Genomic DNA, 144,179 nt, shown 5'->3' on the forward strand with positions numbered 1-144,179 from the left:
TTAATCAAAGAAATATCCATAGACCTCTGCATCCAAAGATTAGAAAATTTTCATTCATTCTTAAATATATCCAATTTTTGAAAAGTTAATATGCAGTGAAATTCAGAAAAGCATTTAAAAGGTCTGACATTTTCTTATCAGACCATTTTCTAGCCACACCAAAATACCATTAGAAAATAACACAAAATAATAACCAACCAAATCGTTTAGAAATTAAAAACAGATGTTTTAATAATTTACGTCTCGAAGAAGAAATTATAATGGAAATTAGAAGGTATATCAAAACTGTTAATAGTGAGAATACTTGTAGAGTATACCAACACAATATTTAGAGGGCAAGTTATTACCTTATATCCACATACTGCAATAGGATAGTGAATGTTAATTAACCAATAAAGTTAGAAAAATAAGGTAAAAGCAAAGTTCAAAAAGGGAATTTTGCAAAGTAAAGTAAGAATATAAATTAAATATAAAAGATGTTAAGAAAAAACAGCATGAGCAAAACCAGTTTTACATTAAAAAACTAATAAAAATATACAAATACTTAAAACATTGATCAAGAAAAGATTCATATCCAAATAACATATTTATTATAAAATGAAGTATAACTACAAATAAAGATTTTTCTTATAGTCATGCAAAAAATGAATTCTGTGCTATTTTACGAAAATGAAAAGTAAAAATGTAATAATAAAATAATGCCAAACTTTTATTAATGTACCAGGCATTATTCTAAGTATTTTACTTTATAAAGTTATTTAATCCTGACAACAGCACAGCAGGTTAATTACTGTAATCTCCATTTTAATATGAGGCAACTTAGTACAGAGGCCTTGAATTATTTGCTCAAGGTCTCATACCTAGGAAGATGAGAAAGGGAAATGTATAGGCTAATCACTCTTACACATAGTAATAATATAATATAATAATAAATTAATATAATATAATATAATATATAATATATAAATGCACTCCTAAATAAAATTCCTACAAACAAAATCTAGCAAGATTAATAGCAGCCCTGAGATGGAGAAGAAATTTTTCAAGAAAAAAAGTGTATGTAAATCATAAATAAAATGATTAATAAATCTGGCTTCATTGTCATCTCTAAGTTTTTCTTCACAAAAAAGAACGTAATCAAAATTAAAATACAGTTGACCCTTGAATAACATGGGGATTAGGAGTGCTAACCCCATTATGCCATTGTAAATCCACATATAATTTTTGATGTACCAAAACTCAACTATTAATAACCTACTCTTGACCTTACCAGTGACATACATAGCCAATTAACACATATTTTTTTATGTCGTATATCCTATATATTGTATTTGTATATAGTTTAAAGGAAGCTACAGAAATGGTTATTAAGAAATGTAAGAGAGGGAAAATAAATATACTGTAAGTATATTTATTGAAAATGGTTTATATGTAAGGGGACCTGCGTGGTTCAAACCAATATTCTTCAAGTGTCAACTTAATAGAATGTTGGGTGGCTCAGTCATTAAGGGTCTGCCTTTGGCTCAGGTCATGATCCCGGGGCCCTGGGATGGAGCCCCGCATCAGGCTCTGCTCAGCGAGAAGCCTCCCTCTCCCCTCCCCATGCTTGTGGTCCCTCTCTCTGTCTCACTCTCTGTCAAATAAATAAATGAAAACTCTTTAAAAAAAAAAAAAGTGCCAACTTTATAAACAAAATACTAAGAGAATAAAATTTTTGACCAAAACAGAAGGTTGCATCTAGAAAAATTAAAAGCTTTACAAATTTATAACAGACAAATATAAGCATTTCATGGATGAGATGATCTTATACCTACAAACAGATGCTCAACCCCCTACAGAAATGTAGAAAAATGTAAAGTAAAATGACAACAAGTCATGTTTTTTCACCAATTGGCTAGCAATATGAGAGTTTAAATCAACGGTTGTAGGAGTATATCTGAGCACACCCACTTTGGAGGAAAATTGGGCAACATATAGTAAAGTAAATGATAATCATAACTGACCCAGCGATTCTCTTTCTGGAAAGACATTCTAGAGCATATTGGTTTTCAAAGTTCTGTTGCTTTGTTCCCATTAAAACAACTATAAAATCATATTTATATATTTTGTTATGTTTACACAATTACAAAGAAGTGCCTCATTGTATTTTAATTTATTTAAAAAACAATTGTTGCATTCATTTTTAAATTTGTCTACTGAAATCCAAATACCATGCGATACCCACCGTCACCCACAATAAAATGCAGAAATAGGCTCTCTAAATTCCTGAAATGTTACACTGTTTCTCTGAATCCTTGAATTCATATGTCCCTTCCTACTTCTCTCAAAGGAATCTGTACTAAGTGATTATTTTGGGGGAATTGCTCACCTTACCATATAGTGCTGCAAAATATAAATGTTACAAATTTTAAATATTCTGTGCTTATAAAATTTAGGTCATAAAGCTATCATATCCAAAAATCTTTTGACAAAATAACTGACAATATCAATAAAATAGAAAATGTTCACTCACCTCTAATATAGGATCCTGGCATTGACTTGTTAGCAAATAATATAGAGGCTTTTACTTTATTTTTCTTGATATTATGGAGAATGTGCAGCTGGAACACACATCAAGTTGTAGGTCACTGACTAAGTTACCTCTTATTGCTAAGCATGGAGAGATAATGGGGGACAAGTTACAGAAAAAACCTGTCAGAGTGTTAATTTTACAAATTATAGTTCCGAACACAATGATGGGAAGCTTGGATTAGAAAGGTAGCTGATAGAGAGACGGATGGATAAATTGGTGGAGAGATAGGGCAGGGTTCAAAACTTTGCCATATGTTTTGCCCATAATGAATTAGGGTCCTACAACCTTTAATGGTTTTTATTGACACCGTTGGCTGTGTTTTCATGGGAAGGCCCCAGCAGCATTGTCTTCTCAACAATAGTTGGGGAGTAGAATGGGCAGGATCATTAAATATTGATCATCAGGCCTGTTGTCTCTCTTTCAGGAAAGTCCAACACACCCCCTTTCTAGTTTTACCTTTGACATAAGACAGTGAAAGACACTAGTATTTCAAAGTGTCCCTTTGTTCGTTTCCCTAGAGGCTTTTCAATTGCAGTGCAGTGCACCACATAAGATTGAGGGTGGGGAAGAAGCACTCCCTTGTGTGTAAAACAGAGGAAAGGAGGTTGTGAAAGGGAGTCAAGACATGGGAAGAATGTAGCATGCAGGAAGGACAGACGGAAAAAGAAAATACAACAAGATGCTGGATTTACATAGTCATAGAAAACAGAATTAAATGTAAATGGTTTAATCTCTAATTAAAAGACAGGGATTGCCAGGTTGCATAAAAAAGCAATGCTCAAATGTACATCATCCACAGAAGATCCACTGTGGCCATGATGTAGACAGTTTTAAAAGTAAACCATGGAGGGCCGCCTGGGTGGCTCAGTCAGTTAAGCATCTGACTGTGGCTCAGACCATGATCGCAGGGTCCTGGGACAGAGCCCTGTGTCGGGCTCCCTGCTCAGTGGGGAGTCTGCTTCTCTCTCTTCCTCTGCCCTTCCCCTGCTCCTTCTCTCCCTCTCTCTTGTTCACTTTCTCTCAAATAAATAAATAAAATATTTTTTAAGTAAAATCACGGAAAATATATATTGTGTGAGCATTGATCAGATAGCTAGATTGGCTACATTAACAGCAAATGAAATCGACTTAGCAAAATAAGTATCAACAGAGATTCTCAAAAAAGACATTTCACAATGATAATAAGAAACTAGGATGATTCATCCGGGAGACAATACAACCATAAACATGAATGCCTCAAATAACAATGTCACAATCCCTGAAGCCCTGACAGATAGAACTGAAGGGAGGAACAAAAAAGTCTGCCTGTGGGTTTCAGCAGTCATCTCTCAGTAACTAACAGAACGAGGCGATAGAAACAACACCAACCCGACACAGCTGATATCCAGCTAGAACAGTCCACCCAGGGACAGCGAAATACACATTCTTCACAAATGCAAGTAGATGCTATACTGAGCTGCCAAAATTGTTTACAGTAAATTCAAGGGAATTAAAATGATAAGAGCATGTTCCCTGGTCCAAGCAAGATTAATTTAAAAACTGGTAAAAGAAAGATACACCCCATTCTTCCTGCCCTTGTGGACTTCCGTTCCACCTCCCTGCCCGGCCACAGTAGGCTTCTCACTCTTCTGCTGCAGGAGGCATGCTTTCTCTGAGCCTTGGCTGGACCCTCACTCCCCATCTACCAGAACACCCCCCAGGGCGACCTTACCCCTTCTAAAGCCTTCTGGCCATGACCGTCCCTGCTCAGGGTGGGACGTGCAAGTAGGGTGGTGAAATGCTGTGGAATGTGCACAGGAGAAGGTCATCCCAACTACCTCGGAGTTCAGAACACTGTCCTGTCGCTCAGGTTCAGCAAATCATGTTCTCGAGTGTGCAATGTTGGCCAAAGTAATTTCTCCAACAGTCTTCAAGATTTGGTGTGGTTATAATACAATATTTTTGTCTGCATTCACTATACTGTACATTAGATCTCTAGGACCTATTTACTCTTCATGGCCAAGTTTGTACCCTTACACAACGTCTGTCGTATCCTCCGTCCCCCAGCCCTTGGTGAGCAGCATTTTACTGCATCTTAATTATTCTAACCACTAAAAAGAAACGATAATTACATGAAATCATAGAGGCGCTCATTAGCACTGTAATGGCAATCACCACAGTACACGAATATATCAATGTGTGCACTTAAATGTATACTATTTCAAATACACTTCAATTTAAAAAAAAAAAAGATTTGGTGTAGAAATATACACAACGGGATGAATCGAAGAATGCAGAGCCATCCGTATGTCTCCCTGGTGTGTTCTTTCCACGGACCTGGGTCGTACGGTCACGCTCCCACCACCGCAGTCGCCATCTCCCGGGCTAGCCGCGTGCAACCAGCACAGCACCGGGGAGGCATGCCTGGCTTGCTTTCAAATATGTTATTCTTGGCTGGCTCTGTCGGTTGAGCATGCGACTGTTGATCTCTGGGTTGTGAGTTCAAACCCCATGTCGGTAGAGAAATTACTCAAAAATAAAATATTTAAAAATAAATAAATTGCATGAGTAATAAAATGTATTATTCTTATACATTCGAACAAAGATATCAGCAATTTAATTTGTAAGAGTCTGGGCCATGTAACAATCTATATCTAAAGATGGAAGCAATGTACCTTCTCCTAAATCATTTGGGTGAATTTTGTCATAAAGCAAAACATCTTTTAAATCAAGGCAAGATTTAAAAGTGTACATGTGGGCTTTAATAGTTTAAATCATAAAGCAAGTTTGAATTTTTTCATTATAAACCTCATTTGAGTCTATGGCCTCTGTCTTCTATATCCTGGATTTTGTTAGTTTAATTATATTTTATACTCAACCTGTTCATATGCAGTTTTTTTTTTTTTTCAAGAGCTACTGTTGCCATTTGTATTGATTGTGAAGCCGTACTGGTCACAGTCACTATGTTCGGCTAGTTTCTTCTTTACTATAATATTATAATAATGAGTATCATTATCTTGTTCTTAATTTGGCTATTTTGATTCCTTTCATAGAGCATGACTTTTTCCCCTAATAATTATACAGAATTCTTTAAGTCTCTAAATTCCTGAGAATATCTATTACTTTTATATTTGAATAAAACTCCAGTGGGTACTGAATTTTTGAGACAACTGTCCTTCTGCGTTTAGTTTTGGCGAGTTTCGTGTTACACCCCCTCTGTCCATAGGCCCCGGCTTCATTAAGGTCCGTGTCTTCTCTCATCTCGCGCGACAGCTGACGCAAGCCTGGTTTTGGCTTTATTTTTTATTTTCTCTGAAGTTCATAGGCTGTTTCTTTTTCTACATTTGAAAATAAAAATTTTCAAAAAGTACAGAATATGGTTAGGCCTAATCATACTCCTTTTTTTTCTTCTGACACAATTATTTTTCAGACACACAGTGATCTTTTTCCAGGAAAGTTTTCTAGGTATTACTGATATCCTGACCATCGCTTTGATTTAGTAACTCTGATTTCTAATAGTGATTACCCACGTGGTAGAAATCCTTTTTTGTCTTTGTCATTTACTGCTTCTCAAGCAGGTTTCTTCCCCGGATGATCTGAGAGGCTCAGATCGGCCGGCCACGAACTGACGCCGCAGCCTGCCGCAGGGACCCCCCTGCGCGCCTACCATAGGAGATGAAGTGCGGCATCAGTTCTGGACCTGCCTTGGCTTTTTCTCGTGCCGGTTAACTTCTTTCCTGTGGCCCCTGCCCTCCCAGTGTCTTCCACAGCAGAGGTAACGTTCTGTCCCCGTGCAGAGGACACGTCCCTCCGCAGACCGCGCCATCCGTTGTCCGGACGCCTGCGTCCCCCGCACTCCGAGCCGGCTCCAGGCGCACGTGCTGACCACTGCTTCGGGCTTCGTCGTCCGTGAGGCCGGGCGGGTGCACCGAAGGCTGCTGTCCGCCCCCCGCGGAGCGCCTGCACCCGGCCCTGCAGCACCCGGCAGGCCCCACTCCTCGCGTCTAGACCGAAATGCGAATTCGCTCCGCCTGTTGTCAGGGCCTCAGAGATGCCGTCCCCCACCGGGGACCCTAACGGCCAGAAGAAAGAACTGTTCCTGTCCCAGTGTTGCTTTTCTTACTACTGCGGGGGACTCGCACGTGAACATCTGTGGGAGGCAGAGAACGGCACCTTCCCTCCCGCCGCACCCCACAGCCCGCCCAGCTGGGGGCCTGTTTCTGTGCAGGGCTCGGGTGCTCAGAGGCAGGGGGCTCGGGTGCTCAGGAGGTGGTGGGGGAGGACAACCCCCTGGGCTCCTGGGCCGGGCGACGTCCCGGAGCCCAGAACTCGGGTGACGTGTCCGGGTGAGTGCATCCCTTGTACTGCTCTGGGTGGGAGGCTGGAGTCTCTGTCCGGGCCTGGGCCTCCTAGCCCCGTGCGGTGGGGACGCAGGTGACGAAATCCACACAGGCCGGGTCAGGCTCAGATCGTGGAATGCCAAATTTACTCATTAAAAAACATTTAAAAGAAAAAGATTTTCCTAATGGGAAAACAAGCAACAACAACAAACAAAACCCAAACACCATTTTGGAGACGACATTGGGTTTAAATAACCCGGCCCATCTTGTCCTCGGTTACTACACCAAATAATAAAACAACCAAGAAAAAAGTCAAGTCATTATTTCTGAGGCATAATATGTAAATATATATATATATATATATATATTTTTTTTTTTTTTTTCCGATCAAGGGTGCTGCTCCTTCCGAGACTGCCCTCAGACCACCCCTGCCATCGGTCCCTCTGCCCCAAGCACACCTGCTGACGGACTGTCCCCTTTCTTGGTAAGACACCAGCCAGGGCCACGGCTAGACCCTGGGCCTCTCCAAGACACAGCCCACGGACATCAGCCTTGCAGAGCTCCTGTCAGCTAACAGGAGTGTCCTCGGAATCAGAAATGTATCCGTGATGTCAGATCAGACATACTGTTTTGTTTAGTTTTCTTTTGAAAGTCCGTGTATCACATCCAAGTATGCAAATCGGTGGGATTTCTGACAATGTGGGCCTTTGTGCTGGTACAAATGAGGACGTCCTCCCCCTGGAAACCCGCAGCTCAGCTGCGGAGACCCGCTGAGAACCTGGGACCCTGAGGATAAAGCCGGGTGTGCACTGAGGCTCAGAATCATGGCAGAAGCTTCTGGAAAATCTCACTTTCCCGTAAAAATTATTGAGCCATTATTTTAACTTCCTTTGCCTAATTTTCTCTTGGAGAGCCACAGCCCCCACCCACATGTTAAGGTACATTTCATGGACGCCTCAGTCATGGACGCCTCAGTATTAACCCTGGGAACAGAGTTTTTATTCAACTACAAAAAATTTAAAATATAGATATACATATATACAATGAATGAGATTTTCACAGGTATTGATTCATCCAGCTTAACTTGTGTAGTATCTTTGTGTAAGTTAAGTCATAGTTCTATGCAGATATAGTTAAAGAAATATTATTTAACTTCTTATAAGTCAATCAATCATTAGGAATCAATAATTCTCAACATATGTATGTGCAGCAAAGTGCACTTTACGGAAAACCAACAAGGGAAAACTTATACCCCCAGATGACCTACTATTTATAAGTTACATTTACCCGAACACTGACGTAACACGTGGGCAGGGCTTCATTTACCAGCAGTTTGCTCAGCCAAGTCAAATATCATGGCAACTTTTGAAATAACTACTTCTACAAATTTATCATAATTCCAGACATATTTCCCCAAAGAGACCAGGTCCGTGTGTTGTTAATGCGGTAGCAGCCAGCAGACTCTAGAGTCCGAGCCCTGACGGGCGCCCGTGTCTCCCACGATCAGTGTCGGAATGAAACCCGACCTACCTCGGAGGGAACCCGGCCTACCTCGTGGTGAATGGAGAGGTGCAGGGGTATGAAACAGGAGGTGGTAGACCCCCAGAGGAGAGGCCATGTAGTCCAGGGCCACCTGTCAGGGCTGTGGTTCTGTGCTTGGGACAGGGGCACAGGAAGGACTGTGACAGGGTGAGGTGTATTGTTGGATGAGAGCCTTCTGTCTGTAGTAGGACGGTGTGAGGAACCAGAAGCAGGGAGGCAGACCGGCAGCTGGGGCGCGGGAACAGGGACCCGAGCAGACTGGGATGGGTGTCTCACCCAGGGTATGAGCGGGGGTGGAGGCGGTGGGCAGCCTGGGGACACCCTCACTACGGGAATGGGGGTTCTGTGGGAGGAGAGGTTCACGGTCCGAATGGCCAACTGGGGACACGCACAGTGGGTGGGGAGGATGGTGGGTTCCGGAGCTAAGATTTGGGCATTTCCAACCTGCAATGTGGTTGTGAGACTTCTAGGGAGAGCTGGCTGAGGACGGCTGGCTCTCTAAGCTGGGAATCCACGGGGAGACGGGCGCTGGTCGTAGAGACCTTGGGTCCTGGAGATGTGGACTGTGTGGGGCTCCATGAGGTGGGGCAGGGACCACCGCGACAGCCCAAGGGCGATGAGGTCGGGCGGACAGTCTGACCCACATCCCGCACGCCAGACCTCGGGACCGCTCCCCTCTCTGTGACAGGACCGCCTCCTCTGCCCTGCGCCTTCTGATCTGTGATGGGTTTGGAAAGTTCCTTGGGCTTCCAAAGCCTGTGACAGGAGCAGGCATTCTCTGAGAACAGCGCATCACACGCTGGGGATCCCCCTCGGAGAGCCATGACCTCTACAAGTCCCTGCACAGAATGTTCACGTTTGCTTTCTTGGTCCTGGCCATGCAGTTGATCGGTGAGTGGGCTAGCGGCCTGGGTTTCCAGGGAGTAAAATGATACTATGATATTATAGGAGAAATATAGGTAAAGAGGGGAGGCGGGCATGTCCTCATGGTAAAAGGGAATAACCCGCAGTGTTGGCACGATTGATGGACAGATATCACCTGCAGAAGGATTCCTGTACCTAGAGTTAATCTGGATTCGTTCTTTCTCTGGCAAATGGCAATTGAACGAAGGCCATAACTATGTATTGAACGGCTTCTGTTTCCATCTCTGTGGCTGGTGCTCAGGAGGCTGGAGTCACACGTCCAATGACATCAATAAAAGATAAGAAATCTATCCATCACCTTGTCTGAAATCCTCAGCATATATTGAATGAAGGCAAGGCTGTGTCCCATAAGAAAACCTCAAAAAGTATATATATATAAAATCAAGAGCCTGGCTTCTGAAAACATAGCTTTCGGAAATATGGCCCTGTCCACTCTGCATGGATGTGTTCGCTGCAGGTACAGAGGACATGCGTGTGCAAACACACATGCACACAATATCTAGCAACTTATTCCAAATTTTGTAGCTTTTTGTTATTAATGTTTTTATTTTTATCATAGTTAATATTTTTCAAGTTCTTGTTCTGTGCCCAACTTGAGAAACATCTCATGTACTTTGTCTCACTTAATAGTCATTAGTAACTTTTGATGTGGGTGTCTGCATTTCACAGATGGGGCACAGCTACGAAATTTGGCAGACTCACCTTAATTACCTCATGAGTAACAGAACATGCGCATCTCAACTCAGGAGCATCATGAGGTCCTCATACTCAGGTCTTCTAACACTAACAACGTCACAGTCCTCGGAAGACAGAGGCTGCTTACTTGCTTACTGATGTGATAGATGTCCGCAAGTGGACTTTGCAGGTGTCTCAGGGTCCCCGCCTGGGGAAAGATTGTCCGGTGGGCAATCTGCGGTTACCTCTGAGGCCGACCAGACTGACAGTCTGGAGCCCGAGGCTCTCCTGGCGATTGGAAGCCCGGGAGGGAGAGGTGTCGCCGGCACGTCGCTCTGCTCCCTGCCCCTCCCTGCGTGTCTCCTGCTGACCATACAACTCACAACTCAAATGAGCATCACCAATGGAAAGAGAAGCAAAGCCTAATTCTGAATCTGAACAAAGATCATAACCTCCTCCTCTCCTCTCCTTCTTACTAACACAGATAAAGCACATTAATTAATAGTAGTTATTCCGGGTGACTTGGCACTAAGCCAAGAGCTTCCTACTGACCTTCCAGGGGCCAGATCTCCAGAGCAGCAGATTGAGTGCAGACCCCAGATCAGCAGGTCCAGGCTGGGTCTGCCTATGTACCCAGCTGGTCTGCAAACCACACAGTAAGTATGTTAAGTGGTGTGGCTCATGGGGTGATAAGCGTCTGGTCCCCCTTGGGGCTGGCAGCCTGGTGCGGCTGGGCCCTCAAGAAAGGTGCTTTACACCAAGGCAAACTCTGTGTATCTCTGGGTGAGACTAGTGCCCTCATGGTCTGAAGGCTCCCCCTGCAGCTCCACGGGGGCGCTCGAGCCCCTGGGGCACCCCGCCCTGACTCTGGGACATCCTTGGCCTTTGCTGCTTCTGTGAGTACCACACAACCTGCCTTGGACACAGGTCAGCAAACCACGGGACGTCCTCATCGTGAGCACGTGGGACGCTCAGATTACGAACAGAGGAGTCAGCGAGAGGACGCAGAGTGCTCTTGGGTAATGAACAGGACGTGTGCAGAAGAGTCAAGATTAAACGTTACTCTCAAAGGAGAGGTGGCTCCGTTCTTTGGAGCTCTGATGAGGGAGATAGTCTAGGAGGGGGACACAGAACTGGGACACGCGAGCACACTGGGAAAATGAGTCGCACAATCTCTCCGGAACAAGAAACTTGTGGAGGATACTGAATTCCGAGCTTGAACTAGCACAGAGATAAGGTGATGCTCTAGGACTGTTTTGGTACAAGAATGCAGAGTATAATATTTGCAGTAAGAAGGTTAGTTTAGATGCAGAATGCAATACCCAGCAGGCTTTTATGCACAGATTGGCAAGCTGAGTCTCAAATGTATACAGAAAGGCGAAGGACCTAGAGTAGCCCAAACAAGCTTGATATGGAAGATCAGAGTCATAGGGTTTGCATTTTTATTTCCTGACTCACTATAAATCTCTGCTAACCAAGGTGGTGTGGGGCCATCGTAATGGACGTCTGCTAGCTGACAGCATGGAAGGGTCCGGAAGGTCCCCCGTGTCTGAAGTAAAAATTGATTTTCAACCACAATGTCAAGGGAATTCACACTTTTCAACAAACCGTGTCAAAACAGCTAGATGTCCATGTGGGGAAAACCTAAACTAACCCAAACCTCATCCCTCCCGCTGCACAGTGTCAGTCACTAATTCATGATGGATTATCAACCCGAACAGATAGTGAAGTTGATAAGCCTTTTAGAAGGACGTGTAGAAAGAATTTTTCACAACTGTGCGGTTGCAGGGATTTCTTAAATAAGGCACAAAGTGTATTAACCAAAAATGGAAAGCATTGACAAATTGGTCTTTATCCAAATTTTAAAACTGTGATATTGAGAACATGCTAAAAAATGCAGTTGAGAAGCCACAGAGCAGGGCGAAAACGTCCACGCCCGCCCCTGACGAAGGCCCCGCGCAGAGACAAACCACACCGCGCGGTGGTAGAAGGCGGCGTGAGGCTCCCAGGCCAAGCGTCTGAAGACGCGCTTCAGAAGGGAGGACAGACGGACAGCCCGCGCGACGCAGAAAGGCGCTCACTATCATCCGTTGTCAGGAAAACGCAGACCGAAACCCCAGTGAGAAGCTACTTGAGACCCAGAGGGCAGCGGGAATGAAGGCCGCGCCCAGTGTCGCCGGCTGTGCGGCCGTGGCAGTCGGAGCCGGGATTGCAAAACCCGCCTGCATTCCACTTTGAAAAACCTTCCGGCATTTGTACAATAAAGTCAAACATATACTCTTTCCACAAACCAGGAATTCCAGTCTTGGGTGTTCACTGAGGAGAAATGAAAATCCCGTGCACAAAAGACGTGGACAGAAGCCCCCAGCCCTGCGTTCATCGTGGCCGTCAGTGGGCGCAGCGCCGCCGTCCGCCGGGGACGACGGCCTGCGCGGGTGCCGCGGCTCACTGGGGCCGAGCAGCGAGGTGAAGCTGGTCCAGGCAGCCACGCGGGGCTCTCCCGACGTGAAGTCCTGGAGCAACCCCAGCAGCAAAGCACGATTCTGTATCATTCCACGGATGTGAGACTGAAGGACATGACCCTCATGCGGAGTGAAATTCAGAAAGAAGTCTGAGCGGCGGGGGGCTCCGGGCAGGACTGCGACAGGGGGCACAGGACCAGTGCTCCGGGGCACTCAGGGGGTGAAGCCGCTGCCTTCAGCTCAGGTCATGACCTCAGGGTCCTGGGATGGAGCCCCACGTGGGGCTCCCTGCTCAGCAGGGAGCCTGCTTCCCCGCTCCCGGTTGCCCCCCTGCTTGTGTCCTATCTCTGTCAAATAAATAAATTAAATCTTTTTTTAAAAAAAAGAAAGAAAAGAGGGCACAGGGCCAACTCTAGTGACGGAAACGCTCCTCTTCTAGGCATGGGTGCAGAGTCGTTCAAACTCATGCGGCCGAACGCGTCCTGTCTGCAGGTCTGCTGTTCACCTGCAACGCTGGGAGCGGACGGGGCCAGGGGAGAAGCAGTGGGCGGACACGCCAGCAAGGGGGGACGGCCCAGGTGGGGTCAGACAGCGCGGCGTGGCTGGTGGAGGCCGCAGGGGAGGGAGTCTCCTCTCTGTGCATCCGGAGCATCTCTCCGTCCCCCGTTCAAATCCTTCCATGCTCCCGGGAGACACGACTTCAGCTGACACAGATAGCGCCGTCTGTATTTGCACGTGTCCCCCTGGGAACGTGTGTGTGGAAGGGAAGCTCCTCACAGAGGATCTGAACCCAAGTAAACACGCACGCACGCAGTTTCTGAATTGATTTCCCCCATCTCTGCAATCTTGTCCCCAAGTCAACCCAAAGAAGGGTGCAATCAGTTCGAAAGGAGGGTGCTACCTGAGAAGAAAACATGACTAGTTCACCAACAAAGCTTTCCAAGCACATCGTGATCACAGGTGATCACTTTTACATAGAAGGTTCTGGAAGCTGCTCCCCCCCAAGATCCCTACCTTCCATACACAGGGAGCGAATCTGCACGTTCATATAAGCACCAAAAGTCTCTGCAGTGGCTCTCCTGTGCCCGACACGACGTAGGGGTTGGCAGAGCCAACACGGAGTCTTCGCGCTGGGGACTGGGCACCACGGAGTGCTTCTGCCTGCAGGCAGGGGACATGGACCACACGGAGCAGCCGCTGGCCCCAGAGGACACAGAGCATGTGGCCCCGGGCCTCGCCAGGTGGGAAGTAACCGTGTGGGGCCGGCACAGGAACACGTGGGCTGAAACAGCACCGCGGCCGTTACGGTTTGTGGTCACGTCTGTGATTCCGAGAAGACAATTCTGAACTAAAGTGAGAATTCTTTACCTGCGCCCACCGGGAAGAGAGCTAGGACCGAGAAAAGCAGCAATAAGGACAAATCTTGGTGCCAGGGGGTTGCGGATCTTGGTTTGCTTTGAATACACTTCAGCCCTGCCTACACAGCTCTGCCAAACCGTGTTTGCTCTGAGCAAAGACGGCAGCACATGGTCTGGGACTCAAGGCATATTTTAGCATTTGAGGTTGCCTGTGACACACAGGGTGGGCACGTGGAGGGATGTCCAGCGGGGCCACATCCCCCACTCCCTGGCTCTCAGAAGCTCGAGCTCCTGGATGCACACGGCCCCATGATCACCAGCGGCAAACAGGACACACGAACAGGACAGGCAAACGAGACACAGACTCGGTGACTACTATAGGAACTGCCAAGAAGAAGGTCTCTGTGTCGATTTGCTCCATGAAAAATACATAATTTGGCTTTCTAACAAAATCAGCAAGAATTCTAGAGAATGATGCAGTGAAACAAACTAAACAGAAAAAAAGAAAAGGATTTAGTCTGAAATTTTGCATGACATGAATACACTCGCCAGAGAGAGAGGTGAGATCCTGAGTACAATCACGTCTAAATAGTATTGATTAATAGAAGGAAAAAAAACAAACTTGTATATAAAAGTAGACGAGAAATGAAAATAACTCACCACAACACAACTGTTGACATTATTTAATAGGGCAAGAAACTATTTAATTTAAAAATTCATGCACCATGTAATCCCATATAATCAGACTGATTTGTTCCACTGGCAAGCTCCAGATTTGATCTATATTCAATTTCGGTCCAACTTGCTCTGTAGACACTAAATTGAAGCCGCACCACATTGTCGAACTGATAAACACACTAACAAAAAATACATAAGCTTTTGGGAGTTCAATTAAAAAAAAAAAAACTTAGATGGCTACTTTCTCTCCTTTTATAATGTTATAGTTAAATTGCCTGAACTACACTGTCATTGTTATATAGAGAAATCCAGAACAGCCCTGACGCTTCGGGATTAAGTTACTGTATTTTCAAAGGATCAAAGTAATTCCTGAGTTACCAAATGACACGGAAGCCCTCATGTTAAGTCACCAACTGGGTGGTTACCAGGAAAATATGGCTGATGCTGGGGGACCGTGTGTGTGAGTGAGTCGGTGTAGGTTTGTGCGTGTGCACGGGCGTGTGTGTAACATACTTAACACAGAAGTCTATGCAACCTCAGCCTTATCTTACACTCTCTTAACTGAAAAATAACTCTTGACGTCTTAATCTTATCCAAAACTTTAGATCAACAATTACATTATTTCCAAACCTGTGTCATGGGTATGTTTCCCCCTGGTGTGTTTGTGTCTCCATAAAACAAGGCCAGAAATGTGTGTCTAATCCCTGAAACTGCAGTCATGGGCCAGTCAAAGCTATACTCCTGTCCAGTCACTGATTTTTAACTTGAAGAACAACATTGACCAGGAAAGCTCTCCTAATCGCTGGTGGGTGTCACCAGCCGCCGCCTCAGACGGCGAGCTCAGCACCCTGACAAGGACATGCCGGGCAAAACTCGCAGGTTGGAGAGCGAGGCCCCTCTGCGCCTCTCCTGCCAAAGCTCTTCATCACTTGAGTGGTCGTCGAAGGGATACCGAGGGCCACAGTAGTGTCTCAGTGAAGTGCCCCGGTCCAGGGCTGAGGCCCACGCCACTGGCCTTCCCCCCACCCCCGGGACTCCCGGCCCCAACCTCCCCACCGGGCAGATGAATCTGTCTGCTCTGCCCTGTTTATCCCAGCAGGTGCCGGGAAGCCCATTTTAAAGCGCACCAGCGGATAGGATCCGTGGGCTGAGTGCCGGCCGCACACGGTGCTCTGTCAGAGGAGCTGACCCCCGTCCACAAACGGGAGCGGCTGTGTAAATGCCATTTTCTTGACATAAATAACAGAAACATATGGCTCGAGACAGGAAGTGAGGGCGACCTGGGCAGAAGGATGTCCCGTTCAACGAGTGCCGATATTTATGGCACGAATTTGCCGGACGGAGGCAGGAGGGGCGGTCCGCTAATGACTTTTTCATGAACCTGCCATGGCACGGGCCGCCGCGGGAAGGCCTGCTCATGCCCGAGGCCCCATGCCTGTGGCTGAGTTTGCTCACTGCTGAGGATGACGATGTCCTTTCCAGAGGCCAAAACTGGGTTGCCGCGTCCCCAAGCCACACTGCGGTCCGGCACATTCTCAGAGATGGCAAGTCTCCTGCAGGCCACATCCAAGGAGACCGCTCCCTTTTCTGCATTGTGTGCAGTCCGCGTCCCCACACTCCGTCCTGGGGACGAGGGGTGCTTGGACCATGTGAATCCAGCGTGGGCGACCCACCTCTGACACAGCTAGAGGCGTTAGGCCTGTTTCCCATCCTGTCGTGGGGCCACCCCAGTGCACCCCAGCCTGGGGTCCGCGTGCTGCTGTCCCCCCACAAGCAGATGTCCCCCACGATGGCCACGTGTCTTCCCGTGCCACCCTTGAAACCGTGTCCTTTTAACAGAGCTGAACGTCACAAATATTTAGTGACTGTTTTACATGAAGTTCGTCAGGGGATTCTGAGCTTGGGGGAGCTGACGGCCTGCATCCCGTGTACAGAGAACCTCACCGGGCATGGTCGTCACAGACACACACCCTCCCTTCGCATCAGGCCGGAGAAACACTGCTTTCCTCATTCAGAGATAAAACAAAACACACATAAAAATGTAAGAAGCACGTGCGTGGCCTTGTGCGCGGTGCCCAGCCCCTGTCCCTCCCTCAGCCCTCCTGGAGCCCGACCTCTCCACAGGGCGGTCTCTCCACCCGCTTGAGTCTCCGGGGTCCTTGCCCACATGGTCACATTGTCGCCTAAAGTTTGGGTCCCTCTTCCTCCTCCAAACAGCATGGGTCCTGCCGGGCCTCCTGGTGCTTGTACTCTGTCCCATCAGCAACAGGGATCCTGTGTCTCTGGTGTGCCCCGACATTCCCTCACAGTCTCCTACCTCTGTAGTTCCTGTTCTTCTGTTTGACTTCAGAGAAGTGCTCAGGGCTCTTCTTTTCGCTGTCCACACAGAAGCCCTGGGCCGGGGCTTCCCAAGCCCTGCAGTGCGCAGGGGGCTCTTGTGAAAAGGCAGGTGCAGGACTTGGCAGGTCTCAGAGGAGCCTTCCCCTCACCAGCTCCCAGGCAGCCTGGCCGCGCTCGTCCCTGGCCTCTCCAGGAGGCAGGAACAAGAGCGATTCTGCAGGCCACAGACTGGCCTGTGGACGTGCCCTCCACAGGCCGATGACTCGTGAACTTGTCTCTTCAGTCTAGTCGGGGCTCCCTGGCCCCAGGCGCTAAGCGCTATGTCTACTTGGACGTCTAATGGACCCCTCCAGATGGCCCTGTCTGCAGGTGAGGCCCTGCGCCTCTATCCTGGGACCAGCTCGGGCCCCCGGCCCAGGTGGTGAAATCAGCACCCTTTCCAAGGTGGAAGCCAAGTCCCTAACCACATGCGCATCATCAGAAAATTCTCTCGGCTGCATCTCCAGGGCATCCCTGAATCAGACCATTTCTCCCCACCGTCCATGGCTGGAGCTACGACTGGGCCACCACCCGTGGCCCAACGACAGGTCAGCCTCCCTGCCCAGGCAAGGCCTCCAGGAGCCTCCTGTCAGCCAGCCACCAGACTGCCCCCTCTCTGCCCAAGGAGCCCCACAGCACCCAGAGGAACGCCCAGGTCCCTTGTGGCCCCTCTCGGACCGACCCCTCTTCCCTTCCCCAGCTCACCCCACGCCAGCCCCTCTGGCCTCCATGGAGTTTATCAATATGCCGGACATGTTCCCACCCTCGGCTCTGGCCCTGGTCCTTCTGAGTGCCTAGACCCTCCTCACATGGGGCCCTGGGAGCAGGACTCGCCCCCAACCTACCTCCACTTTGTCCCACATACCATGTCTTCAGCAGCTCTGCCCCTGCTGGCTGAGAGAGGCGGGTGTTCAGCTGCCCTCGGACTCCTCGGCCACTCCGTCCTGCTCCATTGTGTCCGGGGTGCACACCACGCTCTTCCTTACACAGGGTTGGCCAGTCCCATTTGTTTCTAGTTTGTGGTCTGTGTCTCTGAGAAGTTAACGCCCTGAGGGAAAGGTGTGGGTCACTTGTGTTAATGCCTAGTGCGGACACAGCCTGACCAACCCGTAAGTCCTCACTGAACAGATCCGCGGTGTCAACGGAAAAGCACACATGGTGGGAGAAGGATTTTATTTGTTTATCTGAGAGAGACAGAGAGAGATCACGAGTACGGTGAAGCGCACCGGGAGAAGCAGGCTCCCCACTGAGCAGGGAGCCCGACGCGGGACTCGATCTCAGGACCCAGGTCGTGACCTGAGCTGAAGGTAGACACTTAACCGAGACCCCCAGGCGCCCCATGCGAGAAGGATTTTTAAATCTCAAATGAATTCAAATTGATTTGTGGATCTGTGGTCTGTCATGACAAGCTTGATAATGAAAATCTTTACTGTGTTGTTCAGCTGGAAAATATTGAATAGTTTTGGGAGGGAATGAAGAAGAATTCTGATATGAGCCAGACAGCAGGCAGATGTGTGGCAACCCTCCAAACCCCTGGATGGTACAGCCTCTTCCTCTGGGAGTCTTCCCTTCCCTGCCCCTCACTGGCGCCTCCACTGACCACCTCAGTTCTTGTAACTGTAACGAACTCTGAGTAGGCAAAAGAGAGTGAGTTTGCCTTCCCACCCCGAGGCCCCAGACCCCGAGAATCTGTACCGCCTCCCTCTTCCCACTGGCCCTCTGGTTAGGCTTTCTCCTTTGAGCCAAGGCCAAATCTCTTGCAGGCCCTAATTATAGGGTGGCACTATATCTGGGTTTGCTCAGACGACTTGTTTATGCCTGTTGCCCCCCTTTCACTCTCGAAAGTGTCCTGTTTTATTTGAAGAAAAAAAAAAAAGCTGTGAGAAACACTATGGAAATGATGAAATTTTAACACAAATTAGGAATACATTTTAGCATCGCATCAAAACTAAATTTTCTGATTTTGAAACTTGTCATGTGGTTGTGCAAAAGAACAGGAAATGGACATTGAGGTATTTATGAGTAAAAGGTCACAATATCTCCAAGTTACATTCAAAGGGCTCAAGAAAAAAAAAAAAATGTGTGTGTGCAGAGACCGGAAGATCCAGCAAATGAAGCGAGATGGAAAGGTCTCGTGCATCTGCAGAAACCATCTAACAGGTTAAGAGGAAAAGTGGCGTTATAAACCTTAAAAATAAAATGTCTTTTCTGCTTCTAGAAAGATGGAAAAGTTATGTTTATTCCTACCTCTTTCACTAAGAACAGCTGGAAACTTTGAACATGACATGTAAAATAACACAAGAAGTCCTGAAAGACAGAGGGGAGACTGTATACCTAGTAGACCCCTTGGAACTCAAGGATGGACATAGAAGTGAGCTCCCTTGGTCATCTTATTGTCCCAGATATCTCAGACATGAAGATAAAGCAGCTCACACTATGGGGAAGCCAATGGTTAGGGGCAAAAGAAGCCTCAAGAAAAGCCTACTGCCTCTGGCCAGAGAACCAGGGCAGAACATCCTACCAAGATGGAAAGTGTATAGTCAATAATTGCTCTATCCCAGCCAAACACAGCATAAATACACCAGGGACCTCGTCCCCACCTGTGCCAGCTGAGACTCAATGGGAAGGCTAGACTCTGGTCTCAGAGGCCATAATGAGGCATCCCTTTACAGGATGTTTCAGTGGAGACCTAGTGGGGAATCTGAACCCACAGGAGTCCCCCACTCGGGTGTCCTTGACAGCAGACAGCCTGGTGTCCTTTGCACCTAGATACCTACCCCACCTGGCAGAACCAAAGCAAAGCCCTCTCTCCCTTGCCAGAGCTGTGCCAGGAAAGCCCACTTAAAAGAAGGTTTAAATAAGATTCAGAGTCTCCAAATAATACCCTAGATACACAGGTTTCAGTCAAAACCCACCCAACATACCAAGTCCCCAAACTGAATGGAAAAGATAAACAGTAGATTCTAACATGAGATGGTAGAGACATGAGAATTATCTAAATATGGATTTTAGAGCATCACTATAGCATTGCTTTAATAAAGTTATGAACTTTTTGAAACCAAGGGGAAAAATAGAAAAGAAACCCTGCAAAGAAATTAAAGATATTTTTTAAAAGCCATAAAGACATTTTAGAATTGAAAAATACAGTAAATAAAAGTAAATAATATTGTGAAATATAGCAGGTGGCCAGTCATCAGAATGGAGGGAACAGAGGAATTAATTCATGACCTAGAAGACAGAAACATATGAATTGCCTGTCTAACCAAAAATGTGTGAGTGGAACAACCAATAAACGGTCCCTCAGAGATGTGAGACTATGGCAGATACTTGGGATTTGTGTCGCTGGAGTCTGAGAAAAGAGGAGAATGAGAGCAGAGGGTAAAACACACGCAGACACGCACGCACACATAGATCGTAGCACCTGGGAAACTGCAGACTTCTCACATTTGCCAAACTACACATAAAGCTGCAATTTCAAGAGGCCTAAGAGACTCGGAGCAGAACCAATCCAAAGAAATACACACCGAGATGCCTCACAATCACACGCCTACAAACCAAAGACCGAATCTTTAAAGCAATGAGACAGAAAGGGCACGTTGTCCTCAGGGGAAACACTCGAGCATTCTCGGTCTCGGGCTTCTTGTCAGAAACCACAGAGGCCAGAAGCAAGGTGTATATTGGTTTGTGGGTTTTGTTTTGGACTTTTGTTGTTGTTGTTGTTGTTTAAATTATGAAAAAAAAAAAGCTGTTATATCCAGTGAAAATATCCTTTTTGGGAAGAAAGAAAGGAAAATCTTTTTCAGTTGAAGGGAAATTAAGAAAATATATTGTCAGCATCCCTATCCTAGAGAAATGGCTAAGGAGATGCCTCTAACCTGAAAGAAAATGGCCAGAGCAGGCAAGAGGGAAGAAACAACACTGGAATCGAGCAAGTATCCTGATAATGTGACGAAGTCTCTGCCCTCGAGTTCCTTGTGTTGCACTGGGAATTCAAGCAGGATATTATACTTCCACCCGGCGTGGTTCTAAATCCAGATCAAGGAAATTATAAACGAGGGAAGGTAAAGGGTCATATGGAAGGTCAGGTTCTGCACTTTATTCAACTAGTAAAATAGCACACTGATAAGTCCTGCATGTATAACTCATACCCAGAGTAAACACTAGGCAACCTGTACAGACACACACACACACACACAACACTAAAGATAAATCAAAAATAGAACACTGGAAAGTGTTTAGCTAGCCCACAGAAAGGCAGAGAAAATAAAACAGAGAAAATGAAAGAACAGAAAAATAATTAAATCTCTGACTTATGCAAAAGTTTGAAACACAATTTACAAACAGAGATTGACAGAGAAGATTTTAAAACAATGATACCCCCCAAAACAAAAAACAAACACCCTCCAAAAAACCTCAAAAACAACAACCTAGTTGTATGTTCTCTATAAGAAGCCCATTTTAATTATAACGATATAAGCAGGGCAACATAAAAGAGTAAAAAACAACACATATCATGCAAACAATAACCAAAGGAAACCAAACCCAGATATGGGTGACGACACTCTAATTGGATAAAATAGGCTTCAGAGCACAGGAAATTAACAGAGGCAGAGAGGTACCTTATATGATGATCAAAGGGTCAAAGGAGAATTTGAACATCCAGGTTGGTAACAGCATTATCCATAGTAGCGAAAAAGTAGAAAGAAGCCACCTGTCCGTGAATTCGGAAAAATAAATAAACAAGGTTCGGTCTCTCCAGACCGCGTGGTCTTGTCCAGCCTTGAGGAGGAAGGGCTTCCTGACTCACAAGACAGCCCCGACGGTGCAGGAGGATATTGCGCTGAGAGAAACGAGCGTGATGAGTGGATCCCACTAACGTGAGGGACCAGGTAGAGACGGAGAGCGGAAGGGGGCACCAGGGGCCGGGGAGGGCGAGTGAGGCCAGGGGAGCCCGTGTTGAAGGAGCACGGTGTCAAGTGAACCAGGGTCCCAGGAGTCCTGGAGGTGGGGGTGGCCGGCCCTGCCTGCGACGTGAAGGCACTTAGACTATTCCTCTGCACACGCAAGAATGCGTGGGACAGAAAAACGTGTGTTGTGTGTACTTCAACGGCAGTTAAAAATAACAGTGACGGTGGAAATGTCAGGATCTGAGAAGACACGGAGCTGTGAGGCGTGGCACTGGTGTGGAAGTGATGGGGCACGGACACAGGCTGTGTCCACAGAGGCCAAGTGCACCCCCAAACACTGGGTACCTGTAGAGTAAAATTCACTAAGTCCCTGCACGTTAAAACCTTAAGAAATCCTTGCTTGGTTCCTGCCAAGCAACAACTTAGTATCAACCCTCCTCGGTGCCTCTGTTTAAAACACAACATGAATAAAATTCATTAAGCCCCTCCAGTGACACCTGAAATACCTTTTCTCCTTCCAAGAACTCTTGAAACCCGTGAGCAGAACCGGGTCCCGGGGCCTGGGTGTGGCCCTGAACAGCTTCAAAAGAGGAACTTTCCTCAGGCTGTCCCGGTCAGTCCCGGTCGGAGGAGCGCAGAGGAGTCCGAATCTCCGGCCCCAGAGTTTCGCCCCGGCACTCAGACCCGCAGCTGCAAGTCCAGGAAAGGCCGGGCCACGTCCCTCTGGGCTGGAGGATGGGAAGGAAGGCCCAGGGGGCGGACGGAGGACCCCGCGGACCCCCACAGCACTCCCGCCGCGCTCCGCCCGCTGCTGTGCTGGCCCGTCCATGGGTCAGGACCGTGATGACGGGAAGTGGCCAGACCATTCCTAATGGACTGAAAAATCATCCCCAGGCCTTGCTTGGTGGCCCCTCGCAGGACGCACAGCCCAGGCGGCGGCCTAGCAGGACAAAGTGGCCTCCTGTGGGCAATGCCCCGTGGGCTGGCCCTTGTCAGGTAACCTCGTGCTTTCATGGAGACACTTCAGTGCCCGCTGCGCGTGCGGTTGCAGCCAAACAAGAGGGCCAAAACAGGAGCGAGGCCCCCGAGCCCTGCATCTATCGGTTGGTCCCGACAGGGGCCCCCACCCAGGGCCCACCCGGCATAGCCCCCTGCGTCTTTGTCCCGGTCCCTCCCCTTTATTAGTCTAAAGCATCTCCTTAAACTTCTTCCCTTCCAGACAAGGACTGTATTCCCCGACCTTCAGAAAGTCACCTTGGCTGACCGGAGTGGAAACAGCAGTGGAGAGGTTCCGGGGCTCCGAGGTTCCCCGTGACCCTGCGGACAGAATGAGCCGTCGCAGACACAAGACCCATGGCGCGGCGCAGGGGAAGGATTTACGGCTCATTAAGGACATGAGCTTCCAAGCTGTACAAATTTAGAAACATTCAAATACACCAGTAAGGGGGACCAGGAATAAGGTACAAACCCTCATATTTAGTGGGAGTTCAGTGCAGAAAATTTAAAAGGCTAACATATACAGAGTGTGTATGCCGTGTGTGTAAATATTTACGTAGGTGGGAGAGAGGCAGGGGCCCCAAACCCCACAGCAAGCTGTCCGTGTTGCAGTCTCACATCCGTGTTTCTCATCCCAGGGCAGTTTTGCCCTTCTGGGGACACTTGGCTATGTCTGGAGACGTTTCTGGTTGTCACTGCTGGGGTAGGGAATGCAACTGACACCTACTGGGGGAAGTCAGAGATGTCGGGAAAGATCCACCAGTGCGCAGAACGGCGCCCAGGCTGAAGAATGATCCAGCCAGCACTATTCTGAGATCAAAAAGTCTGCTCCGAATGAATCTGGAGAGATTTTCATTTTGAGCCTCAATGAGCCTGGCCATGCTATTTTTCCCTTTGCATTCAACCACCAGTCATAACACAGCTTCAAGTATGTTCTTACCAAGAAAGCAGGAAATCTTTTAAATAGTAGCAAAGAACTCCTTAAGCCTTCTAAAAATGCGCAAACAGACCAGCCAGATTTCAGGTGTTGTTACAAAAGAAACATCACGGTCCATTCATCCAACAGATTCTAAGAGGCCTCATCTTGTCCCTGGACTTTAGGGACAGTGAAATTACGCCAGGAAAGACACAACTGAAGCAAGCCATCTCCCAGTGAGTGAGATAGAACTGTGCACAGTACATCCATCGAGGCCATGGGACAGAAGGGACTTCACCTGGGCTGGGAACCAAGAAGGTTTCCATGAGGACTCGATATTCTAACGGAGACCTGGAGAATGAGAAAGCAACCCTGAAGGGAACCGGGGGTGTGGTGGCCGTCACAGGGAGAAGGGAAACATGTGCAAAGGCCTGAGGCACAAAGACTTTGGACTGGGTACAGACCAGCAAGGGAGGAGGTGGTGAGGCTAAACCATCACTAAAGGGGATAGTGGTTTCCGATGACATGAGAGTCTGTTGAGACAGTCAGATCACACAGGGACAACCAAAGGTCAGCTCAGCCTTTTGGATTTTTTCTCAGTGCAGTGGAAGCCTAGGTAAGAGCTCCAAGCAAGAGAAAGGAATACTCAGAACTTCATTCTGGAAAGACCCTTGGTCTGGGCATGGAGAAGAAAGGCAGGAAGAAACCCGTTTCCTCAAAGCATGGGAAGATGGGCTGGGTAGGGCAGGCGGGGTCGGCCTGATGTGCAGAAGAGCACAAGCTTGACCCCTCCAAGAGCCCTTGCCTAGAAGCCAGAAGCTAGCGAGTGAAACCAGCCCTGGAGCCCTGTCTGCACGCAGCTAACACTCAGAAGGGAAGACGGAAAACACTGAAGAATAAATCTAATGTGTTCGGTCTGAAAGCTCTTCAGTGTTAGTGGCAAGCAAGGCGCGGGTCTGCACGGGAAGGCCCTGGCCCTGCTGTTGCTCCGAACTCCGGGAGGATTTGCCCAAGTGGGGGTCTGATACACGGGCTCCCTAGAGAAAGCTCGTGGTTGCAGAGCTCTGCTTCCTTCAAACACTACGAGGGAGGGGCCATGCCTTCCTTTCTCCTGGGTAAACTTACAGATGCTCCCACTCTCCGGACACATGACGCCTTTCAGCTGGTGGGCTGTGGCAGACTTCTAGAAAATCTTTCAGGGCCTTGAGCTGTGGGTGTGTAATGAATTGACAGGCAGAGAGAGTAGTTGGGTTAAAAGAAGCATGGACTAGGGGAAGTCGTTCGTTTCGGGAACAGTCAAGGTCAAGGAGGACCCCAGCTAGAGAGGGTTGGGCTGGGGTTGGATGTTAAGGTCAGAAAAGCGGCTTGGACACAGAGGGCCAGGCCCAAGAAAGGAGAGCCAAGCTTCTCCGGACCGGGCAGGGCAGAGAGGGAAGAAGTAGGAGCTCTAGACAGAGGCAGTGCGTGGGAGAAAGTCCCAGGAGCTCCTTTGCTAGGATGAGCCCTTTGGTCCTGCTCAAGCTGTCACCCTGCCATCCAGCATCTGGTATTTGGGGCCTCCGCTCCTCCCTGGCACCGCTCTCCGGATCTGATGGGAAAGCCGGATTTTCCGACTCCTCTGGGGTCCCTGCAAGGTAAGTGTTTGCAGACAGAGCAGGAGGTATTCTCATCAGACTAATATGTCCTGCAACTCCTCTCCCACTTGGGTGAGAGCTTGTCCTGTTTCGGGGGCTCACAGCAGAACACAAGTGCTCTTTACGTTAGTGACTCAGTCTACCCGGCGGGCTTGCAAACTGACGACATCTTTCCTTTACTAGTTTGAATTTTCTGAATTTTAGAGCATTTTTAGTAGTCTTTTCTAAAACTGTTATCATTAAGCTTCAAAAATCAAGTAGATAGGCATGAGGTTTTTATAAATCAACATCGAGCTATAATTTTCATGTAACAAAATTTTCCCATTTGAAGTACACAATGAGATGATGTTTGATAAATATTAGACACCCAGGTAACCAGGAAAACGGTTAAACTTTGGCATTTCTATCCTCCAAAATCCCCTGTGTCCCATTCCAATCAACTCCGGTCCCTACCTCCAGTGAGTTTAAAGCCACATAAACAAAAAGCATCATGAAAAACTCTATCGTGATAGCTGTAGTTCTATTTCAGGTGTTGGTCACAAGGTCTGTGAGCCCCAGGCACACTTGCTGAGGGTGAAATCAGAAGATCTGGAGTGAAAGCTCGACGCACCCACAGCCCCACTCTGTCACCGTCTCGCTCTTCCTACTACCCGGGACACTCATCAGACTGATCTTATTGGGCCCTAAATCAGTCAGAGCAATGGCTCCGGAGGTTTGCTAATACCCTGATAAAACTTCTGTAAAAGCCATAGGCTTTTAAACGTCTGAAAAGTGATCCTTTTAAAATATCTCCAGAAAAGTGAATGGAAGATTAGAACCAATGGGCCGATAGCATTTTTCCAATGAAAGATCAAGTCAGAAAGCTTTGATGTAAGAAAGGGAGCCTGAGAACAGAAAGGCTGGTCTCCCTGCAACAACGCTGCTCGTGACTTTCACCCTATTCCTGAAGCAGTCCGTGAATAACGGTGCTCGATTTTACTGCAAAGAGCCATCTGATTTGCATATCCTTGGATAACTTGGTGGTATATTTACGTAAATCATCAACTTACCCCAGGGTATGTAAATCAGAAGACCCCAGCAGCAAAATTCGTCTGCAATCTGTAACAGACACAACATGTGTTGCACATAATATAGACTATATAGAATGTGTTTACATAAATTATCAGAATAACTAAAGAGAAATATTAGAGTGTGGTAGAGAGGCCAAGGCAGGAGTTTGTTGCACCCCTGGGCTGGTTAGGGTTGAACTCCATGGACATATGGCAACCCCATCTCCTGGGACCCCAGCGAGCAGTGGAGAAGCAGGTTCCAAGCCCAGCACACACCACCTCGTTCCGGCGCGCCTGCGGTCACCCTGAACCGACAACATGCACAGGTCCACTTCCGGACTCGCTGTCACAGTTTCGATGCCCACTACTCTCCCAGCTTTTTTCTTCTACCCCAGGGTGGAAGTTACATGTTGGGGAGAAAACTCATTTCACTGAAACTAAACTGTTTGCAGGCTCGAATTATTGAATGGAAGCAATAATATTGGAGCAGACAAGAAGCACCAAACAGCAGTCTTGTAGGTGTTACAGTTTCCATTCTATGTGCTTAGGAGTTACACAAAGTAACCACTTTGCAAAGTAGTTACAGAGTGACGATCGCCAGAAACTTAAGGAAACTGAATGGATGCTTGGGTTTACAGGTCAGCACGGATGGTCGCTCTGGCTTCTTCTGGTTCCGAAAGTACAGAAACCTTCTCAGTTTCCCAGTGGGAGAGGCAGGAAAAGTGGATGAAATTAGGTTTCTACACATAGAGCCCATAGATGCCCTCAAAGTCGAGTCTCCTGCCAAGAGAACATTCCCCACTCTTGTTTGGTACGTGGAAGTCACTCAGATCCAAAAAGGATTGCTGGGGCCCATCTCCAGGTCCGGGGACCCGTGTCTGAAAGCCGCGTGGAGTGCCTGAGAACCTCCCCCTCCTGTCCCATCCCCAGAAACAGCTCCCCTACTGATTTATTTTACCAGAAAGCCCACCCCAGAAGCAAATTCTTTTAGCCTGAAACTGTGTCCCCCTTACACATCCAACCATGAGTCGGTCTTCGGTTGTCCCGTCTGGGACAGCGCAGGTCACCATCCTTCCCTGAGCGTCAGAGCCCCCCCTGGGCCCCGAGCAGCTCGGCCCCGCTGTTGCGGGCTGTCCTAGCCTTCTGTTGCCATTGGGACCCCGTGTGCCCCAGATGCTGGCACACAGCGGGAGCCCAGCCAGTGTGCATTCAACGAAGAAGTGAGGGAGTGAATAACCGAGGACAAGTTTTAGGGACGCCTAGAGGAAGGCAGCAGACTTCTGGTTCCCAGGCCAGAGAAGAAGGAACCTGGAAGCCAGCATTCCCATCCTCTCCGGAAAAGGGCCGAACATACTGAAAACCCACAGGCCTTCTGAGACCTCCGGAGAGGAGAGGCCGCCGGGCCACCTGCTGCTCCCGCGCTGGAGAGATGGGCAGGAGCGGAGCCTCACGAGTCATGTGTCTGGGAGAATCGGAGCTGAGCTTGGTGACCCAGGCGGCACGAGGGGCCCAGCCACAGAAGGTGGGGGCGGGGAGGGTCTTCCGGGGCCTCACAGTGAAGGCCGGGAAACAGCCCTTCTGCTCCTGCCGGAGGTGAGCACAGAAAATTATTTTGAAATATGCCTAGAATATTCCATCCCAAATAAGGCCTGCCCTCACAATAACCTATCCTATGAGAGCCTACCCTGTGGGGTTTTTATTGGAGCCCGCCCCCGACCTGAAGGGAACGCAGCCTCCCCAGCCATCTGTCCCACCTGATGGGAAAAGAAAGCAATGAAACAAGGTCCAGGACCAGTGGGGAGAGGCGCTGGCCCTGAGGGGTGGGGACCTGAGGCCTGACTTCCCCGTGAGAGTATGCCATGCCCTGACTGAGCCTGGGGGCCTCCTTTCTGGGCTGCCCCTCTGGCTCAGGGGGCAGAGGGACAAGCCTGGGTCTGGTTCTCCTGCAGCCTCAAGGCTCCCTCAGCCCTAGTGCCCCAGAGACAGCCAGGAGAGACCCCTGCATGCCTCGGACACAGTCCTGCCTCCTCGGCCCCTCTCCTGGGGTGTGAAGTCACCCAGAACCACACGACACCGTGCGGAAATCCTCATGAGCAACTGCAAGCCTGGGCTCGGGGACTGCCCCTGAGCCCTCTGGAAAGACCCCACTGGGCCCCTGGTGGAGGAGCTCACGTGGGTGGGCCCTCAGGGGGTTGCCAGGACAGGACGTGCGGTGGCTTCCCCGTGAGGCCACAGGTCCTCCACCACGACCATGGGCTCTCCAAGGACCTGGCAGCTGGAGTCACCGAGGTGGTCATGGCTCCTTGCTCGGAATGGATGTTTCTGTGTCCCGGCTCCATACGGGACAGGGACACATGTGTAACCCATATGACCCTGAAAAGCACAAAAGCCCCTTATTTTAATAAAATGCAATTTACCAAGTAGTCCAAGTCCTCTGCTGGCTGCATCGGGAGAAGTCGGCAGTACGTCATCTGCCCTGGCACATGGGGCCCATCACCCCTGCCCCCTAACCCCCCCCAACGCTTCACCTTCTCCCTGGACCATGTAAGGAGGAATGCACCTCGCCGGCTGGCAGCCTCCTCCTGGCCGGGTCAAGGTCATCCAGAGAAAACAGGACAGAGCTGCGAGCTCCACCAGGAGGCACGGAGTGTCTGGGCAGAGGGTAGAGTCAACAAAACTCCCGGGGTGCAGACTTAAGGAAGGGCAGACAGTGCGAGGGCTGCTGTGACGCTGCTACGGGCTGGCAGGACGGCGGCGTGGAAAGGTCTGGTGCCTCCACCTCCCAGCGGGTCATCAGGGGCTGGGTTCCCGCGAGGGGAGCACCCAAGGCTTCGGCCAGGCGCCGGCTGGACAGAGAGCAGCGGACTGTCCCCCCACCCCCACCCCCCCATGCACTGCCCCGACCGAGTCTTCCTGGCACCTTGTTCAGGGCACTGCTTGTGGAAGACATTCCTGCCCCTCCCAGAAGTTCCTGGAACTTGTGTGAGTTGAGGTGAGTGCCTGAGGGACAGAGGCCTGCTGGGAGATATACTTTCTATGTTGTTATTTTATTTTATTTTATTTTTCTGTATAAGAGAAAGAGAGAGATTTATTTTTAGAACTGAATTCCTTTTCAGGCGCTAGCTCACACGATGCCGGGGGCTGGCCTGTCTGCAGTCCCGAAGGCGGGGAGCCGGCCCGGCACTCAAACAGGAGTCGCTGTGACCGTTTGGAGTCTGAATTCCACAGAGCAGCAGTCTGGAAACCGACAGGGTCTCTGTGTGCCTGTCTTTCTTTCTTTTTCTTTTCTTTCTTTTCTATGTATTTATTTATTTCCGTTTCTATTTTATTTTTATTTTTTTTTATTTTCATTTTATTTTTTTAAGATTTTTTATTCATTTGTCAGAGAGAGAGAGCAAGAGCGAACACAGGCAGACAGAGAGGCAGACAGAGTCAGAGGGAGAAGCAGGCTCCCTGCGGAGCAAGGAGCCTGATGTGGGACTCGATCCCAGGACGCTGGGATCATGACCTGAGCTGAAGGCAGCTGCTTAGCCAACTGAGCCACCCAGGCGCCCCTCCGTTTTTATTTTAATTCCAGTGTAGTTAACAGAGGGTGTCGTATTAGGTTCAGGTGTGCGCTACAGTGAACCAACGCTTCGGAACCATGGCCAGACCCCACCCCACTGCCCTCCTTAATCCCTGTCCCCTGTCCGCAAACCCTCCCCGCCAGCCGGCAGTTTGCTCCTTGAAGAGTTAAAAGTCTATTTCTTTATTTCTCTCTCTCTCTCCTGTGTTTTCCATTTGCTTGTTGGTTTAGTTTCTCAAATTCCGCATGTGTGTGCAGTCATACGTCACTTGTCTTTTTCTGACCGAGCATGATATTTTCTAGCTCCACTTGTGTTGCTACAAACAACAAGATTTCAACCTTTTTATGGCTGAGTAATATTCTGTTATATATACAAAATAACACATCTCCCTTATCCGTCCACCGGACACTTGGGCTGCTTCCATGTCCAGGCTACTGTAGATGCTACTGCTATAATCATAGGGGTGCAGGTGCCCCTTCCAATCTGTATCTTTGTATTCTTTGGGTAAATACCCAGTAGTGTGGTTGCTGGGTCATAAGGTACTTCTAGTTTTCACTTTTTGAGGAATCTCCATAAGCTGATAGCGTACACCAGCTTGGGTTCGTACCAACGGTGCACAAAGGCTCCCCTTTCTCAGCATCCTCACTAACACTTGGTGTTTCTTGGGTTGTTGATATTAGCCATTCTGACAGGTGTGAGGTAATTGTGGGTTTGCTGTGCATTTCCTTGATGATCAGTGATGTTGAGCAACGTTTTATGTGTCTGTTGGCCTCTATGCTATAGTCTTGATGCAGAATTGCTCCTCCTTGGGGAAATCGCCATCTTTGCTCCCACAGCTTCAACTGATTGGGTGAGGCCCCCCCACACACACACTCTGGGGATGTTAAGAGGTCATGATCTCAGCGTCCTGGGATCCAGACTCACACGCTCCCTGCTCTTGTCCTTTTCCCTCTGACGCCCCCCCAGCTTTCCCTCTCAAATAAATAAATAAAATCTTTAAAAGGGACACCTGTATGGCTCAGTCGGTTAAGTGTCTGCCTTTGGCTCAGGTCATGATCTCAGGGTCCTGGGATCGAACCCTGTGCCTGCTCAGAAGGGAGCCTGCTTCCTCTCTCCCACTGCAGCTTGTGCTCTCGCTTTCTCTCTCTCTCTCTCTCTCTCTGTTCAATAAAAAAATAAAAATTTTTAAATAGATTACTAATATGAATAAACATATATTTATCAAAGAATATAAATTAAAATAAAACCTATCATGTCTATTGATATATAGATAAGCACATACACAAGGAGGCTTTGCCTGGGGTCCCCCAAACTAAAAATGTCCTGAAATTATTTTGTTATGCTGTCTTTGTCTTTATTATTATATTATCCCCAAGAGCTAACTTAATCGACAGTTTCCTGTCTTCGTTTTGTGCACATGACAAGAAATAACACTTACTCTAGAACTTATTTCCAGAAGCATATGTAATCAGAATCTCAATTAATGCATAAATTTTTATAATTAATGGGGGCACCTGGGTGGCTCCGTCATTAGGCATCTGCCTTCAGCCCAGGTCATGGTCCCAGGGTCCTGGGATCGAGCCCCACATCAGGCCCCCTGTTTGGCAGGAAGCTTGTTTCTCCCTCTCACTGTCTCTCTCTATCAAATAAATAAAATCTTTAATAAAAGTTTACAATTAATGACGTATCATTATGCCTATTTATGTATATAAATGTGCACATCAATGTTTTATTTATATAGCTTTTTGATTATGTTTACACATTTGTACTTGAGAGAGACAGAGAAGGCAGAATGTATTGATTCCTAATTCAAGAGCTCAGCCACCGACTATAACTTATCTTAAGTAGGTCTCATTTTTAAAATAAGCTTTTGTTCCCTTGAAAGTAACTTCCATTACCAAAGTATTTCCTCAAGTTGCATTAATGGCCTATTTATTCTTATAAGACCGAATTTCTAAGACCATGATCTAGAGAAGCATCTGTGGAAAAGAGGAAAGCATCCGTGAGCAAAGTCAACCCCGCCCCTGCCGGGAACAGTGAGCTGTGTGACCCGCAGGGACCACGACAGTGCTCAACAGACACTTCATTTCTGCCTTCTCTGTCCCCCCAAAGCATCTGCTGCCTTACTAGGTTTTTACCTTACTCTCCCAGGAGAACAAATTCGATGAGGTACGACATGCCCGTAATTGAAAGAAGAAAGCCGGTTTGAAATAGTTTAGGAAAGGGAAGTGCACAAATGTACCCACTAGGCCTTTTGGATGCCCCTCAGGTATGAAAGAACAGCTGTGGACCCCTCTTGAGCAGAAATGCTCTCTTCCCCAGCTTAGTCTTTACTTGGGGACATTCTGCTCCCACCTCCCCTCCAGACACAGCACTAACCCCCAGCACCCCACCGGCTCTTGGAAATGACTTGTTCTCCTGTAGTCAGTGCATTAAGAGGAGGTCAACGTCCTGCTGTCATCTCGGCCAGGGCTACCTGCCCCAAATTCGCGCGGTTTCCCGCCAGCTCCGGACGGGACTTCCCTTCGTTCAGTCACTCTGCTTCCCGAGTGATGGATTATCCAGGTCCCTACAGTGTATTCTTTTCAGCAACACTTGTTTTTTTCATTTAAATATTTTGGTAGAACTCATTCTGAACGCTTTGGCACGCTTCCCTGTGTGTCTGTATGTGCCGCAAACGAAGTCTCCTTGCCATTCTCCGGGACTCAGATGTCGCTGGTACACTCCTCCCGTACGTAGCCCTCTCTGGAAACGCCTGGGCCTGTGAAGATTGGGCGGGTTTTCATACCTGATGCCCTCGTCCGATTTTCAGCAGCTTGTGTCATTCCTCTGGTTTCCCGCAGCTTCTTCCTATTTTATTTTTATGCTGTGGGTTTCTCTGCAGGCAGAGAACCAACAGTCTCCAAGAGAAACAAGAACAGTAAGTTGCCACATTATTAGTCTTAATGTCAAAGTAGTGGTTTTACTAAATAAGTCTGAACTTTTCACCCAACAGAACCCATGGACGTTCTGACAGCTCTTCCCCTATGACTCAGGGGCCGAAGTGTCACTGCCGTTCGGACAACTGTGGCACCTGCCGGTCTGACTCACTCAGGAGAATCTTTGGTCCAGCATGACACACTGGCATTTAAAAGAAGAAGAAGGAGAAGGAAGTCATGTGATCAATGAGGACGCATTAATCTTTCAATTCAGGAGCAGAAGGTGACTCATTCACAAGACGTCAGCGAGAAAAATTGCGGACTTCCATCTTCCAAGCCACTGCCAACGGCTGAGAAGTCGCTGAGATGAAGAACTGCTTCCCCCTGTCCCCGGCCACCTCCCTACGGAATGCACGCCAGGAGGAATGAGCGTGGTCGTGCTCCAGAGTGGAGACAGACACACTCCCTCTCACCCTCTGAGTGCCCGGCTCTTGGGATCCACGATCAAGAAGGTCCTGGGGTCAAAGGGCCAAGGACTTGTCCCACCAACGGCCTATGCTCCGCAAGGGGGTCCGCCAGGTAGGAGACTGCAGGGGTGATGGGGCTGGTGTCTAGACAGAGTGCTGGGCTGTGGGGGTCCTTTGGCCACAAAGAGCCACCAGGTGGCAAAGGAAAAGCAAAAAGGAAGTTTGTTCTCTTGCCCACAGTTCCTAATTTGGAAATGACCTTGATTTTTTCTTTTTCTGCCCCTTGAAACTACTTATCTTGACCTGACCTGTGTAGGCCAGGTCAGCCGCTTTTGCCCCCGTCTGAGTATCGGAGTCACTGGAAGTGCTTGTCAAAATCTGGCATCTCTTGGACTCCAGTTCGGAAGCTCTGAGGTGAAGCCTGGCATGGCTGTTTGGTTTCCAAGTTGTCCAGATGAATCTGACATGGAGGCTTCAAACCGCTGTTCTGGAACCGGTGCTCTGGAACCCCTCCTAGAAACGTGAGGACTGAATTTCTGCTCTGGGGAGACTGTGCCAGGCCCCCTCCAGGGAGGCACAGTCTCCCCAGAGCAGAAATTCAGCCCTCACTTTTCTAGGAGTTGGTATGAAGGTAGAGGGAGGTCTTTTTAGGGGGCTCTTGCCCCAGAGACCTGGAGCACAGCCCCTCTTACTCTGCTCCAGCCCCAGGCACCAGATCCAGTTTTATAGCCTCTCCTGTATGTCTGCCGGCAGCCTGGGGTGTGTCTGTGCAGGTCACTGAGAAGCCAGAGTGCATTCTAAGCTCATTAATTGTGTCCCTCCTGGCACCGCGAAGAGTTCGCCCCATGCCAGCCCAGACGCCCAGAAGATGGCACACGCCTTGTGTTTCCGAAAGCTTCTGTTTGAGACCTTTAATGCGTATTTACACATATATTTAAAATATTAATATTTAAAATGTAATTAAAAGATTTAAAACCACTTAAATAAGAAAGGGAGACAGACTGTAAGGCCTATCTGAGTCGTTCAAGTTCTGAAGACAGTGCTTGGGCAATTTAATTCATTAACATCGGAGCAGTCCCCATGTGTCTGGTTGGAGTCTTGGAGAGACCCCACCCGGGCTTTGTTGTAAGGAGAGGGTGGAGGCTGTCCCACACCCAGCCCTCGAGCTGGCGATGGTGGGGTCGTAGGGCGCCTTCTGACAGTGAAGAGCAGATGGCCAGCAGGGCCCACCCTGCTCTCTGGGAGTGAGGCCCCAGGAGGAAAGCAGCCCCTGGAGGACAGGGGGCATCCCAGGGCTGGAGCCCAGGGCCTCTGTTCCCACTGCAGGTTCTCATCTAGGACTGGACTCGTCAGCCTCCCCACGACCGATGCATGGGGCCAGACGCCAGGCTGCTGTGCTCTGAAAATGGGGAGCCGGGCCCCGGATCCTCCCATCTGCCTCGGTGCCGGGAGCAGCGCACGCCCCAGCAGTAAGGACTGAAAACGTACCCAGACGTTGCCAATCATCTGTGGGCAGCACAGTCATCCCCTGTGGAGAACCACGGTCCAGGAAGACCATCCCTTGACCTCCGTCCCCCACGGGCACAGCTGGGAGGGAAAGACAGTGGAGGTTTCCCTTGCTCCCCGTCGGCGCCCCAGAGCAAGTCCAGCTTCACCGGACAGTCTCTGATTTCTACAGGGAAAGGAAAATAGGGGTCCTTTGCGCATTTTGTTGATGTGAACAATAGACAAATATTTGTCTCCTGTCGGCTCTTTTACAATCTCCCGGCCGGGGAGTAGCGACCTCACTCAAGCTTTATGCCGATTGTCAGGAACAGGAGGGTGTCCGCGCGCATCTCAAGGCACCCATCAGCCTGAGAACAAGAATTCATCCCAGTGTATCCCCGACTGAATGCCAGGTGGACATAACAGAATTCATGTACTATTGTCTCATAAAGGGTCAGAAGTCTAAAGGACATCCGACCCAGATGCCATGGTCGTGGGGAAGATGGGCGACACGGGGCTGCGGCGCCCCTGCTGCGGCCCGGGGTCCACGCGGCCCGCTCAGCTGCTCTCCTCACTTCCCGACACTACCCCCCACTTTACCAGCTCCCCAAATCTAGGGCAAGGCGCTGCTTTCTTGGCAGCATAAAGGACTTCCCGAAGTCAATAAGGAAAACAATTAACCAGGAAAAAGAGAACCCAAGATGTGAACTCAGAGGTCACAGGAATAAAGTGTTTTAAAAAGTCAACAATCATCTAAGTAAGAGGCTCAACGTCACTCGCGATCAGTGAATACCGTAAATCACAATAACATCTAGACATCTGTTTTCTGTTTGACAGGGGGGAAAAGAGGAATAAAAAGTTGTAAACCCCCATGGTCAACCGGAGCACATAAAAAACAGGCCCTTTCCTGCAGGGCTACTGGCTGGGGAATTTGAAACAACGTTTCCCAGGGGATTTGATAATGATTTAACTCTACCTACTTGCTGGCAGTGTGGTTCTGTTAGAAATTTGCCCTGAAGTCATACAAAAAATGGTATTTCCCAAAGTATTTTAATTTGATCATCTAGATTTCTTTATTTTACTTGTAAAATGAATTTAATTACAGGCAAATCAAACTAACTACATAGCAAAGAGGACAGATGGCTCATTGACTGATGAAGACAGCATGACACAGGTAGTTACCAAACTGGTTCCTCACGGAACACCAACTCCACGGGCAAAGGAGGTGTCCTGCTCTGCAGGATCAACAGGGTAAGGCTGGTGAGTAGTGCCAGGGGCCTGCAGCCTGGAGGCGGGGCGTGGGGGGGTGGGGGGCTACACCCTGAGCAAAAGGGCTGCATCCCTGCAGAAAGGATACCCATTCCTTGACTACTCCCAGCAAATGTCTAAATGCACGTGGGCCCACAGACTTGAAGAAAGATTGGCCCAGAGTTTTGTGTTACCCATTGGCAGGAGGCAAGAAATTAGTACAGGAAAGGGTTATCACTTCTCTTCTCTGCAGGTGCAGAAGAAATGGTCTGGCAGCTGAACCCCCATTTTGTGGTGTTTACCTAACCAAATGCCTTGAGGGTCAGAGTCCTGACTGGTTAGTCCACACCCTGGGTCCTGCTAATCTGACCCTACCACCGTGCTGCCTGTCCTTGGAGCTGGCTGTCCCCCCACCGCGGCAGTGTTGTGCTTCTGTAGGTATCTAATTGCTGTTTTCTAGAGAAGGTGGAGCCGACTGCCAGCCAACCCATGGACCAGGCGCTTCTGCTCCACGAAGGTTAAAATTAACTTTAAATTACATGTTGATTCCAGTCCTATGAAATTTAGCAAACAGTGCATTGCATTTAAATAAATTATAATAATCAAGCTCCAGTGTTTGAATTAAAGCTTTTTATTGCATGATTTGACTGAATACTGTAAAAACCTCATTAATTTGTATGCCACTAATTTGTAATTTGTGATAAAACGTGGTTGGGGGGAGGGAGAACCCAGACCCGAGTTCCTCTTCACGCTGCAAATCTCTTTCACGGAAAGTGTAAATCGGCACTGTAAACAAGAGTGCAGGGGGTCTGATTTGAAATACTTAAGAAAATAAACTTTCCAAATACCTTTTAGAAGCATCATTTACATGCATACAATTTATATGCTAATCACAAATCATTCTGGTCTTCTCAGTAAAGTGAGTCCCTTGAGAACTTCTGCTGGGGCCTTTTCTTTCTCTTTCTTTCTCTATTTTGTTTTGTTTCTGTTTTGCCCTCGGTGAAGTTACTATTACACTTGAAATTTACAAAATGTTTGTACCCCTACACGCTGTATAATTTAATGGAATTTGTCTAATTAATTTAAATCAGTAAAATTTCACTGTAGTTATTGTCAGTTTTACTTTTTCTTTTGTATTCCAGTGTGACTCTAAAATGCTTGGAAGGTCGGTCCTCTAATGCAGAATTCTTTTTTTTTTTTTAACGCAGAATTCTTAACAGGAGTCGCAAGACTCGCGAGCAAGCTGGGGGGTGGCGTGGGGGAGGGTCTCGGACTCCAGGACTCCAGTGATCATTCTAGGACTGGAAGTAGATTCTCTGAGAATATTTTACTTGTAGAGGTGTGTGTGTGTGTGTGTGTGTGTGTGTGTGTGTGTGTGTGTCGGGGACAGAGGCTGCTGGTCCTAAGAAAGTGCTCAGGAAAGAGTGACCCCCATCTCTGAATGGAGGAGGCCCAATAAACAAGTAACAAACTCATCCTTCTGGTGCTTGTTTCAAATTCTCAGATCATTTACCATTCCGAGGTCCAGGACGTTGATGGCCCCTGTGCCAGAAAAATGGAATCAGATATTAGGTCATAACCGCACCAGCGAACAGATTCTCCGAGGAGAGACGGAACAAAAGGAGGGCAGGGCTGGGCTGACTCTCCCACCGCCCTGCCGGCAAACCGGCTTTTCCCTACGTTCTGCCGGACAGCGGGCCCGGGACGGGGAGCAGGGCCAGGGGAGGAGGCAGCACTCAGCCGGCCTAGCCCTGCTGTGGAGACGCAGCCTTGGTGCAAAGTCAACTGATAAGCTTGTCTTTTCTCAATTTATTTACTTTACTAATTGGGTTACAAAATAAAATTAAGATCAACAACAAATACCTTCTTTCAAGCCATGTAAATTACACGTTGCCTCTCTCCCATGTAAGTCGAGGTGCTAATATAATTAGCTCACTGGCGGAAGGCTGGAGTTCGGAGAATGCAGCACATGCCTTGGAATTCCGGTCTTACACAACGTAATTATTCTTATGCGAAATATAATTAATGAAGAAAATGCCTCAGATGTGTGGGCTAGGAAGGCAAATATAGCCATCCTTTATTGTGCCTTCAAGGTTAGAATTATTATAGCACTTATAATTTTATTATAATTACCCATAATGAGACTCCACACATGTGATGTACTCGACATGCTTCTGACAATGGAAGTTTGCAGAATGCCTCATTAAGTATTTTAGTGCATATTTATGTGGCTTTTGCTCCGCCTCCCAGTTTTGGTGGCAACACAGCCCATGTAAAGGCATATGTACATATTTTAATAAAAAATACTACCATTAAAGATCATAAAATGATTACAATGAATAGATATTAAGATGTCACAGCTGTATAAGCCATTCCTTTTATGTACTCCCATGCCGAATTGTTTTATGACCTATCATAAGCCTATTAAACTACTGGTAATAAAGGATTGTAATTAGTGATAAAACCTTGTTGCTTAGTGAGCCAAGACAGTCATCCTTACTTTGAATTTTATTGAAAGTAATCAAGACGGAACCTTCAGCAATGTCAAATACCAGTTGAGAGCAAGGTTGTACTTTTACTAGCGACTGGTAACATTTAACCTTTCCTGGGGTTTCTCTTGCTTCAGTTTGGTGGTTGAAGGTTTTGTTTGCTTGTTTTCTTTTTCCTGTTTCGGGTTTTTTGGGTTTCGTGTGTGTGTGTGTGTGTGTGTGTGTGTGTGTGTGTGTGTTTTATTTGTTTGTTTGTTTGCCTTTCCCCTTGTGTTGTTTGTTTGTAAACATGAGATTCGAGGGGGAACCTTCCAAGGCAAAGATGAGCTAGCAAAGGCACCCACATGACCAACTGCATGGCCCTTGGGGCGCTGCATGGGGAGCACCCAGGATGCAGCCTAGGGCTTGGCTCTGCTCCCTGCGGCCCTCACAGGGCCCTGTGTAGCTCCCTGTGGAGCTACACAGGGTATGGAAGGGGCAGCTCTTCTTGGGAAGCCCTGCAAAGAACTGAACAAAGCATGTGACCTTTGCGGCTATCAGATCAAATTAACTTTCTTCCTAGTCATCCTTCCTCCAATGTGAACATCCCTTCCAGAGGCGCGAGAGCCCCCTCCCCCCACTAATCCTCAGGGCAGTACCTGGGCCTCTGCCCATTGGTGGGTCCACCTCCCAGAATACTTCAGCTCTGCTCTTTTGCAAGTTGACTTTTCCAGCTTCCTTAAGGCACAGTGCCCGTATCTTTTTTATTTATTTTTTATTTATTTTCAGCATAACAGTATTCATTATTTTTTTCACCACACCCAGTGCTCCATGCAATCCGTGCCCTAATACCCACCACCTGGTACCCCGACCCCCTACCCCCACCCCCCACTTCAAACCCCTCAGATTGTTTTTCAGAGTCCACAGTTCCCATATCTTAACTTCAGAGTTCTGGGTAGATCACTTTCATCAGGGACAGGAGCATGAAAACACAAGTCTCAGGGCCCAGGCGAGCAAAGAACAGCATTTACCCCAGGCTTGGAGCTCCAGGTCCTCAAAGGGCAGCTTCTGACCTCAACGAAAGCAGTTTGGCAAGGGAGGCGTGATGGACAGCCTTTCCCCTAATAGCTCAGGTAAACTGGGGACCCAGGCTTTAGGTGGGAGCAATGGCCCAGGCCTGCACTGTGCACCTTGAGAGCCGGAGAACATATCAAAGAGCGAAGGCCAGGTGGAGGGTCCCTTGGTGTCCATGTGCTGCCTGGACTTTGCAGCCCACTGCGCCGGCTTTCACAGCACTGAACTGAGCAATAGGGGAACTATAGTAACGGATAATCTGGCTTCAGGTCAATGGAAACTATGTATCTTGGTGGATAACAAAGACAGGGCTAAAAAAAAAAAAAAAATCCCTAGGACCGCTGGAGAATCTTTGTGGGGGGGGACCACGGGGAGGGGCCAGCGAGGCCTAGCCTGAACTCCAAAGGGGGCTGAGCAACCAGGCCCCCTTTGTGCCCCCACATTTCTCTGGGGAGGGGCCTTCGGCACAGAAGCCAGGAGCCAGGGATGCAGGCCTGCGGAACGGGTTTAAAGCACAGATGCTCAGTGATTAACCTGACATTAAATAGGGGAGGTGGGATTGAACGCAAGGAATCGGTTGAGTCTCCTGGTGGACAAGAGTGTCTAAGTGCAAGTGCATCCTGATGCTGGACTTGGGTGACCCGAGGGCAGGGCTGAGCCCTTTCTGTCCTGTGTTCCCTGGACTCTCATCCCCAGCTTCTCAAGTGCTTTTTCATCTGCACTGTGCGGGGAGGGGGGAGTGTGAGTGTGAGCATAGTCTCGGGGCAGCTGTAAGGTGAACTGGGAACCTGCTCCTGCTCCCCGAAATGCCAGTGTGGTCAGATGTCCCCTCACTGGACATCTGGGGGGGATTTAGGGCTGCCAGAGGCCAATGGCTTTGGCAGCGAGTCAGAGAGACTACTCATCTATTTTATTTGTTATCTTAAATATATCCAGAGTTGTGGGGCTAAATATGAAAGCTGTAGCAGTTGGTCAGGTTTTAAGCTACTGGAACAAAGTTAAGCTCCTTCGTCGGCTGGCCGAGATACCCGCCATAAGCTGACAAGTAATTAAACCACCATATCTACAACAACTGTCATCTCTTATTTCTGTGCAACTTGGATGTAAACCAAAGGCAAGGAAGCCAAGAAAGGGAAAAAAAAAAAAAAAAAAAAAAGACTAGAGAAGTAGAGAAGCTGGTTGTCCGGGGCCACTGCTGGGCCGTCCTGCTAAACAGTTTAGCAGACCTGAGCACTTAGAGGCTTGTAGCCCAGATCAAAAGGGTCAGTGCTCCCTTTACCAATTAACAGCAGGGAGAAACGCATCAAATAAGGTGTAAATCTGAGCTCTGCAGTTTTGAGAGCGTGAAATGCATTCTAATACTGCCGAGTGGCCGGCTTTGAGCTGCCCTGCTGCTGCCCCTGCTGCGTTTCCCAGAGGCTGGGGACCCATGGGGTGGTGTGCAGTACCCACCCCTGTCAGCCTGACCTACTGGGACCCTCCCCAGGAGCCCCCTGGGGCTGAGGCTTCATTGCTTTGGTCTAAACAAAACCTCCGCCTCCCCCTCCTCTCCACAGGCTGTCTCCCCAACCCAGACACAAGGTCCACACTCCACAGAGGTCTCTGTTCACGTGGGGATATTTTGTGTCTCCAGGTAACCGAGCAGGGCTTGGGGCTCTCAAGGGTTCTAAGTGACGGGGAAACAATACACGGAGTGGGGACCGGCCCACCTTTCTGAGTTTGGGGCTGAAACGGATGGCAGGCTCTGCCCATCAGCACAGTCGGGCTGCTTTCTGTGCACAGACCTCATTTGCTTGCTGCATTTGAGAATAATGTTACGGAACCGATACCGCTGAAGGGAAATGGCTCCACGCTTTCCAAGATAAGCCGTCCAGGGCCTCTGCAGCTCAGCCTCGCGACGAGAGAAGGAGCTTTGCTCGAGAGCCTGGCTTTCAGGGGGAGAGGACCCAGGGGGGAGATTCCATTCACAAACACACAATGACACTCTCCATCATTACTGGCCTGATGCTGGACGCCACTGCATGGCACCTTTAGGCAGAAAATAAAAGTATCACGCAGCATTTCAGAATTCAGACATTCCATTTGCAGGGGGACTTGAGATTTCTGAGGGAAAATGTTAAACATTTAAGATGATCTATTGACTCTCCCTCAAGACCTTTGTAAACCAGCCCCTGCCCCCCTCCCCCAGACATGCAGGAAGGAGCCGCATACTTGTTAGGGCTCTAATTGCAAAGACGTCTGATGTTTTCCTTTTAAAACCTCTTAATACTTTCATAGTCTTTTCTGTTCAAATGGCCTGTAAGCTTTGTTAATTTACAAGTCGTCAAACTTGGAATTACTTGCCAATCTTGGAAACACAGTCCCCATCCAAGGCCCTTCGCACATTCTGTTTGTTTCTCTCCTAATGAAAAGTGTGACAAGCAAATAATTAAACTGAAAAAGTGAGCATAAATTAGAGTCCACAGCTACAGAACAGATCGCCTTTTGAAGACTGCATTTTAAAAGATGTGCTTCCGGAGAGCACTCACTGGGTCATTTAAATTATCTGGCTTAAACGGGATGTGCTTCTTCTGTAAGACGGTTTATCCCATTTCATCAAATAGAATGTTTGATGTGCCTTGGCATAACAAATTATCTGTGTTGGATTTATTTCAGTGAATTCCCCTTCTCCTTCTGGTTTCAAGAGAGTAAGCCCTGGGTTTCTAAATATTATGAAAACAACCAGATCTGAGAGACATTATACCCACAACAAAGGAAGACGAGTGACCAGCCCAGTTACATTGTCTTTTGAACAACAAGTCAATGCAGACAGAAGTAAATGACAGTTAATTACAAATTACATTCTGGTTGGGGCTGAGCAGGCCTCTTGCCTTGAATAATGATGGGGCCCTCGGGCGCTCACCTGCCTGCCAGCGACCGTAGGAGACTCGGGCTGGGTGCTCCACCAGTTTCAAAACAAGCTGCTAAACACAAAAGCTTATTGGATTACAGAGGTTTAGGAAAAGCATTCAGATCTCTCGCGGCCACTGCAGGACACGGGTGGAGGGATTTGGGGAGTGGGGGTGGGGGTGGCCACTCACTGTGCGTCTGGGGAGGCCGCTCCCAGTTTCCCCGGAAGGCAGATCGCCCCTCGTCTGTGGAGGCCGGAGAAACCGTCCCGCCGCAGGGAAGCGGGCGGCGCAGGGTGCGCCTTAAAACTCGGCCCGCGGGCGGCCGGGGGAGTGGAAGATAGCGCTGGGGGTATTTCAGGCTCCAAATCAAAGGAATCCAGGAATGCACTTAGTTTGCGTTTTTTTTTTTTTTAAACCTGAAGAGAATTTTCATGACCCATCAGCAGATACTTTGATTTACTGATGATTTATTTTACTTTAAACACTAAATGAATTTATTGCATTTTAAGTCAAATTTTTTAAGTTACGACATTTGCAAAAAATAACACAATGTTGAAAATAATGAATGTCGGGCGTTCCTGCATTGAAAAGACCTTGGCTTTTGTAATTCACTAAAGCAATTTCTATTCATTTAGTTGAGCTAAATGCTTATTGTTAAAGACAAAAGCCCCAACAGTTTGACATTGAGCTCATTATGCATGTTAGGAGCGCGGTGCCATCCAAGGCCACACCGCCTGCAATACAGGCAGAGACTGGGGTGGGGGAGGGGAGGCTGCAGGGATTAAAATGCAGACCACACCGTCCTCCTCGAGAACTTTCCATTTAGGCAGGATGATTTTTTGTTGTTCTCATCGAGCCCACGGGGCAACCTGACTGGGCCCCTCTCGCTCCGAGACAGCTCGACAGCCAGGACCTCACTCCCAGCTCAGTCTCAAAATTGTGCACAATTTTAAAGAAAGCATAAACGCATGCAGAGAAGACTGTCTTGTGGAAGCACAGAGCGGTCCACGCGGCAAACACACCCCACAGTGCTCACCAGCATCAGCGAAGCGCGGGGTGGGAGGGGTTTCTGCTCCGGGCCGGAGGAGGCCCCGAAGGCTCTCCTGTGGGGCGGCCACCACTCACCCCCAGGGGCGGTCTGCCCACAGGGGCCCCTGCCACGCCAGCCACCAGAGAAGGGGTCAGGAGCCGGCTTCGCCCTCCACCTCCTCAGGAGGAGGGCAGGAAGTCCTCATCGCAATTCCCCTTTGGAGGAAAAATGACCCCTTTTCTTCCTTTGGCAGAAAGTTTGGTACCTGAGACAAACGGTTTGCCTGTGAGTTTCTGCAAGACAAAAGTGAGATTAGGTCCTGCTGAGACCCTTGAAATGTTATTTTCCCAGCTCAGTCAACGTCAAGACGGGCTACTTGGGAGACAGATCCTAGGAGCAGCTGGAGGAGCCTGTCCAGGATGGGTGTGTGGAAGCATATTTAAGATTCTGTGCAAATCTCAAAAAAAGGCTCCACTCTTAGTGTCTCCTTGTGCTGCAAAATGTGATAGCCACTTTTAGAAAGGCGGGCATTTCCCATAAAAATGGGCAGATGGCGTATTTCCAATCCAAGGGAGTGGGATTCATTTGTCTAGAGGGACCCTTAGAGTCTGTCCAGGTAAGACATCCTCTCGAGGCCCCCGGAGAGGACACCTGTAAGAGCTCTTGCCCTAAAATCACGGAGAAAACCAGCCGCCTTCTCCGCCTGGAGGACAGCAGCCCTCTTGTCGGCGGCAGAGCGGCGCTGAATGTACTCAGAGTGACACAGGCAGTCCATCTTGTCATCAGCACCGCGAGGGGCCAGCGGCACCTCCACCTTCGGGACACAGCCTGGAGGCAGGGACACTTAACCCCTGCGAGCCCGCGTCCCAGCTGTGTGGTGTCTGAGCCGCTCGCAGAATGACAGCCAATCTATAGGACCCACAATCTACAATCGTGACAAGCTCAAACCAGGCCGCCTTATAGCACTATTAAACTGGGTCATGATGGGAGTGTAAGACAAGGCCTTTATTATGTGCCTTGTTGAGCCACTTAGAAGGTCTTTGGCAAGACAGTGGCTGCTTGCAAAAGCTGGGGAAGAGAGGGCAGCTGACGCCTTCTCCCACCTGGTCAGTGCAGCTCTGGGGGTGGGGGTGGCTACCCAGGAGAGCGCTCGGATTTTGAAGGGAGCACCGGACTTCCAGGATGACTGCTCTCCGGAAGTCTGCGGGGCACTCGGTCTACCTACGGATTGACTGCATGCGTGTAAATGCTACTGTGACCTAAGTAAGTGCTGACCAATTTTGTAGGCTTGCTTTCTTTCTTTCTTTTAACTTTTAATCCATACCAGATAATGGTTAGATACTAGGGCTGGGATATGCTCTCTTTCAGCTGTCACGTAGCATTTTATCACGTCATCTAGAAAACCTAGATGGTCGAAGTGGCAGATGTGACAGTGTGTGTGCAAATGACATTTTGGGATGTTATTTTAAACTTGTAAGACTGTGAGTGCCCAATTGTGATCCCCAATGACAGACACAAGTGCGGTGTTTCTCTGGTCACTGTGTTTTGCATATAATATTCGCAATAAGAAGTAAACAAGTTTCCCTTGTAACTTTTTCTAGATTTTTTTTTCTTAATTTCCTCCTTCCCTTTTGTTAAATCACAACAAGCTTTTCTTGGGTTAAAAAGAGAGAAAAAAATCTAGTTGAATAGTAATATGGTCATTTCATGTATATGCAAGAAAAAGATCTTTTCACACCTTGATGAAATTAGCATATATTTAAATACTAATGAACTGCCAGGGACCGATTAGGAATACCAAGAGCTAGTTCAGGCTCAGCGATGTGTCTCTGGGAAGCATCGGATGCCGGATGCATTAGAGGTGGTGGAGGCACCGTTTTATTTCGCAAGATGCTAGTATTCAGTTCAAACATGGGAAGACGGCAGGAGGACTGAAGTCTTCCTTACAGGGAAGTTGTCTCAGAAATGGAAAAACCAGGGCCAAATGAAAATAAAAACTGTTCTGGGCTTGAGTCGACTTTCCATGTCACTTGGCTGCCCAGTGGGACTCTGAGAACTGGCTTTCGGTGACAGAATGTCAGCACACCCCAGAAGTCCCAGCATCGTCTTCCAGATAGACGTGTCTTTTTGTTCTAACGCACTCCTGAACTTCAGTGCGGCCGTGCCACACGCACGCCCTACAGCAGATGCTTCCCTGAACAACCCAGCGGCTTGGGCTTCTCTCTTTGTGGCCCCCTCCTGTCCACTCCTTCCCCACAAACCGTCAGCTGAGCTCACTCTCCAAGGGGCACACGAACATACAATGTGTAAATCTTAACTGTGTTGGGTGACATGGGCACTGCTGGCTGAGTCTTGGGACAAAAAGTCAGAGCAAAAATGCTCAAAGAAGTCAAAGTTGGGACCCATAAGAGGAGAAATTTTTTTATTGAGTTTGACAAACACTGTCCATATGTTGAAAATCAGGATTAACTTTAAAATGTGTCTATATTCAGTTACGTGTTCCACACAAGATGCTTCCCAAACCAGGAATAAAATTTACTGTAAAAGACTAAACTTTGACCATAGACATATGGAATTGTAACTGAGTGATACTCATTGGTTTGGAACAAAAATTGGACATGGTATCAATGTTTTATGTTTTAGCACAATCCCCATCTTTATTGCAACATTGGGCTTCTCATACTTTTATTCAAGAGGGGTTGACGCTCCAGCCTTGAAGAGCTGGTGGCGGGCCTGAGAAGTCAGGAGAAGACCCCACATTTTGTAGGTGAAAAAAATTGGCCCCAAAGGGATGCCTGTCTTGTACAGTTGTTTTAGGCAAATCATTGTGTGGTGAATACAAGGACCCTTGGGCTGGGGTTCTTACAGAGTTACTCAGCACTGAGTGTGTCCTCTCCTGTGTGCTGTGTCCAGAGAGTCTGGGATTGTTTTAGGATGTCTTACCTAGAGCAGGTTGGCAGACTTCTGTGTGAAGGCCCAGATAGCCAATCTTCTCCACTTTGGGGACCGCACATGGTCCTTGGAGCCAAGACTCGGATCTGCCACTGTGGTTGGAGAACATCTGTGAGCTATATATAAACTGGTGAGCATGGCTGCGTTCCAATAAAACTTTATTTACAGAAACAGGTTGGGGGACTCATTTGGCCCACAGGCCATAGTTTTCAATCCCTGGGTCTCAGCCTCTAGGACTAGTCCAGAATTCTTTTTACAAGCAACACGAACATTAATTCTGAGCTTCTCTTTTCATAGTTAGCTCTTTATTTTGATCCTTAACTCAGGCTGGTGCAGAACATATTTTATTACCTATCTCAACAGATTATCACTGCCGATGTACATTCCTTTATAGTTTTAATCTAAAAACGGCAGTAGCCAAAGCTTTGTGTGCTTATTGTAGACACTGCGTCTTCTAGGACCGCCATCCCTCAAGATGCTACTGATCCAGGAAGAGGAGGCAAGGGGTGTGTGTGTGTGTGTGTGTGTGTGTGTGCGTGTGTGTGTGTTTGAGGAGCCGGTGAGGGCAGAGGGAGAGAGAGAACTTTGTCTTGGATGCTGTGTGCGAAATAACAGGGATGGACAGCCTCAGTTCAGATGAAGAACTGCAGCTAAGCCACAGGGAGTCAAGGGTTAATAACAAGAGTTGTAACAATAACATTAACTAATAACAAGAGTTGTAACAGTAACGTTAACTAATAAGAGTTGTAACAATAACATTAACTAATAACAAGAGTTGTAACAATAACGTTAACCACACAAATACCAGTGGGCGCCTCCATCTATTGAATGCCTGCTGTGTGTTAGGCAGTGTGCTCTACGTTTTATATGCATTCCATCATTTAACGTTCACACTTAGAGTAGAGATTGGCTGGACTATGTCCTTCATGATTTCCATTAACTGATGGTTAGGGAGGCCTTACCATGGAGCATCTGACACATTTTGGCTTGTGGAGAGAAAATACAACACTGAGAGACATGCATATGCATATCAGCACATAGGAAAGGAGGCCCGATGTGGGGGTTTTGTGGTCCCCCCCCCAAAGCTGGAGGTACCTTGTCTGATAGAATGAATCGGAGTGCTTAGAAAACTACTGAGAAAGTTCTGCAAGAGCACAGTGAGGTGGGCAGTCCATGCATGCTGTCACTTGGGACCGGCATGGGTGCTTGTAGGAAGACATTTGCCTGGACCAGTATGTGGGGCCAACAGTGTGCTGGTCCCAGGGGAGAGCTACATTTCTCTGCCAACTGATCTTGAAAAAAAATACTTGGCTCTTGTGGTCTGTGATCCATTTCTCTAAACTAACAGTGCCGGGCAAGAGGGTTGCAGCGGCCCATAGAGCTTCTATGGGCAATGCATTGGGAATTCTTCCAACTATGGAAAATGCTGAAGAGATAACACCAAGAGGCATCACGGAAGCAGGGAAGCAGCCCAGGTTCAGGTAACGTCTGGCTTGACTCTTCTAAATTTCCGACATCTGTTCATTCATTCAGAGTGTAGATTGTTGAGGTACCGAAACGCAGTCTACCAACAAAACAAAGCAAAACAAACAAACAAAAACCTGAATAGATATAAAATAAGAGGATTCTCTCCATTCAAGTCACCTGGCCAGTGTGTAGCTGGGGAAGGGCAGAGAAGGGGTCCTTCTGCAGCCAAGCGACGGGGCAGATGCCTGAGTCTGGGAGAAGAGCTTTGCGGCCAGTGCAAAGGTCTTGGGGCAGGAATGAGGTGAGCACAGACTTTTAGAGATCGGTGGAGAGGCCAGTGTGGCTGGGGCAGGAGGAGCTGTGGGGGAGATCAGGACAGCCCCTGCCGGCCGCAGGAGGATGCTGGATGTGGTGCTCTTGAGGAGCCACAGAGAACTTCCAGGAGCAGGGAGAGATGTGGTTGTTGTTGTCAGGGGATCCTGAGTTTGCTGTGGTGTGGATCCGTTATGGGGTGGGAGCAGCCATGGGGAGCTGCGGACGGAGTGGAAGGAAGGGCACCAGCAGAGTGCCCTTGGGTTCCAGAGACCTTTTGAAGTGGGTCCAAAGGCACTCCCTGGAGCAGAGGGGATGGTGTGAGCCCAGCCGCGCAGGTGGGGAGCTGAGGCTGATTCCCAAGTTTGGGGCCTCAATGGACTCTTTGGGATGCAGTGGGATACTTCTGCCAGGGACTACATGGAGAACAGATTCTATATATTAATCAAAGGGATAATTGGCCCAAGGGATCAAGGCTAGTCTCCGAGGGACAGACACCTTCTCTATTTCTATTGGAAGGAGAAGAAATGAGCATCCGCCTGGAGGCCAGAGTGAGGTAGGCAGTTTGTATAGAGCAAAAATAAACAACAGGACTTCAAAATCAGCTTCCTGACATCCCCTCCGTGTTCCCAGAATGGTGCGGCTGGGAGGACAGGCAGTGACATTTGGGAGCACCTGTGTCAACAACAGAAGGGTGACTAGGGAAAGGAGCCATTCCTTTGCACCTGTGGATCAAAGCCCAGTATATTCTTTTCTTTTTTTTTTTTTAAGATTTTATTTATTTATTTGACAGAGAGAGATCACAGTAGGCAGAGAGGCAGGCAGAGAGAGGGGGAAGCAGGATCCCTGCTGAGCAGAGAGCCCAATGGGGGACTCTATCCCAGGACCTGGAGATCATGACCGGAGCTGAAGGCAAAGGCTTTAATCCACTGAGACACCCAGGTGCCCCAAAGCCCAGTATAGTCTTGTACGTTAGTTGTACCTGATTTCAAAGAAAGCCACTAAACTGAATGTCATGTCCCTAGAATTCCACAGTAGCACAGACTGGAAAGCAAATGGCCAGAGCCTTGTCCAGCAAGACAAACCTCCAAGAACATCACGCACCATTAGCATCTGTGAGAAACTCAATCCAATGTCAAAGTCCCACCCAGACTACCAGATTCCTCTGACTCATGGGAGTTTCAGTCTCTAGTGTAACTGCAGTAACAAGACGGTCCAGGTGGCAGGAACCCTGAAGAGGGCCCAGGTGCTGCTAGATTCAGTGTCCCACCGCTGTGCAGATAACCCATGGGTGCATCTGTGATGCCCAAGGCCCCCCACCCCCAAAAGCAATCCTGGTTAATCTAGGAATTTTCAGAGCTGGTTGCTGAAGATCTCTGTGGCACAGGGAGCCCAGGGATGCCGATGGCATCCTGCCTGGGTTGTTAACCCCCCTGAGCCCCTGCTGATTTCATGGAAGGGAGCCAGTGTTGGTTCAGAGATGGGGAGTAGGCAGGACAGGACGGAGGTAGGTGGAGAAAAGAAACCATAGTTTGAACACTATGCTTGTTGTCAGAGTTTCCTGGCCTGGGGACCTCAGTCTCAAGAACTCCATCCTGAAGATAATTAGGCCTTAAATACAATACCAAGTCTGTGCTAGTCCAACATGCCCCTGGGTGCAGGCATCACAGCCTCCTGGGACAGGCGAGGCTGTGGACCAGACAGCTTTGAGGGCAGCTGCCAGGAGCACGGCTGTGCGTCGGGCACAGGTGTTTTGTGCAGTGAGCTTGGTGGGGGGCTATGCCTGGCTCTGACAGACGCCCACGCTAAGAATTGGGGCCGAACCTTCAGGACCACAACAGTGCTGGCCAAAGATGGATGCGGACGGTTAGGGCTTCACGGCATTTCTGCTGGTGTTCAGACAGCTGTTTTCACAGGAAGGGGATGCGTGTGATTGTTTGAGTGAGCTGCTCATTCCTCACCAAAACGTAGTTCTTCACAGGGGCACGTTTAGGTGATAGAAATCAATGACAAGGTGGTAAATTGCCTGGGAGGGTTCAGGATAGATTCAAGATAAAGGAGGTAGAGATTAAGTCAAGACAGCATCTCATGCTTTTGCCAAACACTCCAGCCTTCCGCCGTGGCTGCTGATCCGGTGACCGGCCACTTAATTCCCAGAGCCCGGTGCCGATCTGCTGTCACCTCTGTTGCCCCGTATCAAACTTTCAGGAAACAAGACCCAGGAAAGCAGATAATCAATAATGAGATCAGGAGATGTTATCATTAGAGAAACAGGGCTGCCGGCTTTGTTTGAGGAAGCCTGTTTCACAGGGGTTGGGGGGGCTGTGCGTGTGGGGCTGTGAGGTGCACAGCATGACTGAGCGCGCGGAGACAAGGCAGGGGGGAGCGGGTGGGAAGCAGGCACACACGTGCACACACTCAGGCACACACATGTGCACTCACGCACACTTACAGGCACATGCACACATGCGCACTCACACGTGCACATGCATGCACAAGTGCACTGGCGCACACATGCACGTGTGCACACAAGCATGCACAGACACACATGCACACGCTCACACGTGCACCGGCACACACATGTGCACTGACACACACATGCACACAAGCACACGCTCACATTTACACACACATGCACATGTGCACCTGCACACGCAAGGCACTCACACGCACTCACACGTGTGCACATGCTTGCACACATGCGCCAGCACACGCAGATGCACACACGTGTGCACAAGCACAGGCTCACGTGCACACACAGGCAAATGCATGCATACACGCACACACACGTGCACACACATGCTGGCCATGCCACCGGGGACGCAGCTCTGAGACAGCGCCTGTCTTGGGTGTCCCTCCTGGGCTGCTCCATGGGCAGGTTCAGACACCATGGCAGGGCTGGGTGCAGGGGGCGCGGGACTGAGAGCCACAGGGCCGCCCAGGCGAATGCCCTCAGGCCTTCTGAGGAGGAGGTGGGCCCAGAAGCACCTGTGCCTCTTCTGTGCGGCAACAGCTGCACGCACACACCCCCCAGCTTATGACAGGGACATACGCGCTCTGTGGGACAGCAGGCACGCACACCTCCTGTAAGGTAATACGCACCCCTCACGTGTTCTAGACGGTTCTGGGGAGGCGACCCCAGGCACCCGCACTTCTACCCAGTGAGAAGTGAATCCCGCTCTTGGGGCTGGTGTGAGGCATCTGCTCCTCTGCTGGGGAAGGCGAGGCACAGCCACATCTCTCGTGTTTGCCAAGCATCTCTCCCTCTTCTCCATGGCAGCTGTTGTACCCCCACTTCGGTGGACAGGGGCACACAGGGGCTCTCTCCATGACACCCAGCGTGCTCAGTGACCTCCTCTGGGGGCTGTTGGGGGAACCCTTCTCTCCGGTGCGACCACGGGCTCTCCTGGAGGGGCACACAACCGCCCATGGGTGGCAATGGGAGCCTCACGCCTGCTCTCGGCAAACCTGGATCATGGACGTGCCGCACGGCTTCGTGAAGAGGCGAGTAGGCGACTGAAGCCTTACCTCGGAGCTTTTCCTAACAGCACGTGGCTGGAAGAGCGACCGCGGAACAGGGTGACCCCCGCCCCCACCACCATGCGTCTGTTTCCGACAGGCTGCGGGAACCAGGACAGGAACCAGCCGGGCACTAGCCCCGGGAGCTCCACACCCAGTCTCCGAACGCCTCCGTCCCCTGCCGCAGCCCCAGAGATCACACAAAGTGATGAGGGGCAGAGGACGAGCCGCTCTACAAATACTTATGTATCTGTTTGTTAAAAATGATACTGTTGGGGCGCCTGGGTGGCTCAGGGGGTTAAAGCCTCTGCCTTCGGCTCAGGTCATGATCTCAGGGTCCTGGGATCCAGCTCCGCGTCGGGCTCTCTGCTCAGCGGGGAACCTGCTTCCCCACCCCCACCCCCTGCCCATGTGTGATCTCTGTCTGTCAAATAAATAAAACCTTTAAAAAAACGACACTGTTTCCAATTATTCACTTGTATTTTTCCAAAATAAAATTGCTACCCCCCGAGAGCGGGCATACTGATGTGCGGTCGACATGTTCCCCCGCGTGCTGCAGGAATACACTGGCGTTGGATGACATCTTGTTTTTCCAAGAACCATGAGTTTTGACCCTTGAGGGTTTTAGTTCTGAAATAAGCCAGCTCTCCCGTGTGAGGCATTCACGAAACACCTGAAGGATGGTTTGGATCTAAGGACTTTCTCCACGGAGGCCGGCCTGTCTCACCTTCTCGGCCTTTGCTTCCGGGACAATGAAACGGGGCTTTCTTCCGGAGCACCAGGGTAAGATCATTGAAAAGCTGTTTTTCAGAGGAGTCCCCAAGAAGCCGCTGTGGGATGGCAGCGGGGCAAACAGGGGGCGGGGGCGGGGCAGAGGGAAGAGCGCGGCTGTCCGAGGGCACGAGGAGGGGAAGAGTTGAGGGACCGGGGGAGGACCGGGCAGGCAGACCCGCCCCCGGTTCCAGGCCCGGGGCAGCCCGAGTTGTGGCGGGAGCTGGAGCCCCCAGAAGGACCCTTCCCTGGGAGGGCTGTGTCGTTAGGCTAAGCTCAAGGCTGGTTTGAGGAATGTGTGCCCGGGGGAAAGGCCCCGCTGGCCTTCGTCCATTACAATTCCAAAGGCAATCACGGCCGGAGTGCGGGGGCGGGAGTTAATGAGATTCCTCACCAAAAACACTAATCTGGGTTAAAACTAAGAGAATGCTGATAAGGATATTCCCTCTCACACTGGGAACAGGGAAGGTGCTGGGCTGAGATCGACCGTGCGGAGGGGGCGGGGGCCTTCCCGTGTCCCGGAGAATCTGAGAAAATGGCTGCTCAGATGTGGCGCGGCTGAGATAGAACAAAACATCCCACCTTCACTTTTTTATAGCGTTCCAGGTACAAATCAACTAATAGCAGCAGAAGTCTAACACGACTTTAAAAGAGAGAGACTGACCCCCTGAGAAAGCAGCCCGGGAGATGTGTGGCCGTACACGGGTTATCACTGTTCCCCTCCGGCAAGTACCCGGCTCTGCAGCCCGTGCGGGGAGCGTTTTGTTTTATTACCTTGTGAGTTAAGTGAAGCAAGCCGCAGCACCTGGGGAGTTCCGGCCCGGCTTTGTCATCGCGGGGCCAGCTCCGTGCCACGCAGGGCGCTTAATTACAACAGTGTTTAAAGGGAGCCCAGAAGAAAGATGGGTTCAAGTGCAAATTAATTTCAGATTATCACAACAAAGGCAATCACATCTCAACAAGCTTGCCAGCAAAACACTTCGCGAAGGCCCCTAGGTCCCTCCCTTCTCCAACTTACAACAAAGACCTTTCAGCTCAAATTAAGCTAATGATCTCAAACAGCCCTCTTCCTACCTTTTTTGGTTTTGACTATTTGCACAGTAGAATGTGGCAAACCGGCAAAGGAGGGGGTGTGTGTGAAGGGGCCGGTGAAGGTAGCCTGGAAAGGTCAGGGCTCCACATCCGTCAAGTGACAAAACAAACCGTCAGCAGCTCCACGGGGCCTGCACATCTTCAGATTGTCTTATTCTGGCCGACAGCCGGGGTGGGGGCAGGGTGGGGGGTGGAGGGTGGGTTTATCTGAACTTCGAAGTCCCGCCCAGCGGCCCAGCGGCTCACCTCCTCCAGCCGGCCCCAGCCTGCTCTTAGAGAAGCCCAGCATCCACTGCACACCCTCTGGGAACCCGTGGGGAGGGGGATCAGGGCTGAGAACATTCTGGTCAAGGCTCATTACTTCCTCATTACCTTTGCAGAAGCGGAGGGAGAGGGTTTTCATCGGGGAGCGCGGCTGGCTGTCGCCGGGATTCCTGTCTGCTTACTGCACAGCCGACCGTGGCACGGCCGCTGTGGGACGGCGGGGCTCCTGCGCCCCTCGGCCAGGGTTCGAAGGCCAAACCCCGGCACCGATCACTGTATCCAGGGCCGGGTGGGCCCACGGCTCTTCCACCGGGCCCATGCAGGTGGGGCACCACGCACGGCCTGCCCCAGTTCTGCATCCATCACCCCTGTCGTCTGGCCTTGGCCCCAGTCCAGAGGCACACACATGCGCCGTGACACACGTGCACACATGAAAAGCGGAGGCTGGGCCACCGCCGCACCGGGCTGCCTGGCCCAGGCGGAGACCCTCCGCCGCCGCAGGGCCTCTCACTGCTGGATTCAGAAGCCATCCCGCAGCAACGAGCGGCCCGTGGGCCCCTGCTCTCCACTGGTCTCTCTCTCTCTCTTTTTTTTTCTTTTTCCTTTCTGACTTAAGAGTTGGCTGAGCAGCGTCTGGGGGGGGGGGGCGTCTGGTCCATCTTGGGGCCCCTCCCATCCCAGTGCGGGCGCGGGGCTCCTGGGTTGTGCCAGGATGTGGGGTTGGGGTTGGGGCCTGAGCAGCTCCTGGCACTGGCCCCAGTGTGGACGGTGACGCCCCAGGCCCGCAGACTCTCAGACTTGGCCCCTGTGCCCCCTCCCTCCTGGTGCTGCAAGTAAGACGTGCGATGTGGCCACGGACTCGTCAGAACAGAACATAGCTTCTCCACGAGGCCGACGCAATGGGCGCCTTGTCCAGCAAATCTGACTGGGTTTGGTCTACAAGGGAAACAGCCCTGGAGCCCATCACCTGCGAGGCACCGCGGGAGTAAAGGCCTTGACAGCGTGTAATATATGGGTCTCTCTGCTTCACAAATACTTACATTAATCTGAGCGAGATTCCAGGCAAGTCGCATCAGGATAGGTGAATATATTTGGAGGATATGCACATAAATATCGCAAGTATTAAACGGCGTAATTCCAGAGAAAGTAAGATGGTCAGTGATAAAGTTCTCATTTGACAAGCACACGTTACCCATTCCTTCATGGCTTATCACGCTTTCTTGCGGGAAGGTGAGGCCCGACCTGTTCCAGGAGGGGGCTCGGCCTCGGCTCCCCTGAGCCGGGGCTGAAGTGGAATCCAGGAGGCCAGGGGAGCAGCACCGAAGAGCAGGACCCAGGCAGGAGCCGGGAGCGGGGGTCCCTGCTGGCCTCCGGGAGCTGGGAGGGAGCCAGGGCATCGAGCGGCCAACTTGCTCTCCGCTCACCTACAAAACAACTGAAATTCGCTGAGCCGTGAGCCCCGTTTGTACAGTTTCTGTTATTGTAAGACGCCTCGCGAGTACAGTCTAACCAGGTCCCGTAACGAAGCACAACTCTCAGCTCTCAGGTTTCGGACAAATGCTTCCTTGTGTCAGCGGCCAAGTGTGCCCTTGTCTTCCAAGGCTTCAAAAACACAGCGCCTGGTTTTGTTGCCTTCCCCTCAAATACTTGAGTATTTGTCCAAAATTAAAAAAAAAAAAAAAAAAGATACAATTATGCAGAGCAAACCTTATTGGAGCTGGGTCACAACAGAGCCATGTGGACCTCCCAGTGATGAGGAATGAGCTCAGCGACCCTGTGTGGTGCGGATAGGGCAGGTGGGAGCCGAGGGCCAGAGGCGCGGAGTCCTTGGGCAGGTCCGCCATCCCCTCACCCCAGGCCGGCCTGCCCGTCTCAGAGCTTCGCCACGGAAAAAGAAGCAGGGCCCAGCGGGACTGACCTTCTGCATGGGGAGGCCCGAGGAGGGGCCCCCCAGAGGCACCGTGCCCCGTGTGAGGTCCGTCTCTCCCATTGCTCTGGGAGCTGGTGCGGGCACAGACACTCACCTCCTCCAGGCAGGAATCACATCTCGCTGGGGAGTGACCGCCGTGAGGCACAGGCTGGTGGGGTTCTGGGCTCCAGAGTCCAGGGCCTTGTCCTCGGCCACCGACCACGTGGCCCGCATCGACCTTATCTCTCGTTTTGTTCATTCCATCGCATTTTACGAGCCCCCAATGTTCCCCTGTCGTTGGCTGTCGCCCCACGTGCTCCCAAGCGGACAGGAAGTAGTCTCTGTCGAGGCCGAAGGTCAGGCATGATGCACCCACATGCATGGGAACCGGAAGCCCCAGGACCAGCTTTTGGCTCTCGGGGCAGCGCCAGTCCCACGGGACCTCGCCTCCGAGCGTGTCTCCAGCGAGCATCTTACTCCAGTGCTTCAGAGGCCCTGGGTCCCTGCTTCCCCAGGATGCGGTGATAGCAGGAGGGGGACCTACGGAACCGGGGAAGCAACCCCCTCTGGGGAAGGACAGAGGGCCCAGCAGGGAGCCAGCCCTGGGGATGGTGCCCAGCCGGTCCCGGCGGCCAGGAGTGAGGGCCAGGCTCTCAGCTCTTCCTCTGGCTGCCCCAGGCTCCTGCGTTAGTTAGGCCCAGAAAGACGAATGAAGGAATCCTGTCTTCATGCTCATCCGATGCCTTCCTCCACACTGGGCTCCTCCACGAGGAGCTGTCACAAGATCTGGCACCCGGTTCCCTGGGCAGGAGCCTTGGCGCAGTTTTCCTGTCTCTGGGACGTTCTGCTGAACCCTCTGTAGACTTCCTGTGACGGAGCCCCTCGTCCCTCCTGCCCAGGGCTCAGCCTTGGAGGCCGGCCTGCCAGCCCGCAGCCGGCTGGGCTCAGTTGGGAGCTGTCCTACCTCCGACGCGGCCCTCAGCGTGGCCCGTCTGTGGGGACCGGTTGAATACTGTGTCTTTAACCCGAAGCCCCTCGCACCTGGGCTTTGCCAATTTTACACAATTGACAGCTCTCAAAATCTGAGGGAGTTCTCCTACGGATTGAACAGAAGAAAAACAGCTGGAAGCGCAGAATGAAGCATTTTGAGCGGGATAATCCAAGGCTAATTTAATACGACAGCAACATCGTTATTCAAGTATCAATCACTTGGAAGGATTCTGATCGTTCCCAGTTGAGCCTCAAAAGAAACTTGCACTGGGGGACTTTGCTACGGGGTTTTCTGTTGTTCACGGGCTGTTTGACACACCTGAAGTCAACAGATCCTGTGGAAATTTTTATGACTTGAGTGAATTTCCCAGGGACAGCAAATTCGACCTAAATAATGGAGCATGTCCAGCGAAGGGACAGCGTCCTGCCTTCCGCAGCCCTTACTGGAGTGGCGCTGGGGAGGGGGCCTGAGATCCCGCGGAGGCTCCTGCGCTCCCTCCCACGCGCACGGACAGCGGGGCCACCGGCAGGCCCACAGGAGAACCTTCCCGGAAGCAGCTTGTCCTAAAGAGGCTTAGGACATCTGACTTCATACCTCAGGTGCACGTCCGGAGCTCTGGGCTCTAAGTGGAGAGAAGCTTCCAGCACGAAGGTGTCCATCACGTGCTCTACGTCGCCGCAGAGTCTGCGATGTGTCCCCTCGGCGGGTCCTTTCCTGTACTCGGAGGAGTTACGGGACCAAACACCGTGCGGGCAGAATCTTTCGTGATGTTGGAAAATACTTCTATGGCATAAACTCAAATGAAAAAGACAAAACAAAAGAAGGCTTAGAAGTAGAAACTACAGAAGTATTATTATTCCCACGACGAAGCAGGCCATGCTAACCGGGATGTGAGAGGAAAAGTCTGGTTTCCCTCCGTTCCCCTTTGCCCCGGGTTCCAGGGACGGCTGCAGGGACAGGTTCGCGTGCGGCACAGGGGCGGGGCTGCGGCCTGCTATGGCGAGGGCCGACACAGACATGGATGCGGTCCTAAGTGGTCAATAGGACCGGGACGGGGATGGGGAGGAGCACGGAGGAGACCAGTCCCCAGCAACCATGGAGCTGACGGGGAGAGCTGGCCCTGGGATGCTGTGCGGCGCTCCTGAAGCGTCCCCGTCTGACTCCGCACGAGTCCGCAGGTGGGTCCCGTGGCGTTCAAGTTAGTTAGTTAGTGACGGAGGAGCTCATACGCAAGACTGAAGACCAGCCACGGTGCCTCACTGGGGAGGGGCCTCCGGGGAGGAGCCCAGGCTCAGCTTTGGAGGAAGCTTCCCTCTGGGCAGGGGTCGCCCTCCCACAGGTCAGCTTTCAGCCACCCCAGGGGCCAGCATCCTGAGTCCGCGCTCCTGTGTCTCCTCCCGTGGCCTGCTCCCCTCTGCAGGCGCTCTGCCGCGGGAGATCTTCTCCATGGACAGGTTTAGCTTAGCCTTCTTTTTCCCCTCTGCCAGACTCCCCGTGAGGTCCCCCATGCAAAAACCATGGGGGTGCTCCTCTCGAAGACATTGTCACTGCCCAGGACTCCACCCCATGCGCCCCTCAGTCAGGGGATCACCTGGAAATTCCCCCTGATGCAGAACCAGAGGCCACGGGACAGATCGCAGTCCTGGGGACTCCTTGTCGTCATGCGCACGTGGGGTGGGGAGAGATGAGGACGGCGTCCACGTGACCAGACTGGGGACGGCGTCCACGTGACCAGCATCGTCGTCTAACGTGGCTTCCGGAGCTGACCGACCAGGTGGGGGCCACTCTGATGTGGGTGCTACAAAGCCGAGGGGGGACCAGTTCCCACTGCTTCCTTATGGCATTTGAGATCAGTGAGCCAAACTTGCTTTCACCTCCTAAATGGCATTTTGACGGAGTAAGGCAGGACGGCTGTCGCGGGAGGCCCGGGCGCGTGTGATGTGCAGGCTTCGTTCTAATGAGCCTGGGGGCACAGCGCCCCAACCTTTCCAAACTTGTTCTCCCCAGTGCTGGAAATACACATATTTCCATTTATTTTCCCTGTTCTTTTGAACCTACATTATAAAACGATCCTTTCTGCTGTTTTTCTGTATTTTAATTAATGTCATTTCATTTGTACTTGTGCCCTCAGGCTGTTTTAGCAATAAACTATAATTTTACAAATTGGGGCAAAAGTTTTCTTCTACAGTATTTTTGGAAACACTATATTTTATTTCAACAGACTTATCCAATTTTTTTAAGAATCCAAAGTCTCCCAAATATGTCAACGCTCAACGTTGGTTGTCCCAATGGCAAGCGCGTCCTTGAAGGTGTTGTGAAATTCATAGCTTTTCAAAGGATTCGCATGTCCCGGGCAGCTCCCTCCAGATGGAAACTGTGTCCCTGCCCACTCGAGGCTATCATAATTACCTCTTCCTGCTCTGACAGGAAGCCCGCCCCAGCAAGTGATGAGCTGCTGCCCCACGGGGCTGTCTACATCTGGGGACAGCACTTCCTCACTTCACACTCTGCCCCCAGCTGGCTTCTCCTAGATAACCTGAGTGTGATGTTGTGAGCACTGATAACCAGAGGAAGCCATGAGCCTTCCTAAAATAGGACAGACTCCTGAGCCCTCAACCATAGCTTCACTTCGGGCAAAATCCAATGCCAAAGTGGGTAATCTGTCTTGCCACCCAACCTGTCAAAGACGATTGGGATAGCTGACCCCACTTGCTCCAGAAACACCACTCAGCTCAAGATGTCCACAGGACAATCCGGCGCTTGGAGGAAAAAAACCAGGGGACTCTGAGGTTAGATTTCCACAAAACCAGCCTTGAAATGCTGGTTTGTGTTGTTTGATTTGGGAAGTCGGCAGCCACCTCCGCCCTGCCTGTGGGAAGAGGGGCTTGGATGGGGTGGAGGGTTTGACCCCACTTGGCTTTTCCCAAAGACTCTGGGTCTGAAATTTTGCTTCAAGACCTTATCGACCTGCAAGGCCATAGACAACTCATTGGAGACCAAAGGCACACAGCAAATCTTGACTCTTCCTGTCTTTTGGAGGGTACTTCCTTCCTCAAAAATGTCTGCAAATGCTGGATGCCTGAAGCTGGTGGTTCTGCTTCTCATCTGTAGAGCAAAGGGGACAGGTTTTCCCAACGTTTGCCAACAGCTCTCTAAACTCAATAATTTGACTTCACCCCAAAAAGTCACCTTTTCAGTGAAAATGCCACAGTACTCCCTTGCTTCTGGTGAGAGAGGATGAATGATAGAAGGCATATTTGTAAGAACGAAGTGCAAAATCCCCTTTATTATCAAATGCTGCTTCTAAAATCCACTAAGGAACCCCCTTCACTTAGCTTCCTTCTTGCCAAACAGAATCCAGACAAGCCGAAGTTTCTTATCCTGTTCAAGAGTCTCCTTTATGAGGTGGGGTGTAACTAAGGACAGTGACAGGTCCCACACTATGAGCCACTCCGGTCCCATCGGAACACACTTCAGCACTTTTCTGTCCTCACGAGTTCTATGAACGGAATGTTGTTTTTTACGTAGGAACACAGAAGGGACGACTGCTTTCCAGTCATCCGGCATACATCAGGTCTGCCCCTCCTCCAGTAACTCTGAGATCAGGCTCTTGCCGCCAGTTATAACAAGGTGAGTGGAAACGCTAACCTCTAGACCATGATTATTTCATAGCGTCTGCTGTATAATTGCAATATATATTTTTAAATGTACACTTGCTCCTTTTTCACCAACCTGGGGAGGGAGGGAGGCACAGAAATGATAAGAGACCCAAGGTCCTATCCACAGCCCTGACAGCAAGGTAGCATAACAGACATATCCTGAAGTGGTTCTTCCCTGCTAAGAATGAACTTTTTTAGTTAAGGTATGTGACTAGAAAGCCCTTTCCAAGAAACCAACAATAAATGGTGAATTTTAAGAGGTGAAGATAAGAAAATACAATTTATGGACATCTAGCCCCCTGAGGATGCAGACCAGACGTGAGCTAGGCTGTCACAGGAGACACTGGCGACTCTCTTTTTCTTAGACAGATTCCTTTAGACCCTTTTACTAAGTGAAAAGCTTATTGCATCCAATCAACTGTGTTTTCCACTAAAAAAGGCCAATCCTATTGATTTTCTGAACAGGATAGCAGGGGAACAGTAGGAGGGAGGCATGGAGAGGTCCAAGTACAGCACCAGATTAATTAATTAAAATTTGGGTTAGATCTGAGGACGAGGGTTATAAACATGTCTAATTTGGCATGGGTGGGATCTTTCCAGACAAGATTGGAGGCCCAGAAATTATAAATGAAAAGATGTGCATAATTAACAATGAGAAAATAATAAAAAGCTTTTGTGTAGCAAAACTCACCGTAAGCCAATTCAGTAGTCGTTTCAGTCAGGATGAGTGAGACCGTGCTGCAGTGGCAAACAGCACCTGAGTCTCAGTGATTTTAGGGGCTCCCGGAGGCTCAGTGGGTTAAGCGTCTGCCTTCAGCTCAGGTCATGATCTCAGAGTCCCGGGATCGAGCCCCGTGTCAGGCTCTTGGCTCAGTGGGGAGCCTGCTTCTGCCTCTGCCTGCTGCTCCCCCTCTCTCTGTCAAATAAATAAATAAAATCTTAAAAAACAAACCCTCAGTGGTTTTAAGCAGCAAAGGATTGTTTCTCACTTTCAGTAGAAGTTCATGTTCATGTGGCATTGCTGGAGGTATTCTCTCTGAAGGACAGCACGGGTCATTACGCCAGGGAAGCAAGCAAACATGGCAGACCATTTATTGGCCCTTGAAGGCTTTTAGAGACCATGTCCAAGTGATGGAGATGACTTCTGCTCACCTTTCCATGACCAAACCAACGGCATGCTGATTGTGGCTCAGAGAGGACAGGAATGTACAACCCACCAGGAGCTCAACCGGAGAAAGAAGTATATCGGCAAGTAGCGATACAGACCACATGCTTGGCCCCTGTGGTCACCAAATACTTAATTTATTTTCCCTCCTACACAACATAGCCTCATCCGTAAATCCGGTCCTGACTTCGCGCCAAACATGGAGGATGTCTGTGGGTCGGTGGCAGCAAGGAGGTGACGGTGACTCGCCACACTCCTCATCAGTCCCCACGCACAGCACTGCAGAGTACCGCGGGGAGGGGACGGGGACAGGAAGCACCTCCAGGATGAAGGGGGAAGGATGGCAGACGTGTAACCAACAACGACGCCAGGGATTGTGAAGATGGGCATGCCGAGAGCTTTCTACCCTGGAAGTGCAGGAATTTCCTTGATAAGCTCCTGATTCTGCTCCATGGTCGTCGTTTCTTGTACGTTTTCCCCGCTGGGGTCCCTGGCTGCATTCTTTCCGGGAGGTTTTCTTCTCCACTCTCATCCTGGACCGTATCAGGGGCTTCACTTTCTCGGAAGCGCAGTGTCTTCTCATCCCACTCGTTGGCCACAGACAGTCAGTAGCTGCTGTAAATCTCAGGGCAGACAGGCGGTTCTGTTGACAACTGAAGTGTCTGACAGACTTGGTGGATTCCCCATCCAGCTGGTTCAGATTCCAGTCAGTTCTGTGTGCCAAGAGCCACACTCGGCGCTCCTGTCTGGACACAGCGCTTTCTCTTCTCAAGGCCTCATCCCTCAGGACATTCGGGGTGCCTAATACCGCCGGGCTTGGTGGAAGGACCACATCTTTAATCTCTGCTCTTGTTACTTCTCCTGTTACCTTCTTCCAATTAAATTTACTGGCCGCCACACCCTCAGTCATTCTGTGACTCTGAAGTCCATTAGTCCATTCAGAACTTTCCAGAAGGTGCATAATGACCAGATTCATGGTCATGCTTTTGCTTCAAAGCTAAGGTCCGCTTGACCTCCATGTCTCTAGGACTGTCTTCGTTTTATCTCTATGGTATGTAACCTCTTTAATATGCTGTTAAATCCAGTTTTCTAGTATTTTATTGGGGATTTTTGCATCAGCCTGCATCTGAGGTACTGGTCTGTAGTTTTCTTTCCTTGATATGTCTGTGTCTGGTTCTGCTATTAGTGTAACATTGACCTTATAGAATGCACTTGGAAGTGTTCCCTCTTCTTCAGGTTTTTTGGAAAATTTGTAGAGAATTAGTCTGTAAATGCTGAATTAACCAGTGAAGCCAGCTGGTCCTGGTCTTTCCTTGTTGCAATGTTCTGCATTAATTCGATCTCCTTGTTAATTATAAGTTGTTCAAATTTTCTTTCTCTTTATGATTCATTTTTTGTAGGTTGGGCATTTCTAGAAATTGATTAATTTCATCTAAGCTATCTAATTTGTTTGGGTACAGTTATTCATAATAATCCCTTAAAATTCTTTTTGTTTCTGTAAACTCAGTTGTAAGTCCCCTCTTTAATTTCTGTTTCTAGTTATTTGAATCTTCTTTTTTCTTAGTCAGCCTAGCAAAGGTTGGCCAACTTTGTTGACCTTTCAAAGAACTGATTCTTAATTTTGATGACTTCATCTATCATTTTTCTCTCCTCTATTTCTTAATCCATACCCTAATCTTTATTAACTCAATTTCCTTTTACTCCTGCCTGCAAATGGGCCCATTCTCAGAGATCATTTCTTTATTTTAATAATTTCTGAATACAGAGAATAGCACAAGGATACATGAAAATATTTCCATTTTTTGTCTTGTTCTCCCAGAGCTACACAATTATCATTATATACATTTTCATACGCAACAGTTTTCCAAACATTTTACCACCAAAAGATGATCATCTTTTCCAGGAATTGATCATTGCATAGTCATGAAGTGCTAATTTGTCTCAAAGTCATTAAGATGTCTCTTTCTCTACATGTGTCCTTTCTATATATGTATCCTGTATACACATATCTATGTATGTATCCTGTGTATACATATCTATGCATGTATCCTGTGTACACATATCTATGCATGTATCCTGTGTACACATATCTATGTATGTATCCTGTATACACATATCTATGTATGTATCCTGTGTATACACATATCTATGTATGTATCCTGTGTACACATATCTATGTATGTATCCTGTGTACACATATCTATGTATGTATCCTGTGCACACATATCTATGTATGTATCCTGTGTATACACATATCTATGTATGTATCCTGTATATACATATCTATGTATGTATCCTGTATACACATATCTATGTATGTATCCTGTGTACACATATCTATGTATGTATCCTGTGTATACATATCTATGCATGTATCCTGTATACACATATCTATGTATGTATCCTGTATACACATATCTATGCATGTATCCTGTATACACATATCTATGTATGTATCCTGTATACACATATCTATGCATGTATGCTGTATACACATATCTATGCATGTATCCTGTGTATACATATCTATGTATGTATCCTGTGTACACATATCTATGTATGTATCCTGTATACACATATCTATGTATGTATCCTGTGTATACATATCTATGTATGTATCCTGTATACACATATCTATGCATGTATCCTGTGTATACATATCTATGTATGTATCCTGTATACACATATCTATGCATGTATCCTGTATACACATATCTATGTATGTATCCTGTATACACATATCTATGCATGTATCCTGTGTATACATATCTATGTATGTATCCTGTATACACATATCTATGTATGTATCCTGTGTATACATATCTATGTATGTATCCTGTATACACATATCTATGCATGTATCCTGTGTATACATATCTATGTATGTATCCTGTATACACATATCTATGCATGTATCCTGTGTATACATATCTATGTATGTATCCTGTGTATACATATCTATGTATGTATCCTGTATACACATATCTATGTATGTATCCTGCGTATACATATCTATGTATGTATCCTGTGTACACATATCTATGTATGTATCCTGTGTATACATATCTATGTATGTATCCTGTATACACATATCTATGTATGTATCCTGTGTATACATATCTATGTATGTATCCTGTATACACATATCTATGTATGTATCCTGTGTACACATATCTATGCATGTATCCTGTGTATACATATCTATGTATGTATCCTGTATACACATATCTATGCATGTATCCTGTGTACACATATCTATGCATGTATCCTGTATACACATATCTATGCATGTATCCTGTATACACATATCTATGTATGTATCCTGTATACACATATCTATGCATGTATCCTGTGTATACATATCTATGTATGTATCCTGTGTATACATATCTATGTATGTATCCTGTATACACATATCTATGTATGTATCCTGCGTATACATATCTATGTATGTATCCTGTGTACACATATCTATGTATGTATCCTGTGTATACATATCTATGTATGTATCCTGTGTACACATATCTATGTATGCATCCTGTATACACATATCTATGCATGTATCCTGTGTATACATATCTATGTATGTATCCTGTGTATACATATCTATGTACGTATCCTGTATGTACATATCTATGTATGTATCCTGTGTATACATATCTATGCATGTATCCTGTGTACACATATCTATGTATGTATCCTGTATACACATATCTATGTATGTATCCTGTGTACACATATCTATGCATGTATCCTGTGTACACATATCTATGTATGTATCCTGCGTACACATATCTATGTATGTATCCTGTATGTACATATCTATGTATGTATCCTGTATACACATATCTATGTACGTATCCTGTATACACATATCTATGTATGTATCCTGTGTATACATATCTATGTATGTATCCTGTATACACATATCTATGTATGTATCCTGTATACACATATCTATGTACGTATCCTGTATACACATATCTATGTATGTATCCTGCGTACACATATCTATGTATGTATCCTGTATGTACATATCTATGTATGTATCCTGTATACACATATCTATGTATGTATCCTGTATACACATATCTATGTATGTATCCTGTGTACACATATCTATGTATGTATTCTGTATACACATATCTATGTATGTATCCTGCGTACACATATCTATGTATGTATCCTGTATGTACATATCTATGTATGTATCCTGTATGTACATATCTATGTACGTATCCTGTATACACATATCTATGTACGTATCCTGTATACACATATCTATGTACGTATCCTGTGTACACATATCTATGTACGTATCCTGTATACACATATCTATGTATGTATCCTGTGTATACATATCTATGTACGTATCCTGTATACACATATCTATGCATGTATCCTGTGTATACATATCTATGTATGTATCCTGTATACACATATCTATGTATGTATCCTGTATACACATATCTATGCATGTATCCTGTATACACATATCTATGCATGTATCCTGCGTACACATATCTATGTATGTATCCTGCGTACACATATCTATGTATGTATCCTGTGTACACATATCTATGCATGTATCCTGTATACACATATCTATGCATGTATCCTGTATACACATATCTATGCATGTATCCTGTGTACACATATCTATGCATGTATCCTGCGTACACATATCTATGTATGTATCCTGCGTACACATATCTATGTATGTATCCTGCGTACACATATCTATGCATGTATCCTGCATACACATATCTATGCATGTATCCTGCGTACACATATCTATGTATGTATCCTGCGTACACATATCTATGTATGTATCCTGTATACACATATCTATGCATGTATCCTGCGTACACATATCTATGCATGTATCCTGTATACACATATCTATGTATGTATCCTGTATACACATATCTATGTATGTATCCTGTATACACATATCTATGTATGTATCCTGTGTACACATATCTATGTATGTATCCTGTATACACATATCTATGTATGTATCCTGTATACACATATCTATGTATGTATCCTGTATACACATATCTATGTATGTATCCTGTATACACATATCTATGTATGTATCCTGTATACACATATCTATGTATGTATCCTGTGTACACATATCTATGTATGTATCCTGTGTACACATATCTATGTATGTATCCTGTATACACATATCTATGTATGTATCCTGTATACACATATCTATGTACGTATCCTGTATACACATATCTATGTACGTATCCTGTGTACACATATCTATGTACGTATCCTGTATACACATATCTATGTATGTATCCTGTGTATACATATCTATGTACGTATCCTGTATACACATATCTATGCATGTATCCTGTGTATACATATCTATGTATGTATCCTGTATACACATATCTATGTATGTATCCTGTATACACATATCTATGCATGTATCCTGTATACACATATCTATGCATGTATCCTGCGTACACATATCTATGTATGTATCCTGCGTACACATATCTATGTATGTATCCTGTGTACACATATCTATGCATGTATCCTGTATACACATATCTATGCATGTATCCTGTATACACATATCTATGCATGTATCCTGTGTACACATATCTATGCATGTATCCTGCGTACACATATCTATGTATGTATCCTGCGTACACATATCTATGTATGTATCCTGCGTACACATATCTATGCATGTATCCTGTATACACATATCTATGCATGTATCCTGCGTACACATATCTATGTATGTATCCTGCGTACACATATCTATGTATGTATCCTGTATACACATATCTATGCATGTATCCTGCGTACACATATCTATGCATGTATCCTGTATACACATATCTATGTATGTATCCTGTATACACATATCTATGTATGTATCCTGTATACACATATCTATGTATGTATCCTGTGTACACATATCTATGTATGTATCCTGTATACACATATCTATGTATGTATCCTGTGTACACATATCTATGTATGTATCCTGTATACACATATCTATGTATGGATCCTGTATACACATATCTATGTATGGATCCTGTATACACATATCTATGTATGGATCCTGTATACACATATCTATGTATGTATCCTGTATACACATATCTATGTATGTATCCTGTATACACATATCTATGTATGTATCCTTCTTTCTCTTCCTTCCTTCTTTCCTTCTTGTCTTCCTTTTTTCTCCTTCTTTCTTGAGCTAACCAACAGGATAAACAAAGGTAACACACTGAGTTGATGGCACCCAAATCTTTATGCTTGAAAACAACAAATGTACAAGTAGCTCAGGTTTCATGTCTGTCTCACGGTTACTGGTCGTGGGGTAGGTGGCCCTCTCCTCCGTGTGCCCACCACTCACGGCCTGGGGCTGCCATGTGCATCACCGTCTAGAATGTTGGTGATTTCCCTGTAAAGAGGAGAGAATTTGACAAATAACATCCACATTCTTCAACCCTTCAGGCTAAAGCTAAAACTTCTTACGTCCTATCACATTTCGTTGGCCAAAGCAAGTCATGACGACCTGGCCAACTTCAAGAGAGGGGGAGGTGCTATCTGTCTGAGCACGCTCCCGGAGGGAAGAGCCAGAATACAGAACAGCCTAACAATGGCTACAAAGGTTAGTCTACAGACTGGGAGAAAGTACCCCCAAAGGAGAAGACAGAAAGAGTGTTACCCACAGTTTTGAAAAGATGAAAAACACCCTCTTAGAAATAAAAAGGCAATGACCAATAGAAAAACTGGCAAAGAAAATAAAGCGTGGTTCACAGGGAAGCAACCAGCACAGCCAGCACACCCATGAAGGGCTACTCGTACTCCCTGCATTGAAGCCAAGATTAAGCATCATTCTACAGCTACTTGCCTGGCCAGACCCAGCAAATAAACCAAGAAATGCCCAGCGCAGGCAGGACAGGAGGTCAGGGGGTTGATTTCCATGACCTTTGGAAAGCTCTCTGGCCTCATCATTAACTTTAGAAACACAGGCTCCAATCCAGCTCCCCAGCCCTGCAGTCTCGGTAGAAACAGAGAAAGTGAGTGTGTAAAGATTTCAGTACCAACGTGGTTACCACGGAGTTGCGTGGATGGTCAGCTTCGGAGACACAGCGAGTGTCCGCACGTAAGGAGGAAGGCTCGGCTGGAACAGGGCGTCCACGCCGCAGGGCACTGGGGGCTGGGGGCTGCTATTAGAAACTGAGCTTGGGTGCCTGGGTGGCTCAGTGGGTTAAGCCGCTGCCTTCGGCTCAGGTCATGATCTCAGGGTCCTGGGATCGGGTCCCGCATCGGGCTCTCTGCTCAGCAGGGAGCCTGCTTCCCTCTCTCTCTCTCTGCCTGCCTCTCCATCTACTTGTGATCTCTCTCTGTCAAATAAATAAATAAATAAAATCTTTAAAAAAAAAAAAAAAAAGAAACTGAGCTTGAATGATGGCAGGTGACGACGTCCACCAGATACGCTGAAATACGGAACACAGAGGAGACAAATGTGTGTGATGTGTGAACTCAGGGTCCTGAGGGCACGTGTGTGCATGTGCAGCTGCCCACACAGGGAGGCTGATCATCAGGGGACACGGCGCCGGCCCGGGAGCATAAGCCTCGGCTGATTTGGGAGGGAAGTGAGGCCGAAGTGAGTGGGTAGTGGGGACAAACACAGAAGAAAAGGAAACAAGTACACAAATTATCGTATCGGTTTTTTTTTTTTTTACAAAGTCATAGGTGTATACATGAAACCTTTTTTAAAAAATAGTGTGACCCCTCCTGTTCTCCAGGCTGTGGCATGCTATCTCCTCTGTCATATGCTGAGTTTGAAAACGGAGTCTTCACTGTGGGCATCACCGGAAGTGTGGCAGAGCAGGTCCAGCTCACAGCCCCTCCCTCCAAGGGGTCCCGCGCACCTGTCCTGCCAGGGCTTCCCTGGGAGGGCTGCGAGCGTGGAGGACGTTTGCTGGAGAAATCACCACCTCATGCATACGGATAAATCTATTTCCAAACTCTCCCATCCAAGGACTGACCAGGCCCTGCTTAGCTTCTGAGACCAGCTGAGATCGGGCGGGTTCAGGGTGGCACGGCCGTAGCCTATTTCCAAACTCTCGTTACACACCAGGCTTTTCCTAAATTGCTCAGAATTTCAGATCTGCTGGATTCGTTTCTGACTTTTGCATCATCACTCAGCTCGCAGGGTGGACAGGGCTGTAGGACTTACGGTACACTTGTCTAGAAGGACTCGAAGACCCAGACGCAGCGGTCACTGTGGTTGTCTGCAGCCGAGCTGCGGGGACCAGTGGCCGGGGCGGGCCCTGCTGGCTGACTCCGTCGATGGCTGTCACTGACCCGCACCGTTCAAAAACACCGAGTCAGTAGTTCTACGGCCAATTGAGGCCACCGCGCCTGGATGACGTGCTTGTCAGTCACACAGACATGGGTTAGTCCACTTAGATTTGTACGTCTGTGGAGAGACCCATTATTTAAATACTGCTGAGCCATATTCATATCCCTTCACGCGAGTCAGTATATATCGCTTGGGTTGTCAATACGCGGCTGAATTATTATCGCGTTCTGTGCCGTAAACCATCCTTCCAGGTGCCGGAGACGTGTGAAGGGGTGATTCATGACAGGGCCCGGGGGCACACAGCCATACGTTAGTGACATGTAATAAAGTCAGCCCCCGTTGGGCCCCCGACAGGGAAGGGAGTCCTTGCTCTTTACAGGGGCTGCCAAGGCTGGAAGTGACCGTTGGCCCAAGTGTGCCCGTCCTGGAGCCGGAGGAGAAACACCGAGGCCCACATGGCAAACAGGGTCGATCTGTTTCACTTTAATTCTCTATTGAACGACGAGTTTAGGGCCAGGCCGATCCCTGCGGCTGCAGCCCGTGGAGCAGATACACACAGCAGCTGCCAGCCGGGCTCCGTCCGTCCCCAGAGCGGGGTCTCGCTGGCCACGCAGCCAGCTTCTGATCTGTAAAACAAGAGCACGTGGGTAGTAGGTAGACGGAGAGACGCGCGGATGCTGGGAGCGCAGAAGAGACGGAGAGTGAGCAGACGGGCGACACGGGTGCGTAGGGTACAGGTGTGGACAGATCCTCCACTCCTTCGCATAGCCGCAGATCTAGGACCTGCCTCTCTCTGGCCCAGCGGTCGTGGACCCACCACCCCGAGGGAGGAAGGCCAGGCAGTGCCGACCAGTGAGAGCCGGAGCCAGGAACCCCAACAGCGGGATTCCTCTCCCTTAGCCCCGGCACTGACCGCACTCTGCCTGGTGGTGGTACCCCACCTGCCGGGAGACGCTCCTCAGGACGGGGCCGTGGGCTCTCCCTTGTGAGGCGGGGCCAGCTCGGAGATCTTCCCTCCCTCCCGACCTCTCCACCTGCTCCCCTTTCTGGACACAGCCCTGTGCCCACACTCCCCGAGCTGCTTGCCCAAGGTTGAGCCTTTAGCGCTAACCTTATATTCTGGGGAGTCTGGGCTAGGAAAACCACGGTCATGGAAACACAAATGACCCTGGTACCTGTTATCCTTGGAGGCCTATTGCAAGAGTTCTAACACATTTTAGGAGAAAGTTGAAATTAATTATGCATTTACAATCCTTTCCTGTGGCAGCCACATACTGCCATGGCTGTATCCTCAGACCTACGGTGACCGTGGCCAGAAAGGCATCCCCAACCCTGACTACAGAAGGTTGCATGAACATGTGTCCGGACCACCACCTCAATCCAGGCTCAGGTCCTCTCTGTGCATCCCCAGGTCCCCTGGTTGGCTCATGTTTTTGCAGGAAGAGATCATCACTGTGCACTCCCTGGAACACCAGAACACCCTGGAGCCCTGCTGCCCCGCCGGCCTCCCCCCACCCGGTTGCTCCTCCCCACGGCCTCCCATTGTCACCAGTGTTCTGGCGTGGTTCTCCTCTGCTGCCCGTCCCCGAAGCTGACACATGCCAGCCATGCGACTTCCTGTGCTCTTGTGTTCCCAGCCTCTCTGCAGCTGTTTCAAGCAGGAGGCTGCAGTGGTGAGTCACTGAAGCTGTGTGATGTGTTTGTGGACGCAAGGGCCCACCCCACCGTGCTGGATATCTCCGTGGCAGCTTTTGCTTGCGGACAGTCTTCGTGCTGTTTGAGGCGCCTTAAGGAGGACGGGGAAGGAGGCAGGCACCCAGGGGCAGGGTGACCTGCAAGACGCAGGGCACGGAAACCGCAGGACAGGTCTTCCTCAAGGAAGGAGGCCTTGGAGAACAGGCCTCTGAACACGTCACTACCCAAAACCCTTGGTGGACTCATAAACAAGCAGAACTTTGTTTGTTCTTAACCTTTATTACTGAAGTCCCTTTCACTCCCCTTGTCCTGAAACGCAGACTTTCCCTCCAGCCCTGGCGGCAGGACTGGTCTGCAGGCTCAGGTGTCATTCCAGCTTCGGTGAAAGCAGCCAGAGGACTGTGGGTGCCAGCAATGGAGCCCCATCATGGATGGTCGTCAGATGGTGACCGAGGGGGGTCTTTGCATTCATCACAAAACAAGGAGGACCTTGCAGTGCCTTCCAAACACAGGGAAGAATTCCCTTTGAGCATTTTTTAAGTTTAGAGGGATTTTTGACGGGGACGGCTATTTCAGGCTCATGAATAACTAGCCTGAATCATGTCAGGTCCACGTTAGGCTATTTCAGGCTCAAATCATGAGTCTCAGACTGGCAGCTGGAAGTCACATGTGTTTCAAAAGTTGAGTGGCTACGATATATGCTTTTTTTAAAATGTGAAGTTTTAAAACTGAAATATGGATTCCCGGCTTGCTTGGTGAGAGTCTGAGTCACCACGGGTCCCTCTCTGAGAAGCAGGACCCGCAGGAGATGTGCACTCTGTGGTTGCTGTGGGCTGGTTCTCTGCACTTCGGCACAGTCCCTGCTGCCCCTTATGTCTCCCTTGGCCCCCACAAGCCCGTTCTCCTGCACCCACTGTCAGGGCTCCCACCAGGCCCTCCAACAGAGGGAGGCCGGCCGTGGGACAGCCTGGCCAGGTAGCAGTTTGGAACACAGGCTGCGGGGGCAGATTTCTGTAAATCTGACTTTTTTCTTACTTATTAGATTGTTGGTGATAAAATGTTGATTGACAAGACTTTTTTTGAATATATATTTCTTTATTTAAATAAGATTAAGATTATATTTATTTGACAGAGGGAGAGAGCGTAAGTAGGCAGAGAGGCAAAGAGAGGGAGAGGGAGAAGCAGGCTCCCCGCTGAGCAGGGAGCTCCACGTGGGGCTCCATCCAGGACCCCGGGATCATGACCTGAGCCGAAGGCAAATGCTTAACCAACTGAGTCACCCAGGAGCCCCCTATTTCTTTATATTTAAGAAATTCCAGCAGGCAGTGATCGTGGTTGCCCCCAGTCAAGGCAAATTGTTGTTACTGACCCTGGGGGATAGGAAGAAGTTTCTTTTGACCTTCTTAGGGTTCCAGGCTGGGTCTGCAAATGCAACCAACAAAGGCAGATGAACGGAAGAGAAGCACACAGATTTATCTAACATAAATTATTTCAGATGGATGAGAGCCTTCCTAAGAACAGGAAGACCCGAGAAGCAGTCAGACCTGAGCTTTTTCACGCTAGGTCTGATGAGGAAGAACAAGCATGGAAAAACGTGACGGGACAAGGAGGAGCTGAGCGAAGAGAAACAAACTGGGGGAACTTAGCAAGGTCTGTGTGACCAGATTCCTCTCTTGGGTCCCTCCATTCTGGAGGGAAGGACCTTCAAGGGCAGGTCCCACGAGGGCCATGCCCCCTACTTCAGGGCAGAAGAGCAGGGAAAGGGTGGACAGTCCTTCCTGTGCGTCCGTGCTCTCGGAATCTCTCTGCTCCGAGTGTTCGATATGCTAAGGCACCATATTTGGGGGAAGCAAGTTCTGAAGCCCAGAATTCAGAACTAAACTCACCAGAATTCAGGAGTCTTGGTGAATGTCCTTTGGGTGATACTGCCGGGGTTTTTCCAGGTGATTCAGAGAAATGGAGGCAGCCTTCTGTCTTCCGATGGCAGGATGCAGGTAAGCTGGGACAGCAACCTGGTCCCAACCGTCACCGCCCCTGACTCCATCCGTACTAAATCTAGAGGATCTCATCTGTCACCGCCCACCTGGGGAAGGTCAGGGAGAGGCTGCGTGAGAGTACAGGGAAAGAGGCCCTTGTTGCCGGCCGGAGCTCAGAGCCCCAGAGACACCGAGCTCGGCTCCCCTCCAGGCACAGCCACACAAAACCCTCAGTGAGTCGGCGAGCGCTTGAATGTGTTTTCTTCCGTGACTCCGAGGGTGCGGTGATGGGAAAGGCCGCTGCGCACGGGAGGCAGTGGGACCGAACCCTTTGGGCCACGCACGGTCAGAAGACGCCGCACTCAGGATTTACCATGCGTCCTGGGACCCAGTGCGCTGCGTGGAGACTGTGTTCTCCCCTCGCCCCCGACGGCACATGACCCGGGTCACCGTGGAACTCAGTGCCACAGCAGCTCCTGCAGCCCGCTTGAGACGGGAACCGTCAAAAGAGCTGAGTCGCAGCCCCAGCTCCAAGCCAACTTTCTGCAGGTCTCAGGCAGTTCTGGAGAATTCCCTCATCTTGTAGATGGCTGGTTCCTCAACTGGGTTAAAAAGCAGTTTGGGCCAGAAGGTTTCCAAGCCCTCCAGCTCTGAGAAGCCACGGCCACAGTAACCCACAGAATCTGGGTTCCTTCCCTGCCTTGCTCCACCGTTACAATCTCTCTGCGGCTCAGCAGCCCGGGGCTGTTGGACCTCCGTTTCTTTGTCTTTCTGCTGAGGTGGGGTCCGGCTAAGCACACTAGATGTCTTTTCTCATCCAACCCTTACAGCACCTCTAAGGGAGGGCACCCACCGCACAGCGGACCCTACCGCTAGACCTCACCCCTGCTTGTTTTCCTGTCAATGACGATGGGAGGGAGAGCTCCAGGTGCCTCCCAGGACTGCGGGTGAGTGGGGAGCCAGAGCCCAGCAGGTAGGGAATTCAGTGGAGGTGGAGGTCGTGAAGGTGCTGTAGTTAGCGGCAGAGAGTAAGAGCACACCTTGGATGCAACCCCTCTGAGATGCGCCGGGGGACTTGCGGATGCAATTTGAGGAGACAGAGATTTGCAGTTGCCCGACCCGCCCGCTAGGGACGGGTCTTTCGGTCGTGGTCCAGGCTGGGCAGAGGCCGCAGACTGACTGGAGCCCTGAGCGGCCCTCCGTACTGTCTGGCTAGCAATGCGTTGCTTCGAGGACAACTGTTCTTTCAGAAGGAGGGTCACCGGTCGTCAGTGGTGGCCCACGATGAACCACTGTTCACATTTCATGCTCCATTTGCCTTTCAGAACTAGTCCATCATGGGTGCCTTTGGGACCTCAGACAGACATTCCATGGTTTGATGTGATGCCCCGATTCACAGAAGGGGGAGCGATTACAATTCAGTGATTCCCAATGAGAGGGTGAGTTTGGGGCTCCTGTCAGCCCCTACGGGAAACCCTACGGGACGGTGTCCTTTCTTAAACTCTTAGACGTGCCGGTGGTCTGCTGTGGGGGCGTCATCGTATGAGGACAGTGGTGAGAGCCGGGGATAACCTCCCACCCGGGACTCAAGGATAGACGTTCTAGAACATGTTGCCCACATTCACCCACTTGCCAACTATTTGGTTTCCAGGTAAATTTAGCAATTAATTTTCCGTATAAATACACAGAACGTTAAAAGCATAGGCCCTCTCAGCATGTTCTCGGAGACTTAAAAATCAGACACAGCCCTGGAATGTACCATGTGATCAGGAAATGACATCCGCGGACTAGAAGGACACTTGGCTGCTTTCTTCCTTTTTTTTTTTTTTTAAATTTGAATTCAATTTAGCTAACATATAATGTATGACTAGTTGTAGGGGTCGACTTGCGTGATTCACCAGTTGCATACAACACCCGGTCCTCATGACATCAAGTGCCCTCCCCAATGCCCGTCAGCTGCTAACACCATCCCCCACCCACTTCTCCTTCAGCAGCCCTCAGTTTGTTTCCTAGAGTTAAAAGCCTCTTATGGTTTGTCTCCCTCTCTGTTTTTACCTCATCTTATTTTTCCTTCCCTGCTCTTATGTTCATGTTTTGTTTCTTAAATTTCACAGGTGAGTGAAATTGTACGGTATCTATTATTCTCTGATGGACTTATTTTGATCAGCGTGATACCCTCTAGTTCCATCCACCTTGTTGCAAATGGCAAGATTTCATTCTTTTTGATGGCCGAGTAGTATTCCATTGTAGATATGGACCACGTCTTCTTTATCCATTATCTGTGGATGGATATCTGGGCTCTTTCCATAGTGTAGCTATTGTGGACATTACTGCTATGAACCCCGGGGCACATGTGTCCCTTCTTTTCACTACATGGGAGAATTCCTAGTAATTCCTAGTAATGTAGTTGCTGGGTCGTAGGGTAGCTCTAGTTCCAACTTTATGAGGAACCTCCACGCTGTTTTCCAGAGTGGCTGCACCAGCTTGCATTCCCACCAGCAGTGCAGGAGGCTCCCCTTTCTCCGCATCCTCGCCAGCATCTGTCATTTCCTGACTTGTTCGTTTGAGCCGTTCTGATCAGTGTGCGGTGGCATCTCATGTGGGTTTGGTTTGTATTTCCCGGATCCTTGGCTGCTTTTTGCCATCGTCAGGCTACCTCTCAGCCTCTCTGAACATTTACTAGCAGCACGAGAGCTTGAGGTTAATCATGTGTATTTTCCTTACAACCAGGGAGTCTTCAGTCTGGAACTCCCAACACCTAAGAGTTTGATGGGATCGTTTGTAGCAGGCTCCCGCAGGGGCCTCCGTGAAGAAAGACACGACCAGGAAACCTACTCCAAGTTCCTGTGGGAAGGTCGCTTGAAACTGAGCTCCTGTCACGGCATCTGAATGTTCTGCAGCAGGCCTGGGGTCGGACTCTGGAATGCAGCAGTCATCCCGTCCGACAGGGGGCTTGGAGCCCGGGACCTGAAATGCCCTGTCTCCTGCAGACAAGGGGCTACTGGTCCTGACCTGAAAAGAGGAAGGACATTGTAAGGCTCAGGCAGGAGGCGTCAGGAATCAGCATCTCATTGGATGAGAAAAATAGCAGGTGGTGAATAGCTTCCCAATAATACTAACTCGTGTCCAGGATCATTGCAAATTGAGAAGACTTTAAAACAATTTTAAGACAAAAGTCAGCACGACATTCATACAAAATGTAGGGAAAATTTTCTGAAGGTTCTAAGTAGAAACATCCGAAAATGTTATATATCGAATTTGGTGATACGAAGCCACCAAAGGAAAAGGCATGGGATGTCCCTGGAATACGATGATAATGTTGTTCAAGATGAACATTTCTGTCCCACTTTAAGATAAAAGAAACAGCATTCAAGTACACATTTATGGAAAATAATGTAAAAATTTCCAATAGAACTTTTTGTTTGTTAACATAGGCCTTCATAGGCAACAATAAACATAAGAAATGTGACGTGTCAGTTCTATAAAGTCTATCATGTTGGTTTTATATAATATTTGCGATTAGATTTGCAGAGGTATGGTCTGTTTTGACTAATGGGCTTCCCCACTCCAGGTAACCCCATGCCATGTGGTGAGGTTTGGGGTGATAGGAGATAGAGACCCAGATCGGTATTCCACTTACTGCAGTGTGTCAGGCGTCTCTCACCCAGGGTTTGTGGTCAGTCCCCCCAGCTTAGGCAAGGAAGGAATGCAGAAGGAGGAGACGGGTGGCCCAGGTCAGCGGCAGACCAGAGAGAAACATGAGCAGGACGAGGGAACAGGGAGCAGGAGCTGTGGACAGGAAATGAAGACGCTGGCCTTCCCTTAGTCCCAGTGGAGAAGCCCCAAAGTGCCAAGCAGATGTTGAGGTCTTCCTTAAAAATGCAAGCTCTTGGGTGGGCGGGTCACATGCCATAAGTCTGACTTCCAGGAGGCAGGGGGAAGAAAGACATCCCTGTTGGCTCCCTTTGTGGGAGGGACTTTGGGTCCCTGAACACTACCCACACTGGGGAATTCCTTGCGAAGGGAAAGATACTTGTTCCATTGATGACAGGAAATAAGAAAAGACACGCACTCCTTGGAAGATTTCCATTACAGATAATTTTGAAAATCCTTTCCTAAGTAGGAGGGGCTGAGAAAGACCAAGTTTTCACAGGAAAGTGTTTTATGTACATTTTATGTATGATGAGAATCAGATGATCAGCAACTGTGGTGGTGTTCCGTTACAAGCCCTGGAGATGCATGGTCTACCAGATGCCTCTCCTTGGCAAGCGAGCTGAACACAGATTGGAAACTGGAAGGTAGTTGAATCTCTAACGAGGTGTTAAAGCTGAGAACGAACACGATGTGGGCTTGACAGGATCACTGTAGAAGGCAGACTAGATCTTATGGTGATACCAGCCAAGCAAAGGATTTAAAATACAAAATAACTCCCCACTGGCCCAGGCTTAACCATTGTGTCTTCATGTCATGATTGTGCCCCACACAAACCCACAAACCAAATAGAACCCAGAAATGCAAGTTGCAGGGGGCAGGGGGCAGAACTCTTTGGGGATCAGAGACGGAGGTATGAGCAGGGGTTCAAGGCCTCCTTCCGCAGCTCAGACCGAGCGCTGCTCTGGGGCCTGCAGGCTGACGAGAAGCCCACTCTGGAAACGAGGGGCAGGTGCATTCACTCGCTGCACTACGATATGGAGGTAGCATTGGCACTGCTCACTCGGTGGGGGGCACAATTGCTTTCTCAGAATAACATAATCTTGTAGGCTTTGTTGATGAGACAATGTCAAGATTGCCGAGGACCTACCAAGACCGGGCTGGGTGGACGTGCCCTCACCTCAGATGCGTGTGCTCACTGAAGACCGGGACAAATAGCGCGCTCACCACCACTCCCCACCCACAGGTAAAGTTTAACAACTGACAAGAGCCCATAAGCATCATGATCTGAACGGGGCACAGAAGAGGCTAGTCTGATGGGGGCTGGATGGGACATGACAGCCCCGAATACAGGTTTTTCCTCGGAATGGCAAACTTGGTTGGGCATTGAATTGGTTGGTGACCAAGACACAGCATTGGGTTTCTTCATGCTTATGGCAGAGCTGTGACAACCAGAAGGTTGCAGGATGGGGTCTGGAGACAAAGACGTGGACACCTGCCGGGGAAATTGCAAGGCCCCGTGGTTTTCCTATTCTGTGGACTCAGGGGGAGACCCTGGGAGACATTATGGGGAAAGCTAGGGCACGCGTTGTCTGAGGTCTCCACAAACGTATCTGCTGGTCTGATCTGGGGCCAGATCAGTTGCTGGTCCAACTGAAGGAAGACAATCTAATAGGTTACTTGAAACTCACCCAGATTTTGGAATCTATGAAAAAGAACAAGATATTCAGGAACAAAGATGGTCAGGGTAATTGAATCAGATTCCTGAGGGATGTAATCAGGGAACCAGGGATAGATGACATCAGCTCTGCACCCTCGGTACTCTGGCCTTTCTGGGAGGTGAGTGCACTGTCCTGTGCGGGTTGCTGCCGCCCAATACTCTCCTCTCTCGTGGGACAGCCGTCTGTTGGAATTCTAATAGGTCAGTGCATGGGCACCCACTTTTCCCCTCCCATTCTCAAAACCATTTACGATAGAAGAAAGGGAATGCTTCTATTTCTGATGAAGGTGATGAGACAAGGGACCTCGGATCAGCAACCAAAGGGGTTTACCAAGGCTTCGTCCTAAAAATAGACAAATTCGCCATGTGCCTCGCGCGTGGTGCAGTTTCCAGAACAGGCGCAAAGAGACGAAACGCCCGGTGGCTCTGCAGTTCGGGAAGGAGGGGAAGGCGAGCAGGGCCGGCACAGTCGGCCCGTCCCAGACCCACCGGCCGGTTACTCCGCCCTCCAGGGTGAGGAGTCAGGGTGGGGAGAAGGGACAGGAGGCTCACGCCCTGGGGGAAACACCCAGGGGCAGCCGGAGCCCCACGTCAGCTGTCTCTAAAAGGAGGAGTCTGCAGGTTGAAATGATAAGGTTCAGTGTCACTGTAAAGACTGAAGGTGACGACCTTGTATATAAAAGTCATCTAGCAACGCGCCTAATAGGGAGGAAGTGCTGAAAAATGTCAGCTGCCACGATGTCACTGTGGGGAACAAGTGGCCCCCGCGTCACTCTGCTTCTACGGTTCCATTGGTCTCAATATGCCGCCAATGCTTCTGAAGAGCCACCATATTGTCTGTATGTCTATCACCCCAGGCTTGGAATCTGTGAAAATTAAATAAATATTACGTTGCAATATTTAAAAATGTGATTTGAAAGAGGGCTGAACATTTAAGACAACATATGATGTCACTGTTTGAGTCCATGTTTAGAACCCGGTCTCACTTTCTGCCTAATCTCCAGGAAATCAAATTTCCCGGGATGGGGGGGGGGGCAACGAATAGCCTGAAATTCTGTGGGTTGAGTTTTGTCAGGAAAACTTCAAATCAAATAATACCTTTTATAACCTGCATATGTTGTACTTTCTGTCCCTTCCCAAACTGATACTATGACACAGTTTTTATTTGCTTTTTGATCATTTTTTATCTTTCTGGTTCTTATAAATGAGAAAGATAGGACCAGTCCTGCTCTTAACTCTAGCCAAAGTGGGCCTATTGTCCACTCGAGACCTGGGGTATCTGGGGACCGGGAGAAGCGGGGTACCCGAAGGGGGAATGTCAAAGGCGTTCTGGCCGGCGCTGAATGAAGCCTCTTTGAAAATACTTTGCTCTCTGCCCCCACATGGTTGGGGTCTCTGACATCAGCCTTGTGCGTAGTCTCCCGGTCCCTGGGTTGTGAGGACAGCTTTGGCCGTGGGTCGTCACGGGGAGTATCGTAAATGATTAAATCGAGAATTCTCTAAGTAAAAGCTGACAACGCGGAGGGCTCGGAGAGCAGAGGGCCTGCGGCGCCCGTCCGCTGAGTCAACAGCGCGCCCGGCCCTGCTCGGCCGCGGACCGCTGCTGTCTCTGTCCTCTTCCTCCGGCCCCAGCCCCCGTCTATATCTCATGCCTTTCTATGGCCAAGACCATCGGGGAGATACGGACTTCTTTCCTCCTTCATTAGAAAAGCAAAGAAAATAATTGAATAACAAAGTAGTTAAACAAAACTCCAAACTGACGGATCGCCGCGGCAGGGACAGTGTGTTCGCTGTTGTGAGGAAGCCCAGTCTCCAGGCACCGATGCAGACAGGACCGGACCTCTTCTTGGAGCCTCGGGGCCTCTGACTCTCAAAGGCAATCTAGGATTTAGTCAAATGCTAAATCCTGGTGGTGAGTGGGATGGAGACCAGAGGGTCATCTTTGTCAGGGCTGGAACCTGTCCCCTGCAAGGCCAGCTGGCTCTTCTGGTCGTTCGGACAGTCTCGGGTCCTTCTGGGAGCGCCAGCCCCCACCGGCCTCCTCCAAAGCTGTAGCAGCCAGAGCCCCTCGATGGAGGGAGGTGAGATTTGGGGAGGTGATAACCCTTTTTGTTCCCTCTCTGGGCCTCAGCCCGGACGGAGACCTCTCCCGCGGCCAGCTTCCGGCAGGCTCCTCTCCCGCAGAGTTCAGGTTAGCGGGACCCTTGGTTCTGCCTTCTGTTCGTGGTGCTTGAAGAGCCGGAGGGCCTGGGTCCCGCCGCAGGGGCTGGACTTCCTCGGAGGCCTCACACACCGGCCCCCAACCCAGCACTTGGACCGACTGCCCCCAGGTCCTCAACCCGACAGGGTCCTCGTCCAGCTTGAGGCTGCTCGGTCTCAGGTCCCCAGACCCAGAGGAGGGACGACCAATCTTCCAAACCGCTTCGGGCGCCCCTGTCGGTGTCGCTCTCTTCAAGGGCTTGCTTGCCGGCCCGTCCCCTGTTCTAGAATGCCCCCACCCCATGCTGTCCCTCCATCCGTCTTACTGCCTGGATTTGGAGATGTCTGTGTTGACAAGCACTTTTGAGAGAGTCATCCATTTTGTTCAGGAAATGTCCATGAGCTCTCTGATAAGTAGAGTTCTACTGTTCTGTTTTGTTTTTTACTTGTTTTGGCCCATATTAGACTTAAGAAAAGTCACACGGACAGTTCTGAGAGCCCTGCTCACCTGGCACGGGCTTCAGCCACCACGAGCACCTGACAGAGCTGTCACGCAGGTGTCACAGCTGAGGGTTTGGGGAGCCCTGCCACCCGCAGAAGCCAGGGGGCCCGGCAGACACGTCGGCGGGGAGGAGCTAGGACCACGAGGTCGTCACCGGGACACCCTGGGGACGACACAGGCTCCTTTCTCGGGGACTCTTGCCGGAAGTTCCCAACATCATTCTAAGCCTGAGAACAAACCCAGTTTCTTCCACAAATAATTAACTGGGACACTTTGGACACGTCCAGAACGTGAAAGGTAAGCCTATTTTCTGCTCCGGCTGCCAGAACAAAGTACCTCAAGCCGGGGCCTTCGACAACACACATTTATTGTCTCCCAGTCCTAGAGGCCAGAAGCCCAGGATGCAGGCGGGCAGGCTGGGTTTCTCCAGGCCTGTCTCTGGGGCGCACAGATGGCCGCCTTCCCGCTGGGCCCCGTGGGGTCCTCCCCCGCTGCGCACACGTCTGGGGTCCCTTCCTCTGTTCTCGGTTCCTGTTCTGACACGCCACATCCTGCCGGCCCAGGGATCTCCCGACGGCCTCACTGCAACATGATGACCTCCGTAAAGCCTCCGTCTCCAAACACGGTCGCATTTGGACGGGCTGGGAATTAGGATTTCAACCCGTCGGATGGGCAGGGGCACAGCTCCACCCACAGCAGGTGTGAACACTGAGTGCGGCACGGGATCCCAGCCTGGGTCCGGAAACACAGGGAGGACATTTCAAACATTGGCGAAAGACGAGACTTTGATTTGTTAAAGTCGGTAACACTTGGACATTGTCCCCCTGTGTGTTTCTTAGAAAAACATAATTCACAAGGGTAAACGAGGCTAGTGTATGAGTCAGGTGACATCTTACGCAGGCCGGCCTTACAAAGCTTAAAAAGCCTCGTGATTGAAAACATTTATGAAGAAAATTTTTGAAAGGGAAATGAAGAATTTCGGATATTTATAGAAACATTTTGAGGCTTTTTGAGAATGGACCACTCAAAAAGGATCTATTACCATAAAGTGGAATGTATTATCACCCGTTAAAAGAAAGATAAAATACGTTCCACATCCCACCTTGCAGCACAAAGTAAACAATGTTTGTGTCGGTAACTCACCGCTCGGGGTCGAGGTCGCGGGACGCAACGGGAGCGCAAACAGCCCGGATGCTTCAGAAGGAAAGGAGCCGCCGGGGCCTCACTGTGAACGGCTCTCTGGGAACGCAGGAAGGGGCTGTGGTGAGCAGGGGTTAGAGCTGCTGGTCATTGCCAAGGCCTCATCAGCTACGGATAGGCAGCCCGTGTTTTGTAGGACTGAAGTAACGATTCTTCCTTATTATGAAAGTAATTAATATCCATTACACACGAAAAACGTCAGCAAACACAGAAACCTATATAAAAAAGAAATATCCCACAGAAAATCCATGTAAAGCCCTGAATCACACCACGTTTCCTTCAGAATTTTTGTTTTGCTTCTCCCTATAATCACAAATTTTATTAAAATGAGATAGTACTACTTTGCAACTTTTGATGTAGCAATAAACTAAGAACGCTTCTCCATGTCCAAAAGTAAAGATCTTTTGTATCTGAAGGCATGGATTCCGTTAGAATCCGCACACACCTTATTTACCCAGAACGTATTTCTGGATGGCCGAGTTGTTTCTAACTTGTTGCTCTTACAAACATCGCTGAGATGACTCTCTTAAAGTGAGAACCTTTGCACACCTGTCCAGTGATTTCGGGGGGAATTACTAGACATGGAGTCATTGGTGGGGAGGCACATTTTAAGGCTTTGGAGAAATGTTGCCAAATTTCTCTCCGAGAGCTTCCACCAGCTCTCGCGCTCCCCGAGGTGAGCTTCAGCAGAACAGGTGAGATCGTTGCTTGAATCTTCACGGAACCACTAGGCGGAAAGTGCTATCTCCTTTCCAACGGACAGAAAATGAACTTTGGTTGCTAGTGGGCAGCCCATCCCTCACGTGTCCCGCTGAAGCTGACCTCCTCCTGGTGGACTGTCTGCATAGGAGCTTTGCTTACTTTCCTGTCAGAACGTCTGCTGTGCAGTGAGGGCGCTTGCCCTGGGGGTGCCGTGTGCCTTACTCGCTCCTTCTCCCCAGCTCTGCTGAGTGCCCTGCGTCCGCCAGGCCTTTCCAGCTCATGCAAGTGTGAGTTCCTTTAGGTCCTGAAAATCTCGCTGGGAGCATCTGGTCACCTAGGCCGTTGTCCCAACACCACGGAGCTCTGGGAATGGAAGGGACACGTGTGGACAAAGGAGCCCCGGACGGGGTTTCTGAGCTGTCTCGGGACTGTCACGTCTCACGTGTGGGGGTCCAGGTAGCGTCCCTGAGTGTGCAACCCGGCTTCCCTCACGCGCACGTGCCAGCGGCCGGAGCTGTCTCCTCCCACATGCGGGGCCGAGGAAGGGGACAGGGGACTGCAATCTGCAACCCATTAGCGTGAGCTTCCTTTCCCCACCTCACGTAAGGACAATAAAACGAAGCTGCAAAAACCAGATGAAAATCACAAGATTCGGTCAAATCCGGTCATCCTGCGTGGCGAAGTACAGGAGACGGGCCAAGAAAATGCCTGTTTTCTTTCCAGGGCTGTGGAATGCTTCTTGCCAGAGGCCCAGGGGGCGGGCATTCCTGTCAGCTTCCTGATGGGGTGGCCCCGCGGGCCGGACATGACCTTCATCCCAGAGAGGGGTCGGGGACAGAGGTGCGTCTCTGAGACGGGAGGTGGCCGGCAGGAGTCGCAGCCGCGCCGCCCAGGCAGGGCTGGGCCCCGGGCTCCGGCAGGCCAGAGCCTTACGTTTCCTGCCCGCGGTGGCGTCCGGCCGCTGCCCGGGGACGCTGGGGACCCTGACGTGAAAGTCTGCATGCTAATTGTCAGGGAAAGGAAACAGGACTCTCGGTGTTCGAAACCAAAGAGCCATGGAGAGTTTGACGTTAGAATTTGATCAAAAAAGACTTTCTTCACGATGGAGTGCGTTTCCTCAAAATAATAAAAGTGTAGACTCCCCAGTGTCTGAAGCAGTCTAGACGGAGGGAGGCTTGTCCACTGGCCGCCACCGTGGACTGTGTGTCGCTGTCACCTTGCATTATCCCTCAAACCCCGTGGATGAGCCCAAGTCCTCGCTCAGAGACAGAGCGGGCGCGGGGTCCCCGGCTGTCCTGGGCAGGCTCCGGCAGGGCCTCTGTGCCCTCAGCCCCTCGCACCTCCCTGGGGGAGCCGACCACGTGGCGGGCCGGACCCGACTCCCCCGCCCCATACTTCTACGGTTCCCTGCCACCCACACTCAGCAGATTTGCATATTTGGAAATTACTGTAATTTGTATTTCCCTGATAAGTGCAATGGAATGTCTTTGTTCTCATGTTTTTGGTTATTCGGGTGCCCACGTCTCTCTGGCTGATTATCTTTATTAATCTGTGGGGGCACCGATCTGATAGGATTGGGCGCCCTCCCCATCAGTTGGGACCTTCCTCAGTCTTCTGTCCTGGATATGGGTCTGCTGTCCTACTGACCACCCTCCACGGACGGCCCTGGGTTCGCGGTCCTGGGAGGGAGTTTTCACTCGGCCTGGGTGGCGGCACTCTGCAGAGGCTGGTGGTGCTGGGAGAGGCCGACTTGGGCTGCTGCCCTTGCTCGGCCTCCGTGCTCGTCTCCGTGGCTTTCCCCGGGGTGAGAGAGCTCGCTGCCGATCTCCAGGCTGGCAGCCCACCAGGTCCCACCCTGCGGGCACCTGCTCGAGGTTCTCTGTCCCACAAATGTGGTGGTTAGAGTAGACCGTGTGCAACTTGGCTCTGGACCCCAACACAGAACTAAAGCTCCGTCCCACGGAGCCCGGACAGTGCACCAGAGTGGGTGTCCCAGGGCGCCTGGCCCGCCAGAGTCGGGCATTTCGCTCGCGCTCCGCTACACGAAGGAAGCCAGCACGGGGCCGCAGAACAAAGCAGGGAACACCACAGGGGCATATCAGGGGGAGACGAGGGGACAGTGTGGGACCCAGTCCAGAAGGGAGGAGGTAGGAGAGAGACCCCGACACGTGAGACCCTCAGCCCTGAGCCAGGTGCAGACACAAGCTTTGCCTCTTTCCCACTTTGCTTCCACTGGCCTGGCGGTCAGCGGTAGACAGCACAGACAGCACAGACCGCAAAGGTGGTTTGTTGGCTGTTCCCAGTCTGCACGTTCTGCAAGCCAGCCATGTCCTTCCAAGGCCGTGTTCCCAGTGCTCCCGCTAGCCCGGCGCCGTTCTCAGTGGGCTTCCCCACGCCTCAGGGAGCCTCTGGTCTGGCCTGCTGGCGGACAGCGTCACAGTCCCCTTGGGACCAGGACTTCCCACAGAGTCCAGGCGCGGGGGATCTGGATACTTTGTAAGTGTTCGTAAGACTGTGAACGCTAATGGAAGCAAAGCAACTTGCCTGGGAAGCTGCACTTGTCCGAGCGCTCTGTTCACGGAGCTGTAAAGAGCGTCACGGTGACTTCCACCAGACAGAGATGCCGGCTGGTCCCCCATTCGCCCATGGCCGTTGACGTCCAGCCGCGACTCGCGGGGACCCCGCTGGGACCCCTGACCCGGCGCTGCCTGTGGGAACAGGCTGGAGAGGTGCTGAGGCCTCGTGGCAAAGGGGAGAAATTGCCAGCTGGTGTCGGAGGGAAAGCAACATCTCCCCAGGCTCCTGCCACGAGCCCGCGGCCACCGAGTGGTCCCTGCTCCACGCCAGGGCCGTGGGGCCAGGCGGACACTGCTAGATGGAGAGATGACCCCGTGTTCTCGAAGCCGGCCCTGTGTGGGCAGCTCCTCTGCTCAGGGTAGGGCCCGTCTCGGTGACAGCCACTGGCGTCTGAGCTGCTAAGTCACTCTCCACGGAGAAGTGCGGGGAAGAGGGCGCCCCGTCGTCCGCAGCCCCCCGGGGTCCCCGTACAATCGTCCCCAGATCCAGCCTGTCAGAGGGAGACCTGCTTGAGCAACTCTCCGGGCCGCGAGTGGTCCTTGGGTAGGGCAGTGAGAAGACATTTCCTGTGCTGTGCCGTGTAATAAGAGCTGCAGGTCGGACTGAGCCGCGCGCTGCGCGGGAGGAAATCGGAATGCCCAGAGACAGCTCGCGGTAATTAATCATTGCACGGGGAAGCCTGTCAAGGGCCTTTCCAGGGTGATACTGCTGTCAGTTACAGCCGGCCCCACACCATCTGCAGTTGTTTAAAACATCACCCGGACCAGGGCCCGCGTTTTTAACAGTCCTGCTTCATTTACACCTCCCGGAGAACGCTGTGCGCGAAGCCCCACTTGGCCGGGAGGCTGTGCGGCTGTGTCAACCTCCCAGCAAAATGTGAACGTTTAGGAAAACCCTTGAGCTGTGAAGTAAAATCCCAATAACCTTACTTTCATCTCGGGCTGACATTCCAGCAGCAGAACTCGACGGGCCAGGAGGGAGCCGGAAACGGGAGAAGCTTGCTGCGTTTCAGGGCCAGGATCGCAAATTAAAACAAGCATTACTGGATGGAAAAAGGACTTTCCTGTGCTTAAAAGAGAGAGAGAGAGACAGACAGACAGACAGACAGAGAAAGAGAGAAATCCACTGAAAATACTGTGATCAGTCACGTTCTCTCCAAGAGGTGCCAATGTGTCTTTTCTGTCCGAAAGACGGCATCTGAACGTCGTGTCCGTGTCCTCGGGCGCGGCGGAGACCGTGCGGGAGGGGGCGTGCCCACGGGAGCCCGCCCTGTGAGAAGGAGCATGTTCGGCCACATCGCAGAGCTAAGCTCTTCTAACTTTTTCTACATACACAGTTAGAGGAGGTTTCACTGACTTTATGCACCAAGCAGTATAGAGACCTTCTTAGCTAGAAAATATTCCATACTTAGAGAAAAAGGGGGGGCAATCTTCGTAGAGGAATTCCCAATAACGTTTGTCAATACCCTCCCTCCCACCGTCTCGACAGTGGAGTTGCCCAGAGACAGCACCGGAGACGGGTGTCTCCCCTCGAACCTGCAACAGCAGGAGGGTCACGGCAAAACCTCAAAGTCACATTCAGGGACATTCTACAAAATATCTGACCAACACTCCTCAGACTGCCGAGGTCGTGAGAAACGAAGTCCGAGACCCTGTCCTGGGTGAGTGGGGCTTAAGGGGCACAGGGCTGGGGGCGACGGGTGTTCTAGGTCCGAGAACGGACCGTGGGGAAAACCTCTGAAGTCCACACGAGGTCTGTGCTCCACCAACCGGGTGTCCAAGGGGAGACGGCGACTTCTGACCTTCTGCGAGTGTAGCCCCGTGACTGAAGATGTTACCCGCAGGGGGAGCTGCGAAAGGTACATGGGAACTCCCTGAGCTATCTTTGCAACTTTTCTGTAAACCCGAATTTACCCCCAAATGAGGAAGTTTAAAGAGCCAGCTACACAGCCTGTGTCCGGGGCTCAGGCAGCATCCCTGAAGCGGCCAGCGCGGCTTCCCTGCTCGCCTCCTCCTGCTCCTGTGATGGAATGACCCCCATGCCCCTGGATGGAAGGCAGCCTCCCTGACGGAAACGGGACATTTCAGCTCACTGAAATGTTTTCAGGGGCCACCATTGCTTTCCTTCTGGAGAATATTCTGGATTCCATGTCATTAGCTATTAACAATCATTTATGGAAACGTGGGCCGGTTCTGAAAGTCTGAAGGAAATGGACAGTGGAAAACCTCCCTGAGTCCATCTTCCGTGTAGAAAAGCTACGTCAGAGATGACAATGTTTTCTTTAAATTAACATCCCTGCTGTGTCTACAGCGTGTGTAAGCAGGGACAGAAGATTTTCAGGCAAACCTGTCCTTATGGCCCAAACGGCCATGGCGCACGTGTTTATGAACTGGCTGGAAACGTGCGTGTAAACGACTTGTTTTCACCGGGATTTTCTTCGCGCCCGCAGAAGCGGAGCCGGGGTCCTCGGTGGGAGCGCCCTGGCACACAGGTGCGGTGGCTTCCCACGAAGCACCGCTGAGGTCACCCGTCGGCGGCCAGAGGCTGGGTGTGTGTTGTCCCTGGGCCTCCCCGCAGCTGTCCGGCAGCACGTGTGTGTCGAGAGCTTCTGTCCCACCATGCTGTCGTGGCTGAACCTTCTTTCTGAGCTGACTTTCCCTCCTGCCAAAATTAATATGGAAAGGCTAAATGCCTTGAAGTCCTTGCTGGTCACCTGGAGGGAAGGTCTTACCCTGCTCGAGGACGGCAGAGTGCAGGGCAACGCAGCTCCGATGAGCGAGAAGACGGGGTTCTCTGACTCATCTTCTCCTGCACTTGTCTTAGAACCCACCTGGCTGCGACCGGCCTGCCGCGTGCTTTTTCTCCCTCCTCCCGCATTCCCGGCTTCTCACAAGGAAGGCACCCTCCTGCCACCGGAGCCCGCCGTTGTTTCCTTCTTCAGATCCCACAGGAGGTCAAGGTTGGGACTGAAAATGGGCATAAAACCTCCCAGAAGCCTGGCGCCAGCCACAGCTTTGTAGTCATCGAATCTAAAGGGGGAATATACCACGTTTTCAGGTGATCATCAAGAATAACTTTTTAAAAGATTTTATTTATTCATTTGACAGAGAGATAGATCACAAGTAGGCAGAGAGAGAGAGAGGGAAGCAGGCTTCCCGCTGAGCAGAGAGCCCGATGCGGGGCTCGATCCCAGGACCGGGACCATGACCTGAGCCGAAGGCAGAGGCCTAACCCACTGAGCCACCCAGGCGCCCCAAGAATAATTTCTGATGATAGATTGCTGTGAGATTTTTTATCTGTAGCTGGGGTTTTACATAACTGAGAGCTACTTTTCGAGCACAGTTTCTTCTATTCCCAGTTATCTGCATGTGTCTTCAATGACCATAACAAAATGAATAAACTTGAACTCTGTTTAAGTCTAGCAATAAGTAGTAGTATCAGTGTACATCCGCATTCTTTAAAGACTCAATTCTGATGATTATTTAATGACTAACAACTTCTGAATGTACAATTAATTATATTTTTACCGTTTTGCTTAGTTTTTAGTGAATATTTCTAATGATAATTCAAAAGGAAAGATAACCCCAAAACTTCTATAAGAAAATCCAATCTCAATTGTATATAAAATGTCATTGCGAAGGAGAAAAGACTGAATGGTAATAGAGTGGTAGACAAGATCAGGTTGTGAATATAATGAGGCAGGAGTTACAGAAATGGAAGGGAGGGACCTGTCCGAGTGTTTGCGAGGACACGGTCCGCGTGTGTGATGGAAGGGCTGGGTGTCCGGGCAGGGGCACAGCTGACGTGTGAGGTCCCGTGCATGGCAGAGATGAAAGCGCTTCGCTCAGCCTCACTCTGAAATTTCAAGATTGCTCGAGGGTCTTGAAATCAATGTTAATGCGGATCCAATCAATGAAAAGGGTGATATGACCATTTTATTTTATGACATTAACATTTCTACTTCACCAAAAAGGACAAATTCCACACCTGCTTAAAGAGGATGGAGAGTTTTAAATGTTGACATAAAGATGTGGGGGTAGCACCCAGCGGTGAGGGGTGGTTTTGGGGGCTGGGTGTGGAGGAGCATCTGGAGACTGTCCCTGCAGGCACCGCAGCTGGTGGGCGAGCCTCGCGGTCTCCCTGGGGCACACGGGCCGCCCCTTTTCCGCGCTCTGGGGAGGGGGCTCTGGGAGCGACACGGGGCATCCCTAAGTCCGTGTCCCTGAGGCTCGAGGCCGCTGGGCCAGGCTGGCCTGTTCTGTCCCGGCATGCGGTGGAGACCCCACCGTGCGGACAGTAAGAACAGCGCTGCCGGAGCTCCGCGAACACCCCCCCCACCGCGGAGGGCGTCTGAAACCCCACTTCCAGTCACCATGCCCGCAGCCTTATGGCTTCCTGTTCCAGTCCCACAAACGAGCGGCCCTTGTGTTCTAGAAACTGTCAGAAATGTGGTTCACTGCTAGTTTGCCTCCGTGATTTTCTGCTCACCCAGAGCCGTCAACTTCACTCAACTCTTGCATAAAGTCTGTGGAAAACCGTTTTCTCCTCATTCCCACCATTTCTCCCCTTCCTTTTTTTTTCATTTTTTTTTTTTAATCAAGAGCAGCCTTTATTTAATTGTTGCTGTTATTAATAACATCACAACGGTCTGGCTGCTGGGCAAGGGGGTCAGAGTAGAGATCAGAGCTGCGGCAGCGTGTTCTCGTGTCCGGGGGCAGCGGGAGCCCCGAGAGCCGTGTCTGCAGGGACTCGGGGTGCCCCGTGAACCCTGCTGGTCCCACCTGACCGACGAGGATGAGGAGCCTGAGCGTCGTGCCCCCACTTAGGCCTAGGGGACCCCATGCCCGCACGTCGCTGTCCTGAAGCCCTATTTGTGATCTGGAGCTGCCTCAGACCAGCCCCTCCTTGTCCTGCCCCTGCGTCCTTCTGTCCTGTGTCAGAGCGGCCACGGCGTCCGCACCCAGCGCGGTCCCGGCTGCTGGTGGCCCTGGGAGGAAGGCTTCGACCTTCATAAACAGGGCGGCCCGTCCACAGGACTGCTGTGCTCAGGTAGCTTCCTCCGGGGGCGCACTCAGGGGCACATCTGAAGATCGAGCGACAGCCGGGCGGGTGCCTGACGGGGGCCCAGGACTGAAGGTGCAGTTCCGCTCGCACCGCGGTCCCGGGGACAGCGGCAGGCACCTCCGAGACCCCAGCACCCAGCTGGAGCCCCGCCTGGAGCGGAGGGCCCCGGGTCACCTAGAGGCGGGGCCGCGGCTCAGCCCAGGGCCCCCCGCATGGCCGAGGCCTCCCCTACTCGCCTGCAAACCCAGAACCCACTGGCGCAGCAGAAACAAAGCGGGTTTTCTGCGTCTGACACATGAACACCATCTGGTGAGAAGAGTGCTCTAATAATCGGATGTGATACTATAATTCAGGGACTTTTATCCTGGCACCCCGGACTCCGAGCTTCCCAGCTGCACCCCCCACACTGCTGGGGACGAAGCCGGTCGGCCGTGCATCATGCGGGCGGCGAGCCGGGCCCGCACCTGCGAGCTGGTTCTGCGCTGCCGGGGGCTCGGCCCGGCCCAGGCGCGCGAGGAGTTCCCGCGACCGGCGGCGAGAAGCGCTCGCTCTTGCGCATGGCCAGACACAGGAGAGAACTTAGTTTTATGTTTAAGTTTTTGAAACCCAATGAATTGACGGGGGATGTTTCTCTTTTCAAAATAGGAACAGCGGGTGCCTGCGGTCGATAGAGGAGAACGGCCACTCGGCGGGCGCAGCACATTCGCCCGGGGCGGTTTGCCAACGGAGGGGACGAACACGGCGCAGACGCGTCACCCTCGGGGAGGGCTCTGACCGCGTAGACCCCTCCCCTGCGTGTGTGCCTGGCCCGGCTCCCAGGAGGCCCCTTTCGCAGGTGTCACAAGAGGAGGGTCCGCTGGTCTCCTCAGTGGGGGATGTGTGCTCCGGTCACAGCGGTCCCGGGCGCTCCCGCTGTGATGCCGACATGCTCCGTCCTGTCCTCTGCAGGGCTGCGGTGAGGCGGGCGGGTGCCTCTGCCTCTCTGCTCCTGGAGCCCCGAGGCCCCTGGACAAGACCTGCTCTCCTGGAGCTTCCTCTTCCACCCCCTCCTCCCAATCCCAGGAACGGGCAAGGAAGACACGACTTGAGCCCCCCAAGCCCTCAAAGCCAGCCTGCGTGCATGTGCGTGCGTGTGCTCAGGCTTCACATCCCAGGGACATAGTCTGCAGATAAGACAGAGAGCCATGGGGAAGCACCTAAAAACCAGTACAGCACTTTCTAAAAGTGGAGACTGTTCTTGATAACTGGCACTATTAACACACGGTTTTCTCATACATCGCCAACAGGTTTAGTGCGGAGCCAAGCTCCAGTGGCTTGGCACTGATCACGGAGCTGTGGTTCTTGCATTTCAGACCCCAGGGATGGGCGGTTGACAAGGGCCGGTGCCTGCGGACCTGGGCTGGGGCGGGAGCCTGCCGAGGTGGGGCCACCCTGCCACGCGTCTCTGGAACATGGAAGCAACTGTAGGTGTTCGTGGACTGATTTTCTAGTGTCCTTGCTCAGCCTTGGACGAGTAACCAGGGAAACCCTGAGGAAGCTGGTGGCCAGGAGCAAGCCGTCTTCCGACGCAGGAAACTCTGTAGGGTGACTCCCGGGCAGGGCCACCCCGGTCGGTGGGACCCAATTTTGGATTTCTCACAGGCAGGTGGGGTTATGCTGAGACGGGCGTCGTGGGAGCCCCACCCGGCCCACGAGCAGGCCCATCTCACAGGCTCGAACCGCGAGGATGAACAGGCCTGTGTTGAAAGCCTTTTGATCTTCACGAAAGATGGTTGCCAGATGGGGAAACAGGGCCGTTCAGATATAACGAACATCCACTTAAAATCGTCTTCATCTTGTTCAACTTTCCCCTGCAACTCTATATTAGAGGAGAAATTTATCATAGCTGTGATGTGGGGGGGAAGCTTTTAAAGAAGGGGCATGCCTTCGGAGACGCCAGCAGGCGGGCGCGCAATTTAAGACCCTTGTCACTCCGTCAAAAGGACTCTGTTATACTGCGGAGTCATAAAACACATAAGGAACAAATTTATGGAAAATATTCACCGATTGATCTATTTATTACGCAGATACGGAGAAGGGAGAGAAACGAGCTTTGGAAAATCTTCTTCCCACGTTTTTTCAACGCGGCCATCCCAGCCCCATAGACAAGCCTGGCTTCCCTCCCTCTTCCAGCCGGATTCACCTGGAGTCTCCAAGATGGGCCTGACAGTAAGGAAAATACGTTTGAAAAAAAAGTTTTTAAACTTTCCACCCCACCCTGGGATTACTTATGTCTAGAGATAAAGAGGAAGGTCTGTATGGATGCATTCGTACAACGTAGACAAATTGAAACCGTCTATATTTCCATGCGCCCTAACTGGCAACACGTAACCTTACTGGAAGAGAAACTTTGTGACCGTTTAATCCAGTGTATTAAATTTTCAATGAAAGCTTTTAGGTAAAAGTTCCAAGTTTGTATAGAAATGGCCCTTGCAAAGACTTTATCACAACATTAACAGTAAGTTTAAGATTCATTTTGGGGGGACAAACTATGGGTCCCCAGCAGCGGACTCTGATGAGCCTGCTGTAATGACAAGTTCGTGATTACACTTCCCCGTCTCCTCAGGGAAGCACCAGCAATTTGCCAGTCGTGTGCATTTTGTTTTGTTCGTTTTTTTTTTTTGTTTGTTTGTTGTTTTTAGCATAATTTGCACTGCTGACGTGCACAGTCCCCTATTCTACAAAGTGCTCCCGTTAGGATCGATGCTCGAGCTGTGGACCTCGTGAAAACACTGCATTTTAGAATGTGCTGAAAACAGAGCCAGATCCACTGGTGTAGACATACAGGTGCTGGGCACATACTCAGGCCAGCCGTTTCCAGGGACGCCCCATTGACCTCCGCCCGGCAGCCGCCTCCTTCCTACTGTCCATTCATCAGCGCCTCTGCACTTCGGAGTCAGAAATCAGTAATTCACCCAGGTTGGCATCGTAAGAGAAGTAAGAAGAACTCACTGAAAATGCTGATTTAGAGTATTTAAACCAAGATGAGGCAAGAAGTTAATTCCATTTTGCTGTCCTGCCAGGTGCTTTAAAAAACAAAACAAAACCAAAAACTTGGATTTGGAATATGGAACAAATTGCCTTGGTATGTAGCAGCCCAAGTCAAGATCCCAGGTAAAATATCGGCACCAATAACCCTTCGCAGGTTGATGTACATGACTTATTGATCAAGGGAGCTAGTTAGGTATTAAAATATTGCACTGGGGCACCTGGGTGGTTTAGTTGGTTAACCGTCTGCCTTCAGCTCAGGTCATGATCCCAGGACCCTGAGATCAAGCCCCGTGTCTGACTCCCTGCTCAGCGGGGATCTGCCTCTTCTTCTCTCTCTGCTGCTCTCCTGCTATGTTTTCTCTCTCACTCACTCTCTCAAATAAATAAATAAAATCTTAAAATAAAATAAAATATTGCATTAGAGGTGGAAAAAACCAACTGTCCAATAATCTGGATTTGTTACATTTCCTGGGCATTTTGGGGGGCATCCATGAAACCGATCGCTAATATCATCAAATCTGAGATATCAAAGTGTTAACAAATCAAGTATAAAAATTGGGCCTTGGAAGGCAGTCCCTTTTCTTCTCAACTCTTCCTAGATTGTAGGATCAGAATCAAACCCTCTGCTGATGATACTGCAGAAAGCCACGGCCGTAGCTCCCGAGCTGGCTCTGCCAGGCTGGAGCCGTGTCCAGCCCGATGTCTTCAGAGGCTCTGCCGGTTTCACTGTTGCACAGGGGCCAGGGCCCGCCGGCGGCTGCATCCCAGACCCTCTGCCTCTGTCTCCTCACACGCATCCACTGCCGCTGCGGGGGCCGGGGGACCTGTCCTGGCCTGTAGCAGTGTTGTGCTCTTGGGGATGGTGTGTCCCAGGGCTGCAGGCCTTCTCCCCCCGAGTCCCTGCCCTTGCCCCAGACCTCACGCAGGTGAAGTGCTCCACCCAAGCCCCTGAGCCATGGCCCCCCACTTGTGCCTCCCGCCTTCCCTCTGCAGGGAGCAGTTGATCAGGAAGATCTCCCACATCCTTTGCTGACTGTGCCTAAGAGCTGGATGGGTGCACAGGAGGTAAGGGGAGGGCTCCAGAGGAGGTCAGGGCGTCGCATGTCTGGTCACCTTCTTGAGGTGCTCACAGCCTCAGGTTGGAGCAGGCTGGCCCAAGGCTGTTTCCTCTGGCCCCAGGCGCAGAGCCGTGGCTTCCATGCACAATACCCCTGTACAGAATCCAGAGTCCAGAGGTGCAGGGGCCCCCCCAGCTGCCCATCTCGGACTTGCCGACAACCTAGTTGAGCAAACATCAGAGATGGTGTCACAAACAGGAGGGTGCTCGTTTGCTTGTTTTTCAGCTTTAACCTAAAATACGTGGGCTTTGAGACCAGAGCGTCTATACGGCAAGAGCATGTTGTTGGAGCAACCCGTTCTGAGGGAGGCTGCTTCCAGGGCTGCCACCGCCCCAGCATTGGTGTAGCAACCCTCTTCCCAGTGAGGACGGCTCTTGCCATCACCGGTTCATCGGCGCACATGGCTTGTCCATGCCGGGACCCCCGGCTGGAGACACCTGCTTCCTGCTTCCTTCCTGGAGCAAGGGCCTGCAGCCGGGTCTGTGAGGCAGGACATTGTTTCTGGCATTCCTAGCACCTGTCATATCCCTGCTCTGCACATAGAGCCTGGCGCTGGGTGACCGCCTCTGCCTCCCGGCAGGACAGGGGAGGCCTCACCACGCTGAGGACCGCGTCAGGTTAACGAGGCGACATGTGCAAGCAGCCCAGTGTCCTCTCCACGGGGGGCCCCAGCTGCTGGCCTCCGAGGATGGTGCAGGGGCTGGCACGCCCCGAGACGGGTCGTGGATCCGGTGTGGGAAACGTGGGCATTAACTCACGCAATGTCCACCACCACATATCCACGCATGTAAACATTCCCTTTCATATCAAGCATTTGCATAACACATTGCAGGAGGACAGGAAGGCACAATGCTGACCGGGAGCAGTGCTTGCCCTCAAGACCCCAGAGCCAGACGGGCGGTCAGGGACCCCGCACTGTGACGGAGGAAGGCATGGAGATGTCTGTGCGCGTGGAAAAGATGCAGGAGAGGAAAATCAGCAGCGTGAGGCTTCCCCTGGGAGCAAAACGAGGGCCGCGGTGAACTCCCCACTTCCGCTCCCGGAGAAAGCATCGAAGCTCTTCCAGCAAATCCGCACCTGGAACACAAGTGACAGATCTGGAAAAAAAAAAAAAAAAGGTTTAAAATATTTTAACAGAATCCACACTTAAGACTATTAAAACGTGCCACTGATGCATGAAAAGCACAAATGTTATTTTTTACACCATCCTTCATCTCACTCTGAATTCATTTAAAGCCAACGACAAGGCAATGCACATAAATACATATTTCACAGCCCCCTCCGGAAGAGGGGATGCGCGCCGGTGCGCGGGGAGGGGCGGACCCACCGCGGGGGGAGATTGTCTAACCCGGTGACCCATCCCGGTCCCAAGGATTCCGGTGGAAACTGTGCGTGCCTGGTAATTATTATTCCAACCCTATTAGCATAATGATAGCCTACTTCCCTGGTGCTGCATTTTTATCCACAATCTCCCAGAGGTCTTTAAGCTTGTTAATAATCATTACAGATAGCCAATGAAGTGAATCACGGCTAAAATGAACTCACCTGAACTAAAGAGATTAACCCTGCTCAAGCCTGAAGTGCCCATAAATGTTCATCAGGAGTCCCTTCCTATCAGCAAATACGAAATAAAGAGCGTTACAGGGAAATTACCTCGTGGGGGAACACTTACTTTTGGTTCAGTGAGTGACTTCTTCCAAGGGGCTCCGTCTTTAATTAAAACGACCGGACGCATCTCAGTCATTTCCAGTGTGCGGAATTCCTACAGACGCGATTGGGTGTTTCCTGATGCCTCAGCCCTTCACAAGACGCTAAGACAGATCTGTCAGGCAGTATCACGCTACCCGGGACAGATATGCCTGCCGCGGGTCTCCCGGAGAAGCCTGAACTCTCCTTAGGACGCGCATGACCCACGGCTCTGTCTCTCCTTCCTTCTGTTCCCCGACCAGATCTCGGTCAGACACAAACAAAGCCCGTTTCTGATTCTGTTGCCTCAAATCTGCTCTATGACATGCCTAGTTCTTGGTCACCCTAAGCTCCCCACGGTACGGAGGCCTTTAGACGCTGCTGCCCACGGACATGGGGGCTAGGGCTGTATCCAGGTGTGGGAGCGGAGAGCACGAGGGGCCTGTGTGGAGAACCGCAGGGTCCATCACGGCTTCCAAGTGGCCGTCCCTCCCGTCCATCCGGTGCCTGAGAATAAGACATTCAAAATCTGTCCAAGTTTTAGTCTGTTCCTTATTCTTTAATTATAAAGAGCTCATCAGAGTACAATAAATACCCTTTCCCAAACTGTAAGAAATGAGCGTGTTTATTAGAAAAACAGTACTGGTGGCTGCAGAAAGCTCAGACAACACAGATGAGAAAAGAGAGACAGGGAGGAAGGAAAGGGTGAAAGGAACCTGATCCCGAATCTCTCACCCAGTGGACAATCCCGTTTCCCATTTATTCCGGGTCCACATGGCAGTGTTTGTCTCCACCTGCCTCTGGCTCTCTCCCATAGACGCAGCTGCCGGCTGCAGACATCATCCTAACCTGCTCTCCTCCCAAGGAGGCCCCTGAGGAGGGAAGAGTCTGGGAAGAGTCTCCGTTGCTTGAGCGTCTGTGTGGACCCGCGCCAGCATGTCCACCATGCCCAGAAGCTCCCCGTCCCTCTCCCTTCCGTGCTCAGGACATGGCTCAACCCAGGGAACACGCCATACGCCGGGCTTTCATGATGCCCCAAGAAGTGGTCACCGGCCAGATGGGCCCAACGTCCACTGCCTCTCTGTTGCTCCAGAGCCCCCTGCCGCCACCCTTGCCAACTGTCCCGCAGAGCCCTGAGCGAGCCGCTGAGACCCCGCCCCCACCGCTGTCCCCAGGGCGCACACACTCTTTGGTCTGGACGCCTTGCCTGCCCTTCCACCTGCGGGGCCGCTGTGTCCTTTGCTGCCATGTCCCGGTGTGGCTCTGCCCCACTTATTTTCAGTGAATATGGCCTCCAACCAGCCTCTGACCTTGCACGTGTTCCGTACTGTTCTGCCCCACTTGGAAGACGGGCTCTCTGTGAACTCATCAGCCTGATCACGGAGGCTCGTGAGTCGGCGGCTGACGGAGGACGCACGGACGGCTGAACCCAAGGTGTCGGCGGCTGACGGAGGACGCACGGACGGCTGAACCCAAGCTGTCTCTTTCCATCATCTCCGCTTTCAGGAAAACTCCGCACCGCGTGTTACACGCATGTCTCCGCGTGCCGTGTGCAGATCTGGGCTTCGCAGATGTCAACGTGGCCAGGGACGACTGTATCTTCCACGCTCTTCCTCACCGTGTTACTTCAGGCCCTTTTGGGTGTGACGGGCTCGCTCTGATTTCTTATCCCCGTCTCTAAGAGGCCAGAAACTCTCCAAGTGTGAGACCACCTGCGCCCAAGAGACACACCGACCCTCCACCGCCCCCAGCCTTGCTCAGGACGTCCGGGCAGCACTTCTGAGTCGGGCGGTACCCAAGTAGGGAGGAGGTGGAGGTGGTGGAGGTGGCGGGAGCTCCGGGGCTGCTCCCAGGCAAGGCCCGTCGAGGGGTGACGGCGAGGGCCCTGATGGACGGAAACGGGGTCAAAGGTTTGGCTCATGATTCGAAACGGACAGCACTGGCTGTGTGCGTAGGGGAAGGAGATAAAAGAGGTAGTGATGGACTGAGTCCTCGATTGGGAAGGGCAGCTGGGTGGTGGTGTAGACACAGGGAGGTGTGCACAGGGCTCCCACGCACGCGCACACAGGTGCACATGCACGTACATGCACACACACACACACACACACCCCAGGGCTATTTGGACCCAGAATCCTGGCTCCAAATGCTCAGTGAGCCTCCCGACTCTGATCGCCCAGCGGCACATCACGTAAGTCCACCGTATGAATCAGCTTGGGCTGCCGTACAAAGTCCCACAGATGGTGGGCTGGGGCCATAGACACGGCTCCTGGTTCTGGAGGCTGGGACATTCAAGATGGACCTGCCTGGAGATCTGGGTCTGGAGAGGGCCTGCTCCTGCTCGCAGATGGCCGCCTGCTTGCAGGGGCCTTCACAGGGTGGAGAGAAAGAGCGTTATTGGAAGGGCACAAACCCCATTCCAGGCCCCGCCCTTATGACCTTGCTCATCACCTGTTACCTTGCACAGACCTCACCTGCAAACACCATCCCCCTGGGACCTGGGGCTTCAGCACGTGAGTCTGGCTGGAAGAGACACAAACCTTCAGTCCCTAACACAGAAATCACTGAAATGTGTCCACTTTAATGACAAACTGACGTTTGTCCAACCATGAACAGAAATCCTCGGGAATGACCCTAGTACAGGCACTGTGCGGGACGAGCGCTGGCCCTCTCCAAAGAAGGATTCCTTCTGTATGGCCATGTGGTCCTTAATCAGATGTCCCCTGGCTGTCCTGGACACAGCACACAGTGAGCTGGTCCCAGGCACGGGCATCTGACCCCCCCTGGGACATGCTGGCCCGTTTCCATCCGGGTCTGCTAGCTTTTGCTAGCCCAGCTTGTGGCACAGGAGGGACCCAGAGTTTCCCGCCAGCATTTCTGGGTCTGCGATCCTCCTGCGGTCCGTCTGTGCGGACGCTTGTTGCTTTGTCCAAACGAAACGCTAGAAGGCCCACCCTCTTCCTGGCACCTTTGCACACACAGTCCCCTTGATTGGTGCCTGCCACAAACCGGCACACGTGGGGAGCTGCTTCCTGGAGAACAGGCCACAGGGAGATGCCACAGCTTCCCTGGGAGGAGGTTTCTGACCTTTTTCTGTGTAAGGTGGAAATACCATCTCTCTTAAACTTAGCAAGTCTTGAGACAAAACTGACTCCCCAAGTCTCAAAAAAACAAACAAACAAACAAACAAAAACAACCTTTAAGGCATCTATTTCCATTTCCCTTAATACATGGCACCTATCTGGGGGTAAGGTCACCGAACACCACCAGCTCCGCGCCTTCCCCACCCCCACTGCACTGACGGACCCCTTCCCGGGCTTGCACAGCTGTGGTCGTGCGAAGAGCAGGGGCTCTGCTTCCCAGGACACCCACTCCCCTTGCTCTGCCCTCACACATCCTGCCCAGCGAGTGACCCGGAACTCCTACCTCGGCAGCAGCAAACGCATAGTGACCTCTACCAGTAAGGAAAAACAGATCAGCGTCTGCAGGAAAACCGTAATGCTGACTTCGAGGTAGCGCCAAGCACTCGGCTCATTCCTGAAGATGATGTTTTGGGCAACTTCTGTGACACTGAGAAGGCACAAAAGAGGAGAAGCTGAGCTTTTGCCGAAAATGCAGACCGGATAATCACGGTTGCTGAAAGCCTCACCGGGCTGATCCGTACCCCCCTCACCTGTCCGGGGGCCGGCGCTTTCCGGGGCGCTCACACCTGGAGCCACGCTGCAGGGGTTTTCTCTGAGGACAGAACAACTGGAGCCATCCTCATGCCCAGCTTCTCGTGCACGGAGGGGCAGTATACTGCTCGTGAGCACGCAGTCGCAGGCGTCCCTCTGGAGCTGTGTGGACAGGGCTGCTGCCCCGTCCCTGCGGCCCAGGGACTCCCCTGCCAGTACCGCTCCTGCGCCGCCGCCGGCTCTCCGCCAGGGCGAGCGCATGTCCACACTGCAGGACACCGGCTTCTGGGCCTCGAGGGGAGGCTCCGAGTGTCTCCACCTCTGTGGCTGCTGCCAAGCAGTGTCCCTCGTGCGCACGAACCACCAGTGTCAGGCTTCTCCCACGATGAGCCCTGGGGACTTACCTGCTCACGCGGGGGGACGGTCAGACTTCCACCGGCACTCCTAGGCACGTCACAGCGCACAGAACTGTTCTCATGTTTCCGTGGTCAATGCCTTGGAGTGGAATTTTGGGGTCATTAATAGATACAGTTTAATTTAAAAAAAAAAGAGGTTTCCCAAATGGCTGAACCATTTTACACTCTCGATGACGTCTGACGGTTCCTGTTGCTCCACACAGAGCAGCAGCATTTGACGTCGGAAGTTTAAGTTTCAAAAGCTGAAGTAGAGAGACACGTGGCAGACGGAAACGGGCTGGAGAGAACACATAAATATAGAGCTGGAGGGAGGGAGGGATGGGTGGGCAGGCAGATGGACAGACAGACGGACAGGGGCCAGAGGGAGTAACAACCAGCACCCTGAGGCGGGCACTGGGGGTCATCGGTCTAAGCCACCACGGGTTTTTGCAACCATGTGACTGGGGGCGTCTGTCTGCACCTTCCCGAGGACGTGCCCATCCCACATGCGCGTCTGCCCAGCTTCCCTGCGCTGGGACCCCTCCCCCACTGGCTCTCCCCGGCAGGGGCTCACGCGGCCTCCTCTGTTAGGTCTCCGCTTACACTCGGGCTCTGGTAAGGTCTCTCCCTCTAGCTGGCAGGCGGTTGGACTTGCTGCCTCTGCTTACAGCTCCTGGCACAGACTTTCTGTGACCTGCAGCCTGTGAGTGTGTTGGCCCTCCTGGCCCTGGGTGCCCCCAGCCAGTGTGCGCGGGCTGGGCCCCTCTCTGCCCTGTCCTGCACGCCCCGCTCAGAGCTCAGCAACAGGACCACAGCTGCTCCCGTAGCCAGACCGTCAACGGGAAGCGCCTTCCATTCAACTCTCCATGTCTCAGTTTGCTGGTTGTTAAAACCTGGAAAAAACGCTTTCTCAGTGTCTCTCCTAGGGTTATTGAAGTATTTCAATATTTAAATGAGAATTTACACGAAAGCGTTTTATGAACTTGAAAGCCCTAAACTAACGTGAAAGAATACTAATCAACACACCAGGAAGCAGAACGCTGGGCCATTTCACCATTATTTTGCTGTCTTTATTGGTCTGTTTTCCTGTAGGGCTAAAGTCTGGGTGGCTCGGGGGTTCCGATTACCCAGGGACCCTCTCCTCTGCGTCTGACCGAGCTGCCGGTCTTGGCTCCACCTCGTCCGTCCCGATGCTCCTCAGAACACAGTCTTCTGCTCTCTTTGCTCACTCTCCGAACTTGGAGCAGCCAGCCCCTTGCCAGTGCCTTCAGTCCACAGCGACCCCCAATGCTCGAGGTGGCCGTCTCTCCGGAGGGCGTCTTCTAGCCCTACTCCCCAGATCAAGAACCATGGATCAGCTCCGCAGCTGACTTTTTCTGGACAGAAATATAATTGGCGACGTTACTTACACAGTTTTCAGTGCATTACCCACCTTTGGGGAACCTGCTGCCTTCTCTTGGCCTAGAACGTTCCCCGTCGGTCTCCTCCTCCAGCTGCGGCCTCCCATATCACTAGGCTCTTCCGAGCACAGCGAGATGGCCCTTCCTTCCTGCCCACAGCGCTGGGCACCCTCGCACTGAGTGCCCCCTTTCTTCCCTGCCCCGTCCCGTGTTCTTGAGGAAAACGGCGAACGTGTGGTCATCATTCCGTGGGAGGCCGGTGGACAAGTGGCGCTGCCAGGATGTAACCGGGACGACCGGCTGAACGCTGACCCAGCTCCCCTCACCCTGATGCTGCCTCCCCTGCGGCACGGGAAGGGTGCTTCCCCCGAGGCCGGGAGAGGTGACTCAGCATCCCAGGAACCGGCAAATCTCTTGGGACGTGCCTGTTCTAGCTTCGAAGAGCCACTCCAACGGGACGTCCTCACATCAGAGTCCCCTTGGGGGCATCTAAGCGAACAAACTGCCGGAGGGCAAGGGACAGCTGTGTCCCCTTCTCCAGCACAAGGAACAGGAGCCGGGGCCGCCGTCGCCCTGGCCACCGCCGCCATTAGGTTCCCGAGGGTTTGCTGGAGCCCCCCAGACTGTCGGCTCCACACAGGATGCTGGTTTTCAGATGAACAAGTCGGAATGCAGGACGCGGTGCTTCCGGCCTCCTGGCGGTTCTCCGTGTGGGAGGACCCCCAGCAGCGGCCACGGGAGCCGGCGAGCCCCCGCGCGGCTCTCCGCAGGGCAGTCTTCCCGGTACGTATTTCTGTCCTTCGTGTTGACACCCTCCTGTTTGAAAGCCCCTTGCTCTCGCGCCCAGCGGTGTGGCCCTCGAGCTGGCACCTGTGTCCGGCCTAGTGGTTCCGCTTTCCTGTGCTGAAATCCCACGATTCCTCACGGACGAGGAGCGCTCGGCCGCGCGGCCGCCAGAAATTCAGAGCTGCGGAAGCACAGTGCGGCTGAAAGGGCGGCCCCGGACCAGCCGTCCAGCAGCCACGCGCGTGCGGCACACGCCGGCCCGGGGCTGCAAGGTGGGGAGAAAACCCAGGCCCAGGGAGGGCTTCCCACTCCCACGGGATATGTGGGGATTCCGGATGAATATCATAAGCACTTTCAACAGTTATTTTGAAAAGATCCGATGTCGAACGCGAAAGCCTGAAATGACCCACGACTCTCGTGAAGACGGGACAAGGCTGAGCGCGGCATCCAGCGTTTCCGGCTGCAGGAAGCGTCCTGGGCTGCGGAATGCGACCGGACAGGTGGACTCCAGAACAGGGTGTGGATTTCACACTGGCCAGGGCTCTCCGCACTGCATGACCTGCACACAAGACAGATTCTCAGTTTGTCAAGTTCCATGGGTGGCTGAGCCCGAGATGTGGGACGTGGGTCCCCGACCTCAAGGAAGACCGTGTTTGCTGTTCCGTTAATGTCAGCTTCTCCCCCACCCCCAATGTCCCCGCAGTGGGTTCCCCGTCCAGCGGTTCTCCATGAGCCATGAGCCTGGCCCAGCTGCAGCTCCGCAGAACCTTGTCCCCCGGGGTCCAAGGTGGCAGCAGCTCCATGCCGCACCTGTGTGTCAGCCCTGCTGGTCCCTGCCAGCCCTGCATGCCGCTGCGGACCGCGCCCCACGGTCATTGCTCAGTCTCCATGCTGAACTCTCAGCCACATTTCTCAAACGTTATTTTGATCCTTTTAGCAAATGTGCACTGGCTTATGACAAGGGACCACAAGGACATGGTTATAGATGTCCTCCTGGCTTAAAGGCCAGAGGGCAGGGGTGTGGCCTTGAGAGGAGGCTCCCTGGTGTCTGCTTAAGCTCTGAAGACCCCTTCCTCTTTAGGCGGGATAAGGGGAGTGGCCTTAGGGCTCGGGGAACGGTAGAACCAGGGTGTGGGCTCCTTCTGCCAACCTGCGAACTGCTTGCAAGCCGGGGAGGAGGGTCCTGCCTGAGCCACCAGTCAAGCCATGGAGGTGTTTACTAGGATGCAAGAAACATGTCAGCCCGTGAAGAAATGCCACCGGCACCCAGCCCTGCAGTTGGATGAATTCAGGGCCAGCCCCCGGGAAGCTGAAAGGCGCCCCCCGGGGTCAGCACTGGGGCCTGGGCATGGGGTGAGGAGCCACATGTATCCGCTGCTGGTACAGCTACACCGTGGACCCTGCTCCCACCCACCCGGCCGGCCACCGCACCCTCACTGGGGTGGAGGGGACACTGCACGTCTGCTGTTAGCATTCCCTGTGCAAACGAATCTGAAGGCAGCAGCGAGCACGTGTACTTCCGTACACAGTGTACTGACCGAGCCAGAGCTGTGAACGAGGGAAGAGCTCCGCGGGACCAGGCAGGTAAGTGTGCGCTGGGGACCGCAGAGGCTCCCCATGCCTTTGTCCCACCTCGGCATCCAGGGGTCTCCTCGAGTTCTCAATACGGTGCACAAGAGCCTCTCACTAACGGAGGTGGTTGAGCCCGGCCTATGAAAAGCTGAAAATCAGTGCTTGCCCTGGCACCGTTTGCACCCAGATAGAGAGAGCGGGGGGGGGGGGCAGGAAACACACGTGGGCGGGTCTGGTCTGAGCGCCACTGTTTGCACGTAAGTTAGAGCGAAAGACCTGTGTCAGTGCCACCTGCTCACGGCGTCGGCCTCCGCTCCATGCCCAGTGGAGGAACGCGAGGCTCCCCCGTCACGCCCCCGGCACAAGGGCGCTCCTGCAAGCTGACAGGGACGATGGGCCAGCCGGGAATTCTGGAGGCCAAGGCAAACTTAAGTGCAAAACTTGAGGTCTCAACTTCTAGGAAGAGAACAAGCCAAATGCATCTTAATGAAATTACTGGGACACGTTTCTGAAATGTCAGCCGGACTCTCTACGACTGCTCACAGACAGGAGGGAGCGTGCAGTGACGAAGGGGATCCCTGGGTCTAGATTAATGGAAAAATGAATTCCAGACTTTCTCCGGATTTCAGAGCTCTAGCGGGAGGTCCGAGGCACTCCAGCATCTCTGAAGCAACGTTAAGGCATTTGATTGTCTCCACCTTGATGTGAAAACTGTCAGAGCTGTGAGCCTGGAGACCAGGGAGGGCCCGTCCTCTGCCTCCCAGATGCCGTGGGACCAGCTCCACAGGACGCCCGTGATCCGGGGCTGGAAGGAGCAGCATAAAATACAAAACAAAACAAAACATAAAAACTGCAAAAAAATCAAAATGATATTTACAGCAGTTTTGTGTTCACAGTAAAAACGAGTGGAAAGTACAGATTTCCTCACCCAACCCCACGAATGCACCTTCTCCCCCTGTCAACATCCCGTCCACTGAAAAGTCTTTATTAAAGACTTTCTTCAGGGCTGGTGGTTCTCTCCGCTTGGAGCACCCCGATGGGAGCCCTGCCTCCCCCTATGGAGAAGAGGCCCCGTGGCAGGGGCCAGGCGGGGTCGGAGATGAGGGGCCCATCGCTCAGCATCACCTCCCGGGTCTGGAGTGGAAATGTCTTTCAGTGAGGGCGGGCGTGTCGGGGCAGGGTGAGGAGCAGGACCCCGCTAAGGATCCCCGGGGGTGGACGGACCCCACTGCACACGCGTGCCCGTTGCGGGCACGGACCTGCATGACAGGCCGGTGTTGCTTCTCCCCGCGGGTCCAGCACGGGCTAAGGCTCACGCGACGTGGGACAGGTCCACAGTGCCAGGAACGGAGACACCCGTCTGCACACGCTTGGAAGCGGCTTTTCCAGACCTTTGTCGAGGACGGCCGAGGGACCACTCGGGCTGGATTTGACGGCTCCGTCCAACAGCCTTCAGACGCCGTCACTTGACATCCTTGAGATGGCGACCCTGCCGCCCCGTCCTGCGTCCCCCTTGGCAGCAGCACTGAGCCGCAAGGACGTTCTGAGTGGCTTCGGGTGGGGACGCAGACACACTCAGCCCGTCTTCCGGTGCCCCACAGTCGGAGGTATTGCGTGTCTCTGTCAGGTTCTCCAGAACAAACCTGGCCCTTGTTTGAGAGTTTTCCTTAGGAAGGTGAAATGCGTTTCTTGCATAACCAACTAGGAGACCGATTAGGGAAGACCAGCTTTCGTGATTCAAACTACTTTGTGGTTGAGGAAATGGCTCTTCTCACGATCAGCCAAAGCGGGTCCCTCGGCGGCGACCCCGGGAGACGCATCGGCCCGCACCTCCCAAAGTTTGTCCCCCGAAGCAGTCCCCCAGACACCGGGTGCTCTGAGAGGGAGCTCTCCCCTCAGACGACGCAGGACGCATGGGTCCCAGAAACCCCACGGTGCCCACTGTGCCCGCACTCATGGGGAAGCCCTGGAGCGTAATTCAAGGAAGTGAGCTTGACCTCCAACTTCTGTTTTCCGTGGAAGACCTGAAAACGTGAACTGACTGAAGGGAGACACAGATGAGGAGGTAGGCGGGAATGCGCCCAGAGCTCCCAGCGCTCAGTGTTTCCATCTGCACCCAGGGTCACGGCGCCCGTCATCCCGCACCATCGCCACCAGGGGCTGGGGGCTCGGCTCGTGTCTATCAACAGAAAGCGGGCGACACAGGCCACAGGCCCCGACATCCTCCTGCGACCCAACGTGGGGCGTTTGGGTCATTCTCTTTGACTCGCCTGCAGACCAAGCTTGCCACTTGCATTTCCCCGTGTTGCCAGGCGTCTCCACACCACACAGTGCATGTGCCTGAAATGACAGAGGGCGGGCCTGACAGCAGACACCAGCACGAACGCTCTGGGAAAAGAACTGGTTCAAGGGACCGTCCACAAGAGAAGGGACAGCCGGACCGGCCACCCACACTGCAAACCCCGATTCGGAAGAATGAGAGCAATGCTCTGCCGGAGCCGGCCGGACATGGAGGGGACGCCCCATCGGCCCCCAGCTCGGAGCTTGGAGCAGGGGCTGGCGAGCCCCAGTGCCGAAGTCAGGTCCTGTGTGCCTCTGGGGTGGCGAGATGTGCCGGCGGAACAAGACCCCTTCCCTCTGTCCGCCCACAGGCCTATCCCGGGTGGTGCTGGGGTCCCACACGGAGACGTGGGCTCGACCCCCTCCACGACTCATCGCCGGCCCCCAGCCCCATCCCTGTCTGCCCCACAAGCCATCTGAGGGTGGAAACAGTGAACGGGATGTTCCAGTGAAGATCGGCTCAGCCCTGGAATGGGTGTCGCCCCAGCGGCTCACGCAGGGCCGGAAGCCTCTAGGGAGCCGCCGTGCGCAGGTGGGCGGGACCTGTCTCCACAGCCATTTGCTTCAGCCCCTACAGTATTTAGGGCTTCTCACTGTCGCAGGACCCAAACCGAAGAACGCAGAGAGCAGACACCGCTGGTGCCAGCGTGACCTGACCCGGGATCCGCGCCTCAGCCCGGGGGCACCGTCTGCAGCCACCGGGTGCAGGGTGGGGAGGGCGGACTGGAAGTGCTTGGTGAGGGCCCGTGGGGGTACCCTGGCTCCCTGGGCACAGGCTGCGGCCCAGGAGCTCTGACCCGGCTCCATGGCCGCAGCTTTTTCAACACCTCCGGAAGAAATCTGAATTCCCCGTATGCATTTTCTTCACTGGGGGATCCCAGGGGAAACCTGACTTCCATTTCTACACTGTTTAATCTTTAAGTGTCTTCGTAAAATCTCCCTTGTTCCTCATTCTGTAAGCCTGAATGAAGGGAAACTTTCTATTCACAAGCCATTTGAGGCCGCGCCTGGCTCGGCGGTGAGGACGGCCTGAGTCACCAGCACACAGCGGCCGGGCTTCTCCGAGGGTGCGGGTAGGCCGGGCCTTGTTCTGGGAAGCGAACGACCCTCGGGTCCCCGCAGAGTCACTGGAACTACCCACTCGGTGTGTGTGTTGCACCTGCGCGTGGCGCCGGCTCAGGGAGGCCGTGCTCCGACGGGGCGGCCGCGCACCAGCAGGGGCGCACGGGCAGGGGCGCAGGGGAACCCGCTTGCGCTCCCCGGGCCCGCCCCGCCGCGCCCCTCAGCCTCGACCTGGATCGGCCAGGCCCTCTGGCTCCAGCTCTCACACAGGCCTCGGAGGCGGGAGCTGACCCTGCGGAGCTTGCAGAGGCGCCTTTTGCTTTCTGAGTGTGGAAAATCCCCGCGGCCCCTGGTAATTTGCTCCTAGCGGTGGCCTAGCAGCTGTCTAAATTCACAAGGTCACCCCTGGCCCCGCCTAAGCCTAACTTTTTAGGGGCCCTGGGGTCAGGTTTCAAATAAGTGCACATTCCTTCACTAACCCAAAGCAGCCCTCAGGACTCAGCACACTTTAAAGATGGATGTCGGTCACCTCGCGCACAGGAGACTTCAAAGGGCGGCGGCAGCGGACGGCCCGGGGCTTCCCTCCCTGCGGCTGTGCTCCCCGCTTACCCAGCTCGCTGTCCGGAGGGGCCAAACGCCGCCCTGCCCTCCGTCACCTTTCGCTTGCACTTGTTAAAAGTAATTAGTGTTTGCGCCCATGTCTGAACTTTGATTTGTTTCCAGGATGGAGATGTTGATACTCCTTCTGAGGCTCCATAAATCACATGTTATTAAGTTACCGCGCGGTACAGCGTTTCAAAGTGCTGGGAACTCCTGCTTTAATGGGGTGGGGTGCTCATGGTGACACGGGCAAGCTTGGGGCTCAGGAGCCACACCAAACCTCACCCCCTTCTCCGCACACCCCCTCTATCTGCCGGCTCTGCTTGGGGCATCAAAGGGAAGGCTCTGAATTTGCGGGTACAAGTGGCAGTCAGGGATGTGCCCATTTCCGAGTGGCACGACGTCTCCTGGAGGAAGGATCCGTGTCGTGATTCCCATTTCACAGAGGAGGAAACTGAATGGAGAGAAGCAGGGTGCCTTGCCACCCCTTCACCCCCAGGAAGACACGGCCACGGAACCCAGTCTTCTGCCTGGAGCCAATGAGCAACTGCTTGTTGCCCCCCTCCAGTTCAGGGACAGGCGAGGCTTTCCTCCGTGGCACGTCTGATACAGCTGCTCAGGGCAGTGGACGGAGCCCCCCATGCCCTTGGGATGCGGCCTGCTTGGATCCGGGTCCCTGGGGATGGTCCACTCCCCAGCCAGTTTCTTGCAGAGAACAACCACAGGGTAGCTCCAGCTGCACCGACAGACTGATGGCTCAGAAATGGGCCAGAACCCAATCAGAGCGTGGGGGTAGAAGGGGAAATTCACCCAGGTTCCTGGGGTGGGGGTTCCTGCTGCTGCCCAGAATTCAAACCAGGGGTTGGAGATTCCGTACCATCTTCCAAAGCCCCGGAGCTGAGGTGGGGAGACGCAGAGCACACTGTGGCGGGAAAGTCAAGCCCCGAGTCTGGAGGACACCCCTGGGAACATAGCCACGTGCTCTGGAACCCAGGTCTCCCGTGAGCTCATCAGCTAGTTTCTGCCTAAGCCAAATGGTTTAGGGTTTTGTCCGGTTGGCATGTTAATTCTCTCAGTAGCTTTGCAAAGACAGACATGAAAATCTACTGTGGGTTCAAACGTATCTTTATCGGGACTAAGCCTGCGTTTATCCTGAGTATTAAGAATTTTTTCTAGTGACTTGAGATCTTTTGTGTTTTGCCTCTGAAGAGTTCACTGATAACTTTGGAGAATCACGTGTATGAACGAAGTCAGATCAAGAAAGTCATGTTAGTTCTTTCTGGAAATAGTTTGTCAAGTTAGTTATTGACTCCGATGGTACGTGTTGTGGTTGTGCAAGCATTCGTGTGTAATCGTGGATGAGGGTTGTTAGGCGGGCGGGCGGGTGTGGTCGTCTGCGCCTATGGCGCTGTTTCTGCCTAGACACATCCAGGTCAGCACTTTGTGGTTCCGCAGAGAAATGCTTTTAGAAGGGGGCCGGTAGAAGCCAGGAGACCAGCAGGGAGGCCATCCCAGGGCAGGAGACAGGTGTCACAGCCAGGATTTGGGGCAGTGCTGCTGGAGACGGAGAGACGTGGACCCAAAGACAGGCTTCATTTGCATGCACAGCTCTTGGCTCATGCAAATGTTATTTATAGATTATTTTCACAACTTGTTCCTACAGCTAGGTGGCACATTCACGCAGAAACCTCTGCCTTATCCTGCACTCCAGACATGAGGTTTATTTAAAATTACCGTTGCATAAATGCCAGCCATTCTTTTCAAACACGGAGAGAAGTATGGACTCTCAGAGTTAAAATCTGTCTAACGAAAAAGGATTTAAACCGTATTTAAATAAGCCTGCCCATATGCATAATTAGAATTCTGGTATGATTTTGAGTGTTATTACTAAAAACAACATCACTAATCCGCTGCCCTCCTCTGCAGTTTCGATATGCTCTGTATCGCCCAAGGAAGAATGGAGGGGTGGGTGAAGTCATTCTCAGTAACTCAATCCCTCTCAACGGTTTATACTGAAGTGGCTGGGTCTCTTTTCAGGGATTTACCTTAATGATATCATTCCTGAGGAGTCTGGTTTAGATCAAACCAGGTTAAAGATCATGACTGTGTCAAAAGATGATGTCATTAGATCTCATTACTAATAAAGTCAGGGTCATCATGAGTACAGAAGCCGTTTGGAATTCAGTCTCTGTTTACCTTAAAACCTGCTCCAAAATGTAAAACCCCAAGTGATATACAGACAGTGAGAACTGATAGAAACATTCAAGACCTCTGGCATTATGTTTCTATAACCCACTTTGCAAGGATTTATCATTTTCTTTATGTTTTACATCACCACCTTAAACAATTCAGAACCAGCTTTATTTATTTCTTTACTAATGTATTCAGTAATAACTTACCTTTTGCTGTGTAAGACACTCCATCTAAAAGGATGTAAAACAAATTTGGAGCTGATAATGTGACAGCATGCTGGTCTTTCATCACCGGTTGGTAATTTTGAAGAGCCAGACTTCTTTGTTGCACATAGTTTTGTCACAGGCAGCGTGAAGTGAGATTTTCTTGGAGCTGCCTATCTCTGCATCAAAATTAGTTCCTAATGGAAACCAAGATGGAAATCAAGGTTCCAGACTTTCCACAGTGCCCGATGTAGTGGCTGAATGATGGGAATCCCAGAAACCCCACGTCCGAATCCCCAAACCTGTGAGTATCACCTTCTATGGCTAAAGGTGTGGTTCAGGTAAGGATTTTGAGATGAGAAGCTTGTCCTGAAATATCTGGTTGGGTCATCAGTGGGGTCACAGGTGTTTTTGTAAGAGAGAGGCAGATGAGACAGACACAACCAGGATGAAACCCGGGAGAGGACGGAGCTGAGAAAGACACGGCCAGAAGCCCAGGGACGCCCGCAGCCAGCAGAGTCGGCAAGAAGTGGGAATGGGTCCTCCCCCATTCTCCCAAGGGACACACCTACAGACACCTGAATTCCCGATGTGCAAACTCCAGAACTGAAAGATAGTTCATTTATGTTGTCTGAAGTCCCCTGGTTTGTTGCGAATACCAGGGGTACCTAGTCCATTGAGGTTGTTGTTAATGTACTGCTCCCAGATAAACCTGATGCCACATCCTACTAAAGCTTCCTGAAGGTCAGGAGGCCTCATTTGTTCACCGAGTGCACATTCATTGAGCATTCCACAGTGTACATTCATTGAGCACTCTCTGCCTGTTAGAAACCTTTCAGGGTTTTAAGGGCATCACAGTGATGGAAACAGAAAAATAAAAAAAGTTTCCCTCCAGAAGTTTACATTCTAGTGTGAGGTGACAGACACAACACAAAAGAGTTAGCTCTGCCCAATGTTCTGAATCTGTCCAGATAAAATGATGATGTGAATTCAGCTTTCCCTCTGGCAACTTCATGTCTTTCCTTCATTATTAGAAATGAAAGGGAAGAATTTCTAATACTTGTGAAACACAGTGGATCAGAGAAATTTCCACCTTAGAAATACAAGGAGTGAAAAGGAGGGCTTTTGAAAAATAGGTTGGACCGGCGTTCACTGAAGAGTGTTTGAAGGCCCTCCAGACCCTCAGGAGACGGAGCAAAATGAACTTGTTCTATTGCCAGACCTTTCCAGGAAGGACCTCCTTTCACAGGACTCGTATGGAAGTTCTCAGTGCACGTTGTATGCAGAAGCATCCGTGATTTTCAGCAGTAACACGGTTTGCCCAAGTGTGTTTCATGCAGAGACCCCCCCCCCCCCAGTTTGACCGGGGACCTCATTCCAGTGCCATCTGCTCTAGCCACTCTCCACGGTGTTCAGCGGAGTGCACTCAGGACACGATGCAGGAGTTGGCAAACTGGGGTCTGTGAGCCAAACCCAGCCAGTAGCCTGATTTGTCACAGCCTGCAACGTTAAGAATAGCTTTTACATTTTTATATGTTATATTAGCACCTGCAGAATAGCCTTGATTTTTCCTCTTGGTCCACAAAACCTAAAACATTTACTACTTGAATTTTAAGATAAAAGATCACCAAACCCTAGATTAGGCTGAGGAGGAAGACGAGGTCACCCGTTTTCCACAGAGTGGGCTCTCTCTCTCCCAAGGGCAGGATGTCACTCCATGACTCAGTTTCTCCCACCAGGATTCATTCTTCACCACACATTTCCATTCATAAGTGATGTCTTCACCACACTAGGATGTCTTCTCTTATGAAACTTTTCTTTAGATTTTGTGTAACGCTCAACAAAAGAATATGACAGTGCTTGTGTCACTAAACTTCCCATAAGTTTAAAAAGGTAAGTTATCAACCAGTTTGATCTATCATTTATGGAACACGGCACCCATTCTTCTACTTGTTGAGAGTATACTCTGTTCTCAAACTACATGAGGCATTTGGCTGGATAGAGTCTATTCGAGGTGGAGATGATACAAAGTATTTTCTTTGACAAGATTAGTACTAACAAAGAAACCAGTACCAGTAAGATTTCTAGAAAATTTCCAAGTATTTGAAAATTAAATAAAAAAACCTTAAACAATCCTCAAATCAAAGAAATTACAAGAGGAGATGAAAATATTTTGATTAAGTAATAATGAAATTATAAGACATTAAAATTTGATGCAGCTAAATCAGTCATGAGAGGAATATTGATAGCTTTAGATGCCTGTATTCAAATGAAAGAAGCTGTGACATTAATGTCTTCTAATTCCATCTTAAATTGGCAAGGAAAAGGAAAAAGAGTAACTTAAACCTTAAATAAGAAGACAGGCAATTTTACAAATAAAAGTGGAAGTCAGTGAAATAAAATTAAAGAAACAAATGAACCAATAGTGTGACACAGTGGAGAAACTCAACAGGGCCAGAAGTTATTTCTTTGAAAATATAAATAAAACTGACAAACCTCTAGCAAGATTGGTAAAAGAAAAAAGAGAGAAAACACAAATTACTAATAACAGGAATGAGAGAGGTGAAGTCATGAGAGACTGTACAGATGAAATGACCATGAGGGGATACGTAATGGTAAAGGCACACATGGGAAGATCTACAGCTCGTGCCATACTTATCGTGAAATATTGATGTGCTCTCCACCTGAGATGGGGAACAAGACCAGAAGATCTTCTTTCCTCACTACTATTCAACAGTGAAGACAGAGACTCTATTTAATACAGTAAAGAAAGGAATCCAGATAGGAAAGATGTAAAACTGTATTTATTCATAATTGTGTAGATAGAAAAGCCTAAGGAACCTCTAAGAAGATCATTAGAGCAGGCAAATATAGCAATATTGCAGAATTCAATTTTAAGAAATTATATCTCTCTGGGCGCCTGGGTGGCTCAGTTGGTTAAAGCCTCTGCCTTCAGCTCAGGTCATGATCTTAGGGTCCTGGGATCGAGCCCCGAGTTGGGCTCTCTGCTCAGCAGGAAGTCTGCCCCCTCCCCTTTGCCTGCTGTTCTGCCTTCTTGTGATCGCTGTGTCTCAAATAAATAAACGAAAATCTTAAAAAAAAAGAAAGAAAGAAATTATATCTCTATGTACCTGAAATGGATAACTAGAAAATGAAATTGCAAAGCCTATATCACTTATAAGAACATAAAAAAATATCAACTGTAGTAGCAACAAAAGAAGTATAAGTTTCTACAATGGAAATTATAAAGTGCTAAAGAGAGAAATTGAAGAATATGTAAGTTAAGGAGAGATGTACCATGTTCATATGTTGGAAGATCCAATTATGTTCGTTTGTTTTTTGGAAGGCTCAGTATTATTAAGATATTAATTTTCTCTCAATTGATCTATACCAAAGAAATTCTAATTAAAATTTCAACAGATTTTTTCTAGAAATTAACAAGATGACTTGAAATTAACTTAAAAGGAAGAAGGAAGAAAAATAGTACACATATAGACATAAATGAAAGATATAATCTATTTGAATTCAAGATTTGCTGTGGAGGTATTACTATACCTTACATATACTATATATATATATATACTATATATACTATACCTCCTTAAAATAGTGTGGTATTAAAGTAATGATTAAACCTAAACCCTTGGAATAATATAAGAAATCCAGAACTTGGTCCTCACTTATAACATCAAATGATTTTGACAAAAGTGCCAAAGAAACTCAGTGGAAAAGGAAAATTTCCTCAACAAATGGTGCTGGAATGACTGAATATCCACACACTAAAAGAACAGCCTTGTTTCCTGTCCTACAAGTTGCCCCAGATCAACTGAAGACAGATCACACCTAAACAAAAAGTGCAAATTTATTTCTTTGAAAATATAAATAAAACTGACAAACCTCTAGCAAGATTGGTAAATGAAAAAGAGAGAAAACACAAGTTACTAATAACAGGAATGAGAGAGGTGAAGTCATGAGAGACTGTACAGATGAAATGATCTTCTGGAAATGAAATGAAATGAAAGATCTGGAAAAATTGTTTCTACATCTTGGCGCATGTAAAGATTCCCTAAAAATCAAAACAAAACAAAACAAAAAGCTTGAATTATAAAGTAAAATATTGATAAATGAAAATTCATTGGTGTTAAAAATGTCTTCTCACCAGAAAATACTACCATGAATATCATCATAAACTGGAGGAGAATACTGAAATAATAGTATCAGAAAAGACCCGTGTCTAGTTGTATGAGAAAGCCCCGGAGCTCAACAGAAAGACAAGACCAACAACCCAGTACAGGCTCAGACGCCCGAAACAGGAGTTTCAGAAAAGAACATATAAAAATAGCGAATGAATAAGTGTTTAATGTCATTCTCAGGGAAATGCAAATTGAAACCATCATGAGATACAACTATACATACACTAGAAAGGCTAAGAAAAAAGTTTAGCAACACAAAATACTGGAGAATGTAGGGAAGAACCAGAAGTCCCATTTACTGGTGTTAGGACTCTAAAATGCTAAAACATCTTTTAGAAAACTTTGGGGTAGTTTTTTAAAATGTTAAGCATGGATCTGTCCTATGATATACCAGTTCTACTTCTTTTCTTTAAGATTTATTTACTTATTTTAGAGAGAAAGCACATTGGAGCATGGGGTGGAGGATAAGCACAGAGGGAGATGGAGAGACAGAATCTTAAGCAGACTCCTCCTAAGCTGGGAGCCCAGGGTGGGGCTCGGACTCACGGCCGTGAAATCATGACCTGAGCCGAAACCAGGAGTCAGATGCTTAACTGACGGAGCCACCAAGCCGTCCTCCAGCCGTTCTACTTCTAAGGACTAGTCTAAGATAAATGACATTACATCTACAAAAAGTCTTCTACAAGAATCCATGCTATGGTATCGAAGCCAGAAAGAACCTTTCCTGGAGGGTGGGTACCTCACCTGTGCTGTATTCACAACAGAAGATGGTTCAGAGTCCAAAGGAGCACAATACTGATGCGTGCAACAGCACGGACGGGCGTCAGACCCGGAAGCCCAGTGAAGGAAACTGGACATAGAAAGGTCAGTGTTCCACGACTCCCCCCACATGAAATTCTCTAGACTAAGCAAAATTAGCATATGGTAGTTAATGCTGGGTCGTGATTGTTTCCAGGGAAAAGGGCATTGACCAGGAGGGGGCAGGGAAGGACTTTCTGGAGTGATAGATGTGTTCTGTGTCTTGAAATACATTTACAAAAACTGATTAAATGATACATCTAAAGTTGAACATTTCATGTATGCATATTATACTATAAAATTACATACACAGACACATATGCACTAGCCTAGTATAGCTAGAGTTCCACACCAGGCATTACCCTGTATTCAGTGATGGTCTGGACCAGGTACTGTCTTGTGAAGAGTCATAGTCTGGGTCCAACACTATTCTATTGTTACTTATGTTACGTTACGTTACATCACATTACATTTGTCAGCCTATCAGTGGTAAAGTGAGGTGACTACCCTCAAGACTATTTTTAAACAGTTTAAAGCCCCTTTAATGTTTCATAAATGCAACCAGATCAGACACTAGCTTGGTATACAGTGATGGTTCAAGACCAGACGCTAACCTGGTGTTCAGTGATGGTTGCAGACCAGACGCTAGCCTCATGTACAGTGATGGTTCCAGACCAGACATTAGCCTGGTGTACAGTGATGGTTCCAGACCAGATGCTAACCTGGTGTTCAGTGATGGTTGCAGACCAGACGCTAGCCTCATGTACAGTGATGGTTCCAGACCAGACATTAGCCTAGTGTACAGTGATGGTTCAAGACCAGACGCTAACCTGGTGTACAGTGATGGTTGCAGACCAGACATTAGCCTAGTGTACAGTGATGGTTCAAGACCAGACGCTAGCCTGCTCTGAGAGATCACAGACACAACAACCACTATAGTGATGGTTGTAGACCAGATGCTATCCTGGTGCACAGTGATGGCTCCAGACCAGGGACTACCCTGGTACGCACTGATGGTTCTAGATTGAGCCCCAGTATGACTGTGGATTTTGGAGTAAGGATCTGGAAAACACGTGCTAGCATTGGGAAGCAAGCCAGAGAGTTTCTCTCCAATGGAAGAGAACCAGTGCTCGGACAAGCCCACCTGGCATCTCTGTCCGTGGCTGTTCCCTCATCTGGGAAACCACATTTGCTTCTCTGCAATGTGAACAGTCATACTGACCCACCCCCGACTGCATTAAGCCATATGCTGTGTTAGGAGGTTATTTCTAAATACTTTATAAAACTCGGTTAGTGCTCCAATATGGTATCTTTATTGTAACTACAGAAAAAGATACATTCCAGCTTTGTGGAATTAAATGACAGCCTATCTTGGACTATTTGGAGAAAATGTTTAATGTGTTAAGCACTCTCATGCAGAAGTTAATAAAAAAAAGTTTTTCTTTTTAAACAAAAACTACCTTTTCATGTGTTATGCATTCCCCATCCCCAAGGAGAATAGCCTACTTTGAAAAAGCTATTTAATTCAAATAAAGAAAGGATATGATGTTGCCAGTGAGAGCAAATAAAGATGGAATAAGGTATATTACCAAGGAAATGTTTGCAGAACACACGGAAATTAATCTGCCACGTGCAGTAGTTGACACAGTTCATTCTAGCACAGATAAATCATTCATAGGAAAAACAAACACCAACTAAAAAGAAATAGATCACCAGTTGAGCCATATACATCATGACCTGTTGACACAACACGAATTTTCTGCTGAATCAGACACTTAATCTGCTCCATCACAGTGAAGACCCACGGAGCGGGGCGTGCCAGCTGGTTCTGCACGCCACCCTGCACGCTCCCGCAGCTCCCGTGGATGTCCAGCAAACGACGATTGCACAATATAGCAGAGCTCATATTTACCGAGCCCCTGTCACTGAGAGGGAAAAGTGCTGGCTGGTAAACTGTAGACATCACTCCGCCTTCTCTTTACCTCAGTTCCCGTGGTCTTTCTAGGAACACTTGAGTGAGGGCAGGCAACCATTAAGGTGGTCCCTCGAGCCGAGTGCACCCTCCCCGCGAGTGGGGGCAGGACCTGTGAGCAGGACGTCTAAGCAGTGAAAGCCGGGGAGGGGGTCGCTCGGGGCAGCACCGCTCTGCATAGGACTCCGACGGGCTCACTCGAGCTTTGTCTCCCTGGTGCTGTCTTGGAAGAAGCAAGCGGCCGCAAGTCCTTGTTCTAAGCTCTAGCTGGGATTTAATTTATGGAGGTATGACCGCTGATGATGCGGAGAGGCTGAGGCCCTCGGAAGGCATCTCCCATTACGTAGATTCTCTGTGGGAAGAGGGCAGGCCCTGCCATGCCCCGCCGGCCGCGCAGAGCTCAGGGATGGAGGCGGGAAGGAGGCAGGCTCAGGCCAGGGCCTCTCTCGGGGTCCCCCAACCGAGAAATGAACAGCTTAGGCTAGGGTGAGCAGTTTCAGTGAGCCTTGGTGCTGTCACCTAGTGTCTTCCTTTGCCGGATACCTGTCCCTGGTTGAGTTGGGATGGGGAAACTCTAGTTTCTTGTGTGACCCTCAGGTAGGGAGGCCACTGGGGCTGCCGGCCTGGGACGGGTTGGTTTGCACATGAAAGGTGTGCTCCTGGACAAGTTATTCTGTCCGGGAATCAGCCCTGGGAGAGCCCGTCCCTGCCCAGACCTGGAAGGGCTCCAGAGTATCAACAATATAGAAAATATAGTTATGGGGTGCCACAGTGGCTCAGTCCGTCGAAAATCTGACTCGTGGTTTCAGCTCAGGTCATGATCACAAGGTCGTGGGATTGAGCCCCACATCAGGCTCCCTGCTCAACGCCGAGACCACTGGGGGTTGTCCTTCTCCCTCAGCCCCTCCTGCTTGTGCTCTCTCTCTCAAATAAATAAATAAGTCCAGCCCCCAAAAAAGAAAAAAGGAAAATAGAGTTAGCATAGTTGGTCCTGTGAGGAATGGATGCCCAGTGGACAAATACATTTGTAGAAAACACAGTCAGGACAATCCTATAGCATCAAGGAAATGAATTCTACCAACAGGCTGGGGATTTCGGAAGGAGACCTACCCCAGTCTAGCCTCTCGTGGGAGCCCATCCTGGGTGATGCACGGGGGGCCCCTGAGCAGAGGACCCCCTAAGTCATGTCCTGGCTCCTGATCCCCAGAAACAGAGGGATAATAACCATGTTATTTAAAGCTGCTGACTTTGTGGTGATTTGTTTAGCACCAACACAAAAGTGAACGACTGGTCAAAATAAGCATAGGATGGAAATCATCCCGAAATACTTAACTTAAGGATATATAAACAATATGAACTTTCTTGTCATTGATGGCACGGGGTAATCTGATTAGAGACCCAGAGAGCAAATATTTTCAAGTGTTTTAAATACGGATTCACTTGAGGTGAAGAACATTAAGACCAAGGTTTGGTCTGGGGCAGGACGGGTCAGGCTGGGAAAGGCTATCCGCTGGGTGCAGACAGACCCCAGAGCAGGACAAGGTGAAGGGATCGGTCCCAGGAAGTGTGGTGAAGAGTCAGTCCCAGAGGATGCGGTCCTTGGCCCTCTCACCCGGCTTCAGAGGCAGACGCAAGTCCTGGGGACAGCCGTTGAGGTCTGCAGCAGAGAGCCAGGCATGAGAATCCACACGGAGACCCACACATCGGAGAGGGGCTCAGAATAACAAGAACCCAGTTGCAGAAACCAATGTGTAAGTTCGGGGAGAAGGAGGCTCTGCCTTTGTGAGCGACTTTCTTCTCTTTGCCTCAGTTTCCAGCTCTGTGAAATGGGGCCATGGCGTCACCTGTCAGTGAGGGAGTTATCTGCCATCACCCTCTTTTGAGACTGAAGAGCTGGAAGGCAGCAACTGATAGTCTGGGGTTGATCCATTCAGCAATGGGAGGTCTTGAAGAGCAAAAGTCTTGATCAGCCGTGATAAGTAAACTGCTTTAATGGTCATATCTTCCTGGAGCAGGTATTTCCTAGCACGAACAGCCGAGTGACTTATGTCTGGTTCCAGTATTTTCACAGAAAGAGGAAGTGGTGTAGCTCTTAGAGGGAGGACCATGTTCTCAAAGTATTAAATCAAATAATGTGAAACAAACTCTGAGCTTAATTCCTGGTACACAGTAGGTGCTCAATAAATGTAGCTGTCCACATAATTAACAACGAGGCTGACTCGGTGTGGCACACTGTGGCCTTAAGTCTAGTGGACCTTTTTTTTTTTTTACACTAATTTATATATTTTTTAAAATTAATTTATTTGGGGCACCTGGGTGGCTCAGTGGGTTAAGCCGCTGCCTTTGGCTCAGGTCATGATCTCAGGGTCCTGGGATTGAGCCCCGCATCGGGCTCTCTGCTCAGCGGGGAGCCTGCTTCCTCCTCTCTCTCTCTCTCTGCCTGCCTCTCCGTCTACTTGTGATCTCTGTCTGTCAAATAAATAAATAAAATCTTTAAAAAAAAATTATTTATTTTCAGCATAACAGTATCGTTATTTTTTCCCCACACCCAGTGCTCCATGTAATCCGTGCCTTCTATAATACCCACCACCTGGTTCCCCGACCTCCCACCCCCCTGCCACTTCAAACTGCTCAGATTGTTTTTCAGAGTCCACAGTCTCTCATGGTTCACCTCCCCTTCCAATTTCCCTCAACTCCCTTCTCCTCTCTTAACTCCCCATGTCCCCCATGCTATTTGTTATGCTCCACAAATAAGGGGAACCCTCTTCCACTGTTGGTGGGAATGCAAGTTGGTGTAGCCTCTTTGGAGAACAGTGTGGAGATTCCTCAAGAAATTAAAAATAGAACTTCCCTATGACACTGCCATTGCACTACTGGATATTTACCCCAAAGATACAGATGTCATGAAAAGAAGGGCCATCTGTACCCCAGTGTTTATAGCAGCAATGGCCACAGTCACCAAACTGTGGAAAGAACCAAGATGCCCTTCCACGGACGAATGGATAAGGAAGATGTGGTCCATATACACTATGGAGTATGATGCCTCCATTAGAAAGGATGAATACCCAACTTTTGTAGCAACATGGACGGGACTGGAAGACATGATGCTGAGTGAAATAATTTATACATTTTTAATTGGTTGCAGATATCAATGTAGTATAAGATTCTTTTCTAAGAAGGATTACATAATAAATGGGTACTATAGGAAACCTGATCAGTTAAAAGTCACAAGCGTCAACAGACACAGACAAAACTCCGTCTGGCCAGGCGGGGTGTGAGCCCGCAATGAAGCGCGAGGCACCAGCCTTCCCGGGTGGTGGCCGTCATGGGGCGGGGGTGGGGAGGGGGTACAGGGACCACAAGACCATTTAAAAAATCAGATAACTGATTTGACACAGATTAACTGTACACAGTTCCCTCTCCCCAGTGGACGAAAAGAATAATCTTCCGATGCCAACTGCACATTAGAACGATTTCTACGGCTTGCCTGTCCCGCTGCCGTACGAGGGCTGATGGGGTGGGTGGGCAGACCCCGATGGACACATCACAGGCCTGGGCTGGGTCTGTCTGCTTGCCTCAGGGTTGTGTGTGTGTGTAAGTGTGTGCTTGATGGGGCTTCTTTAGGCAGCCAGATTCGAGAGACGACTTTATGTTTTGTTTGGAAGAGGAGAGGGGCTTGTGTTGGAAGGCCCAAGTGTGTTCTCTGTCTGCCGAAGGACGCTGCCCTGCTCTCACGGCCCCTTCGGCACCTGCCGCTCTCCACTGAGGCCATGGCCTGGCCGTTCTTGTCCAGTCTGATGGGCTCGGGGAATTCACGGTACCGCTCTACCTCTGTTTCCTGTGTAAGTGCATTCCGTGCGATTGTCTGAATGCCAGCTCCACACTGACGGCCTCCTTGGCACTGGTCTTGACGTAGGGAATGTTGTTTTTGCTGTAGCACCAGGCCTGTGGCCACTTTGTGGCCACTTGTCTGTTTTCAAGGTCAGTCTTGTTTCCCAACACAATGAAGGGGAAGTTTCCGGGTCCCGGGGACTGGTTGGGATGAGAATTCATCTCTCTAGCTGTGGAGAGTTTTGAAGGTGCTGGGGCCAGTAACATCACACTCCAGAATGCAGCAGTCTGCGCCTCTGTAGGCCACACTGAGGGGCTAGAGCCGCTCCAGGCCTGCTGTGTCCCAGATCTGCTTCATAACTAGTCTGTCATCCACCATCACCTCCTCTGTCAGAAAGTCTGCTCCTGGGGTAGCTTTGTACTGATTACTGAATTTCTTTTTCACATACTGGTTCTTGAGTGATGTCTTACCAACTCCAGAATCTCCCAGGACGGTAACCTTCAGCAACACTTTCTTCCTAGAGGTGATCCGTCAAAACAGAGCCACTCCACTGGGGACTCTGGGCCGGGCGTGTTGCCAGGGCTCTGGCCGAGGAGGAAGTACAAGGAAGGACAGGGGCTGAGCAGAAGTTCAAGTTGCGGTTCTAGCAGGCTCCTCGGCACTCCCCAAGCCTTCAGCCTCTCGTGGACCTTTTAATTTGTTGCACTAAGGAGGGTTGACACTAACTTGCTTTGTGGCAATTTACCACAAAGGAGGTAGTCACCCTCAGCACCTTCCCCTCACTAGCATTTTTTGTCCGCGTCCTCTGTCTTTAGGACTAACATGCATCAGGCCCGCATTGGACTTTGGCCTTCTCACCTCCGCTCTACCACAGCTCTGTGATGCCAGCCAGAGAAAGTCCTCTGCTTTACGGGCTTGTAATGGGTTGAAGTGTGTCCCGTCTTCCACAAAAGTTGTTGAACCCCATTACCTGTGGATGAGACCTTATGTGAAAATTGGACTTCTGCAGATGACTGAGTTAAGATGGAGGTCATAGGGCAGGCTCTGATTCAATACGATGAGAGTCCTTACAAGAAAAGGGCATTTGGACACAGACACAGATGCACAAGTAGAATGCCATGTGAACATGAAGTCAGAGATCAGGGGAGGGCCTCTACAAGCCAAAGAATACCAAGGATGGCCAGCAGCCACCAGAATGCCAAGGATGGCCAGCGAGAAGCCTGCAAGAGGTCCTTCCAAGCCTCAGAGGATCCAGCCTGTGAACCCCTTGATCTCAGACCCACGGTCTCCAGGGCTATGAGAGAAAGCATTCCTGTTGTTAAAGTCACCCAGGAGGTTGTGCTTTGTTATGGCACCTTTAGGACCTAGACTGGGCCCCTCTGAATAATCCATGATAACCCCCTTGTGTCATTAAAATTTCCAGTTTGATGAGTCAGCAGAAAACTATTTCATCTTCTGTTTGATTAAGTCTCCTATTCCTAGAACAGATCCCAACAGCCCAGCTTATTCCAAGCCTCCAGAACTTTCCAACAACAGCACTTATGATCCTGTCCTCTGTTTTCTGATCTCATTACAGGTCACTGGAATCAGGATGCTCAAGACTTACCATCATACAGGACCTAGTTGCATTCCATCCTCAACAAGGTACATCTCTGGAAACTCCGCTGACCACCATTACCAACCACATTTCCAGTATAATATGACATTGGCCTTTTAAAAATGCATTAAATGATTTAAAGTTGTTTGTGGGGCACTGGGTGGCTCAGTTGGTTAACCATCCAGCTCTTTCATTCGCCTCCGGTCCTGACCTCAAGGTCCCGGGATCCGGCCACATGTCAGGATCCCCACTCAGTGGGGGGTCCATCTCTCTCTCTCTTCCTCTCTCTCTTTGCCCCTTTCCCTGCTTGCTCTCTCTCCTTCTCAAATAAACAAATAAATCTTTAAAAAAATAGTTTATTTGCAATGACATGATGAGATATTTCACGTTAAAGAGCGCGTATTTTGCTCACAGGATCCAGTTTTGACTGAGTCAGTGTGTCGGTTCCTAGTGAAGTTGCCTCAGTGCCACCCCATACACACAAAGCGGTGACACAGCAGCCTCCTCCTCCCCACCCCCCAGGATGCTCTGTGCTGAGTGACACCACGTGTGTCTCTGTGGCTCGTTTTCAAATTTTTGGAACAGTCACTGCATAAGTGCCAAGCTCTGTATTATGACGAGTTAATCCAATTTCTTGGAAATGCCCAAGTTCTTCATTATGTTGGCGGGTCTTTATTCCTCGATTAGCTAGTCCACCACAAGTGGATTTATCCCCCTAATTGCTGCCATGTAGGTGGAACACCGTCAAGAGGGGCTGCAGTGTTCCAGCCTTGCTCTGAGACCCTCTCTCCACGGTAAGTCACTTGCTGTCCGCTGTGTTAGCCTCTTTACATGGGAATAGAGGAGAACATGGCTCACAGGATGTTAGCAAAGGAGTTCCCAGCACGAAGCTTCCCACAGCGTGGCTTGCTGCCTCTGTTTCCGGGAGGTTGTGTTCAGGAACGAGCACGACCTTCTGCACCTGGACAAGGATGCCCACAGCGGCCGAGCCGTGGTTAAGCCCCAGGCATTGGGCAGGTGCTTCAGGAGAGGGCCCAGCAATCCAGACGCTCTTTGGAGGGCTTGGACCAGGGCTCTGGTGCAGAATCCCACCCACATCATAACCGAGGCTGCACTTGGCTGCTTAGCCTGGAGGAGGGAGTTTGGGAAGGTGCTCACTGCTGATGCTGACTGGCTTCAACTGCTCGCACTTCTGCTTCCTAGCCCTCCTGTGGGGGCAGTTTCCTTCTCACTGAGCTAGAGCCACATACCCAAAGCTCTTCATCTGGGGCTGAGCTGCCTATTGGCGTCACTGGAGAGCCCGAAGGACCGCTCCTGGGAAAACGGTTATGAATGGTCGAAATGCAGCCGGGGTCTTGGGCTTTTCTAGCTAGCATTACCAAACTGTGTTTGTCCCATACCAATGGATACTTCATTCGCTCAGATATGTACTGTTAGGACTAGTTTAGGACGAAGTGGCTAGGTGATATGTTCATCTCAGCATAAAGCACAGTGTGTCCTCCAAGCTGTCCGATGCCGCCTGGACAAGAAGACCACGTATGTAGTACGAGAACCTTCCTGTGAGCACGTGGTGCGGCTAACAGTGCCACACCCTCCACACGGGAGTGGACGTGTCCAGCAGTGGTCCTTGCAAAGACATCTCCTGACCGTGAAGGTGTGGTCTGAAGACCGACTTCATGAAATACTGGTTTCTTTACTCAGGCAACAGCAACGACTTCGATTAATTCATTTGCATTATCGTCACTTGTATCTCAACACAATTTTCACACCGTAATACGGTGGTATAAGTGCGTAAGGCGGTCACACTAGGTCTTTGCTTCACTTAAGCGGAATGGTAAGCGGATGTTTCAGAGCAGGAAGAACTGGGCGATAGAGAAAGACCACTTCCCCAGCGCAACCCCAAGCATCTGGACATACACTTCTCTGGTACGAGGAGTGTTTGGGGAGCACCATTTCCCAACAGGGTCTCGGGATAACGACCCTTATGTAGTGACACCTTCAACAGAAAACACAGAAAATAGGTGTGCTATGAAAAGTAACATCTCATGGTATGTTCTCAGATAGAAATCCTTACCAGTTTACTTGACGTTCCAAGAGAAATCAGAATGCCTTTCACAACAGTGGAGAGCTCTCCTGAAGGAAGGTCGCTCTGGTTGCGTAAGCGCACTGTGTTTTATGGACTAACTGCAATGAAAAAGCCTCATCCAGACAATCAAAGGCTGTCTTGTTCAGGAAGCAAATGCTTGTCTTCGTGGGGTAGGCACGGATGCTTTTGCCCAGGACAGGAAAAGCTGGTGAACAGGTGCTGGAGGGTTCTCACGTGGAAGATGACACGAAAGCTTTGAGTTTCCAGAGAAGAAACAAGTGTTCTGGGGAGCACCATGCTCTCCAGCTGGGGCTACCTAACACAGACATGCCGGAGATACCTTCCTTCTCATGTCAGGGACCACTGCTCCGCTTACGGGTGCGGGAGGTGAAGATGACCCTCCTGGAAGGCTGCTGGGTTCATGGCTCACTTGCCTGTGTCCACTGGTGTGGAGGCTGCTCTTGTGTTGACAGTTTATGACCCCCTACAAGTGGTTTTTTGCACTCACTTTGCTTTTACCACATGTCGAATGCAATATAACCATGAGTTTAAAAAGATTTTTAAATTGGTAAAGAATGTTGGGCAGAAAGAAGAAAAATGTGTACATTTATCTATCATATTTTATATGCAAACTGGATGGACCTACGTCGGCATCGCTGTTTACTGTTTATATAAGCTCGCGTTTGTTGTTCAACTATACTTTTTTTTTTCCTCTTTGTGAACGTTGTTTTGAGTCTTTTGGGTTAAGCTTGGACACATCATCATTAATCTCACTGAAATTAATGAAAACTTTTTCTTTTTAATCTGTTGCTTCTTCTCTTAAGGGCAGAATTTTCAGAAATAAGCCAAAGTTGTTAAATTAAGTGAGAGATAAGTGTATGAATTAAGGTGTTTCATACCCTCTAATTTATTTTACCCCTTGGCCCTTTTCCCCATTAGAAGTCACCACGGACGGTGAGGCGTTCCAGGCTTACACTTCAGGAAGGGATAATGAAGCGGGGCTTTAGGAGTTCCAAAGTAAGCTTCTGAGATTCGCACCAGAGATAAGAGCTGTGAGAGATAAAGCTTTCTGCATTGTTGGATTTCAGCCTAAATCCTCAATAATTGGGTTGGGTTGGGGTCACCCTCCTGCCCCAGCCAGCAGACCCAGGGGAAAGGATGATGAGCCAGTTCAGTCCTCCCAGGACTGGAAGATCTTGCCACCAAGGGTGTGGAGGTCCCTGAACTGCCCCCTGTTGAGTGGGTAGAGGGGGAGGATGAAGCACTCGGTGGGACATTGGGCACCGAGTGGTGGCCAGATGGAGGTGAGATGTTCAGAGTTGTCCCTCTCCCTGAAGCAGAAAGCAGGCTTGGGGGACACAGGGGCATGCCTTGAAAGGGAGCCAGGGTTCAGAACTGGTGGTCATCAGGTGCTTTCCTCATGCTGTGATGCTTGGAGGCCTTAGGACTGTGATCCTTCACCCAGACAAAGAGGACAGGAAGCAAACCCGTAACGGAGTTGGAGCTGTCTTCCCTCAGTTGAAGTGAAGTGGAACCTTGAGGTGGAAAGTGATCTGATTTTGTGATAGAAAAAGGGTAATTTCCACAGAGACTAAGGCTTGCAGTCCTGGGACCAGGAAGTGTCTTTGCCCCACCAGAAGCTGGCCACCAGAGTAGGACTGGCCATCATGGAGCTCACCAGGGATGCGCCCACTGGGCAGTCTGGCGCCCGAGCCCCCCTCTTCCTGAGAGCCCGCCAAAGAGTGGTTTGGTCAAGAAGTGGGTTTTCCATCTTCAACAACAACAAAAGGAGGAATTTACTCAACAAATTATTAATGCACATAAGATCAGAGAGAGTTTATGAAGCACTTAGTAACATAAATAACTTAGAGTCCCTTAATTTAGAAATATTAGTTCATTCACCTTAATTCGTACATTATTAATCATTCTTATATATTTATTAAAGCAAAGTCCCTAAGAAACACATTCTTGTATAAAATAAACAAAAAATTATCACCAAATATTCTCTAATTCAGATTTCATGACAATGCACATTGTCTTAGCTTTACTATGAAAAACTAGTGAGGCTTTATGTTTACATACGCACATAATATTAAGTAAATTTCAACTTAAATTCACTAATTTAAGCTAATACATTAGCTAATGTATTAGCTAATACATTTACATGTGGCCCCCTTTAAAGTCATTAGTTGTATTGGATGTTATTAGATAATCACTTTTGATGAAATCTGTGAAATGATTTCCTCGACCATCAAACCCTCTGTGCAAATGTCATGGAAAAGGTGCAGAGCAGGAAGCAGCCACGTCATAAATCTGTTCCTGACATTCTGTCAGAGTAAATACATTTTTCTCCCCTTGGTTGATTGACTTGGCAGAAATCTGTTGAGTACATTGAATCTTGGCTGTCATTTGAGCTGTTTCTTCTTCAATGTGCTGAAAAGTTTATTTAAATGATTCATTTGGTGGATTAGAAGTGATAAGCATCTCACACCTTTTAAGAATTTGCATAAATATCTTGGCTCTACTTCAGTAGACACACCTGTTCAAGACCTTACCTGAGTCAATCAGCGTGATTAGCTCCCTCTCCTGCCGAGCGTGGTGCTCCCCAGGACACCTGGGGCAGTCCGGCATGTTCCTCCCTTCCGTGTGGGAGTGCAAACCTGTGGGTAAACACACTGGGTGAAGGTGATGGCACTCATGGGGGTGAAGAATGGACCCATCTTCGGCTCAGGTCATCATCCCAGGGTCCTGGGTTGGAGTCCCACATCGGACTTCCTGCTCAGCCAGGAGCCTGCTTCTCCCTGTGCCCCTCCTCCCGCTGGTTCTCTCAATCTCTCTCTCTCTCTCTCAAATAATTAAATAAAACCTTTTTTTTAAAAAAATGTATGTGCTTTCTTGAGCCTTTGAGAAGTCAGTTTGGTTTTGCATTAATACCTCTGCTTCACTGTCTGATGTTAATTCAGTGTATGTTGACATTAATTCATTTTTTTTTGCACAAAAGTAAGATCTCCTCGGATCAACTTTAAAATTGTCCTGTCTTCTAGATAGGTATATTATGGCCGCTTCCTGGCATAGGAGCACACGGCTCCAACCTGCGCGGAGGCTCTCCTGTTAGCGTCGTCTGCGTGGTAAACACATCGGTATGAAATGTGGAAGGTTCTCCCTGGAGTCACACTCACTTCTAGAGGACATCATTATTACCTGTTTGCTGGGCTTAAAGCACAGTGAGATCACTCCTTCAGGTGCAGTTCGAAAGTGAATGGGTATATATATCTAGACCTTGAGTAGAATCTGGATCTCACGCGTGAGGATCAGGAAGGTTTAAGTAACCCCTGACCCCAACCTTCTTATCCCGCTCCTTCCTACACCTCTCACAATTCAGATCCCGAGGGTCTGTCAATTCCCAGGGGATGGTTCTGCCTCGGGCACTACAGGATGTCTAGGGAGGGGAGTGCGGGATAGACAACAAAGAAGATGGAAAATCTGCACAGAACTTAGGAGTGATTAAAGAGAGTTTGGACACTCCATTGGAAGATCCGGCATGTTCCAAGACTCCCCACCATCCTGTCCTGCTCTGAGCTTTTGGGGATGTTTGTCACCACACCTGAACTTAGCACAACCTGACTGGTACATCTTCTAAAAACAAAATGTGACCAAGCCATACCCTTCCTGGAAACTGCCAGCTCTCCCAGACAAGGAGCAAGGCAAGTCCTACGACCTCCTCCACCTGCCTGGCACGATGCTCCTTTCACTCACCTGGGCCAGCCTTCACCCAGTCCTATCATCTTATTTCATGAGTTTCTGGGCATTTGCGCCAGGATCACTGAGATGGACTTGCTGGAGGGACGTTGCTGGGTGAACCCCTTGACTCCATGAGCCTCAACCAGGTTGTCTCCAGTGGTCTTCATGCGCAGATACTCTCAGCAGAGAAGCGTGGGATTTTCATTTATGCACACCTCAGCCCACACACCTCATCAGCCTTCTCCCTGGAGAACTGTCACAGAATGGTGACTTTAGTTGGTAGGTAAGTGGACATGCATTGTATTTCGCTCTGTGTTCTCTGAAAGCTTGGGACAGCTCACTGTTCCCGTACACACCCGAGGCACACACTTGGTCACATGGACCCCTGCATCCGTCGTGCTGGTTCATCCCTTGGCATTTCACACACCTACTCCTGCCCCTTAAGGGTCAAACTACTATTCCTTCCTTACAGTCGGGTCGGAAGCACCTTCACTGTACCGCCGCGGGGGAATCCGTCCTCCGCTCCTGAGTCCTGCGTCTGGATTGTCACCTGCATCCTGTTGCCGTCGTGAGGACACACTTCCCTGCGTGTGTCCTGCACTAGATGGGGGGGTCCTCATAGGCGGGGACAGAAGTGGCCATGTGCACAGGGCTGGCCTGTGGATGTACGTGGGGAGGGAGGAAGGCACAGAGGACGCAAAGGCAGCGAGCTCTCCCGTCTGACCCCAGCGGGGCCACCAGATGCAGGCAGCGGACGTAGGGCCTCCAAGGATGGAGGACAGGAAGGCCCCTGAGGGGCAGCAGCATGACCAAAGGAGAAAGTTTGCAAAGGCCGTCCTCCCTGGCAGACAGACGAACTACACAGGGAGCCCGGCCCTGTCCCTGTACTTTGTTATCGTCTGATTCTTTCGTGTTTTCAGTCCCAGGTTAAGCACACACAAAGACGCTGGTTCTGCCTTGTGGCGTTTACCTCCCAAAGCGGAAGCTGAACAGCAGGAGGCAGGCAAGCTTTCCAGGCCCCCGCCTGGGAACCCGCCCACAGGAAAGCCGGGTGTGCCCCAGCACAGGGCCCCGAGAAGGCAAAGGCTGTGGCAGCTGCGGGAGGCCCACGCATCACCACGTGGACCTTCTGGTGTCCTCCTCTCTTACCTCCTGCTGCGATTTTGTTAAATAGGCCTAGACATCGGGGTTTGATAAGGAATGGGATCTGTTTCTCTTGTTTTTTCATAAAATCACATATATTCGAGGTGTGCAGTGCGATGACCGTCACATGTGCGCGAGCACACACACACGGAACAATTACCAGAGTCGCATGGGTCAGCACAGCCGTCGGCTCGCTCGGTCACGGCGTGTGTGCGTGCATGTGCGTGTGTGCGTGTGTGCCAGTGTGCGCAACGGTGTGTGTGTGTGTGTGTGCACGAGGGTGTGCGTGTGTGCGTGTGCGTGTGTGGTGAGAACACTTGAGATCCGCGCTCTCAGCCGGTTCCAGGTGTACAGCAGCCTTGCTAACTACCTCGGCCGCGCTGCACACTCAGTCCTGAGCACGGACTCATCTCACACCCAGAAGACTGTACCTCGTCCGAGCCTGCCCCGCTGCCCCCGCCACCCGTCCCGGGCAGCCCCGCTCTACCCCGTGCTTCTGAGTTCCACTCCATAAGCTCCCCACGTGCGTAAGATCGATCACACAGTGCTGGTCTTGGTCTGTCCGCCTTATTTCGCTCAGCACAATGTCCCTATGTCCATCCGTGCTGTTGCCAAGGACAGGATTCCCTTCCTTCCTTCCTTCCTTTTTCTCTCAGGCTGAATAGCGAGGATGAGTATTTCATATATGCTTTATGTTGTGCTCTCAGGACGAGAGAAGGACCACATAGGGAAGAATCAGGTGACAGAAAGAAACATCATTAAAAACAGTTATAAGAGGCTAAGAGGGCGCCTCTCCCCCTTCCCATTCCAGAAAATTCCCAGTAAAACAGAGGTAAGCAGGTCAGCTTCTAGCGCAATGACAGTAATAGCCAAAATTTACTGCCTATGTGCTCTGTGCGAGATACCACACGGGGCGAATCTAGCCGCGTTACCACGTCTGCCCTTCACAGCAACTCTGGTCTAAGGACGTCGTTATGATCCCCGCGGAGGGACTTGGGGCCAGGAGGAGCAAGGAGTCTGAGGTCTTCGGCCCGAGCCAGCTCTCTCCCTGGGGCCTGCACAGCTGAGTCCTCAAGTCGGCATCGGTGCCTCTGCGCTCGGCCCTGGACGGGAGGGTCCGGGCAGAAGGAGAGCCGGCCAGCATGATTCTCAGCTGTCCGTGGGCAGGACGTCACCATGGAATGCGCGGAGGCAGGCACGCTCATCGCCACAACCCACACTCGCACCCCTGCGCAGAGCCCGGCGCGGTGCCGGGGAGGAGGGTGGCACGCGGATGTCCTCGTGGCACACGGACACGGCCGGCCCGGCCTCCGTGCCTCCCACCGCTCCGGCCCCAGCAGCCAGGCCGACATGGTTCCTCAGACCGTTGGGATCTCACACGACCCGGGGCTCGAGGGACCCCGCGAGGTCGTGCGTCATTTTGCTCAAAGTGAAGCAGAACAGGTGCACTCAGGACAGGGCGGCCCCAGCGGGTCCCAGATGAGTGGGGTCCAGAGAGCGGGGTCCAGAGAGCGGGGGTGACCTCCCGGGAGGCTGGGAAGGGCCCTGCCTTCGGGGTCGGAGCCGCAGACGCTCCCGCGAGAAGCAAGCGGCGCCGTCCCAGGAGGGAGACGGAGCGGACAAACCGGATGGAGCGGATCCGTTTCCGACCTACCCTGTGCCGAGAGGAGAAATCCTGGAACCCGGCGGCCGGCAGCCAAGCCCGGCAAAGAGCGCCGTCCGCAGACGGGACGGCTTCCCACGCGGGGAGAGTTTCCTTGTATCTGACAAACGAAACGCCGCTCAACGTGGGTTTTTGGAAGTGAGAGAAACATGTCTGGTGCTTCTGTTACTCGAAAGCTCCGGAAGACGAGGCAGCACAGGCGCTGAGCAGGCCCCCCGGCATGCTGGTCTTCTGACCCCAGGACACTTTCTCAGGTGACAGAGGACACCACGGTGTCTCACAGCCGTCCGAGCGGGTCTGGTCCCAAGTGCTTTGAGTACGAGGTTCGGGTGAGCTGAGAAGCCTGGCGGACGTGACGCCGCGGGCACAGCGAGGCCTGCACAGCTCCGTGCCGCTCCTTTGAAGGCAGCCCGCTATCTCCTCCTTTTGGCAGATGAGCCCGCGCGGGGAGGCCCGGCCCAAGGAGCCTACCTTTAACCTGCTTCCCACCTCTAGGGACCACAGACGCGGCCACAGGCCCGTGTTCTCGATTACCCACGGAGGTGTGCTGATGCACGTTGTCTGATTTAAAAAGTGCATTATTTTAAACTTCCAAAATGCAAACACAGCCGTGCTTGCTGCCCACTCAGCCCACCCGGAGAGAAGCCGCGTCCTGCTGCTGGAGAGAGACGGGCCGCGGGGCGCCAGGAAGCCACGTCTTGGCTCGTTGCTGACGGGGCGCCCCGAATTGAACCACTTATCAGATTTCAGTTAAAATGAACACGTCAGGTCAGAATTGTCAGAAAGGACTTAGGGATATAACCTACAGGGAGGAACGCTTTTGTAATTTCTGCGGTCTAAGACTGACTTTCCTCCGTGTCGGTACAGTCCAGCAGGCGGGCAAAGCTCGCTGAGTCCGCTCGATCCCATCTGCCCCGACACGGCTCCCCCAGCTCAGCTCCCCTGCCCTGGCTTGCATGACCCGGTCGCAGGGGTCCTTCACCTCTTCCATGGCCCCCACGACGGCCTGCCTCGCCCCTCCCTGCCCGTCTCTGCAGAGCTGGCCCAGGCTCAGGGCTCCCATGGATTTCAATAGACGCTCCGGGCTCAGGGAACTCAGCCAGGACAAAGGCGATGCAGAGTCAGACTCAGGATTTCTTGGTTCCAGAAAATTTGCTTCACTCAGATCAAATGCCTCTGGAATGCTAAGTTAAATACAGCCATTCAGTAACTGGGTTTAATTTGAGGCTGGTGTAGCCAGCAAGTTGCACCAAGGGCCAGCCACCTTCTCTCTTGCAATCCAGGGCATTGTATTAATGGAACACAAGATTATCTGTTAAAGATCTGATCGGAGCCTTTAGACACACACATGTGAGCTCCGAGGTCAGGAGGAGCTGCATGTGCGTGTGCGTGTGTCGGAGGCAGGGGAGGGACAGCAACATTACAGGAAAGTTTACAAAAAGAACATTCAAAAGGGAAGCAGGAATTAGATCAGTTTTTCTTTTAATGTATCCCCAGTCACCCCGATCTGGCTGAAAGTGCATCGTCAAATATTGAAAAAGAAAATCATGAATCTTACGTTCTAGCTTCACGGAGTAAAGAGGATTAAAAGAGCTGAGCGGGCAAAAAGGAGCAAGCTCGGAAAGGCGAAACTCCTAATTAGTTAATACAAAACATGCTGAATCCAATTACAAGAATCCTGCATTTGGATTCGGTATTCTTTCTGAACAGACGAGAACAAATATGTCTTTAAATCAATACGGCATAACTGAGCATCCAGGCTTTATCCGCCGCGGCACATGTTCGAAAGGGGGCATTAGAAAGAACCCACTGGCAAAAGTGCTGACCCCGACTTCGGGGGAGGTTTGCTGTTATAATTTTCTCAAACCCCCGAGAGACTGATAAAGAAAACTGAGTAGTTCATTAGCATAACACTGGCTAAAATCTATTGATTTTTAACTCCATAGAATATTCTGTTTTCGTGAGGATCTGCTGAGTCGCATCTACCACGGTGCCGGGCGTCTGTGCCCCGCTCCGCCGCGAGGCCCCGCTGTAATGAGAACACGCCTTGAAGAACACAGGGAGAGCTCGGTTCCGCTGTCAGCTGTTGTCATACTACTCTGGGAATCTGCCTTCTGAATCCTTGCTTAGTATTTTTAGAAAGTAGCAGAGCATTTAATCCTCAATAATTAGACTTTCCCCAAAAGGACAAACTCATTTCTAGAACTGCCAATTCAACCCAGCCCTTCAACGGCGACACTCAGTGTTTCACTGTAATATTTTACACAACTTAGTAGAAATGAGACAAAAGTAAGATAAAAATGTCAAAGCTGTCTTTAAATCTCAGAAGGCTGGTCTAAATTTAGAAAATGCAGTTATATGCAGAAAAGTAGGCACAAAATGCATATATTTGGCCAAGTCTTTTGACAGTAGGAGGACCGTAGGAGATCAGGGCTGGAAGAGGGAGTCTGTTCCTGAGCCTGGGCAGGCCTGACTTCTGACCTTTAGACCAAGGGGTCAAGTGCAAAATACCCACCAACCCCCTGTGTGCAAGTGTCCTGGGTGAACCGTGGGGGTGAACTCACCTTGTCCAGTCCTTTCTACTTTCTCATCACTATTGTTTTGAGGTTCAAGGGTCAGTCTTGTGTAAAGGCTCAGCTTTTGGTCTCTATGCACACACGAATTTGGGCACGCACACTCAGACTCATACTGTGGTCGCCGGCGAGCGTGGGTGCCCCGGGCCCCGACTTCCGCACGGTGGTCACCGGCGAGCGCCTCTGGCCGGGCGGCCGTCTCCTACCAGGGCAGCGGCACCGTCTGTCCTTCCAGCTCTCCCATGTCGGCTGTGTCTACCTCGTGCTTAACGGGGGCCCTGAGGACGGACGCATCAGGAGAACCAGGGACACGATACCTGTAGGTCTGCAAACTCTCAGTTCTCCTGAAAATCTTAGTGTTAGTAGGAATACGAAAAACACAAAGACAACAATTATACGTGCTCAAGATGCTGTAGAGGCAAGATGTGGCGGGACTCACGGCTCCAAAGATGCTTGGACAGCAGCACTGCATTCTTGTGGGTTCGGGCCGCCCTTGCCAAGGAGCTTAGAAGTCACTTTGAAGACACCGCATTTCTGATAGGTCTGACTTCGTTATGAAGGTGAGGCGGCTGACCAGGAGGAGTGGTCCGACTTGCTCCTCCTTCGAGTGCCTCACGGGACAGAGGTGCTTCGTTCTCTAGAGGAGATGGAACGTTTCTTCTGGGCACGAGGGTAGGGTTTAGGAATCACTGGCAGGAAGCACCGTGTTGACCAGGCATCTTGCTGGTTAGTGAGCCACCGACTGAAGGACCAAGCAAAGCTGCTGTCAACCGCTGTCCATGCCCCGTGATTCGCACCATGTAGATTACTGTATCCTTAATTTGCCTAGAGCTGAAAAGACTCCTCTGAACAAGCCGCCTTCTAAGTAGGCTCCCACCTTGCTATTTCCTTCCTATAATAGGAATCTAGATTTCACTGTGACTGGAGTGTGTGGGGTCTGCTTGGGATGTTGATACGGAGCCACAGGTTATTGTTTTATCCTTTGGTGAAACCCCAGTGATATCAAAGGACCATTGAGGACTTCTTCTGCTAACCTAGCTGTGTACCATAGAAAGATTCCATGAAGTTGCTCTGAATTTGTTACCTGAGTGTGTAAACCCTGCTGTGGTCCTGTTCAGTCAAAGGCACATGTCAGGTGATCAGAGTTGAGGTAAGATCCCCAAATAGCCATGCCTTGTTACAGGACCCCTGTCAGGTGGATACATCAAGAAATCAGAGCCGTGACTCCTGACAGAAGAGTAACTAGGGTCAGTAGGAACTCACTTTCATCAGAAAGTTGAACCTGTCAGAAATTCGGACTTCTCAAAAGGTCTTCTGGGAACGGAGAAGGGCTCATTGAGTTCTTGGTGTCTGGTCCAGCTCCACGAGTTATGAAATGAGGTCTTGGTCATGGTCTATACTAGAACCACCAAACATTAGATGTCTGAGAAATACGGAATTTGTTATTGACGGAGACTGGAGTGTCCATAAGAACAGGCAAAAACTGAAGTATCGAACTTGAGAGACTGTGTTCTGCTCCAGCTCCATTGTTTGTAAACTCTAGGGTCCAGGTTTCCTTCAGGAAATAAGAAAGCCTGAAGAAAAAGAATGTCCTGGTAGGATGATAGAAAGGCAGAGAAAACCCAGCAGTGGCGGAGGATTCTGTGGGAAGGAGATCAAATGCTAAAACCAATAAGCACAGTGTGGCAGAGTTCTGGGCAGTGGCCGGAGAAGACCCAAGGCTGAGAAAAGCTGAGGCCCAAGAAGTGGAGAGAGCAAGTCTGAGAGGCACACGTTCTCCCAAAGAGCAGGACGGCAGAGCTGGGCTGGATGGTGGCTTCACCTGTGGCCAGTGTGCTTAAGTAGGGCCCTGCAGGTGACGGGATTTTCAGGTTGTAAGGTTAGCACTGGAAGTCCATGATCTGGCAACTCCTCACTTCTGGTAGACTGGGCGACCGGCCCCTCATCCCGCCCTTACTGAGGGCTCTGCTTGAGCAGGAACCCCAGTGCTCAGGTTTCCTCTGGGCTCACTCGCTCACTGCAGGGATTATGGAAACTGCATGTGACTCTCCGGGCTGCAGTGTCCCCGCCCCCTCCCAAAGTCAAGTCCACCTGGAACAGAGGATGTGGTGTCATTTAGAAACAGATCCTTTCCTGTTATGACCCATTACGATGAGGTTGTAGCGCATTTAGGTGGCCCTCGTCCAGTGATGTCCTTAGAAGAAAAGACCAACATTCAGGGAAAAGACAGCCACGTGCTGACCGCGACAGGAATTGGGTGACACGTCCATGAGCCAAGCTGTGCCAAGGATGGCAGCAGCCGTCAGAAGTTGGAGGGGGAGGAGGTCTTCTCTAGAGCCGCATGGGGCGTGGTCCTGTCAACGTCTTCATTTCAAACTGCTGCGCCCCACAACTGTGGGAACAACAACTTCTGTTGTTCTAAGACACCCAGGCTGAGCTAATTTGTGACAGCGGCCACAGAAACTGGAGTCACTGTGACTGTTTTGCTCTTAATAAACAACTCGCCCATACCTTTGCAGTTCCTCTCAGGTGTGTGAGGTAAGACCAGCCCAGGCTTGAGACGGCAGACCTGTCTGACTTGTGTGAACCAGGCGCGTCCGGAGGTCAACCCTGGTGCTCACGGCAAGACGCCCCTTTCCTGGGGGGCTGAGCCTGACGAGCCCAGGCAAGTGCACCAGACTGAGGACACGGGGAAGGAGACATTGTCCTTTGGTCAACCGTAAGTTCATCCTATGTGAAGGCATCTCTGAGGCATCCCAGCTCAAGAGGGAGGGATGTGTGGAGGCTCCTGGACATTACTGCAGGCCTCCTGTTTGGCTGTGAGGGTGGAAGTGGCACTCGGTGCTCTGCTTACACTTCCTCTGTCCTCACAGGCTCTGTCTGATGAAAACACGTGGTCGATGCCCACGGTGACGTGAAGGATGGGTCATCTAGTCGATGCCCACGGTGACGTGAAGGATGGGTCATCTAGTCGATGCCCACGGTGACGTGAGGATGGGTCATCTTTGCCTTTATTGCTCTCCCTGTGCCTCGTTGAGTCCCGACTGACCACTATGAAGTCCACAGGCTACTTCGCACTGTAACTGGTCAGAACCTGTCCGAGAGCAGTAAGGAACCTCCACTTCTCCTCTGGGACCCCTCTTTCCCACCAGGGACGGAGTCGTAGCCTTGGAGGACCCTCAGTCAAGTACTCCAGGGAAATAGGACCAATGTGGTATCTGTATCTTTAGTTATATCTATATGTATTACACATTTCTATGTATTCTCTATATATCTAGATACACACAGATCTAACATTATGGGGTCTATATGGTTTCATTAGAAAAACAAGTTCATTTTCAATAGTTGGCTCTCACGGTGATGGAGCCAGCAAGTCTGAAGTCCATAGGGAAAGCCTACGGATGTGTTTCTGGGGCGGGGATGTCGGTACTTTCATTGTGTTTTCTTGTATGTAAATTATTCTGTTGTACATTGACTTGCGACCACTTAATTTCTGTAGGTACACCACGTTTCTCCTCTGGGTGACCAGGGTTTCCTGGACAGCTCGCACCATACAGGGCAGACAGGCCTGCAGGCTGGCGGGTCAGGCAGGAGCTGGTACTATCCTGACACAGAATTCTTTTTTCTCTGGACGGCCCCAGTGACATTTGGGCAGATACAGCCACGTTCTCCTGAGTCTTGTTCTCATCAGCTTTATGACGGGAGCTTTGTACGGTGGACTCCGTGACAATGACCCACCTGTGGATACAGACCCGGACCTAATGCTCGCTGACTTCTTCTGCCCTCCTGGCATCGATGAGTTCCGAACCCGACTCGCTCAGCCGGGGAAGGGTGGAGACCACGGTGAGCTGCCGGGGCCGGCCTGTGTACATAAGGTGAAGCCGCACCCCAGGGGCTTGTTGGTTCAGTGAAGGAGCTTTTTGAGCGAGTGCGTGATCAGTAAAAGTGCACCGGCCGTGCCTGGAAAACCGGCAAGTACTAGAGAGCCGAGGCACGTCGTCCGGCAACCGCACGGGGCTCGGGAGAGATGGGGCTCAGGGGGACGCCGGGGGGGCGGGCTGCAGCTCCTCACACGAGGCTGGCTTCAGACCCCGTAGAGAACCCGGACCTTATCTGCATAGCATCATGCTTGACATGCTCGGCCAACAGCTCCCACATTTTCTTTTATCTTTTAACGTCTGCACCGAGCCCTGTCCAGGCACTGGGAAGCCCCAGAGTGATTTGCTTTATCTGAGCAAACAGTGGCTTCCATTAGGAACCCAGCGCAACTCTTCTGAAACCCTGGAAAAGGCACGCAAAGTGTATTTGGTTGTTTATGACGCCTGCGAGCCGAACACAGGAACTCTGGTAACTGAGTAATTCTGCGTAGATGCTCAACACTTTGACAGGGTACTCGGAGGAACGGCGCTGTAGATACGGGTGAGGGTAGGGGCTTATCTACCTGTCTGCCTATTTACCTATCTGTCTGCTTATCTATCTGTCTGTCTGTCTGCCTGTTGGTCTGTCTGTCTTTCTGTCCATCTGTCTACCTACCCATCTGCGTATATAACACACACACACACACACACCCCTACAGACACACATGTACCTGCACATACATATACACGATCTAGGTATGGGTAGAGATGTGCACCCAGAGAACAGGCAGGAGAAAGACAAAATCAACAAAGTTTATTTTATAAATTAAAATGTTACTGTTACACGTTTTGTTGAAATTACATGCTATATGTTTTGTTGAAATTAAATGTAAACACCACATTTAAGAACAAATAAAAGATTAATACAGCTAAATAAACCTGTTTATTATTTTATTATACAAGATGATAAGTTACTTAATTATGTGGGTCTGTTTTGTCCGTTTTGGGTAACGTCTGGCTCACACACACACACACACACACACACCCAGAAGGAAACAGCAGGAGCCCAGAGAAGTAAATGGTTGTTCCCTTTGTTTGTATAGAAGTTCAGCATCCCACGGTTCAGTGTGGGCTTATGCTATAAAACAATTAATTGAAGGCACATAAAACAATCGTTATTTTAATGCTAAAGTAATATGACTTGTTTGTGCTTATCAGAAAAGATAAGTTACACGTAAACCAAATGTATGCATTATCACTTCGAGTTGAAGGTTTTGTTCACTGAACCAGAACGAAGCCCCTCGTGGCTGTGGGAGCTTGCAGTTGAGGGCGAGGTGCGGGGTGTGCGAGGGCCACAAGGGTCGCTGACGTCGCGGGGGCTCCGGCTCTGTTCTCCGGAACAACAGCCCGACGTCCTGCGAGGGACCTTCCAGCGAACAGCCCCGTTAGCTTCTCCTGGGTCTTGAGGGGACCGGCTTTTATGTTCAATACTCTTAAGAAAAAAAGAAACAAGAAGTCGTCCTTTTCAGCCCAGTAAGCCACACATGTTTTATCTTTTAATTGCCCAAAATAAAGCCAGTGTTTATTCCAGTGAGGCTATCACCCGGGCTGCCGGGACGGTCTCCCGCACGCGGCGCGCAGCTCAAGGACAATCCGTGCAAGCGCCCTGGGAGCCCAGCCACGGTGCCCACGGCTCCCGCCTCGTTTCTCTTTGCTCCTGCCCTAAAGAATAAAGACACTCACCCTTCAGCAGCACTGCATTGCCAGAAAGTCTGACGCACTGGTGCTAAAGCCCTCTGCTCCAGGAATACTAATTCCGAAGGTGGTCCATTCTGCAGGGCGGTCTTAACACCCGGTATGATGTGGGTAAACATGAATCTTTGAAAGAAGCTCCTTTAAACTCAATTTAATAAAAACAACATGTTAGCGCTCCCTCTCTCTCTCTCTGTCTCTCTCTCTCTCTGGTTTTTGCTCCTTGTTTCATAAAAGCAATTCAGGCTAAACTCACGATGTCTTGGAGTGGCTGTCCCCGAGGCATCACTCCCACAAGACAAGCCAGAATTCAGAGCTATATGGGAGCAAATGGGAGACCCATCCAGAATATTTCTTTGGCACAACTGGGTCACATTCTCAATTTTCTCGCCCCAGACTGCTTGTGTATACGCTAGCCGTGGGGCCTCTGTCATACCAGAGCAGGTGTGCACACCTGCAGGCTGGCGCGGAGGTCTGGGACCCACAAGGCTGCGTGCGGCCGCTCTGCTTTCCCCTCCTCGCTGCCCGGGGTCCTGTGGGCTGTAAAGGCCGGTGCCATGCCATCTGGCCCCGTCTGAAACCCTGCCTGCCCCCTCGCTGTCACTGGCTCATCCTTGTTGGGGGTCGCCGGGACCCGGGAGCCACGTGTGTCACCAGCAAGAAGTCTTTTGTCTTTCTTTCCTCACTGAGTTAGAAATTGAATGAAGGGCTCTTTGCTGCTGCTGTGGTGGGTTGTCTCAGAGTTCAGCTTCTAATCAGGGAGCTGACATTTGATTCAATAACAGGGCAACTAAGACCAAATGCATCCCAGAGTGTTAGATGTTTCTGGTCTGCGCTCACAGCTCCCTGAAAGGCGTAGCTGTCCTGCCTGCAGGGGTGGACAGGCGGGCCTGGAGGCCAGGGGCCCCGGGCTCAGGTCGCAGGAAAACCGGTCACGGAGGACTCGGTGTCCGGGCGCAGCACCGAGGGACTGCCGCACGGGCCGTGTTGTCAGTGGTGATGGTGATTTCCTGTCTGACCGCCCTTGGTGAGCGCCTCACGCCCCGGGCCGTGGTCGCCGTCTTTCGTTTCAAGCAATTCCCAGCTTTCCACATGTTAAAATTCACATGGGAACCAGCGCAGCTTCTCTCAGGACAGTGGCCTGGGGGGCCGTGAGCTCAGAGCCCGCAGGGCCCCCAGCGTCCATGCACCCACAGTCCATTAGTGGGTTTCCGTGGGCAGTTCCCTGTCCGGGAGTGCAGGTGGTCGCGACAGGTCCCCCACAGAACAAAGGAAAAGGCACTTATTTAGAAACAGCTGCACTGTCCGTCATCACAGCACTTACTGCCATTGTCAGCCCGGCGGGACGGCTCCACCTCCCTCTTACCTTCTGGGCCACGGGGCCGCTTCCGCCAGTCTGACACCAAAGCCGGGATCTAGGGCCCGTCTCCCCATGTCCGCACGCCCTGCCCCATCTGAGCGTTCCAGGCACGATTCCGTCCGTCCTCACCGTCTCCGGTGCTGCTCAGGACGCCCGACGCGATCAGAACGCGGGGGTGATGGGGTCACCCACAGGATAAGAGGCAATGAAATCCACGTCTCGTCATTCACCTCGACATCAGCTGGGCTTTTTGCGTCACCAAAGTGTTGGACCACCGTTCCGGGGACGTGAGAAGGACTCAGGATACTTGGGAGTTTTTCCGATTCTGTCCCAAGCGGTAAACAGAAGAGCACTGAAACGGGAGTCTGTTTTGCAGTCTGTTTGAGATGGGCCACAGATGCCAGCTCTGAGACCTCAGAACCGGTGCAGAGGCCCCCGCGTAGCTAGAGCTGAGGATCTGTCACAAGTCCTGTGGCCGCGCACGAGGAGGAAACGTGCGGCTCTCCCCGGGGCAGCCGTCCAGCGGAGAATCCCCATCCCACGATCCGCAGGGACCAGACCTGCAGCTTCCTGTCCTGCAACATGGACCCATGACCGAGTCTTCCCAGCTGCTGCGATGCTGCCGGGATGCTTGTCCTAAACTCATTCGACATTGTTCTGAAGTCGGCAAAAGTAGGCAAGTGACAAAACGCCGGGAAGGAAATAGAGGGTGTGGAAATGAAAAAACAGTCGTCGGATTTATCCTGTCAACGAGTGGCTGTAAGACCGAAAATCAAAATTGCTTGCCATGAGGGAGCAAAGCAGAGGGCTACCTACTCTGAAAACACAGAGCTGCCGACAACTCCTGAACAACCGGAGAACCGCTTGAAGGGCGTGTGCCACGCAAAGACAACAAGCCGAACAACAGGTGATGGGAAGCGAGGAGGGGCCAGAGGAGGGTCGACAGTCCGAAGTCGGTGTTTGCGGGGGAGTCTTATCCCCGATCCGCACCAGGCGCTGTAGGAGCCGAGAGCGCACTCAGAGGGTTTACTCATTCCTCGCGTATAGACCTTGAAGCTTGGAAAACATGGAATCAAAACGTGAGTTTGCTACGTGAAAATTCTTCTTTTTCTTGAATGGAAACAAGCATTAAGTAACTTTTAATATCAGAAGAACAGAACTCCTACAATTGTCTTCACAGCACAGGAACAGTATCAGGGCTTTGGCCCTCTTAGGTAAAGACCCTGCGTCGCAAAGTTTACAGTTCGAAACTTGACTCAAATAGAACCTACAACCCATGTGAGTGACTTCCCTACGTGCACACGACCAAAGACTGTAGCAAGATCAGCAAACCCTGCGGTATACTAGTAACTCGTCACTCCTGGTTTGTGCACAACCAGGATTACTCGATCCCTTGGCTTAGTATTTGCCGCACAAACAGTGAACACGCGAAACTGCGAGCGCTCCTCACACCGACAAGACGGCAGCGGAAGACTCGGTTTCAGGACCGACTTTCAACTACCCCACACGCAATCAGCATTACATCAGACTAGGTCACCAAGGCAATGTTTTCAAGCTGAACAAAATAAAAATAAAAACCATTATTTGTAAACTTTTTGTGAAATGTGGAAATAAAAAAGTAAAATGTGTCTATTTACTAGTCAACACACATAAGGTTTTCATTTTTTGTTACATATATTGAGAAAAACGTTCTTTCGTGTTGGGAAAAAAACTCTTCAAAACCCACCTAGAAGAAAAACCCAGCAGGATCGTGTGTTGCCCTTTCCATGCCGACACAGTTTTGGGAACGTACCAAGGACGACATTATAGACATCTGCGGGTGAAATATGAAACTGCATCTTGAAGAAGTCTTTTCTTGTGATTGAAATTGCTTATCATTGCAAATTATTTATACGACGACTTAAACGGCGAAAAAGTGAAACAAGGGAAGGGTGCATGTGCCGAGATTCTAAAGCGCGGTGACCCGAGTAGGGGTCACCACTCTCCCAAGAAGCAATGACCTACGGACTCTGTCTGTCCTTACACGAAGGGTTCGGTCCCATTACGTCGGCTCCCACAACCTCCGAGGAGTCCAGCGTCTTCACCTGGCAGGGTGGAGGCCCAGGAGAGCCAGCGGCCTCTCTGCAATCCAACCACGCAGGGCAGAGAGGCGGAGAGCCCAGTTCGAGCCCAAGCCCAGGTCTGAAGGCAGGAGGAGGCTGACGTCCCAGCTTGAAGACAGTCATGCCGAGCGATCGAGCTCCGTC

Source organism: Mustela erminea, chromosome 3 (genome assembly GCF_009829155.1).
Source record: "Mustela erminea isolate mMusErm1 chromosome 3, mMusErm1.Pri, whole genome shotgun sequence".
Classification (NCBI taxonomy): Eukaryota; Metazoa; Chordata; class Mammalia; order Carnivora; family Mustelidae; genus Mustela; species Mustela erminea.